We start from the raw sequence: 144,179 nt of genomic DNA on the forward strand, positions 1-144,179 counted from the left end.
GATTTGCGCATATTTTATTGAATGAAATTTGTACATGTTCTCAACAGTTGTGTTGTTCTTTCAGATCTGAACCGAAGCAGACAAAATTTGACTCAAACATGGCGGCAGTGCTAATGGAAACATTTAGAGGTGAGACAGCAGTCTTTTTTTTTTTTTTGACAAATTGGATGATAGGATGGCCAAGAAGTAGCACTTTTGAAACATAATGTGATCTACTTACTATGCAAGCTGTACATGGATTTTGAAGTGGCATTATTCGTCATTCCCTGTTTTGCATTTATCTGGTCTTTAGTCATATTTATTTTCTTCTACTGGCATCGATGTTGTATAATTGCTTTGATATGGTGAAATTTTAAATTTGTCATTTAATATCAATATTGAAATTTAATTACTCTGCCCACGTATGCCTCCATGGCATATTGAAATAAACGAGCCCTTTGTCATGGCAAAGAAATAACATTCTTGTTCAAGAAATAAATTTTTTTCTCAAATACCTGAAATGCTATATTACACGATAACATTGGACATATAGCAGCTGTTCAGTGAGCCTTGTACACCACAACCCCCCCCCCCCAAAAAAAAAAAAAAAAAAAAAACAAAAAAAAAAACATGCTGGATGTTGCAACTGACGCATAGTATTTCTCAAAGTTGGCCATTGATTCCAATTTAGCAAATCAGACTGCTGTCTTCTGTTTTTGCCAGGTATGATGCTGATGCGTTTGAGGTTATTACATATGATAGTGAAATTTTAGCTCTTGGTGTTTCACTCATTGTGATGCTATGTGCTAAGTGTTTTTTTTTTGGTTTTTTTTTTTCGTTGTCAGCTTAAAAAAGACAAGTCCACTTGTCGAAACGTTGGCTCCAGCTTTCATCTTGTTATGATTTTGCTCAGTGTTATTTTAGTTGTTTATAGTATTGCAGTTTATTATAACATCTAATGGTGGCTGAGAGCTGCTGAATAACTACGCTTTTGTTGCATGCACAAATTAAAATCTATATGTAGCGAGCTTCCATGTTAGCTTAGAGATAGTCATTTGACTACCCAGGCAGAGGTCACAGCAGTTGCTGTGAAGGGTCTGGTTGAGTACCAGGAGGTAGTTTCACCAACTCTTACCATGGTAGTCATGTACACCACCATTGTTTGTCAGTCAATTGACTACCCTAGGAAGGGTCATTGTTGACACTGCAAAGGGGTTCCGTTGACTACCAAGAGGTACTTGCACGGACTACTAAGGGAGTCGCATCAACTCTTGCCATGGTAGTTATGTACACCACCATTGTTTGTCAGTTGTCAAATGACTACCCTAGAAAGGGTCATTGTGGCCATTGCAAAGGGGTTCTGCTGACTACCAATAGGTACTTTCATGGACTACTAAGGGAGTCGCATCAACTCCAGCTTTTGGAGTAATATATACTCCTCAGTGCTCCTTGAGGGAGAGAGTCACCGGTACTGCGAGAGAGTCGCCGGTACTGTAATTCCAAGTCAGTCCATGATACCACTCAAAAGGTGATCATATGTGTGACGAGCAGATACACCTCGAAAAGAGTCGGTTGAGACTACCTTATTTTAAGAGTGCAGCTTACCGACTAGCTAGGCTAAATAGCCTGAGATAGACTGTCAAACAAGTTTTCCTGGTTTCTGCTCCCCATCGCCCAGGTAACTAATTTCTTTTCGCGCTGTACGCCATGGCGACTGTTTCACATCACATGCAGAAAGGTGAACTATTGAGTGACGCTAAGATGCGGCGCCACTATTTTTAATGAGTCGGTCAGTCCTGCACACGCAAAAATAAGGAAAGAAAATTCAATCTAGGAAGCGAACAACCGCACTAAGAGTCACCGCCTATTCGCCCTCGCCACGATATTAGACATCTTGTCGCTACTTCCGTATGCCCCCCAAGCGCGCTGTGAAGAGGCGAAGGAATAACGATCCGGCTGGATAACGATGCAAGTATAATCTTGATGCCTAGGAGTGCTCAGCGCCTGCTGCAGTTGTCAGCGCTCACGAGGAAGGCTCCCAACCGCGTGACTTGTCTGTACTGCATCCGTCTTACATCGCACGCGCGGTGTTCCCCAGAGCAACAGTATCGACAAGTGTACAACACGTGTGCACGTCAGGAGCTCGACGCTAAGGAACGACTGCCTCCGGTAATTGGAAATGGGCACTCGCGCATAGTTGCCAGGAGAGCGACGATTTTCTTGGGCCAAAAAACGCGTAATTGTCGGAGCGAGTGATCGGCCACGGCCGCAGCGATGCCCGCCGCACGCAACGCATGCACACACAGCCGACATAACCGATCGAGACAGGGCCCATTCGTTATGCACCGTCTGTATACGGAAGACGGTCGTCGTGTGCCCGATTGCCACCGTCATGCCCAAGCACACACGTATCGCCGTCACGACCGAATCACGCTAAACTGCAGCGCGCGCACTCGCCACTGGAGCAGCGTGCACCACTTGATCATCATTATTCTCTGCGCCGGCGATGGCTCGCCGCCGCGGCTCGGCGCCGGGGCCCCCGGAGCCACGTCGGCGGCAACGACGTTCTCGCGTGCTGCGCCGATTCTCCGCGATGAGCGATCATTTTCCTGCTCTCCGCTGCCTCGCGCAGACCACTCAAGGGTTGTTGTTACAAGAATGCCGTTCGCTGGACGCCGCCAGCGTCCAATGGCGACGCGCACACGCGCCGCCGCTGTGCGTGGCAGCCGTTCACACACCATTGCACATCGCATGGGATCCCCCTGCTGACCGGCGGCATGCCGCGAACACTTCGCGCGCGGCTATCGCCAAGAATTACTCGGGCAAATTTCACGCTCGTGGCCATCCGTCATTGTCACGGAGCCTCTCTCGTCACGAATATGGTAATGCTGCCGGCCGCATATCGGCGGCGCCCAACACATCGTTCCGCGTTGTTGTAGCACTCGCTCCCCTCGCCTCTTCGCGGTGGGTCCGCCGGCCCAGCTTTGTTTACTCGGGGTGTCACGTTAATGTCTTCCCCGGCGTAAAGGCCTGCGAGGAGAACTCCTCGGCGCGCCACGGAGCGCAATCGCGCGCCTTCGTACCGTATGACATTACGCCGTCGCGTGCGAGTCGCGCCGCGAAAATGAGCACCGCAGCTTCGACAGTTCCTTTTTTTTTTGCTCGTCCTGCTTGGGCGCATAAGCCGCAGCATGGTGGATGAATAGGCGCTTTGCTGCTGGCTTCTGGCCCGTTTTTGTCGACGGTGTAGGGTAACTTGCAAATCGATGAGCAACATACACTTCAAGGGCCACGAACGACTAGAGAACTCAAATAGACAATAAATGTTTTTTTTTTTTTTGCTTTGTTTTCCTTTGCTTTCTTTCTTTCTTTCTTTCTTTCTTTCTTTCTTTCTTTCTTTCTTTCTTTCTTTCGCATTTCACATTCATTTTTTTCTTTTTTCATTTTTTATCACATTGAGGCCGCAGAGGTTATATCGGCTCGTACTTCAGGACAGTAAGTAAGACAAACGAAGTATGCTGTTACCATGGGGCGAGTGTTCAGGACAGTGGCTTTCGAGTTCAGGTGGCTATCCGTAAAGATAGTCACCTGAAGCTTTACGAATCCGATGACCATGCTAACGTACGTCGAGACCTCTTCCACAGAGCTTCGAAAGAACTTGCTTGCGGTGTGAATGCGTCTTGTACTCGGCACGCGTTTTCTACAAGTCAAGAAGTTTTCAAGTCGCACAAATGAATTTCGAAGAAATTGAGAGTAATGAGTGAGTACTGTGTATACTGCATAATCATGTAATTGGCAAAAAAAAAAAAAAAAAAAAAAAACGACAGCGAAGATTGTCTGAAACACAAAGGCGCACTCCCAAGTGCCAGGAAGGAATTAAGTGTATTTACTCTCACTAAACTTTCAGTTGGGAGTGCGCATTTTTGAGTCCGATTTTTTTTCGCTGGCCTGCGGACAAACACATGATTTTTAAGCTTTCCGGTATTTTTAAAAGTCGCCTGTTCCAGATAACATAATTGTAGTCTGTGAGGTGGATTACTCAGAGAGGTGGACATTACTTGCACGAGAAATCAAAACACACATTCAATTAATCTAACAAATTCTCTAATTCACTTGCTAATTAATTACTTCACGGCACGTATTGCAACTTACAAAATGTAGCCGTTGAGTTTGCAAGGCGTATCCACTTGGAATGAAGTTCCAGAATGACACTAGTTTGGAGATATGCGATATATCATACTCGTCGTAATACTGCACTGTTGTTCCACTTTTTAAACAAAACGCTCTTTTACGCGCTCATGCACAAAAGTAACTGGAACGCCATGTATTTTGTCCTACACTTTGGGAAATAATATCTCGAACCTGGTGTCATCCTGGAGATTTATTTAAAGTGGATACGTTTTGCAAACCCACCTGCTACAATTTGTAAATTACAATATGTGCCGTGAAGTAATTAATGCAGACGATAATTAATGATCTTTATAAATGAGAGGAACATGTGTTTCGATTTCTCGTCCTAGCAATGTCCGCCTCTTCAAGTAATCCAGCTCAAGGACAAGAATTATGCGATCTGCCACAGGTGGTTTTTAAACATTCTGGAAAACTTAAAATCGATCACCCCATACACTGACGGCGGTATATGGAACTGACAATTCGGAATGCCACCTGTATTTTGGTGGAAATGAGGCGCTGGTTGAGTGAGTCAGTGGCGATTCGAACCACGACAGCAGTCGGGCTGCTTTCTATGCTCTACTCATCTTTTGTGTGTGTATAGATAGGCCTCGCGCCGCCGTCTCGCCTGTCCGCAGAAGGAGTCCGCGGTGGGCTTCTCTTCCTCGGAGACGATAGGAATTGCAGTCTGGCAACACAGGCCGAGGATGCGGCTCTCACGGAGCGCCATTACCATTAACGCCCTCCGGAGGAGTTCTCGGCGAAAGCATCGCAAACAAAAGGGTGCATCCTCGCAAGAGGATGGCTGGAGCGGGGAGGTCTCCATTAAGGTGATTGCTTGCGATCCAGATTGCATCTAGCAGGTGATCAAACCAAGTGGCCTCTCCGGGAGATAAAGGAGCACGCAAAACAATTCGACAGCGAGTGAGAAACTGAGAAAACAAAAAAAGAAAGAAAGAAAGGGGCCGGCGCAGTGCCACGTTTAAAGAACGTGGTGAATGCTCGACGAACGAGTCGGGACTCCAGCAGTGCCGTCAGTTCGTGTTCAGAGTTATCTTGACAAACTCGTCGCGTCTCGGCGTACAGCCTTCGCTTCTGTCAGATGGGAAAAGAAGGAAACGCACAAACGGATGGCAAGAGAATTACTCGCTGCAGGCGAATGGCGTGGGAGGAATGTTCTTAACGCTTTTGTAAGATACGGGGGTTGAGGGCGCTGCTGCTTCGTGGATTGGCTAAGAATATCTTGAGCAATAACTATATAGGGGTAATCTTACTGACCATCTTTACTGAGTAGCAAAATATCTGCAGAATCAAAAGGTCAGACAGCGCGTGACTATCAGACCAGGCGACTACGCAAAAAAAAAAAGCAACAAAACTGTTGAAAAGCGAAAGAAAAGGAGTGGGCTCGCGTCTGAGCGCTCCTGAATTCTGTAATGTTTGAATGTATAGCTCTCGCCAAAGTGCAAATGACTGCCGTGGCATACCGACGTACCTAGTGGCGTAGCCAGGAATATTTTTGCGGGAGGGGAGGCAGGCGGGTCTTACGCCACGTATCTCTGGTACACAGAAATTTCCGGGGGGGGGGGGGGGGGATAAGCCACCAGTGTATATATATATACATACACACTGGTGGCACATCCACACTGGTGGCACAAAGCGCGTAGCTTCTGAATACATTTGAATATTTTGCAACGCTACCTGTGATACTCCTATATAGATTGTGTCTTAAAATATTAAATGCCCTGAGAAGCTGCGTGCTTTGTGACACGATACTAGAATTTCACCAGAATGGTCCGGTTGGTTTCTAGTATGTTGGTTTCTAGTACGTATAAAGGAGTGAGGATCAACGGCGAATATCTCTTGCAGGTGACCATGTCCTATTCAGCAACAATGGGGACGAATTACAGCAAATGATTGAGAACCTTAACCGAGAAAGTCCAAGAGTGGGGTTGAAGATTAATATGCAGAAGACAAACGCACAGCCTGGCAAGGGAACCAGAATTCAGGATCGCCAGTCAGCCTCTAGAGTCTGTTAAGGAGTACGTTTATCTAGGTCACTTACTCACAGGTGACCCTGATCATGAGAAAAAAAATTACAGAAGAATAAAATTGGGTTGGAGTGCATACGGCAGGCATTGCCAAATCCTGACTGGGAGCTTACCACTGTCGTTGAAAAGAAAAGTGTACAATCATTGCCTTTTGCCGGTGCTAATATATGGGGCAGAAACTTGGAGGTTAACAAAGAATCTCGAGAACAAGTTAAGGACCGCATAAAGAACGATGAAAGGAAAAATGTTAGGCCTAACGTTAAGAGATAGGAAGAGAGCGGTGGGGATCAGAGAGCAAACGGGGATAGCCGATATTCTAGTTGACACTAAGAGGAAAACATGGAGCTGGGCAGGCCATGTAATGCGTGGGATGGATAACCGGTGGACCATTAGAGTTACAGAATAGATACCAAGAGAAGGGAAGCGCAGTCGAGGACGGCAGAAAACTATGCGGAGTGATGAAGTTAGGAAATTCGCAGGCGCAAATGGGGATCAGATAGCGCAAGACAGGGGTAAGTGGAAATCGCAGGGAGAGCCCTTCGTCCTGCAGTGGACACAAATATAGGCTGAATATATATATATATATAAAGTGCGCGCCTTCCAGAAACCATCATTGACAGGCGCGCACCACACATCCTGTTTGATAGCACTGCGTGATGATGCTCCCCCTATACTGCGATATTTTCGTTTCTGTTCTGGTTCTCTTTTATTTGAAAGCGACAAAAGAAGAAAATAAAGAAAACAGAAGCTAACATATAACAGTGTACTGCGAGTATTATCGCACAGTGCGGGGAAACCGTATTGATAACGGCGTCAAATAAAACGTGAACTGCGGTTCGCGTGGTACTGCATGTTTGCGTCGTCATCTTTACTGAGCTATCCTCTTTTCTCACTTTCAAATAAAATAGAACAAGAACGGAAACAAAAATATCGCAGAATTATAGGGGGAGCATCATCGTGCAGTGCGGTCGAACCGGATGTGCGCGCCTGTTAATGGGGATGATTGGACAGCGCGCACTATACCTTAACTCAGTTATGCTTCGGCCACGCGCTCCGCTGTTCGCATTACATTTGACGCCAGTATTGTACACATGTGCACACAGCTGTCATCAGTATCTTACTCCCGTTTCCCGCTTCAACTTACCCATTCGCAGGCTCGGAGGAATTGTGCGTTTAAAGTGGTGTGTATAACTGCCGTGGGGAAAGCGTAGAAGTTGCTAAATGTCAAGAATAACATATACAAACAGCGCAAACGAAACGGCGACGCTCTTTCAAGGTATACGTTGTCGCTGGGTTTTGGTGCCACCATGGATTTATCCCTGTCAAGTCCACGAAAACTTTCGTCTTTCCAACGACGGGTCCAAAGAAAACCGCGCTAGGCCACAGCTTCCGCGCTTGCCAATGCTGCAGCGCAGCCAAGCGAACGCAAGGACGGTTCAAGCGCAGCCCTGGGTGAAATTACATGGCCGGCATTCTGATTGCGACCAAGCTAGCGTCGTAGGCCACACACGGTGCTGAGCTCAAGTGAGCAAGCGAACCGCGTCCGAGCGACGCTGGCGCGATCTCTCCCTCGCATCAAGTCCTACAGACCACGGCGCGTCGCTCGCTCTACAGCGGTGTGCCGGGAAAGCACGCGTGCCGAATTGCTGCTCCCCACAGCCTCCGCGGGTGCCGGGAACCCGGCGTTCTTCTCGAGGGGCGAGACTCGCGCGCGCGAGGAAGCGAGCTCAACAATCCGTGAAATGGGAAACCGCCCTGACAATGCGGTCGGTGCTCGGGACCGGCCGAGGACTGTTAATGAACACGTTAACAGAGCCTAATCCTTCTGCGAGATCCAGGCGGCGCCTGCGCAGCAGCCCCTCTGACAAGACGGATGGCGGTGGGTCGACGATTCCCCACGGCTGCCGCTCGCGGTCCGGCCTGCGGGAGGGATCAGCGGGCGAGACGTCAGGTCCCGTAATATAGAAACCTTCGACCTGTCAGCCGTCGTTAGGCCTAACCAGGGAGCCGGGAGTCCCCCCTTGCAACGCCAGTCGCCTTCCGGATGCCTCGCTGCGCACGGCAAGAAACAACTTGACGCCACGGCGCACCAGCTCCGAAAAAGGCGGTACGTAACTCCCGCGCAAATGAGTTAGTGGGTCCGCGCAGGTTCATAGAACACTGTCGTATCTCGTCTGCTAGGGCATGTATACGCGTTTACCTTGCTGTCGCACCTGCCCCCTTTGTCCCTTAACAAAGTCCCACACCACTGGTGTTGTGCTCAGCGCCTCATCGCTTGACGAAAGAGCGGTCCGAAATAGAGTTTGCCAGTGTTCATAGATTTCCAGCTTATCGTAAGACTGTATGAACAAAAAATGCCAGTGAAAGAGTGCGCGTTATACAATTCTACGATTTTGTTAAATATTGTTGCCGTGTTTAATGGTGATAGCTCTTGGCTACGGCGCAGTTGAGGTATACCAACAAAACGTGTGTACGAGCTGAAAAGGGTGCCTACAAGGTGATTGAAAAAGGAATGAACGATTTAAAATTTTTACTCCGGTGTCTTGAACTTGTCTGATGATCTTAAGTGTGTAATGAAGGTAGCATCTAATGAACAAAAGAAACAGTGCCCGTATTCACAAAACTTATTTTTCTTGAGGCCATGTCCTAACTGGTCGGCGTTCGAGCGTTCGTCACTCATGATATCGTTCGGCACGTTAACGAGATGGATGCCGCGGCGATGGCCAATCGCGAAAGGCACATACGAAAAAAAAAAAAAAAAAAGGCTTGTGAATACACAGCCTGTTTTCTAGACTGAAAATTAAGTAAGGACAATAATTTATTCTCTCGCATCAGTTGTTGCATGAAAATAGTTATGGATGCTACTAGCTGGAAATAAACACTCTGAGGAGATCACGTATACTTCGTGACATTTTAATTGCACCATGGTGCTCAGCCGTCGCTTTCGACTCCTGCATCACTCGTATACAGGGACTACTGCCCACCGAAAAACCACGTACGACAGCTTGCTGCTATATACCTGTTGTAGAGCAAATCAATATTATCTGATCTATAGGCTCCCCACCGGAAGTCCCACAGGAGTTGTCCTCTCTCTCTATCTCTCTCTCTCTCTCTCTCTCTCTCTCTCTATATATATATATATATATATATATATATATATATATATATATATATATGTCTTTTTTTTTTAATAAACGATAAAAGCTATGGGATAAAAGAAAAGCACATTAGGCTAGCAGTTATCAATCAATTTAAGTGTAAGATGAAACTGGGTGCGGGAGGCAAAGGCGAGCATGGAAGCAAGGGAGCGTAACGCAACCCAACCTTTCACTTCTCTTCGCGTCAACAGTGACTCAGGATATATGTTTCTCTGGTCTCGAGTGCACCCAAAACGCATAATAGAGGCAGGTTTGTAGTGCTGTTTCGTCGCACGCTGTAAAAGCGCGGTCATTGCTCGCGTTTCATTCTAAAGCAGAGCTGTGCCCCCCTTCACCGGCAGCAGTTCGGTGAAAGAGGGCACCGCGGGCTGAAGGAAACACCAGAGGGCCCAAGCGAGCGCGTGTCCATCACAAATTGCTAGCTCCGGAAATGATGCGCGGCAAGCAAGGCGACGGCCGGGCGCTAAAGCGAGGGGCGTGTCCCGGCCGAGTGCCATGCTGCCGACCCAATCTCGAAGAGCAAACACAAGTGGTCGCCGCTGGTGCTCGGCAGTGGTCGAGAGGGGGGACCTGCAAAATCTACTTCGGCCACAATAAACAGTGGAAAGAGGCGCTCCGGGAGCCGCATTCCTGCGGGGCCACAGTGGCTCGCACAGAGCCTCTATATGCCGCCAAGGAGGTGTTTATACGGCGGGCATCGCGCGCGCGCGCGCGCGCGCGCGCACGCACTCTCCGACCGGCGAGGGTATTTGTTTAACCACCACGCCGGAGGTGCACAGGGCCCATTGCGAAGGCGGAGCGAATCACGATGTTCCGATTGTTGGAGACGGCGGTGTATACCGGGTCGCCTCCAGATGGCCCGTCCTCGGCCGTTCTTTCATCAGCCAGTCGGCCGGGCCTGCGTCAGGACCGCCATTAAGAGGCCCCCAACGCATGTCACCGGTCGTTGGTTCGCCGCGCGAGACGGGCCTGCGCTATTATGCACGCTCCCGCCCCTCCTCGCGTGCACCGACATTTCAAAAACCATAAGGATTCGCCGGCCATTGTGGCTGATGCGCGCGTTAACTGCTGTATCCCTGTTCCGCAGCACACAGCCACGTAGCCGCAGCTACGTCGCCGTTGTGTAGACACTCGGCGAGTCGCCCAGGCGCGGGCTCTCAGATTAGGGCACGCAACTTGGAGGCGCACGGCACCGGGCTATCTTAATCGATGTCAATGGCGGAAGTGCGCTCTCTGCGAGCACCGGCATGCATCAGGACTCGTTTAAGCGCGGCATGAGCGGGCAACGCACGATCCGGGATTGACGTCCATTCTCTGCGCTGTGCACACGCGAGGTGTGCTATTAGTCCGCCTCTCGAGAACGCCGTCACTCGCTCTTCCCTCACCACGTGCTTCACTCTGCACAACCTGTCCGCGAGCCGCTCGGGAGGCCGAGACAAAGAGATGTGGCCACACGTTTAGCCTTTTGCTAGACGTTACCTTATTTCCCTGCGGTACACTGTGACTATCCCAGCGTATTTTATGCTGCATGGGGACCACCACTTGGCGTGTAGTTTGGCCCCGTCATACACGTGTGCGTGCTGTGTTATTTAGTAGGCGACAGCTATAAAACAAAGTCCCCTCGCTTAAAGTGCATTGCTTATATATTTAATTGTGCCAGTCTTATTCTGACAGAAGCCAATGACCTCCTTATTACGTCATGCGCTTGTGTAGAGACATCGCGCGTGTGGAGAAACTCTATAGCATATTTGTCAATATTAGTGTAAACTTGAGGATAACTTGCAGCAAAATGGAGGAAGCGCTATGCCACAAAAGGAAACTTGCACACGACAGTGCCAGGTATAAAGGCAAAGACAACGCCCTCTTATACCAGCTTTAGAATACTTTGCACTTGAGCACATCTCAAGATACTAAGGTCGGCGCCACATTTATACCGACGGCTGAGTAACGCCGGATTCTCCTGCGATAGGCGTATGAGTTTCATTCACTAAAGCAACAACTTCAGCCAGGCTTAACCATTGGACGCCTACCACTGCCATGGAACTTGTTGCAACGCAGCTGCTTTGACTCACGTTTTGGGCCAGCCAGCAAATTGACGGTTGATCTTTGCCGACTCTCGGGCACGCTTTTTCTCCTCGAAGCCTCCACAACCAAAAGATCAGCTTGTTCGAGACAACAACTCTACACACAGAGAGGCATGTAAGCTGCACCACAACATCGTGCTTCACTGGTAGCCCGCCCACAGTGGCATAGCGGGCAGCTGGAAGGGCGCATGGTGACTCATCGCAAAGGGTGCCCGTGACTTTCTCTAAAAGTGATCAATCCTCGTGAGTGTTGTCACCTTGCCCTCTCAACGTGCTCTCCGGTGTTATGCGCAGCGACAGTACGAAGCCATTCGAAATATGGACATAAAATCTGATTCGCACATGCCCAGTGGCCTTATAAGACTCGACCGTATATATAAGTATCGACACAGTATTCCCTTAAACGTTGCCAATACAAATTACAGGAAGTACACTTGACGAGATCACCACTGTGTAGTATATGTGACGTGCGCGATTAGTGACCTTGGGCGCTCAGACTTGTTACTTGCGTGCGCTGTGTACGTGTGTTCTATTCGTATATGTATATGTATGAGTGTGTGATTTCATGTGACATTCCTAGAGAGAGAAAGCAAGGAGTGGAAAGGCAGGAAGGTCAACCAGACGAGCGTCCGGTTTGCTACCCCGCACTGGACGTATAGGAAAGGGGGAATAGAAATAGGAAGAGAGTGAATACCGCGCGCACGCGGGAGGATGTACAGGAGGACAATAAATGGTCACTCAGGCATGTGCACTTAAAGAACTGCACTAGTGCGCAAATAGCCTTTTGCGCCAACGATGGATGTGGCTATGGTTCCTGTATTCTTGGTTCAAAAAACAATCTGAAGTCCAGCCTGTTTAAAGTTGTCTGGGAAGAGAAGCGTTGGACATCGTACCGAAGACAGGTACGCAAGAGGTGTTCAATGGTTTTTGCGCACCAGCAGGAGTCACACGTCGGGCTATCGGTAATTCCAACACGGCAAAAGCAAGCGTTCTTAAACGCCACTGCCAGCCATAATCGGTATACTGCTTATGGCTGGGAGTGTATACATTTATTGGTATACCGCTCACTGTGTACAGTTGGCACGTGTAGCCTTAGTGAATAAATAACTCCAGATAACGTGTGTCTTTCTACGGGGAACCAGACGAAGTTCCCTTGCAGCGTCCGTCTTCGCCAAAGGAATTGGAAGCGTCTTGGTATCTTTGTGGGTAGACCGGGCAGCCTTGTCAGCAAAGTCATGGCCGAGAATGCCACAATGACCCATTGTATATTGTTGTATTGTGTACATATCATTGTATTGCGTTGTATATCGTCGAATCTCAAGCAGTAATGATCAACCATTATTACAACGCGACCTAAACCTAATCGAAACGTGGTGATCGTGCTGGTTGATGGAGCCTAATACCTCAAAGTGCAAATGCATGGTTGTTTCACGCAAAAAAACAAACAAACAAAACAAAAAAACTAATCTGATCTTTCAGTATTCCGTTAATTCTACAGCTTTATCACATGCTAGCTCTAACCGATACCTAGGCGTCCTCATTAACAGTAAACTGACATGGTCGGAGCATATCTCGAATGTTGTAACTGATACCTCAAGGTCGCTAGGTTACTTAAAAAGAACACTACGTCTGTCCCCCCCCCCCCCCTCCCCCCCGGAAATTAGAAAAATAGTCTATGAAACCTTCGTTAGGAGCAAACTCGAATATGCCTCTCCCATTTAGAGCTCCTACCAAGATTATTTAATTACCTCTCTCGAGTCGGTCCACAATCGTGCTGCCCGATTTATTTCATCAAACTATAATACACACGTCAGCGTGACCCACATTAAATCATCTCTTGAACTACCCCCTTTAGCAGTAAGACGCAGAATCTCACGACTCAATCTATTCCATAAGCTATATCACAACTTTTCTCACCTGCACGGTACACTGTCACTGCCACCCGCTCGAACTTCTCGCCATCTGTTCAACTCCAACAGCGTCCAGCGCCTTCATGCTTCGACTCTTGCATTCAACAAATCGTTCCTTCCCGCAGTCATTGAAGACTGGCATTGCCTTCCCGAAGCAGTTGCTCTTGAGAGAAATCCAGAAAAATTCAGGCAATCCTTAACTACACTCCTTGTTAAATAACTTGAACTACGCATTTTTTTTCTCGCACCATTTTATGTTACAGGCGTTGTCCAATAGAAGATATTGATTTACATTATGCTTTGCACACTTGTATTTCAATGTCCGGTTGGGTGTCAATCTCTTATTTATTTATTTATTTATTTATTTATTTATTTATTTATTTATTTATTTATTTATTTATTTATTTATTTATTTATTTGTTATTTATTTATTTATTTATTTATTTATTTATTTATTTATTTATTTAAAAAGTCCTTACTGGCCTCGTGAGCGGCATTGGGCAAGGGGGAATCACAAAGGAAAGGAAGAAAGCATGCATAATTGGTACATAATATACATGCACGATTAACTGGCATAATAATGAATGATTTCCTGCGTACGCTGGATGATTACACAAATATAACAAAAGGTATAGTTCACATAAGAATAGGCAATTCAATGTCGTATACATAAGAGTTCAAAAATAGCAACTACAACAAAAAATAACAATGGACAAATAAACTGAAGGGTTACATCTGTATTGCATAAAAAATATATTGGACTGGTGACGTTCTAATCAGAGAAAAAAAAAGAAACATAGTAATACAAGAAAAAGAGCAAAGTGATCCCATAAACAAGAAAGCTAACAGAAGGCATATCATGGGGAAACATAAGAAGGGGACACGCATTTTTGTCGAGATTACGCAATGAAATGCGAAATGAGGAGCTGGCGAAATTTGTCGGGATTTTTTTCAGAGACTATGGAATCAGGAAGGGCATTCCATAATCGAATGGGCCGACCAATTGAATGCGTGAGTGTTTCCGTATATCCGAGTGAAGCTGAGGTGATTATGTAGCCTGCGTGATGTGCATGGTGCAAATTCAAGCCGCAAGGTATCCGCATGAACGTACTTATGAAGCAGAGATAAGAGAGCGAAGTCACGACGGACACTGAGGGGTGGAAGTGAAATATCCAGTTTTATTTGCGAAATACTAGAATTGTATACCCGCCGTGGTTGCTCAGTGGCTATGGTGTTGGGCTGCTGAGCATGAGGTCGCGGGATCGAATCCAAGCCATGGCGGCCGCATTTCGATGGGGGGCGAAAGGCGAAAACACCCGTGTACTTAGATTTAGGTGCACGTTAAAGAACCCCAAGTGGTCCAAATTTCCGGAGTTCCCCACTACGGCGTGCCTCATAATCAGATCGTGGTTTTGGCACGTAAAACCCCATAATTTTTTTTAGAATTGTATGTTTAGTTATGAGAGATAAACCTTGCGGCCCTATTTTGGACAGATTCTAATAAGCTCGTTAGGTTCTTATGGTAAGGTGACCAGATTGGAGAGGCGAATTCGAGCTGCGGGCGAACAAACGTTTGGAAAGCTAGCTTACGGATGTTGGAGGGTGATTTGCGTAGGGTTCGACGTAAGTACACCAGTGACCTTGAGGCATTAGCACATAGGTAGTAAAATGATGGTTCCAGGAAAGGAAGAGACATAAAGTGTTTCTTCGTTTGTTAGCTTATTCCTAATTACTTGCTCAATCCCATCCTTGTGTTTGATCTTTTTTTTGCCTTGTGTTTTCCACTGCTCATTACCGTACTTCATTATAAGTGAACAAAAATGACAAAAGACCTTTTTTTTGTGTGTGTGCGCTTAGCACTTGTAACGTAGTTGGTTCTTTGTTGAATAGCATTCGCTCCGTTATATGTCATTTCAGTGAATTGATCATACTTGCATTGAACCTTCAAATTATTGCGGACCACTATCTTTTCCAATCGTCCCTCCAGCCTGTTCAGACACTGGCTCAATCACTGGACTGTGACGTCAAGGAAAATAGTCGACACAAGTCCTCACGCTGGCCGCTTGCTTTGGCTGCTCCCGAAGTGGTGACTGGAGAAGATGTCTCAGACCATTTTTGTAGCTGACCACCATTATAGATATAGTCCTGCATACAGTATATCCCATACCGGGACCAATCCCTTCTATGCTGTGCCCTAGAGCAATAAAGGGCTTGGTTGGTAGAGCCGCTCGAGAATGAAGCAGAGGAACTAGCCGTGGCATTAGCCCTCTCACAGAATACGGCAACAGACATTATAACTGATTCTCAAGAAGTGTGCAGAAGGTTTACGTCGATCTGGGTGGCACCAACGAATCAACGCATACTAACAGCCAAGCTGCCAGAAAGAAATGTTGAAATAGTGTGGACACCCACTCACGCCTCCCTGGAGGGCAACGGACTCGCCAAGGCCCGAGAACTTATCGACCAGGCTCCGGAGGACACAGAAGAGCTCACTAGACTGACAACATACCAAGAAATCACTCAACACTACAGACTAAACCGCAGAACACTCCCACCACCGCATCCACTGCTCACGAAGATACCAGAGACAACACTCAGATTGTTGCAAGCCAACACGTTCCCGCACACAAGGAGGCTTCACCTCATGTTCCTACTCAACATGATGAACAATGTAAATACTGCGAACAGCCAGGAACCCTCTGGCACATTGTCATAGATTGCAAACAAAATCCTGGCTTGCGTCCTCTACCACCTACACCCCAACCCCAGGAGCAGTGGGAGACGTTGCTGTCCAGCTCCCACCTCTCGGACCACATCATGTTGGTTGAGAGGGCGGTCGCAGCCAAGACGGCGCATGTATTCCCGTGAAGAGGGAATCACTCCTGCAGGTCAAGCCATCCTTATGCTCATTAAAGATGTTTTATGTCTTTCTCTGCATAAGAGTTGTACTGTTGTTTAAGTGTGTGGTGCATCCTCGTGAGAACAGCGTTTTTTAGTTGACAGAACACATGGTCTCGAAACAGTAGTCCAACATAGCATACGACACCCGACTCTACAAATGGTGCAGAATGGTCTCCGTTTTATTTACTGTCGGATTACCACAGAGGCACTATGTTTAGCAAGAGGCTTCAGTGAAACTCTGAATCCTTTCTGTCCTTTTCTTGCAGAAGCGGTGCGGGCAAAATGCACGTCGTATATGCATGCCACGTGCGGTCTCCATTCAATTTATCGACACGACAGTGGCTGCCCCTCTCTCTCCGTTTATGTCCGTACGTATGCAATCCACCTCTCCACGCTTGTGACCACAACGACTGGCAGTGTAGTGGCGGCATAATTGCCGTCGCTGGCCTGTTTTGTGGTTGTAAAGACCTAGCGGTCACTAACCTCAGCAGAGAAAGCCTGGGCTAAAAACGACAGCACCACCAGCTGCCTTATGGCTCGCGCTGACCAACATAATGGTGGCATGGGAACGCTTTCAGGCAGGCCAGACGTGTATGAATGAGGAACATTGCCATTTCAGCGTTAACAAGAGTCGACTATTTGAACACGATCCCTTTTGGTGCCTATACTTTTTATCGTAGCTTACACGTAGACTAAAACTTATATCAAAAATTGGCGAACAAGGGACATACGGCCAGCCGAAAAAGTATAAAATCTACCGACCTTTTCACCGGATCGTAGGTTGGCTCCTGTACGTTGCCGCTGGGTTCGCTGGCTCTAGCCTACTGCAAAAGAATGGGTGTCAATATTGCTGCGAACATACGACTGAGGACCATGTTTTCAGCGCAGAGTAGCTGACGCGTCCAGTGACGATAACAATGGTCTTTACACTTTTGGGGCTGACTACTACTACCGATCGAGTCAAGTCTGCCATTATTATTATTATTATTATTATTATTATTATTATTATTATTATTATTATTATTATTATTATTATTATTATTATTATTATTATTATTATTATTATTATTATTATTTGGTTTGTACACATATACACACAAGGACACGAAGGAAATAGGGAGGGAGCAAGCTGACAACTGCTACCGAGAGGGGCACAACGCCTGCCCACTCTTTCAGGAGGAGGGAATATAGGAAATGGAAATAAGAGGAAAGAAAAGAGGAAATAAAGAAATGACGGAGACACAGACAGAACAGAACAAAATACAAATAATGTCTATAAACGGGAGGCCAAGTCTGTGTCCTTCAGAAAAGTTAGCAGGGCTCGATGGGCCTAGTCACGTCGAGCAGCGCACCAGGCTTGAGACATAGGACGACATAGCATGATTGGACTCAAAGGACTTCGCCAGCCTGTGATTGCGAGGAGGACAAAGCCAAATCACAGCATTCAAATTTAGAAATAAAATCTGTTTTTTTTTTTTCTTTTTGGAGCCCCTAGTCGGAGCACCGGCTCGGTCACCATCACATAGCAAAAGCTAGCTGTCAGAAATTATTCACAAGAGATTAGGAAGAATCAGGGCTCAAAATTACTCTGGTGTTGAACTTCAAGATTGAAATATTCCCTTTTTTATGCTGCTTCTTTTTTGTTGCTTTTTTTTCTTGCACTTTAAAGCCAGGATGCAAAATTCATATGAGGCAACTTCGCTAACTCCTGCACCAGCTACTTTTTTTTTTTTATCAATGAATTGATGTTACCACACGTTAAATGATGCTCCTTTAAATTGCGTGCTTTAATGTTTGAGATTTTCTTATTCACAACAAAGAAGGTATTGAACGCAGTTGCGAATGAGAAAATGTCAACAATCAAAGCACGCACCTGAGAATTCCCTTCAACTATGTGACTAAACTCGTCTGTAATGCTCATACTCTATGTGTGATGTATGTGGTATGCTACCCTCTTCTTTTTCTGTTTTTCTAGTCTTATTCGCCAGATATTTTGCTGTTTATTATTATTAACCAGTTTGTCTCTCTCTCTCTGTTCTTTATATATGTTTACACAATCAATCAATCATTCAATAATTTATTTATTGTGCCCAGGAACAACCGTGATGTCCGAGTACTGGTGCACAGTGAAACACACACAAAAAAGGTAGAAATGTAAGACAACTACAAAAACGTTATGGTATAAAAATTAGGCTATCAATAAAGCAATCAATCAATCAATCAATCAATCAGGCGGTCGGTTGGTAGATCGGTCGGATTTACCTTGCCCAGGAAGAACCATAAGGTAGGAATGCTGACACACGCATACATTAAAAAAATCGAAAAAAAAACAATAAAACGGCAGGGGAATACAAATAAAAAAAACAATGAAAAAAAAAACAAATTTGAAAAGAAGAGTGTACTTACAACAAGGCGCAGGTTGAATACAAAAGAACGAGGAGGAGCAGAGCAGTTGAACAATGTGTGAAAATAGGACACAACTTAAAGCTCGGGAAAGAACAATGACAGTGAGTTATGAAAAATACCCAGATCATGAAAATAAGCGTTATAAAGACTCAGTATTCTGTGGACGGTTGAGTGCTGGTGATGACAGGCAGAACATGGAAAGGTCTATGTTTTCTGGTGATCTTTAGCCGAATACGAAACGTGATACGAGTGAGGAGTTCGGGGCAGGTGAGGATACCGTGAAGGAGTTTGAAGAGAACCAGAAGGTCAGAGCGATTACGTCGGCAGTGAAGTAAGGGCAATGAAAATAATTCAACAGTGCTAGAACAAGGTCGAGTGTCGGTGTTAGCAAATCGGTAATTATATATATGCTTAGAACCTCTTTCTGGATTCGACCGATCTGTAACTGTTGGATCTAGAAATACCATTCCAGACGACCGACGCGTATTCGAGTTGAGGAAGACAGATCGTTGCGCACAACTTGAGAAAAAGTGTATAGGAGAATTCTCTCGATAGTCTGCAAACAGAGCCCAGAGAGTACATGCCCTGCACTGCAACGCGATTAGTGTGAGCCGAGAAGTGTAAGGTTGTATCAAAAAGTACAATGAGATCATTGATCCCACAGACTTACACAATGATACAGAATATGCAGAATAAAAAAAAATGCTTGCTGCTTTGGGAGTGAAAGTCATGACCTCGCTCTTAGCAGCATTTAAGGTCAGGATATTTATACCATTTAGAAAAAGAAGAAATGTCTGACTACAGAATGCGACAGTCATGAACAGTATGAACTTCTTTTGAAATATTTATGTCATCGGCATATAGAAGGAACGAAGAATTCCGAAGAGCTGAAACAACGTAATCATTGAAAATGTTTTTTTTAAAAGGAGTGGTCCTAATACTGATTCTTGAGGGACGCCGTTACTTGCTATGTAAAAAGAAGACGTTTGGCCATTGACGTTAACATAACATGATCTATCAAGAAGACAACTGCGCAAGAGATTGACAATTGACGAGTCAACACCAAAGTGAGTAAGCTTGATCAGAAGCAGTGAGTTGTTGACTACATCAAAAGTTTTGTTGAGGTCACAGGAAATAGTGTCAACTTGCCCCCTTCGAAGTACCGGCGCAGAGAACTGTGTCATGAAACTTGCGAGATTTGTGATAGTGGATCAGTCGGTGATAAATCTGTGCTGATTAGGAATCAATGAGTTCGTCACAGTAAAATACAATATTGTTATGGATGATCGATGTTTATTTACATTTGAAGACCAGGATGGATGAGAGGTCGCCACGATGTTTCCACCGAAATGTTGCCTTGGCTGCTACTGAGCTCTTCGTTCTCCTCTTCTTCTATCTCCTCCTCTTCGCCACGTTACAATACCCCTTTCACAGACGAAGCCCACTGGGAGAGTCACTGTTCTGTGACGGGGTAGTAGCGCTTAAGGCGTGCTACATGAGCAAGCTGGGTTTTCTTGGAACGCCTATCTGTAGACAAAACCCGTGTAACCACGTAAGTTAGGTCGCTCAGGCGATCTAAAACAACGAACGGGCCCACATAATGTGACAAGAGCTTGCTGCACAAGCCACGCTTGCGTTGTGGGGTCCATAGCAGCACTAGGTCACCTTTTTCAATATAAATGGCTTGATGGGAACTATCGTACCGATCCTTCAAACGGTTTTGCGATGCTAATGTGCGGACGCGTGCTATTCGGCGGGCTTCCTCGGCGAGGTAAAGTGTCTTGGCGCCGGAATCCTCAGCGTCCAGAGAAAACGGCAGAATCGTGTCGAGGAAGCTACGCGGCGATCGAGCATAAAGCAGATAGAAAGGGCTGTAAATCGTTGTCTCATGCTTCGCAGTGTTGTAGGCGTATGTTATGAATGGCAACACATCATCCCAGTTCTTGTGGTTAGAGGACACATACATGGATAACGTCCGTCGATGTTCGATTCGTTCATTCAACAAGACCGTTGGTTTGCGGACGGTACGGCATTGAGTGACGAAATTGTGTTCCACATAGCCTAAGCAGCTCTTCAACAGCGTCGGCCACGAATTGACGACCGCGATCACTTATGATCACGCGAGGTGGGCCATGTAGGACGACATAACGCAACAAAAAAGCTGCGACGCAAACATCGGTAGATGATGGTACTGCTGCGGTCTCTGTGTAGTGTGCATCTTAAGATGGTCTACACAAACGATGATCCATCGAATGTTATTCGATGACCATGGGAATGGGCTCAGGATACCCACGCCAACTTGCTCAAAAGGTGCGTGAGGCGGAATCAGCGGCTGCAGAAGACCTGGTGGGGCGGTTGAAGGTCGTTTCCGACGTTGGCATTGGTCACAACTAGCCACATATTGCTTTGTTGTTTGACGCATGTGAGGTCACTAAAAGCGCTCTTGCACACGCTGTAGCGTGCCGTTGAATCCAAGATGGCCTGATGTTGGATCATCATGCTTGGCATGTAGCCCAGCACTACGGAGACTCTCCGGGACGAGCAGAGTGGTTGGTTTTATACAAGTTGTCATGTATAGAAAAACCACCACTGGCTTTCGGATTCAGGGCCATGACGTTGATCCTCCTGGAAGACGGTCGCGTCCGGAAATTCAGGTGCAATAGCGGCCAAACAGTAATCGAAAGTGTCTTCTTCAGAATTTGCCGTTGGCAGTGGTAAGCGGGAAGGACAATTGGCGTCAGCATGACGGCGGCCGCTTCTGTATTTCACTACAAAGTCATACTCTTGCAGTCGTAAATCTCACCGTGCTAGACGACAAGACGGATCCCGAAGGCTGACCAGCCAGCATAATGAATGATGATCAGTGACTATACTGAACGGGCGACCATAGGTGTAACAGCAAAATTTCTGAACAGAAAAAAACAGCTACAAGGCATTCTTGCTCAGTGACGCATTGCTTAAACAACGACCTGCATAGGCAACAACGTGTTCGGTGTCGTTTCACCGTTGAACAAACACTGCTCCGATGCCTATTGCGCTGGCTACAGTATGAATTTCGATAGGGGAACACGGATCAAAGTGACTCAGGATGGAGTCTGACGTAAGTAAGAACTTAAGTTGACGGAACGATGACTCACATTCTGGTGTCCAGTCGAACAATACATCCTTTTGCAACAGACGCGTCAACGGGTGCACAAAGTCGGCGAATTTCGGGACAAAACAACGGAAATGAAAACAGAGTTCCAGGAAACTGCGCAATTCCCGCGCTGACTGCGGAGGCTTGAAGGCACTGATCGCTTCAATTTTGTGGGGGTCAGGTCTGACTTCATCTTTGTCGACTAGATGACCGAGGACCAATGTCTGCCACTCCCCAAACCTACACTTTCCAGAGTTGAGAATCAAATCTGCTTTCTCCATGCATTTCAGAACCAGGTTTGTTTTTATTGATATGATATGAGGAGATGTTGACGCACAAGTAAGGCGCCGGCTACTCCTTAACTCTTGAATACGTCTAACCTACAACATACAGGGTTTAAAATAGCCTTCTCATATAAGCAACGTTTGCACAGCAACACGGTGAGGAAAAAAGAAGTGGTACATACAATGTAGAAGTTCAATTACTCCACTGCACTGGAGAAGAAAGTCTCAAGAATATAAACAATAATGCACTGGAGAAGAAAGTCTCAAGAATATAAACAATAATGGCACCTTACAATACAGTCTAATCCGCGGGTGGTGCACACATCGTGTATATGCATTTTCACATATAGTCAGCACAGAATATAAACATAAATCACAAATCCACAAATCATAATCACGACACATACAATCAATCATACATACAACACAATCATAATCCACAAACACATACACAGCTACATTGAAATAAAAGAAACATTATAAGCGTCACAAACAGCCAACAATGCCGCTCTCTTCGAGAAATGTTGTTAACGCTTTTAGAGCGCTCTTTTGCAAGGCCGTTGTTGACCAAGGGCCCAAAAGTTTCCGTAAACTGAAAGGTCTGCGGTCTAATGTCAATAAAGTTGATTTAAGTCGGCGTCTTGGTGTGTCGTGATGTGGACAATCTAAAAGGAGGTGATATACATCTTCATCTACAAATCCACAATCACATTCGGGGGTTTCCGCTCGGCCAATTCTATGTAAGAAATGTTTTGTGTAGGCAGTGCCTAGTCGTAATCGATGAATAAGGGTTTCCATATTTCTGTCTAATGACAACGGAAATTTGAATTTAATAAGCGGATCAAATGGTATAAATCAGAGCTCTTCGAATTCTGGCCAAACCACGTATTTCTACACATTTCAAAAGACGTTGCCCTTATGATACAGCGTAATTCATTTTTTGATATTGGGGGCGAAATTGCATCATCTTTGAGGTGTGCTTGTCGTGCTGCTTCATCGGCTGCTGTGTTGCCGGGAATGTTACAATGTCCAGGTATCCACTGGAATCTTATTTCATTGGATACCTGGACATTAAGGCGCTCGTTATGCTCTCCAAAAGTGCGGTCGAAAATAATAACATCATCCAGGTAGCAAAGACATATTTCCCAGTTTAGTCCGTGGAGAATTGTGTCCATGAATCTCTCGAACGTGGCAGGCGCATTACAGAGCCCGAACGGCATAGCGTTAAATTCGAATAAACTGTCCGGTGTAACAAAGGCGGTCTTCTCTTTATCTACATGATCCACAGGTATATCTGTCAAATAGCCTGAACGTAGATCGAGGGACGAAAAGTAGGAGGCAGAATGTAAGCAGTCTATTACGTCGTCAATTCGCGGGAGCGGATACACATCCTTCTTGGTAATCGCATTTAGTCGCCTATAATCAACACAAAATCTCCACGAGCCATCTTTTTTTCTTCACCAGGATGACAGGTGCGGCCCACAGGCTTGATGATTCTTGACTGACATTTTTCCTCAACATCTCTTGTACCTGGTCCGCAATAATCTTGCGCTCTGATGAACACACTCGGTATAGGCTTCTGCCGAAGTGGATGTGCCGATCCTGTGTCAATGCCATGAGGAGCACGCGCGGATGGGATAGTTGTACGGTGCTCATCTTGAGAGAAGTCGAACACAGAAGCATACTGGGACAGCAGTTGCACTTACGTGTCCCGTTCACGTGAAGACAAAGACTTGCTGACTATTCATAGAATTTTCTGCACGTAAGGGCAGGCGGCTCGTCCCTCAGTGGAATCCTCGTCCCTGACGACCATCGATGAACTGCACGTGGCGTCGTAGAAGACAGCAATCTTCATGTGTTCGGGAACACGCACAGGGATAGCAGAACAATTTAACGCCCACAAAAATATGCTACCATTGTTCACAAATACGATACTATTAGGTGCCAGTAGGTTTTTCTTCCCACAAGAATCGCCTAAGGGTTGCACCACGGCGTCAAATGAAGCGTCTGTACAAGATGCGATGACGGATACCGGTGCTAAAGACCACGGAGGCAGCCTCACTCCCTCGGCAACGGCAAATGTCTTTTGTCCAGCGGGTCGTTGATCCACGAGTTTTGATAATAAGGGATCCTGACAGGCATAGTCAGACCCACCATAGTCACAGCTTCGCTGGCTTCCATCTTCACTGTAGTGGAAGGGCTCTGAATTTTTGTTTAGATCCACTGAAGTCCCGGTCACTGCGAAAGACGTTGTAGTGCGGTGGAACAAAATTGGGAAGGAGAAATTTCACTGCAGAGCCAAGTTTCGGAAATAAGAAAAACTGGAAAATATGACGAAATGATATTGCAGAAAAATTCACGTGCTTCGGTACGAAGTCCACGAGCGTTTTGGTAAAAGATGTAGAAATTACACACTACTTTGATGTTTGGGGGTTAACAATAATAATAATAATAATAATAATAATAATAATAATAATAATAATAATAATAATAATAATAATAATAATAATAATAATAATAATAATAATAATAATAATAATAATATCTTTATTGCCACAACAGGTTTACAGAGTTATTATCAGGCCTGTCTAAGCCAACAAGGGCTTGTGGGACATGGCCCTGCAGATTTGGCAAGGCAATACATTACAATACGATAACATTCAGATATAAAAGAAAAGTAATGCTGTTACGGAAAGTGCGCGCGACATTACACTTGGATGCGCAAATTTGTTACAACAGTACATAGAGTTCATGAAAATTAAAAAAAATTCAGACAGTCTACACTAGAGGGTATACGTTTCTGTTCGTAATAACTTTTTTTCTTTTTTTCCCTCTTTCTGTTTGTCCAAAACGTTGCACAACCAAAACATTTTTTATTGTCTATAGAACTAACCGAAAAAAACGGTCGATGCAAGGCCTTTTTCCAGATAAACAAGAAAACTGCAGAGCCTCCGGTATAGTGGACTGGGAATGAGTGCAGTGCGTTTATCGATCTTGAGTTTCGTCACAAAGTTAAAGAACTACAAAAATAATATTTAAATTATGGGGTTTTGTGTGTCAAAACCACGATCTGATTATGAGGCACGCTGTAGTGGGGAGGACTACGGAATAATTTGGACCACCTGTGGTTCTTTAACGTGCATCGAAATCTAAGTACGCGGGTGCTTTCGCATTTCGCCCTCATCGAAATTGAGCCGCCGTGACCGGGATTTGATCCCGCGACCTCGTGCTTAGCAGCCCAACACCATAGCTATACTAAGCAACTACGGCGGATGCAAATTACATCAAATATTTTACTTAGGTCAAAGTAAAGAGCGTCTAATTAGCCCCTACCATATGTACGTATTTATCTAATAGGTCAATTACTCACAGGGGACCCTGATCATGAGAAGCAAATTTACCGAAGAATAAAATTGGGTTGGAGTGCACACGGCAGGCATTACCAAATCCTGACCGGGAGCTTACCACTGTCGTTGAAACAAAAAGTGTACAATCATTGCATTCTACCGGTGCTAACATATGGGGCAGAAACTTGGAGGTTAACTAAGAATCTCGAGAACAAGTTAAGGACTGCACAAAGAGCGATGGAACAAAAATGTTAGGCCTAACGTTAAGAGACAGGAAGAGAGCGGTGTGGGTCAGAGAGCAAACGGGGATAGCCGATATTCTAGTTGACATTAGGCGGGAAAAGTGGAGCTGGGCAGGCCATGTAATGCGTATAGGATGGATAACCGGTGGACCATTAGAGTTACAGAATGGATACCAAGAGATGGGAAGCGCAGTCGAGGACGGCAGAAAACTAGGTGGGGTGATGAAGTTAGGGAATTTGCAGGCGCAAGTTGGAATCAGCTAGCGCAAGACAGGGGTAATCGGAGATCACAGGGAGAGGCCTTCGTCCTGCAGTGGACATAAATATAAGCTGATGATGATATGTACCCCAGCGGAAGCATGGGTCATAAATGTGACCAAGTTCATTGTTGTGGAGTGGCCTGATACAAAGTCATGCTGTTCATCTATGAAAAGGTTCTTGATACTAACACAAAGCAGGGAATGCAATACAGATTCGAACACTTCTGAATGAATAATAATAATAATAATAATAATAATAATAATAATAATAATAATAATAATAATAATAATAATAATAATAATAATAATAATAATGATAATAATAATAATTTTTTCCACAAACTGACTTCAGCGCGCACGTCTCACTGAGACCAGAGTTACTGAGACACCACTTAGCGCGTGAAATAGCCTGCGTTGTCAAATCGCTCGGCTGGCCCATCGGGGAGGGCATGCCTCCGTATAGCTAAAGCGCACGACGGCAGAACAACGGGCTTCCCACACAGCATTTTTTTTTTTTTTTTACCCTGGCTGCCCCCTCTCGAAAGCCAGCAAGATTGGCATTAAGCAGGGAAGGACTCTGGTCGTGTTAACAGACCCATAAAATCGGTCAGTCGATCGCAAAAGCCTGAGTCAGTTTGCTGGAAATAAAAAAAAAAAATAAATAGAACAGGGGACGCCACAGGATTGGAACAGAGAGGAAAATGGGAGAAGTGGGGAGGACGCTGCAGAGGCTAGCACCGAAGGAAGGTGCTAGGCGCGCCCGTGCACGTCGAAGCCGCCTACACGTCAATCACAAACTGTCAAAGTATTTTGCCATCCAGCCCACCCGCGTACGCAAGCGTGGGGAGCGGCCGCGGGTTCACAGTTGACTTCCCGGCGCATGTCTAACCAGAATGGACGTTTTAGTTAGCGTCCCCGTACCCTTTCTTTCTGTTCTTTTTCGTGCTTTCGGCGCGCCTCGCTTGCATGGTCACCCGCGAATAGCTGGCGTCGGTCCCACGGAGCTGTTGCTTCAGTGGCGCGCGGAGGTGTTGCTGACAGGCTGACGTCGAGCACGCGGGCCACGGCTTCCTTCGCGTATATGCGTGCGCATGCTTTCCATTGTGGCCCTGGGGTACGGCTTGCCCGGATGAAAGAACTCCCCCCTTTGTTATGACAAACCCTTTGTGATCATGAGCCTCGCGTGTTGCCTTTCGTGTTCCGCGACAAAGATCGACGATATGTTTTCGTCATTCGCTTTGGTTCCTTTGTGACCCGCGAAAACTGTCGGCTCACAAGGACGTACTGAACCCTCGAAAGAATTCGGTAACCGGTTATTTCAGCGGAACTGTCAACGATACCAAAACAAAAGAAGAAAATGTGCGGGCATAGTAGAGAGTTTCAACTTGCAGTCTCTTCATTTACCCACTTGGTCAATTAAGGATGGATGTTTAAGAGAACTGAAAATTGAGCAAGTGTGTGTAGGGATTCGTGCCACTGAAAGGCAAGCGTGCAAACACGGACACAAGAAGAAACAAACAGGGCAACAACCAGTGTCAACTATCAACTCAAAGGTCACATAGTGGCGGAAAAAAAAAAAGGATGACAGAACTTTATATGCACAGGCTCAAGGGAAGGCTGCGCCAACCCGCCAATCATGGACTCGTGCGTGCACTAGCAAAAGAGAAATGCTTACGCATGACAATTCTTCTTTGTGCAATATAATCTAAGGCTGGCTCGCCACAAATGTAAGTCAAAGAATGAGCCAATTAACACGAAACATTCATATGCTTACTCCAGGGACTTTACGGTAAATAGAGAGGTACAGGTTTTGGGCCTCATCAATAAAAGTGAAATTCAACTTTCTCCCATTCTTGCCTCATGGCAGCTAACGCTTTGATACGTTGTGTTAACCTGTAGTAAGGCGACACACTATAGATGCAGAAAAAACGCAACAGAAAAGCTGTAACGAAAAAGGTGTGTAAACAGGCATAGCTAAGTTGTGAAGGAGGTATAGAACTATAGCAAATTCTGCACAAACGTTAACTTGTGTGCACTTTCATTTATGCCTGATGACACAGCTGTGAGCTTATGAATGCAAAATGACTTACGAACTCCCCTTTCAGGGGGCGAAGTGAAACCCGTTTATAGTATAGTGGCTGTTAGTTTATCAATGGAGCGGCCGTGAATGTTCACGTGCTTGGACATGGAAAGATTCTGAAAGGGCAGCAATTGCTGCTCTTCGTAGCGCACTACGCATAATACGTGAAGAACTACCTCGAAAATGGAGTGTTTTCGGTCACTCCAAGGCAGCTCTACATTGCTTGCTTTCCTCCTTACCCCGTGGACCCTATGAACAACCAGTCCTAGACAGCTCCTTCATCGCCTCGTCGAGCAACGACGCGACATTACATTTCTGTGGCTCCCTAGCCACTGTGGCGTAATGTGCAACGAACATGCCGACTAAATTGCTCGATCTGCTCATGAAGACGACGTGCAGGAACCAATCCCATTGTCAAGAACAGATGTAGCAGCGAAGCTTCGAGTGCTTGCAAACGATGTCAGACAATCCTTGTGGAACACACCTAGTTTCTAGCACACACGTCTGTATCGAGTGGACCGAAATGCGCAAACACCCGTGTACTTAGATTTAGGTGCACGTTAAAGAACCCCAGGTGGTCCAAATTTCCGGAGTCCCCCACTACGGCGTGCCTCATAATCAGAACTGGTTTTGGCATGCAAAACCCCCTATATATATGGACCCCTGTCTTGGACTTCGACCTCCACCTGGACTATATCCCGACCCGAGACAACGGTACTTTGCCGCCTGTGGCTTTTACGTCGCTTTTACAAAATCCTTTGATTTCCACATCAAAAGTGAAGATAGGGCTCAGTGTGACTACTGCGGCAGCGAAGAAACTATCGAACACCTTCTTTGCCGTTGTCCCCGATACAGCGCACACAGGCAGTCGACCACGCTGGCGCGTCTTGACGACTGGCCGCTTTCAGAGCAGACAGTCCTTGGAACGCCGGCCTATACAGTCGTCACACCACAAGTCGGTCAAAGCACTCGTCAAGTTTGTGCGTTCGAGTTGACTATCTGACAGACTATAGTTGTCACGCACGTTTCCAACATCCTCCATTTTTTTTCGGGGCATTGCTATTTCTCTCCGCTATTCTTCCCATCTTTCGTTTGCCCTTATCCTTCTCCCAGTGCAGGGTAGCAAACCAGAATCTTTTCGGGTTAACCTCCCTGCCTTTCCCACCCCATTTCTCTCTCTCTCTTAAAGGGCTCACAGTTTGTCCGATGTATGCAAGTTTGCACACGGAGCATTCCAGTATATATATATATATATATATATATATATATATATATATATATATATATATATATATATATATATACTGGAATGCTCCGTGTGCAAACTTGCATACATCGGACAAACTGTGAGCCCTTTAATAATATATATATATATATATATATATATATATATATATATATATATATATATATATACATAGAAAATCAGAAGCACCACTTCGCGGTTATCTTAGGTTTATTTACCCAACAGTTTCGGTCGGTGGACCGACCTTTTTCAAGGGTCGGTCCACCGACCGAAACTGTTGGGTAAATAAACCTAAGGTAACCGCGAAGTTGTGCTTCTGATTTTTCTAAATACGCTTGGCCCATTGAAAAATCCAGTTTATATATATATATATATATATATATATATATATATATATATATATATATATATACTCTAACTACGCATGTGCCGCATTTCGCTTAACCACTATCACAAGCTCTCTTCCTCTTTAAAATCCCTCTCTATCCCTCCCAACACTTATGAACGCCAGTGATGCCTCCGGAATACCACTACCCATCGCATGCAGCAGCAGCTCCAACCACTCGCGCAGTGGCCTGTGCACTTCAGAAGGCTGCGCCTTGTTTCGATAACGCCTCAATGGCCTATATGCAACATCAGAGGTAAATAACCCTTTCTATATTATATGTTACATGGAACGTGTGTTCGCCAAACGACAGGCTTTCCTCGGTCTCCAGTTAAAATCGAGAGCTGGCCGCGCTAGACGAGAAGCGAGCAGCCAAAGCGTGCGGCTCGGACCCGTTATCACCTGTCCCCGTGAAAAGAGCCGTCGTCCAGTGCAGACAGCTTGTACAAGATGCGGGCGCGCGCGCCACCTGGCCCGATGGCCACCGCGCGAGTCGCGACCGCCACCACCTGAGGCGGGGCTTGCGGTTCGCGCGCGGCGCAAACCGTGTCAGGCGCCATTGCCAACTCGGCGCCGCTAATCTCTCGCAGGTCGGCCGGTGCGCAGGTGAACGCTGCCGTTTTCCTCCGTGGCCGCTGGGGCAACAACGCCTCGCGCACAGCGGTGCAGATGGCGCGAACATTAAAAACAAATCATGCCGCTACCAGTTTTGCTGTCCCCCACATACGCGTACATGCGTGCCCGAGCTGCGCGGCTCCACTACGCAACCACTTTAATTGGGTGCCTTGAAAGGCCTGCTTCTGAGCTGATTTAATGCGCACGCATCCGTTCACACAGCCGGTTTCTGGCGGCCACGGAAACTGAAAGCGAAAGGCTGATTTCTGGGAACACAGGAAAACAGCGTTACCAAAAATTTGAGCTTATTATAGACATGTACGACTATTAAAAAAAGCACTAATTGTTAACCGGAAGAATGCGAATGCCCGAGAGTCTTTCCATGAATGAAATATGTCAGCTTCAAAGGACTTCCTCGCGCCCAAATATGAGGAAGAGCAACTGATTTGACAAGCATGCCAAATATTCTAAGGTAATTCAAATTACTATTTATCGTTATTTTCAACTTACTATTCCATCAGCTTTAACACATGATAAGCTCGAGTGTCTAGGGCTCGACGCCTCCTGTACGAGGCGAGCTTTTTATGCAGAAGTGTCGTTGCTAAACTACTTCGCAGTGTCCCCGAGGTCATGCAGACGCAGACGTCTATAGCAGCTCTATTGTTGTACACAACCCCTTTCCGCCAGGCACGGCTTATTACTCAGACTTAGCTAGACAAAATCGGCATTACAAGGATAAGGGCTTATAGTTCTCACAAAGATATTAAAATTGGCAGCATCGCAGGGCGCACAAAAAGCTACAGTGTACTCACTAAAGTCTCTAGGGCGAGCGTAATTATGTGCACTTTCATCACTCCATGGCTGCAACGTCGTATTGACCGCGACTGTGAGCATGCGCCTTACTGATATCTTCCGTTCAATGCGCCTGTGTTTGGACTTGTGCGTTCCTGACATTGCTCCGCGGCGTGCGTTTCTGCATTTGAACTTCACATTTATCTTATAACGGCCGAAAAAGCAGCAGCATGGCCTCTGCAACTGCACGTATTTTGCTGACATACGTCTTTTGCTGACATACATATTGACTCTTCCATTCAATTATTCATCACCTTTAACGTCTAATGGTAGCACAGGTGCACTGGGAAGCGAAGCACCGCTGTGGAGGAAGTCGGGATTAATTTTTCCCACGTGCAGTTTATTACGGTCGCATTACAGTGTCGTGCGAAAATACGCTCTTGTACCAAACGCACTGATGGATACACGAGTGTATTTGCGCACGAGAACTAAATGTCATAATGCCGTCGCCGCGGCCGCACCCGCGGGAATGGATACTTGGATCTCGTGTTCAGCAGCAGGATGCCATATCGACTGAACCGCAGTGGTGAGTGGTTTTCGTATTACCGAGTTCAACCAACCGTGGCATAGGGGGCAGTCGGTGCCACCTGAAGACACTAATATTTCTTCCGTGTTCATCCAATTTGGAAGTACCATATCCCCTATACATAGGATACTCTTCTGCATCGTTTTTGACGATAAGTGTGGCACATACACACCTCACTTATCTCACTGCGTGAAAAAGAAGAGAACTTCAAGCTTCTGACATCAGGTGCTTCTGTGAAGCGTCTTTTTTTCTTTCTTTTTTCAGGAAACGAGCGTTGTTGTATTCCGCCCCCATCTCGATGCCGCTGCCGCGGCCTGGAATCAAACCCGCCACCACGGAGCAAGCCCGCGACTTCGGGCTCATGCAGCAGAACGACAACCATGCACCGCGGCGGGTAGCTGGATCATACTTAAAGAGGCAGACATGCATGACACAACGCAGTTTGATTTTAGCTAAGTAACAACGCTTCCCTAAATAAGATTTCATTATTCACTTCAGCGCACATTTGCCAACTCCGGAAATAAAGCCTAGTACTACAATACGGAGGTCAAGACACTCGTCTAGAATGCGTCGAGATGCGTTATTCGGACTGTGCTATCGACAAGCGATAACAGCTGGTGCAAAACCGGTTGGGTGTGACCATGCACAGCATACATTTACGAGGTGCAGTGTCGCTTCTTACTCTGCTTGTCGGCTCATGCTCAGGAAGCTGCTTTGGCTGCCCGGAGCGTGTTCTAGAGAAGTGTCTTGACCTTTGTGTTAGTCTAGCTTATAGCTTAGTCCAGTACTAGCCTAAGCCTAGCCTAGTACATGTAGTAGTAATGAAGTGACAGCCATTCAGCAAAAATACTGCGCTTTACACAATTTTCTAGAAATGCGTCTTCAAATTCTGTGAAGAAAGTTATTAAAGTCCTGGTTAAAACTAATCACAGCATTATATTTCGCAGTGTCTATGAGTGACCATTGGAACATACACATAAATACATAAATGCACGTATTCTAATGGTCGGTATAGAGAATCTGCACAAGCAACTGAGGCCGTCCATTGCGCCCCTGTAGCAGGACAGCTTTATACAGAAGTGGGCAAGTGCTTCGTGCACTCTTCTATTCGTTCTATTTGCTTTCAATAAAGACATTATTAAGCACTTGAAGCAAAACTCAGGTGGAATAATTTATTTAATTAATTGCTGGGGTTTTACGTGTCAGAACCACGATATGATTATGACGCATTCCGTAGTAGGGGACTCCGGATTAATTTTGACCACCTGGGGTTCTTTAACGTACACCCAATGCACGGTACACGGAAGTTTTTGCCTTTCACCCCCATCGAAATGTATCCGCCGTGGCCGGGGTTTGACACTGCGGCCTCGCGCTTTTATTAGCAGCGGAACGCCAAAGCCACTACGTAACCCCGGTAGTTAAGATTCATGTGGAACTGACAACAATGTACAGCACGATAGCCAGTGACAGATTGTCGCGCAGAGATGTCAACTTCCCTTTTCGTCCTATTAAAGCGCCTGGTGTCGTCTTCATTTAATGAACGTGACTTCACCAGAGAACAAAGTTATTTCATTAGGTCGATGGTTCTATGATATCAGTTTTTTTTTTCTTTTCCTGTTGAAGCATAAGCGAGCCTACTAACACAGCAGCTTAATTGTTTTCGTTTATATATATATATATATATATATATATATATATATATATATATATATACACGCTATGAATGGTTCAATGAACTAAATACGTGCAGGCATGCTTCATTCTCTATCATTCATCAAACATTCCTCTTTCTCTTTTTCAACTCAATTACACGAGACTAACTGTCTTATTGGGAAAGTGTCTTAGCAGTTTCTTTTTATATATTCGTTCCTTTTCTCCTTTACTGTGCGTTTCTCTCTCACTCACTTTTCTTTTTTCCTTCTTTTTTTTTCACCGTTGTTAAGCGCGACAACGCGAGCATGACTCCTGCCTTCAAATTCGAGGGATACATAAAGGCGACAGAAGTTGCTGAACTCGGATCGAAGCTGCCGCAGCACCCGCCAGAGCCTCACGCAGTCTGTCGTCAGAAGCACTTGAAAGACGACATTTTCAAAATTTGTCCTGTTCTCGAGTGCTGCTGCGATCGATGGCGCAGCAGACAGGCGCGTAGGCGCTTTTCCCCTCTTTTGTTTTGGCTCAGCGCGGTACACAGCAATTCTAATATGTGTGTGTGCGCGACGGCGACTACAAACATTGCCTCGGTACAGGCCCACATAAATACAGCGCCAAGACGGTGCAACTTCGCAGAACAGCCAGCAGTTTCTGTCGCCGCTGCGTCCGTGTTTATGATTTGTGGCAACGGTTTCTTTACATTTCTTTTCCTCTTCGTGTTGTTATGTAGTCGGGTACGCCGAGAAGGAACGAAGATATTAAAGGAGGAGAAAAATATAAGACCGCTCACAGACAGCCCCTGAACACGAGTCATGCTCTGTGAAATGCAAGACAACGTCAACAGCAAAAGCGGACACGTGGAAAGTAGCTGTTGGGTGTGCAAGGTTAATATAAAGAGGGAAGATAAACTTTATAGGTGCTGGGAGTTATGAGGCCGAGACGAAACACAACTTTGGGAGAATGGCTTCAGTAAAAAAGTGCTGCAGCCCCCTTATTCCCTGTTACTTTATTTTCTTTTCCTTTCATTTCTTTCTTTCTTTTCTTTTTTTTTTTTTTTTGTAAGAAAGGTCCCGACACTGTGCAGCGATGTTTCACGTATCTGACGACATTAAAAGAAAAGATTAACGACCTGACATTGCGCGATCTTTAGATAAGCAGAAAACAAAAGGGAGAGAGGGGTTAAGCGTGCACGCAACATTTCTACGAGTACTTCCATCGGAGGAAGTACTCGTAGAAAATTGCGATGCTCGTCAACTGAAGCATGCAGAGTATAAGTACGAGACGTAAGCAAAATTGTAGTAGTTGCCGTAAACTTGAAACTGCTTCGATTTTTATGTACAAGTACAGAGAGTATGGATTTGACATATTACACGGAGTGAGTAAGCCCCACTTGGAAGACACGCTATGTATTACCCAAGCTTGAAGGACTACATGTTTGAAGGGTGAATGGTGTCACACGCATGCCACTGAAAGGTGGTGACTAACAACGATACAAATGCCTTTTAACGTGTATGGCCCGCCAGCACACGCTGCAAGAATTTCTACCCTATGGTCCTAAGAGAGAGAGAGCAAGGAGAGGAAAGACAGGGAGGTCAACCAGACGAGCGTCCGGTTTGCTACCCTACACTAGGGGTAAGGGAAAGGGGGAATAGAAAGAGGAAATAAGATTTTTCAGTGTAGCACGCGGGTGATGACCATTATTTTACTGAGGAATCAGGACACACCGTCATTATAGGTGTGTACACGACCGGCCGCTACCACTAAAGGTCGCTTCTGGACTTCCAGCACCGCGCAGCGCTGTTAAGGTACAGGTCGCGAAGACGGCGCGGGCGAATTGCGCATCATCGCAGCCGTACATGCTCCCGGGGCTTCCACAGGCACAGCTCCTCCGCTCATTAAGCGCTCGCTGCTCCACTCGACAGGAACGCAGTTTTGCGAGTGTGCGCGACTGCCAAGCGCGGCCGCCGCCATGCGAACACCACTGCCTCGCGTTTCCCGCCGAAGGGAGTATTTACCCACCCGGCGATGACCATAAAACTCAAGCGCTGGTGCAGCCAACATCAGCGCGAGATAACAAAGAGAGAGAGCAGGGCTGCCGAGTTTCCCTGGGCAGGGACTTTCGCCACGCAAACGAGCTGCTATGCCCGCCACGCACCGAGAGTCCTACTTCCTCCGGCATTACGCGCCGCAGTCATTCCGGCCAGGCAGATTCCGAGCAGCTGCGTTTTATGTCCACCCCGACCGAGAGAATCGCCTGTCTCTGTGTTCGCGGCAGATTCGCGGCGCAGCGCCGTTAAAACTCGGGGAGACGTGTCAGGTGCTCGGCTGGTTGCCATTCGCCGAGCTAATGACCTGCGCGCTGCGCTTGTGCCAATTAACAATGCCAGCCTTTCGACCAGTTGCCCACAATGACCGTTGGGCGGAGTCGGCGTTGATCCAGTCGCCTGCGGTCGCGCCGCCTGCAAGCCACGGGTGCGCGCTCCCTCGGAACCACCTACCTCCCCGTTTCCCGCAGACCGAACAAGCTGCGAGAAGTTTCGGGAAAGTTCTTTCTCCGCCAGAGAGTTCATCCTGTTTACTTTCTACAGCATAGATGTGCTCGGTAAGCGGACTTTAGTGTACGGGTTACTTCTGGGCTGTTGAAGCGGTAACCTTATGTGACAGTTTGTAGTTTCGCTATAGCGTGGCACGGCATACACTGAAGGAAGGCCGAAGGCACATGCGTAACGTATACCACTGCTGCTTTTCTTTTTCCTTTTTGTGCGTCTGTACTTAGTTCACTGCCCGTCGCCAATCACATCTCCGTGGAGCCTTTTTTGCGCAATTTTACTGCTGAGGCCTTCCGCAACGCCCCGTCGCGGCCGCTGCGGAGAATCCCGGTCACCCGCACAGCACTTACTTCGGACTTATCACACACGCACGCTCGTCACCGCTGCCAACAACGTTAACGACAGACAAGGAAAACGAGAATGAACTCTCCCGAGCCCTGTATACGTTGCATTTGCTTTCTCTTTTCCCTTCGACAAAGCTGACACTGGTTGCGCTGGCCTCTCCGTTGCTCACTCAGTTCTAATGGCGCCTCCTTTTCCCGCTTAAAACGCACAGAGTACAATGTGGCGGCAATAAAGTTAAGTGCGGCTTGAACACTATTACATCAACCGATAGAGAGGCACGCCTACGCGTCCGCTGTGTATACTATGTGCGCGGCCGGCTGCGCGGCCGGACGACACGTGGACGCCGCGCGGCGATAACAGGGGAACAGGAGCGCCGGTGGCTCTCGGTCATTCCGTGAACCTTTCACGAAACCAGTCATCACGCAATTACCGAATTGACAAAACAAACACGCGTGTTGTTTCAACAGATCGCAAACCGAGCCAGAGTCGTTACGAGCTGGAGAGGGGAGGGATAAGCGCGGCCACGCGGCCTCCCTTCCTCCTTCGCGCGCCGCTGCAGCTGCCCGTTCCCGGCGATTACCATTAGTCTCAGGCGCGGAGCGGACTACCCACGCTTGCGCGCCTATTACGCGCCTACTGGCGTTTAGCGCGCGCGCATGATTACAGCCCCCCAATATTCCGAGACAACTTCGACGAGGATCTGCTGTATACGTCTTTCACCGGTCCGGAAGTCTCCGCATGCTGCCGTCCACTTCGCTTTTCTTAGCGGAGCGCTTCGTTACTCGGTGCGCCGTCCCGGGGCGCACATGGCGGTCACCAGACGCTCGCCGGCTACGACAGAATTACCAGTCGCTTGCGTATAGCTAATATTCAAAATGGCAGCAGAACGTTGTATAATGAAGTGTTGTGGAACAAAGCCAATAGTGTCAAGGATACCTCTTACGAAACACGGTGAAACACGCTCCCGCTCGGGCATAGCGTATTGCTAATTTGCCTTTAAGCAGACAGAATTGAACCGAGCCATTAAATAGCGATAACATTAAGTGAAAATCGTACTTATTTATTAGTATACGTTTTGTTTACGAATCAGCAGGTAAAGTTATACACCTCCTCCCCATTTTTATCAGCGGCTAGTAGTATCCTTGACGCATTTTTCTCTATGCATAATGGCGAATGGGCTCAACCAGAGCCTTACATTCTAGCTTCTACGGCCCGTATCTGTTTCTGATTATTATTATTATTATTATTATTATTATTATTATTATTATTATTATTATTATTATTATTATTATTATTATTATTATTATTATTGTCGTCGTTGTTGTTATTGCTACTAATATTACTACGCGTAAGACCTATATGAATGAGTCTAAATTTCAGAAGAAAATACCAGAAAAATAACGGGTGCGAACGAGAGGCTTTATTATATATATATATATTTTTTTTTATTTCTAGGAGCTATCTTGCCCATGCGAGTTCTAAAAGCGCCATCACTGGAGTGTGAGCAGAACAAATATAAAGAAGGTGCGGTTATCTCCTGGAGCAGCACTCAGGAGGCACCACTGCCAAACGTGATACTCTTGAAGCACAGGAGCTATATATAGCAGCGCATGGTGCGTCCTCTGTCCCTCGCTCTTGATATCTCGCGTATTTATGTCGTCGGATGCAACTGAATATGGCGGCAATCAGCGTCAGAAAATAAAGGAAGGGCAGCGCGACTAAGAAAAAAAAAATAAAACGAAAAAGCGAGGGACATAGACATTTAACATTCTGTGCTAATACAAATTATCACGGTTCAGACCCCGACCTCTTGGCGAGGAGTGAGCGGTGGAAAGCACGAGAGACTACGAACTGCTAGGCTCCGCAATCGCCGGAAAGACGGGCGTCAAATCGTCCCGAAAAAAAGAAAAAGAAACGTTCCGGCCGAAGCGCCACGGGGCTAATCCCGCGCGTTAACTGGACCCGGCCGTCGGCGCTAGCCGCGTAGGTGCCGTGACGCCAACTGCGACGACGACGACGTTTAAACAGGCGCGCCACTGGAGGCCGCCGCGCACTCAAGCGCCTTCATCCGCGCCACCCTCTTTTAAACCGGTGCGCTCCGAGTGAGCGCGTCTCATTTATCGCTGCGCCTGCGCTGAACCTCGAGTGGCAGCTCGGCTTCTGTCGGCTCGTCATTTATTCAAACGACCCCGCGTACGCCCCCCTTCTTTTCTGTCTCTCAATAACAACAAACCGAGTTGTTACAGAGGTGAAAGGCAAATTAAACAGAGCGAGGGCAGGCATGCACGGCGAAGTTTTAGTAATGTCGTCAACCCATACATCGAGGCATAAAAAAAATGGGGCGCTTCCCTGCGCGCAAACGCAGCGTTTCACGACGAGGAACGAAGGGCTCGAAAGGGCGGGAGAGGATGAACAAAAAAAATATATATAAATAAGAAAAGTGAATGACTCCATCGGAGGCAGGGCGCAGGGAATACACAGTCAAGAAGATCTCCCTGCATGCGTGGGTAATTTAACGATACTCCCAGAATAGGAGATTAAGAATCTTCAATCTTGCGCAGTTCCCCACCCCCAACCCTCTTCCAGTCGCTGTTCTTTATGGCGTCTTCCACCACTATCCCGCACTCTCAACGCTACCGCTTTGATTCGCATAGGACGGTGCGCAGATTATGAACCATTAGGTGCACTGCTACAATTAAGGCATCTATCGCTGGCGCCCCTCGTCTTTTTAGCTTCTGACTGAGCATGCAACTGTGATTTCGCTCTTCGCCTTACCCCCGTCTTTGGCCTTCTTTTTCTTTCTTTCTTTTTTTTTTTCCCCCTAGTGTGCCCAAGCGCAAGGGCCTGAAATGGCTTTTTTATGCTAAGACAGAGAGGGGGAAGGGAGGGGAAAAAAAGGTGCGAGTATAAGAAAAATCAGATCGAGGCGATAACGAGACACATTTGCAACGTCTCCAGCGCTTCGCGTGTTAGAAAGCGGAGCAACCGGCAAGGACGAGAAAAATTGCGACAAAAACAGGGTAGAAGTGATGCGATTATCGCAGTAATAAAAGCTAATAAGAACATCCGAAACGGTTGAAGGAGAAGACAAGGTAAGAGGAAGAAAATGGCGAGAAGTCGGCCGGCCCGAAACCAAGTTGTCTTTGTTCCTTCGCCCGCGCTGCTGTCAAATTTAGAAAAAGCTCTTTCTCTCGAGTTCTTTCACTTCTGGGTTCCGCTACAGTTACAGCGCCCTGGGGTTAACGACGTTCTCGCAGATACGAAACACCTGTAATTGCGCTCCGTGTCACTTGGAACGTGTACGCAATTCTTGCTTCCTCCAATCTCTTCTTTGTCGCCGGCTGAGCATGTCCCGGCAGCCGAAATAGGTGGAGTTCACCTGGCGCGCCGGGGAAGGAGAACAGCACGCGGCTACATTGCCCGTGACACTCCGGCTCAATTTAGCAATCTCGTCGGAGATGCCGACTTGGTGGCCTTTTTTCTTTTTTTTTTTTCTTTCGTACCTGACATTACGAGAAAAAAAAAAGAAGTGATGAATTTTTAATGGAGCAAACGAAATCAGGAAGCCAGCAGAATCAAAGGAAAGCAGAGTGCATGCACGGAGGGAGGGGCGCACATTTGCTGTGTCATTCTTAATACGAGGCGCTGTTCATCTTTCTTTAATGGTGAGCTCGCCTCGTGTCTCTTAACGTGGGACAACGATACGCCTATTCGGCTGACACGAGAATGCAACAAGACATGTATCAGCGTTGCGCCTTGCGGTGCAAGCATTTGCTACGGACAAAGGCAGACGTATAGGAAATGTTCCGGGAGAGTTTATAAAGGTGAGAATCCAAATAAAGAAATGTGCCTTCTTATCGCTGTGCTGCATTTCTTTACTCGTATTTTACGTAAGCTATCCACACTGCCTTAAATATATTCTGCGTATAGTACGTTCACGTGCTAAAGACGCCCCATCAGTTCTTTGACCCGCTGTGGCGGCTTAGTGGCTATGGTATTGCACTGCTGAGCACGAGGTCGTGGGTTCGATTCCCGGTCGTGTGGGCCGCATTTTAATAGAGCCAAAACACAAAAACGCTCGTGTACTTTAGGTGCACGTTAAGGAACCCCAGGTATTAAAAATTAATCTGTAGCCTTCCAGTAAAGCGTGACTCATCAACTACGGAGTGGTTTCGGGTAAATCCCAGAATTTCATTTAATTTAGTACACCTGTTCTTGAACTGGGCAAACTGGACGGCGCCGGCTCATGGCAGAATTGTCGTTCTGTCGCACCTCAATATAATCTGTAAGCCGAAATACAGACGACAGCTGTGCTAGTTGAAGCAAGAAATTTAGTTCTGAAAAGTGGGCATCAGTTACCATTGCACTCAGGAGCATACAGTTATGGGTCGTGCAATACTGTCCCGTCAACGCTGAGAGAAAAATATCGCCCACGCGTTTGTTGGCGACTTTGCCTGTCACTCGCATTTTAGTATGCCATTTTCTTTTCTTTATCTTTTTTTTTCGGCTTTGAGCTGGCAAGAAGCTACCACATGCGCGGTTGGCGAGAAGCATCAATATACGCGCGCGCATATCAGTCACACTTAACTATGCAGAGCTATCGGCGAAAGTGAAACACCAAGCGCCGCACGCGAAACCTCAATCGAGTTGAACTGGCGTGACCGTCTCCTTACAATCAATACAACCTCAGCGCTATTTTATAGGCAACCCAGTCCGCTTTTATCGTGGCCGACATCACGCCCATAATTTAACTGGATCTCTCTCTTTTTTTTTTGTTTATTTATTTCATGGCGTTTTCTTTTTCGCCTTGCCCGCGCTGTAATGCTCGAACGCGCTAACACGTTGTTCACGACTCCGAAGGCAGTTTTTTATTCCCCACTTTTCCGTATGGGCTTTGTGCGGCTCCGACAGCGGCGGGGTGCCACGAAGCGAGCGCGTGGCGATAGCATCACATTTAATGAGTAAAACTCCCCTTCTCCCCCAGAAAGCGTGAATGTGAGCGAAGTAGAGGAGAAAGCGCGAAACATGCGCACCAGCAAGCGCGCCACCCACCTCTGAGCGAGGCCTCAGGAAGCCGGCGTCACGCCAAGCCGTGCGGCGCTCAGGAAGCAACCCGCGTGGTGGTCAGGCCCGCACAAGACCCGCGGGTAGGTGGAGCGAGTGGTAAAGAGAGGGGGGGCACCTCTTTTCTTCACCGCAAGCGTTTCCACTAATTGGAACTATTCGAAGCACGCGAAGCAAATTCGACAGCCGCGGCCATAACTCATGGCTGACAAATAATCCTCATTGGCGCCTCCCATAGTTGTTACCTGCTGCCTCCTCGCTGCTCAGATGCATGCACGGCCGAGGCCTTCACGGCTTCGTCCTTTGTGGGCTAGCCGCCTGTGCGCTTCCCCCCCCCCCCCACCCTCCACCCCATGGCAGGCAATAGTCAGTAATTAGTAGAGATTAAAGTGTTATTATATCACAAACTGGAAACGGGCGTGGAAGCACCGCGCGGGAGAGAGAGAGAGGCTGCCGCAGGAGTGCGGCATCGCGAGCCTGTTATTAATTCGAAAATTAAAATGGCCCAAGGTGCCGGGAAAACATGTAAAGTTGGTCCCTGCGGCGTGCGGCGAACATGAGAAATGCGTCTCTTTCGAACGAGGTCACGCGTCTTGCGGTGGCTTCGGCGCTTCACACTCGTCTATGCTTGTTGCGAAGCTTGCCGCCTCGGAGTGCTCGAGGGAAGAGACGCCAACGGTCGCGTAAGCCCGAAGAATCAGACATGCGGATAACGTTTATCGACAAGCGATCCATGCAACTCGGAGCTGCGCCGTCAGCTGCGGTTGTCCGACAGGCAAGTACCCCGTAAAATAGGTTTTTCGGTCACGTTGTAGCGCGACAACTGTGTCATCTAAATGTGCAGACACACAAGCGTCAAAAACAAAAGCGATCTTACTCATCGTAAATTACAGTGTTTTCAGGCACCGTTTGTGTTTCTGCACCCTTATCGTGCACCGCTGCGACTCCGTATTCGCAAAAGCGCGGATTGCCGAAGTTCCTCGAAGATGCGCACGGCTCCTACATGGGTGAAAAGAAAAAAAAAAAGCGATGGTACGGGTTCTTTTGAGTCCATTTCACATTTTTCGTACTCGCAGGATCTGCTGCGAAGCGGCTTCAGTTTTTTCGGGCCCCTTTAAGCGGCTCTCGGCGCGCACCTAAAGTTTGGCACCGATAATGGGCTGAAGGCAGCGGTCTACCTCTCTTCATGCATGAAATGCTTTTAGCTCCCGTTGTCGGCGACCTTCAAGTGACCTTGAGCCAAAAGCTAGAGCCGTTATCCGGGCATCGTTGCGAGAATAAAACGAGATTATCCGGGCAACCAGTCAAAAGTTAAGAAAATACGGTCTCTGGCCCCCAACCCTTTGTACAGGACCGCATTGCACACGCTAGTTACTGCCCAAACAAGTTACAAAAAATATTGCTTCCGAGTTCTTCCTAATGTTTGTTCGCAATATCACTCAGGATGTGACTTCTAGTAAGCTGAAATTTTCTTTGTCATTTCCATTGGCGACGTTGAAAAGGCAGATACAGGGCACCATACACTTGATTGTCGTCTTTTGGCGCTGAGACAGGGTTGCCTGTGCTCTTTTCAACGCCAGCGGTTCGTGAGTTCAGCGGCGCGGGTTTTGCGTCGCCTCGAGAGATGGCGCCACTCTGCGTGGCGCCTCCTTCAGGCGCTTTTCCTCTTCTAGCTGGGGAGTGCGCTCTGTCTCCCTGGCGTCTTTCGCTGCCTGTCGTGCCGCCTTCAGCCGGTTTTCTTCTTTTAGCTGGGCAGCGTCCATGTCGACCAGTGCACAGTATGGTGTGCTGCGGTGTGGTGTGGTGGGGTGTGGCGTTGCGAAGTTGCACTGCACCCATTTTAAGATTGTGGCTAGTACGTATCATCTCCAACCAATCTTCTTTGCCGGTAGCTATTTCATGCTTACATCTGCTCTCGATTACGGGGGAGCCAGCAATTTCTTTTTCTTTTCTTTTTTGCTCTCCCCTGGTATTCGCTAGTTTTTTAAGCAATGATCACAAGCGCTGAAAGGCACGAGCAGCCATGCAAAAAGTGCTAAATTGCTCTTAAGCTTTCCTATATTATTATACGGATGAATACTTGAGAGGAAGATTGCTGAGTAAAGGTACAAAGGCAGTTAGATGGTCATGTATAGTTGCAAAGTGGGCAAGTTGGTAAGGATCCATTTTCAGCAATACCACGAAAAACAGGGACAATCAAAAGAACAGAGGGCATGTGCTGAATACCACCAATGACGATCATTGCGTTATTAAGCATAAGATTAAGTTCGGTCCATGTAGGGAAGGTGTGGTGTATGAAGTGCCGTTCTCTATTGGTGGCAGGTACGTACGTGGGAAAGACCGGAGATTCGTAAACATGAGGCTAAGGGAACATAAACGTTTGTTGAAAGGCGCTGCACAGACACACCTCGCTAGACAAATTGTGGGTGTGTTCCAATTTTGGAAGACACAAAGGTCACCTACAGGCACAGGGAAAGGGTAACACGTGAAATAGCCGAAGCGTTTAGAATAATAAAATGTAGTGACGCGTGTGCTAGGCAACCCTCCATTGCTTTATGCGATCACGAAGTGGCCTTCTTCGAAGGTAGATATGGCACTATGCGAACATTGGTTCCAAAGTTGTGCCATGATATTAAAATTATTCGTGTCTGATCTCTGGTTGTGGGAGTGTGTGCGCACGTGAAGGTTCCAGGCGTGACGTGGTGGGACATATAACCTGATGTTTCCATGCAATAAATTCAGTTGGTGGGCAGCATGTGTCTTCTGTGTTACTTTGCTTGTTCCTTTCTTAAGTGCTGCTGTTGACGATGGGTGTAGTTGCTGCCACGTGTGGTGATAGCCTCGCAGTCACCGCCGACAACTGCTCCGCCTTAGCACCGCTGTGCAGACCGCAAATCGGGCTCCCACTGGTCCATTTGTTCACGTTAACCTAAAAACGCGAGAAAAGGCGGCACCATTTTCCCACGATGTACCCGCTTCTTTTGCGGAACGTTAAATCTTGCACACACAGCGTGTCGAAATCCTCTTCTGTCCAGTTGGCCCAATATATATTCCTCTCTCCAATGAACCATCGGCAGTGCTTCATGCATAATGCCTCATGCATGCCGATGCACATAAAACAACAGAACAAAGCACATACTTCAAAAAAATGTTTAATAATCAAAACACAGGTAAAGAAATATATTATAGCGAGCTTATCACAACTTCAACGTCCGGTAAAAAATGAATTGAAGCCCTTTGTGAGAGTGCTTCATACTCTACAATATTACCGAAGGTGACCTTGCGTGTTAGTTGGCCTTGCGTGTTGGCCTTGCGTGTTAGTTGACCTTGCGTGTTAGTTGGTGGTGGTTAAACGTGATCAGTGTGAGATTGAAGCATGCGGTGAAGTGTGAAAAAACAAGGGTAACGACTAGTGCATGGCGCTAAGGGCCTAACCATCTCAAGGTGGGTGCCAAGTAGTAGTTTTACACAAATTGGATAGTAAGTTCAGAATTGACCTTCTTTTACGTTTGCGAACGTTCGAGGTACCTAATACTTTCAACTTGACGAGCGTTATACCAGATGTTTCAGCGAACACTTTCAAAATTTGGTTTAAATTGCCTGTGGCAGATAGCACAATTCTAGTCCATGAGCCGGTCTACTCGAAGAGGCGGACGTTACCTGCAGAGCAAATTGAAACGCATAATCGACTAACTAACAATAATTCGCTAATTACGTTTTAACTAATTACCTTATGCCACATATTGCAATTTACAAACTGTAGCCGTGGAGTTCGCAAGGCGGATCCACTTGGAACGAATTCACAGTATGACGCCAGTTTCGATATATTGATTCCTGAACTTTGCGGAAGAATGCTCATACGCCCGCCGCGTTTACGGGGGTATGAGCCATTTCTTAAGGGGGGGGGGGGGGGGGGGGACAAAGACGTGCAGAGTATCGTACAACGCAACGGAAGGAAACGTTGTACCAAAGGGAAGGAAAAGTAGTCGGAAATTGAAGGAAAATTATTAGGTCAGGTACACACACGACAAGCTTCGCCTACCCGCATTGTGCTCGACAGGGGGGGAAGGACCGGTGATATTTTTTTGGTTACTTAGTCGATTATGCATTTAAATTTTTTGTGCGAGTAATGCCCGCCTCTGCAAGTAGCCCAGCTCATGGACGAGAACTGTGCTATCTGCCATATGCAATTTGTAAAAAAAAAAAAAAAAAAAAAAAAAAAATCGGAAGTGTTCGCTGAAACACCTTGTATATTTGTTGCTTATTAACTGCGACGATATGGGGAATTTGGCCACTGAACAGCTCTCTATCCCAAAATCTGGGCAAACACACGCACATATAAAAAGCACTACTCGAGAGAACAGTATAAATAGAAAAAGAACACAATAGCAATAATTAAAAACTTTCACAGTCGCTTAGACTGAAAGAAACAGGCTATCTAAACTCTAAAGATATAAAATTAACTTGGCATAAAGTCGCAAAGCTATACCAGTTATGCGTAATGCAGGGTCAGCGTATGAGCTGTGATGAGCATGACTATCCTCTGCTCATGTTGAAATAGACCACTTCAAGGAAAAGCGTATAAAATGTCCCTAAGATGGAAAAGGTATCATGATAATAAATTGAAAAGAGAAAGGAGCAACATGCCAAAGCACAGAAAATATCAATGACACGACAATGTCGTCATGATGCTCTCGTGAGACAAAATTTACGCCACTCAAATAGCCCTATTCACAGGGAACTTGTCCCCAATAAAACCAGCGTTATAGACTTTGTTCTAGAATATTCTGACGAATCAATGTGAAAGGTTGACCGACTTATAAGGTAGCCTAATATTAGATTTTACAAAGTGTAAATGAAAAGACGGTAGCGTAAGGGCAGTGCAGTGTTTCCAGGAAGCTCCTTGATATATACAGAGGAGGCATGAGAAGGCCTCTTCACCCCGAGGGCATCCCCACCTCTCCGGCTCATTTTGGATGTCGCATGGGAAATCGCTACGCAGTTGAAGCAGCCCCCAACCCCGTTTACGAGGTTGTTTGTGCCCGCGGGTTTCGAGGGGCTGACCAGTGACGAAAGCAGAGCGCCCACTGTGTTTCGCTCTCCGCAGACAATTTAAAACGGCACACTCAGTGAGCAAATTGAAATCGAGCCGTTAGCTTTTGATGACGCCGTTTTGGGCTTGTAACGCATCAAAAGCATCCAGAGACCGGCAACGATACGAGGCTAACTCTTTACGAGGCATATAATGTGATATTTGTGTTACGGGATGTGATTTTATTTGATTTATAACGCCTTTACTTAAAATGAAAAGACGAAAAAAAAAAAGCCCCGGCAGCTTAGGAAGGATAAATCTCTAGATACTACGCCCAAAGCTTGGCACACGACCTCACGAGGCTCGTCTTCACCTCAAGTTCTAAAGCTCCAATCGAATTTGACGACCTCACCCAATCTCAGTATCACGTACCGCATGAGTCAAACATGCTTTCACGAGAGCTCACCTCAACTTTTAGCGACCGCTAGCAGGCTCACGTCGATCTCGTCATTGAAGTTAAGGTCGGATACTCCATGGTGAACGTACTGTTTCCTACGCTTAAATCAGAGCAAATGTCTCTGATACAGGTGCTCAACGCCGTGACGTAGCGCATTAAATATAATGTATTAAAAAAAAGCTTGTTTATTAGGAGGTTTCAGCTGCAAAAAACAGTATGGCATGGCATAGCAAGGCATCTTATGGCCCAGGCAAGCTATACCTACATGCGGACCATATCTATAAAGATGAAAAAATAATTCCATCAGAAAATTTTTTTTTACTAAATACCGTTGGCTCATTCGTTCAGGAGTGGCAGATATGCACGTGAGCTGCTGCGGAAATCTTTTACCTCAAAGCTCGACCTCACCAGGCATTCGAGCTCATTCAACCTCAAACCCGCACATAGCGCTGAGATCAAAGTTGTTGGCCACACTCGCAATTTGTTTTAGCGTTTACCAAGCTCACCACAACCCCCCCCCCCCCCCCCCCCCCCCCATCACTATAGTGAAGTAAAGGTCAGTTCAGGTTGAAGTCGACTTCATGCGTGGCCGAAACTTCGTGGGATCTTCACTCACCTTTGACGGCCCCTTGTCATAGGCTTGTGCGTCGGCGATCTAAAAGTTTTCTGTTTTAAAAACAAGTTTCATTGATACTTGAAGAATATAATACGAATAGCAGACGAATAGCTCCGCCGTGACAAATTGTCAAAATCATGACACCATTGCTGAACAGTAGCAGAATATGGCTACATTGAAAATGCAATGCATTGATCAATCAATCGCGAATAGAATGATAAGGCAAAGGGCACTTTGTTACTATGTAAAGTCAATACTTTAACTAGATCAAAGAAAAGAAACTCTGAAGAAAGAAAGAATAAAAATAGACTTTATTGAGGAGTAAAGAAGAAATAGATATAATGTTTCTCAACGTACGGCCATACCACATACAACAGCCTCAGTACGCAAGCTCTTAGTCGACAAGAACATATGACGCAAGCATCTTCGGCTCTCTGAGGGTCACCTATATATATATATATATATATATATATATATATATATATATATATATATATATATATATATATATTAAACTAAAGGTCCAAGAGCGGCTGTGTTGGCGATGAAGTAGCCTTTGCTGAGAAAGAGCATGTTTTGTCGTCACGATGTTTCCCGGTGGTGTGTCCATTCACGTAATATTTCCGCGACTTTCTGTGCCGAATAAAAACTATAATTTCTCATCTAACTGTGAACGCCTTTGATTGTGTGGCGTCATTTGCGCGCACGCGCGCATTCACCGCGTTTCCCTTCCTCTCTGATATTTCTGTTCGCCATCATAGGTTAGCATAGGGCAGCTAACCAGACGCTTTTCCGGCTAACGTCCCTGCCTTCTTTACTTTTCTGCTCTCTTTCTCCACTATCATCTAAGGGTTAAAACCATACGGTCCCTAGCATTTTGAGACATGTCCTTTTCATTGGTACCATAATCTTGGCACCCACTCCGGACAGTAGACGGCGGCTTTAATTGTAAGGCAACAGATTACTTTGGACATTGCGCACGGGTACATGATCGCGCATGCTTGCGACACAATTTATTTCTCTCACGAACTTAGTGGTGCAGGTAATCACAATGACGGTACTCTGCTTATGTCGCCTGTTTTAGCTTTTGTTTAGTTCATAAACACCAGCATAATGTTTTAGGCATAATAAATTGAATTGAATCGATTTATTTATTTATTTATTTATTTATTTATTTATTTATTTATTTATTTATTTATTTATTTATTTATTTATTTATTTATTTATTTATTCTATTTGCTTCGTCACAGAACAGTGTAACAGGTGGCGGAGGGAAAAGCCGTTCTATGACGCTTTGAAGGGTCCTTCGCCCCCTTTATGAAGAATTACAGCAGCAGAACGAGCACACCTCACAGTGCTCGACTTTTCTTTTAAACTTCACTTGATTTAAAGTATAATCAAGCGATAAAAAAGAAAAATAAGAAAGAAAAAGCTTAAAAAGAGACCTAGCATTTACAAGAAAGAAATCCGCTAAAGTTTCCTACACTTAAATAAAACGCTATCTATAGTTTATACGACAACAAAGAGCCGCTAAGTATATTGCACTTAAATTAGACACATCTATTCCTGTGATATTGTAATGATTTAGCATTCGTGGAAGAGCGCACTGAAGCATTCGAAAGCCATAATTAGTACGAAAATAAGCAAGTTTCTACATTTCTATTTTTCTTGTTTCATATCTCTTTTTCTTTAAACAAAAATTTGTCATCTCTATGATAAGAAAATTTGGGCGTTTGCAAAAACAGCCCTCTCGTGATAGTCTGTACTGATAGAAGTCTTTCATAATGATTATCCAATTTTTTTTTAAATAACGGGTTGGTAGGTGCTAAAACTGGTGCGTTGTCTGTCAGTCTCAGTATCTTCTGTATTCTCAAAAATGTTGACAAACTTGTTTCTGTGTTTCCGTACTGATTCCCCAAACCAAATAACAGTAGTTCAGATAAAGGCTAGATAATTTTTGTGTTATAATACGTTCACCAACTTGAGGATAGGGTACCAGATGCGGTTTAAAAGTCTAGTTACACGACTGAGTTTCCTTAGAGTATTATTAACGTGGTGACCTCATTCCAAAGAACTGGAGAAATGAACGCGGAGTACTGTCACTGACTTCAGTATATTCATATTTGAGCCTCTAAATACAATGTTATTCTGAAAAGAGACTTGTTTACCCTTGGAGTGAAAAACTACGGCTTTCGTTATAGTAGCATTTCTTTTTCATGTATCGTTAGTTGTTCAGCTGTATAACTTTTGTAAGACGTCATTAGGTTTGTTAGAAAGGATCCGCCAGCAAGGAATGTTAGGGTAATCCTAGAAGCTCAAAACTAAAGCCCGCGAAAATTGTAGAAACGAACGCAACCGGAGGAGCGGCGCCACAGCCTAGCCGGAGCCACCCTGCCGCCAAGGCGCCGGCTTGTCCGCGATCACCTTCGACCTTCCACACCGCCAGCAGTTCGGCGCAGTCGTAAAAGGCCGTACCTTTGTTTGTTTACCGCCGCTCTCACCTCGGGGGAAGCTCCGACGCACGCGTGCGTGCGGGAGGGGGGCAACCATTACTGAAGCTCCTCTTGGCTTCCATTCATGGTGTGGCGGTGTATATACGCATGGCAACGTAACCGTCCTGTCTCCAGCCCATTCATGGCACCGGCAAAGTTTCGTCTCCTCAAGCGAGTGAGTCAACTCAGCGTGCGTCGTGCGAGGCGGCGGTACGGTAATTTCGAGCTTGGCACGTGTGAGGGCCTCGGCGGGTTATTACCAGAACCCGGGGACGCGCGCCGAGCACCGGCGGTGCTCTTGTGGGCGCGCGCGCGCGCGCGCGGGCGCACTGAGCGGGGTTCGAGCATGGAGGGCCGACTTCGGTGGGACGTCCGGAGCACGCTTTGCCAGGGTGTGGACTCAACCGGCTAACAGCCTCCGACCGAGATGCTATCGAAGCAATTACACGGCCGGAGCGCCGCTGCCGCAGCCTTCGACGGCGAAGCGAGGCACCGAACGATGTGTCCGAAGCGGCAGCGTCCCGACGCTCTCTGACGGAAATTGCCCTGCGGCCCCGCTTCCGCGCTCTTTTCTTTGCCTCCCCCGCAGTTCTAGTTTTTCTAGAGAAAGCCGCCTAGAGCCACGAGTGGAGGAGGCGTTTCGAGTGAACTCACCGGCAGGGGAGTTGCTTTCGCTTCCCTGTGCCAACTTGTTCTTTCTGTTTGTTTTTTTTTCCTTCCCTTTTTGAACAAGTAAGCAGTGCGCGTCGTGTGCACGTCTGTACACTCTTTTTCTAAGCAAAAGAAAGCCGCACTCAGAGGATGTGCGCCGCCAGACAGTTGAAAGACCTAGCCACCAATGCTAGAAGTCTTCAAACATCAGGAATTTTGCTCGTGGCCACATCGCATGTCAAACGTTCGCCTGAAGTATCCCGTGAGCATTGGTTTTTTTTTTTTCTTTTTTTTTTTACCCAAGGTTGATTGAGACTTGCTTCCGCACTTAATTGTAGGAGCATTGCACGAGTAATGCGGATGTGGGTTAGGCTTCCACCAGGCGGCAGATTTTTTCTTTCTTTTTTTCTTCTTTTTTTTGCGAATTAATTTTTCTTTTTTCTATTATTGCTACATTTCAATATAGACAAAAACCTGTTAAATGTCCCCTGCCCTTTCCTTGGCTTCATGTGGCTGTCACTGCCAAAAATTGAGCTGGTCAGTACCCCTTAATCTTGAAGCTCATTACACATACATACATAATACATACATACATACATACATACATACATACATACATACATACATACATACATACATACATACATACATACATACATACATACATACATACATACATACATACATACATACATACATACATACATACATACATACATACATACACACACATGTTGTAAATGTCATCTAATCTTCATTGGAGTTGCTGGCAGTTTGAGGGAAAGAAGTTTGAGGAAATTTTGGGAGCTATATTCACTCCACATTCCATATGTCTATGTTCTAAAGTTACATCTTACGCGGAGTCTCCTCAGTCTTCAATCCTGGACAAACGGCTATAACCCGGCCATTCTATAAGAAAATGCGGGAGGATCCCACAAGGTCAGGTGCGACTGGTAACCGCGATTGCATACCGTTTGTTTATGACCTTCCACAGAGCAAAATGAAAAATGAGGTAAAGATAAGTTAGAGTTCAATGGATGTAGTGATTGAGTGCTACGCAAGATCTCTATGGGACGTAGCAACGGCAGGCTTCGAACGGTCGTTAAAATCTCAGTACACAGGCGTTCAAGACTTCTTTCATTTTTCACTTAATTTTCATTGGGCTAGAGACCCATTAAATGTAGACCATCAAGTCTCCACATAATATTGTGTTTGTATTTTCCTTTTCCATTCCCCTTCAATTCCTCTGCCGCCATCGTAATGCGGGGCTGAAAGTGATGCCTTCGACTTTGTTCTTTGCTACTGAGTGCAGCAGCCACTGAACTAGCGCCTCGGGCAAGAAGTGAAATATTAAGGAATAATGAAACGTGTCCATAGTGTTCCTACTTGCGCGAACATGCATTTAAATAAAAAAAAAAAAAACTTTTCGTGTGCTTCTATTTCAGAAAGTGATTCTGGCACTATAGATGTAGAATGGGTCAAATGCTTGGAAAAACTCCAATGTGCGAAACGCGTTGCCAAAGAAAACAACCACAACAAAAGTTGTCGCTTGACTCTTTCGGTGAAGAAAAATTTTAGTCAAGGAATGCGCAAGAGTGTTTGCATTGTTGAAGAGCGGTATACGGTGTCAAGGCGACCCAGTAGCCATCTTTCACCAGAATATGACCCGCAGCCACGAAGGTCCCGGCCCGCATGAGGTTTCACAGCAGACAGCTATTGAATTTCACGACCTGGTTTCCACTATAGCGGAGGGGGGGTCCCATTTTCTTCCGGACATACGACACTCGCGGCTTCTCGCAACAAGAGCACACTAGTCCCTCTATATTTACAAGCAGTGCATGAGAGGTGTTATCACGCTAATGTATGCAAATAGGCGTGCCTCGAGTTCCCTATAAATGATGTGAGGAGAGGATGCATGACTCGTTTCATTCCTCGCCCCCTCTCGCTGGTCGGCCATGTGTGCCCTCGCGTCTGCCGGCCGAGTCTGCATTTCGCTCACGCGAGCCTTTGACGGCGCGTCATATATGCAGACCTTACGTCGCGCCCCATCCGCGGAGTCGTAAAGAATAAAAAATTAGCTCCGGGTACAGTGAACTGGGAGAACTCCGCGATCACCATGCGATGCTTTTCACGTCGAATTCTCGTCTGGAACAGGCTGAGGAGGAAGAGGATAAGGACGAGGAGATTGTTGGCAGCAGGTATAGGCGTAGCTGTCGAGGATTGTTGGCAAATGCTTCGGCAAAGCGAGTCAATTCTTATGCGGCTGCAAAAGTCGACAAACGGCCTGCAGCAGGCGATAGTTGCACTGACTGTTCGGGCGTGAAGCAACTGTCTAGAGCTTTCGCCACTGCGGGCACGACAAAAGATAACTCAGCGCCACTACCGTCAATTTTCTAAAATATACGAGTACATATTTGCACCCACAGAGAATGATACAGGCATCAAAACGTTAAAAGTTTTGTCAGCGACGTTCATATTTGTGTATTTGTCCCTTTCGCACTCGTTCTTTCTACCTCGTGCAGCGAAAGAATGCGCGTTTAGCCGCTGCACATGAGACAGAAGACATTGTCGCTGCTTTCACTCATTCTACATACGCATCGATGCCCCCGTTAGTTTACGAATGTTCCTGTTGGCCAAGCTAAGCGACGTTGAAAGAAGAAAAACATTAGGGAGCGCGGAAGCGCGGTGTACGGGATAGCGGAGCCGTGGACATCGCGGCTGTCCGCGAAAGTGCTGGTCAGTGATGGGTTCGACAGCGTCTAGACAAAGCAGTGAAGGCAGCACGTCGCCGAGAGCAGAACGCAGCAGGAGCGCTTCATCATCACCGCATCCTCTCCCTAACAAGCCGATAAGCGCGCGTGCGCGCACAGATGGCGGTGCCTTCTGGGAAAGTTGCGTGGCGTAGCGTGTAGCACTGCTGCGGTTGCGATGCATCGCTCTCGCAGGGGCGCGCGTCTGCTGGGGGGGGGGGGGGGGGGGGGCTGTGTTACGTGCGTGTTTGGGCGCCAAGTGGGCCAGCAGCGCCGGTCGTGTCGTCTCGGGGCATCTCTTATCTGTGGCCGCACTTGGCGCCACGCTCTCGCTGGGGGCTGCCCGCAGACGTCGTCCGGCCCCGTCTTTTCTTTACGAGTCCCTTTCGGGGGGGGCCTTTATCTCTCCGAATTGTTTCCCTCCCGTTTTTATTTTTATTAATGCGCTTTTCGCTCGGCGAGAGTCGTCGCCTCTTGAATTGTCGAAGCGCATCGGGACGCCCCACCAACTTTCACAGCCGACCGGCGTCTGGGCCGCGACGGACCTGTTTGTGCCCGCCCTCGCGGCGGCCCACCACGCTGGCTGCCTCCACCGCGGCCAGAGTTTCTCTACTTAGATAACGAAGCACGTCCAGCCGTGACGCACACTGGTGCAAGCTGGTCAAGTAAAGAGCGACACGGCCTTATCGACCGCGTCGTGCTTTTTCTTCCGGTGCCTTGCTTTGTCTAGACTCATGTTGGCGATCTTGTTTTGGGTGAAAGAGGAGAAGGCGGGGGGGAATGTAAAAATACTTTGCCAGCTCTTGTCGGGGCAGCGATCCACGGACGACGCCAAGGGACCCGCCACCAGGCGAGTGCCAAGCAAATGTCCGTGCCTCAAGCAAACACCGCGCTCAGATAAGCGTAGCGGTCGGGCATCTTGCAAACGGTGATCAATTGTGCTCAAGTTGAGTCCATAGTGCGTGGTATCTGGGTTTTTAATTGCCTCCTGTACCTTTTGCTTGTGATAAAAAACAAAGGACATTACACTAAATTGACTGATAACAAAGAGTCACATGTATTCAGCCTCCAGTTGGAAGGAAGCATGCCAACTGAAACTCCGAATTGCTGCAACTCGTAAGGGGCACAGCGACTGGCCGCAAGCACGCAAGATGTTGCGGCGTGTACCTTGCGGCTGAATGTTGACAATAGGAATAACTGGTTACTGCAAAGAAAGGAACACAACACACCACATTTCACGGCGAAGCAGCGAGCTGTCATCAAGTGAGCGGAACCAGCCTTGAACGAGGCGTTGTGTCACGAGGCCGTCGCGGTGCGCGAGGAGCAGTTACGGAGGACGCGCAGGTGACGGTTGTTCATTGAACCACGCTGCGCGCCGCAGCAGGCCGACGGGGTACACAAAGGTACTACAATCCCACGGCACAGACAGCATTCGGTTGCGGCGTAACAAGCGACGCCGGCTGCAGTCTTGAGGTCAGCAGAAGTCAAGCCTGATAAACGCGGCCGGGGATGCACGGGGCATATCAGGGGGTTCATTAGCCGACACCGGCGGGCGAATGCGGCGCGCGTATGCGCAGTCGGAAACACAAGCCGGACCACGTAAGCATCCGTGACGCTGGGCACGACTTCCGGTGCCCGCTCGGAGACAAAACGCCAACAGACAGCTTACGAACACACACAGGGCGCGAGCAACAAAGGGCCGAGCTGCAACAATGAGCCGTGGAGAACACTTGTCGACTGGCCCGCGAGTCACGTTCGGTGCTCCCAGATGCCCTGTCGCGACCATCGCGGGGCACCTTTGTCTCGTCATTTGTGTGCGGCAGCCAAGGCGACCCTCTTTTCTGCAGGCGCTCGCCTTAAAACGCGCGCACAATGCTACACGCCTCTGCCGGCTTTTGTTCAACTCGCACTGGGTGATTAAGGCACTCTTCGGACCCGGGCCCGTTTGGCATGAACGGCGCGAAGATTATTTTCTCTTCCTATGAACGCCCTCCTCACCCAGACATGTGTTGTTTTGTTGGGCTATAATTAATCGAGGCCGCCATGATAAACTGGTTTATTGAAGTGTCTGGGGGCAGACCACCCGGTGATGTTTAAGACCGCTTTGTGCAGAGCACTGGCGCTGCGCCGCCCAAACCATCCACAGTGACACTCTCAGGAGTTCCCCTTGCTGAGAGACCACGGCGAAATTATATTTCTCCTCTGACAGGAACCCCTCGCGCCGAGACTTGAGGAACTCGTTTCTCACATTACATCATTGCAACCAGGCCATTCGCGTTTATATTTCCCTAGTGTAGCATATGCATTCATGCAGAAATGCTGTAATGTCGATTACGATCTTCTTAGAACAGGAAATTGATCCATTGATTGGTCGCCATGTTTGAAAATGTTGACAACAGTACGTCGCCGACCGCACTACCACGTTAAATTGTGTGAACGAAAGGAGAACGCGAGGTAAAATGAATCCTTGCCGCAAAATGAGAAGTTCGATACGACACGCGGGGCAGTCAATAACAATGAAGAAATGGCACGAACAGGCGATGATAGATGGATTTAGCTGGGGGATCAGGTGGAGTGGTTCAAGTCACGTGCTTCGTGCTACACTCCATTTCACTACGAGTGGTGAAAATTACTCGAAAAAAATATTGCTCGTGGAGATAAAAAACACTAAGACGTGTATAGTGGATGATGTAATGTCACACTTAACTCGAAGTCAAAATAAAGTTCAAAGGTATATGCGCACTCCCAATATTTTGATGATAGGTTGCATGAAACAAAACAAATTCCGCGCAGCACATAATACCCTCCTTGCAATGTCTCGAGAAAGCCACGGTGAGGCAAGGGCGTGGGTGAGCTACTTTTCATGCAGTCGTCGACAGTGACTGTTGATATTCATCGTAACCACATAAAGTGAACACAAGTTGCCGTCTGGCTGGCTCAGTGGCTTCAGTAATTACTAGTTCTCCGTAGACTCGTCAAACTAAAGCTGACGTGGTTGAACAAACAGCACTATAGCCTCGCAGTAAAATGCATGACTATTTATTATTACTGTACCCTAAATAATGCCACATAAACGCAGAATAATAAAACTAAAAGCATGCTACATACACCGTTTCGCATACTGCAGACTTTGAATGAAACGGTATGTGGAAGACACACGTAAGGCATAGCACGGTTGTAAAGATGGATCACTGCGCATATACTCCGCGGTGAAGTGGTGGGATCATTGGTGGAAATTATCGCCTCTGGTGCAATGCAACGTGAGCTCATTACGATGCCTAGGAACAGCTTCTTCCGGAAGTTCATCTTTCTGCGGTGACCCGCCGCGATGGATCAGCGCCTATGTGGGCATCTGCTGCTGGGATGAGATCGCGGGCTCGATTCTCCGCTGTGGCGGCAGCATTCCGATGCGGGTGGAATGCCAAAACGCTCGTGTGCCATTCTTTGAGTGCACGTTAAGGAACTGCATCTGGTCAAAATTAATCACGGGCCATATGAGACGCATCGTTTCTAACTCGTAAGTTGCGTTGGAACGTTAAACCCAACCAACTTCCGGGGCGTGGGTACGCGAAAACCTCAAACTTTCTGGAGTTTGTGCCTGCAGCCGTACTATAGTATAGTGTAAACTGTAAATCGGAATATCTTCTATAAGTTGCATCATGCCCTTACAAGATCCCACCGACATGACGCCTGCGCGAATGCAGGTTCCACGTCCACCGCTATGGCTGCCAGGGGGAAAACGCACAAACGCTTTTCCGAAATAACCACTTGGCTGATTCTAATTAAAGTTGTTGCATTTGAGAGAGAAAGTTAAATTCTAGTGACTGTTGGAAGCAGAATTTCGATTTAGAGCCCTTATGTTTTTGAAAGGAACTATCGAAAATTGGAAAGATTGAGAAAAAAAGGGAGGCACAAAGTTTACAAATTCGTTGCTCTGCACTAAGAACTGCATCCGTTAGAGCATCCAAAGCGGACAAATTTGATGTATAAATTTACATCTTACGTGAATTTGTTACACTGGTTACAAGGGTTTTGCAAAAGATCTACTCACATATTAGTGATCAATTTAAGAGCCATCTATAATACATCAATTTTGTCAGCTTGAGATGTACTATAAGATGCAAATTACTGAATTGTGATATCGTTTTCAGAAAATGAGAGATCTTCAACAATATTTATTAAAAAATGACTGTCTAAATAAAAAATTCGCAACCATCACTCACTAGATTTTAACTTTTTCTTTTAAATGCAATAAACCTCATCAAATCTGGTGCAGTGGTTGCCGAGAAAAACGCTTTCTCCTTCCCCGTGTATTTAGATAGGAGCCCTGAGTCAGAAGACGCTTCTGCGTTTCTTGCGAGCCACAAGGCCTATCTGAACGACTGTGATTAGAACGCTCTTCCGGCGTGTGCGTTTTTTTTTTTCCTATGTGTGCTTTCTTCTCTTTCTCACTTTCTCTCTCTGTCCTTTTTCTAACCCCTATTTCCCTACCCCGGTGCAGGGTAGCAAACCGGATTCTAACATCTGGTTAACCTCCCTGCCTCCCTCACCATCACTCTCTTTCTCTCTCTTACTCTTAAGAGGAAGCTTTAAGCTCGGGCCCAACTCCAATGCGGCCTATTCAGATACATGTAAAACGCAGAAACGCTTTTATGGGATAACCCCTGGACCAACCTTAATGAAATTTGTTGCATTTGAGAGAGAAAGTTAAATTATATTGACTGGTGGAAGGGGAATTTTGATTTAGGGCCTGATCCTTCAAAGCGTACAAATTCAGTATGTCAATTTATATTTTACGTGAAATCGTTACGTTGTGTACAAGGATCCTGCAAAAGCTGTATTTCCATATTACAAAATTTTTCAGATTATTATGTAATATAACAATTTTGTCCGATTTAGATGTACTATTAGATGCAATGTGCAGAATTGTGATATCATTTTTCGTTGCTGAGTTACAGCGTTGTAGACTTATAGTTTCGTTTTCTGAAAATGTGCGATTTCTTCCAATTTCTAATAAAAAAATTGACGACCTAAATCAAAAATTCGAAACCAACAGTCACCAGATTGTAAGTTTTTTCTTTTAAATGGAACAAACCTTGTCAAATTTGGCGCAGATGTTGTTGAGAAAAACGAATTCTCCTTCTACATGTATTTAGATAGGAGCACCCGAGTGATCTAAAGCTTCCTTTTAAGGCTAGGTTACAATTACATGTACAGGCAACCACAAAAGTTTTGGACCACGGGATCTCAGAAAACGTTCAATTCCCGTGCAGCCTGTAGCAGTAGCCAGTAAAACTCTATACGAAAATGTTGTTAGCATATTCTAGTCGAGGTCCGAAATGTAGATACCAGGCTTCGTTGTGAGGCTGCGGAGATATTCGGCTTTTTCTCAGGTTTCATGGTCCGTAATATTTTGTGACTGACTGTACATACGTATATACCAAAGAACGTGGACCCGAGACAGCCGTTGCCATAACTGAATTTTCTAGAACACCGTACGCGGGATCTGGAAGTTGTGGGTATACGGCTCCCATCGGCGGCAAGTCTTTTTTTTTTTCTTCCGTTTTCATTTACCTTATCAGTTATTAGTATTACCAAAGTGATCGCAAATGAAACCATTCTCATCAATTCTTTCGTCAGTCAGGATAAAGAAAACAAATTTCATTTCCCCCAGTGCATTTCGTTTGCTTCACTGTCTCTTGTTCCTCGACTATAGATCGAGCCTCTTCGTTCACCTTCTCGCATGTTGCATGAAAGTGTTACCAGCAACGCTGTGATAGAATACAGTGGCTGCTTCTGTTTACACGTGCTACACAAAGCCTTCGTTACAACGAGAAAGGAAAGAATGCGCGCATGGGGCGCCGCCGTGATGCTGCAATGCGGCGGTCTATACTTGATACGATGTTTTGTGCAGCGACGTCTGCTTCCTCTCAGCCCCCCCTCCCCTCGCAGTTCAGGAGTGACCCATGAATCAGGCCGGCCTGGAAGCCGCAGGCCGTGCTTACAACCAGCTACAGCGACGGTGCAGTGTCGCGGACAACCTGCGAACGCCCGGCGTCGAGAGGGCACTGATCCCAGGAAAGCTGAGCCAGCGCGCGCGTGCAAAGAGCACCGGGCCGCCGAGTCATCCGAAAGCGATGTCTGGCGCGCTGGGTCTGTTTTGCTCGCCCGGTGTCGTGCGTGCTGGAACAGCAGCCCACTGAGGAAACCGTGGCCGTGCACCGACCCGGAAGAAAGGAAGGACTGCGGCGGGGGAGGCACCGGAGGAGTAATGAAACATGCAGGCATTCCTGGCGTTCAACAGTGGCCGCCCGCGCGTCCCTTTTCCTCCCGCCGTACTTCTCTTGGCCTGTGCTGTGTCAACCGCGCACACCGGACAGCTGCGCCACGTCCGCTCCCGCCTTATCGATGGGACTCGCCGGACCCCTGGCCGGCGCCAGGCGGGGCCAATTATCACAGAATTGAAGTTCATCCTCGCGTTACTGCGCACGGACCCAGTCAGCCGCTGCTCTGTCTGTCACTCTGTCTCCTGGTGTCTGTCCCGGCCCGGCAGCTGGGTCATCTGCAACACAAACCACAGACCATCATTACTTGTTTTCGTTGGCTCGTGATTACCATCGCCGTGTGCACTCTTCTCCAGCAACTCTGTTTTTACTTCGTTTTGCTCCTGTTTCGACAGCGGAGGTGCGCACGATGTGCGGGGTTGTCTGAAATATTGGGGCGCTCAGACGTCACTTGTCGGGTGTCTAAAGGAGCACAGTTGCTCCACGGCACTTATATGGGACAGAACTGTTGGATTTCTCATAGCTTTGTTGTCCTTGTACTCAGGATTATACACAGCGGTAATATTTCTTCGAAGTCTTTACCATGGAGTTAATGTGTGCGTAAGTCTTCCGGAATTCATTTGCAGAATAGTCGTACTAGCTTTATCATTAGGAACGCAGTTCTCGTGAAAAGCGTTATGGCAGCTTATTTATTATTATTATTATTATTATTATTATTATTATTATTATTATTATTATTATTATTATTATTGTTATTATTATTGTTATTATTATTATTATTATTATTGTTATTATTATTATTATTATTATTATTATTATTATTATTATTATTATTATTATTATTATTATTATTATTATTCATTTCATGGATATTGCACTTTAAGTGGCGCATTCAATGAATGGGTTGGCAAACGACGACAGTGGAAGAAATTACACTGTGACGTACAAGGATGAGGGGGTGGGAGGTGCATATATCGTGAATTAATATAAGGGGAGGGCCGATTGTGCATTTCGCGCTATAGCATAACGGGAACCTGTGGTGCAATGCAGAAAAAAAATTTGAGTACAAATTGCACGCCTGTTACACATTTTATGCTTGAAGTGTTTATTTTTTGGTTCGTAATAGTCGCTGTTTTACAATTGTTCTCTCTGATGAGCGAACATTTTGTTAGTGAACATGTTTTTAAATGCAGAAAAACTGGCCACTTTGGCTACTAAAGACCCGCAGTCCCAAAATTGCAGCTACAAGAAAAGTTCTAAACGTGAGAAAAGTATGGTTAATCAGTTATGCGGAATCCTGCAAGGTGGACGAAGCATCATGAAAGGGCGAAATTGTCATCCACCCGAATGTCGCACGAAGCTACAAAGGAAACCCACATGGGTTTCTCAGAACTTTCTCTGAACACACACAAAAAAGTAACTGGAACCCCAATGCATTTCTCCGTAAAGTCCGCGAAATAATGTCTCAAAACTGATGTCATCCTACTTCTTTCTGGGGTTTTACGTGCCAAAATCAGTTCTGATTATGAGGCACGCCGTAGTGGAGGGCTCCGGATTAAGTTTGACCACCTAGAGTTCCTTAACGTGCCCCACAACGCAAGCACACGGGCGTTTTTTGCATTTCGCCTCCATCGAAATGTGGCCGCCGCGGCCGGGATTCGATCCCGCGATCTCGTGCTCAGCAGCGCAACGCCTTAGCTGACTGAGCGACCCCGGCGGGTCTGCTGTCAGCCTGACCATTCGTTCCAAGTGGATCCTTCTTGCGAACTCTCCGGCTAGAATTTGTAAATTGCAATATGTGCCACAAGATGATTAGTTTAAAACCTAATGATTAGATTTTCTTAATTAATCCATTATTCATTAAAAATTTTTTGTACAAGTAACGTCCGCCTCTTCGACTAGACCAGCTCATGGACTAGAATTGTGCTATCTGCCACGGGCAATATTAAAAAAGGTTTGAAAGTGTTCACTGAAACACCCGATATATATATATAACACATTTCTTGATAAAGGCAGCGGCAGCCGCATTTCGATGGAGGCGAAATGCAAAAACGCCCGTGTGCTTGCGTTGTATTGCACGTTAAAGAACCCCATGTGGTCAAAATTAATCCGGAGCCCTCCACTACGGCGTGGCTCATAATCAGAACTGGTTTTGGCATGTAAAACCCCAGAAAGAAGATAAAGGCCAGTCCGTGGCGAAAATGCTCATGCATTCATTTAATCGAATTCTGGGGCATCTTACGGGGCAAAACTACGATATGATATGAGCCACGCCATCGAGGGGAATCCGGATTAATTTCTACCACTTGGTGTCCCTTGACGCACACCGGTACCTAAGCCAACAAGCGTTTTCGCATTCCGCATCCATCAAATGCCGTGGCCGTGGCTGGGATTTGATCCCGCGGCCTCGTGCTTAGCAGTACAACGCCAGAGCCACTAGGCTGCCACGGCGGGTAAACGTCGTAATATTTTTTCACTGTTTTTTGCATTTCAACGTGGACCCACTCAAATACGAATACAATTGCCACGAACGCTGATCTTTTATTGTAACTTTTCATATAATAGACGTAATATACTGATATCCAGAAGTTTGTTGTAGAAACGGATGTACGTATCTGCTGGTGTATGTACTTTGATGCGCAGTATGGGCTACAACGCGAAAGCGCGTGAGAAAGCGGTCGCGCGTTGTAACTCATATCAAGCGCGATAGTACATATTACACGAGCTAGCACCGAACTACCCCACTGCTTGTGTTCAATAAAATTTTTTTCAAAGCTATTAGAAAGCACTTTTGCATAGCATTAGTTTGCCGCGGTCCCAATAATTTCGTTAAATTGAATCGTCTCCGATATAACGCCATTAGTGGCGATTTAAATCGGTGTCTTAGCGTGCCATGATGGGTGCATTCTAAATGTAGATGTCGTTTTTCTTCGTCCTCATGGTCAGAGTTACACAGTGGGCTTTAAGCGCTCATAGTTCTGTGCAAAAAGTGTTTGGTGTAGGTAGTGCCCAGCCGTAATCGATGAATAAGAGTTTCGAAACGGCGCATTCGCTTGGAGCGGATTTTAAAACTAGCATCAGTATTGAGAGAAGTGCCGTCAAACGTTCAGCAAAATGCGCTGTGATACCAGTTACAAAACACCTTGTTAAGCAGTGTAGGAAAATTTTAATTATAATGCCAAGGCGTTTCGTTCCACAATTTAGGAATGCGCATATATCGAAACTGGTGCACACCTCAGAATTCCTTCTAAGTGAACGTGCCTTGAAAACCCATCGGTTACTATTAATAAACTTCCATATGTGCTTTAAGGTGATTATTTAGAAATTCAATTCATGAAACATGGTTAAGTATACATATCGGCCGGTCATCAACTCCGTTAATTGGATACATTACCACCAAAGTTATTTGTTATTGTTTATCTTTGAGGCGGGCGGGAGAGAGGAGTAAGAGTTGATAAAGCGAACCGGTTTAAGCGAGTGAATATCATTCTGGGTGAAAACGAATGGGCGACAATGTCGAGACGGTTGCATTTGGGCCACACATGACGTTGCGACAACAGCGAGAATGCCAAGAGGAACCGTCCGTGTCTCTTTCTTTTGAGTTACGTAGCCCAGGTCCAAGCGACAGAGGGTGAAAGACAACCCAACTGGGGAGACCGATACGAAGCCCGCCTACTGGCTCGGCACCTCGTCGAGGAAAGGCCCATGTTTATACATGTGCGCGCGCCATTTCCAGGCGTCACGGCCCAGAGAAGGGGGAGATAGGAGCAGCAGGGACGCCGACATGTGTACGGCCCAATACCGGGTGGCCCGTCGAGAGATCCGCAGCCATTTCCCCCGACTGCTGGTGATGCAACGTGCACGCTGTTTACCGCACACAGGCAGTTCGATAACGCGTCCAACGAACGACATTTTTTCTCGCTCTGCGCGTGACAGAGGACGCGGCTTGATCGCCTCCTGGAGACGCGTGCTTCGCGCAGCTGCGCCTTCCACCGCCGGAAGGCGGCTGGAGAGCGTTAGGCCTTATCGGCCGTCATTGTATATGGCACGCGCTCCGCGAGGAGAGAGTGATACTCTCGCGGCAGGCGAGTATGCGTGGCCAATAACGCGAGGCGCCCGCGCCCAAATGGAGTCATAAGAGCGGCCGCTTTCTCGGGTCGATCGGAAAACAGGTTGCCGTGAGCTTCGGAGCGCCGCCTTCGCTTCATACGGTGCGAAAGCCAAATTCCGACTCTTTCCATTGTGTAAGCGCGACATTTTGTCACGCTATGGGATAGCGACAATGAAAAAAGAAAGAAAAGGGAAGAACTAAAGTAGAAAGGGGGAGAGGTCTAGCTGTCAGAATTACGAGAATAAGAAAACGGATAGACAATAAGGGCATGACACTACTCACCACATTCCTAATTTTACGACTAGTACATCAGCAACTTCATCGCTCAAAGAGCAGACGACTCTGCGCACTTCTTTTTCAAACTACTGCGTTTTTCTCAATAGATATCATTCTTTTATATACACAAAATGCAAGAGACAAGAAATATCACTTGGTGGATTGAATATATTTTGCTCCTCGACGAAGCCACTGGCCAAAGATCTTCGTGGCGAGCACAGGACAGCACCTTTTCTAATCCACCTCCATAGAGCGAGCGGGTGGCGTGGGAATCCGCTCCCCGAAATTGTGGAATAAAGCCTCGAGCACTCCGCGGAAACGCTCAGCGACCCGCGTCACGAACTACACCAGAGTGGAGTAGCGATCACCTCCTCTTCTCAAAATACATGCGTGGTGCTAAAGCTCACTGGGATGAGCGAATGGGAAAAGGAAAGTGAAAGGGACCTGCCCGAAGGAGAAAAACGAAGGAAGAGTCATGCAGAAAGCTTCTCTATGCGAATAGCCGAGCGAAAAGAGTGACACCCTGCCCAAAGATAATCTGATTTGAGTTTTCAGATTCCAAGAGCAGCAGCACAGGACGAGAACGGTACGCGCGATTTTCATTTTTCCGCAAGAGCCCCCCTCCTTCACGTTGATCTTTTGCGAGCCCTCAAACTCCACCACGAAACCCGGCGCTGTGCTTCTTGGGACAGCTTTTCTTTCTTGTTTTTGTTTTCCCCTCTCGCGCGTCCTAAGGCGCCGTGCGCTCAGGCGTTCTTGCTGCGCACTCAACGCGGAAGCCGAGTATAAAGTGAGCGTCGTCGCATCGTCGCCGTCGCGGGCTCGCAGTGACCAGCGGCCGCACGTTCCTGCAACGCCCGCGGCGCCCCGGGGCACCCTTTTCAGTCGCCGCGATCACGTGTTCATATTAATAGCGGACCGGCCGAGGTTGAAGAAAAGGGGATTTTCTCTCGGTGCTGACCGGACGTGCGCTGCATGCCTAAAGCTGGCCGGGCCGCGGCCGGCGCCCGTTTTTGGTCACCAGGATGGTGTTGCGGACAGCCAATATATCGCCAACAGCAGCGCGGACGGAATTTGCAGCGTCGCCGTCCCGGCGTTGCATCCGCGGGGGTGATACACTTCGGAATGCGGGTGTCGTGTCGGTCGTAAACACGAATTTAATGCGGAAAAGGCGCATACGCGATCCAGCATGCCGACTGCGGTTTCAGTATGGGTCAAACATCCCTCCGTCGTCGTATTGCACCGACGTGGATGTTGCGGTTTCCCCCGCCGTGTGCGTCGCTTTCTCTGTATGTGTGTGTGCGGGCCTTTGCGTGAAGTTGTGTTAAAGAACGTAGCTTCCCATTGGGACGTTGTCGCTTTCTTTCTATGTTTTCCTCCGTCTTCATCAGCCTTGCCACGTGCTATCTGTATGTTTCCGCTCTTTCTTTCTTTTTCGTAGCTCGTGACGTTTCTTTTATCCAAGATGAAGCACGGTTTAAACGAGGCCTCTATTCTGGAAATTTCGCCATCAGTGATTTCTACCGTGCTGCCTGAGAAATAATCACTGGCAAAGAGGGCCACGTTCTCTGGTGGCTTCCAAGGAGACAAGTGAACGGTCTTCACTGACACAGAATTGCCTAGAATAAAGGCCCGCCAGCTGGAATATTTACCGGATCGCTTAGTTTATATTGTGTACTTTTCCCAAGCGAATATCGGGTTAAGTAGCGCAAAAAACGCCAGTTACAGGACGAATTAAGACGTACGAGCAAACTCTGCAACTTGTGACTCACAAAATTGTTCAGTTGTTGATTACTGTGCTGCAAGTTTCACATATTTGTGAACAAATATGAGGGTGGTAGGGGGGAGCGACAGCAATGCAGTCGCTTCAAAATCCATGCGGCTTTCTTCTGTAGATTCCGTGCGTTCTGCAGACGTGGCCATCGCCCTCCTTTGATGATCCAGCTTTCGCCGATCAGTCGTCACCATGCTGGCTTGTCGCATCGCCCATTTTCGACGTCAACAGCCTTTCTACAGTACCGATGACTGTGGCTTCTTTCATATTTAGAGAAGCACCATTGTCAATGACGTCGCAGCCCAACTTGGGTTTGAAAGTGGACCGTCTACCCAGCGTTTTCAGTGGACAGGAGAGAGCGAGAGCAATGCGCGCGGTCACTTCAAACCCCATTCTGCTTACTTGTGCAGGTTCGCAGATACCCATTACTTTATGCCAAACCGTCTTGTAAGCAGAAGTTAGGAAAAAAAACTGGAAGTTAAAGTGTCGGATCTAGCCTCGAGGCTTGCTACCGAGACGCCACTCTTGAGTCGCTTGATACTGCACAGATAACTGCCGATCTGCCTAACATTGTTAACAATGTTATTTGTAATGAGACTACTGCACTGAACTCCCGTGTAGATGAACTCGATGACAGATCTTGTAGTGATAATTTGTTATTCTACGGCATCACTGACACCTCATCGAAAAATTGGTCTCAAGCTGAAAAGTGTGTGCGTGACGTGTTGCGCGAAAAATTAAATCTTAGAATTCCTGATGATGCAGTGTCTCGCGCTCTTCTGCTTGGGTCGTCTGTGAATAATAAGGGCTGTCCAATTATTGCCAATTTCACGCCTCCAAAGACTAAATGAGCTATTTATGCCCAACGCGGCAAGCCCAGGGGGTCTGGCATTTCAGTTGGTGAGAACGTCTGTCGGGCCACAAGGCAAGCGCATAAAAAACTAACAGAATTTGGCAAGGACAGCGGTCAGCAGTTGACGCTACGGTACAATAGGCTGTACATTAACCGAAAGTGCTACATGTACAACGCTATAACGGATACAGTTGCTGTAGTTTCCTTGGGTGTCCCTCGCACAACTAAGTCTTTAAAGGGAAAGTGAGACATCTACCCAAAATGTAGCAATTGCTACAAACAAACCCATACGGGTTCCTCGAAAGAAAACCCTTGCAGTTGAATAAAAATTCGTCCTGGTCCGGGGACTCGAATTCGGGACCACCGCCTCTCCGGGGCAGCCGCTCTACCATCTGAGCTAATCAGGCGGCTAGTAGACGGCAGGGCGAAGTCGAATTTGTCAACAACTCGCAGCAAAGCCAAGTGTTTGACGTAATAGTTCAGCGGAACCCGTAGGGGTTTCCTTTGCAACAATTGCTACATTTTGGGTGGATGTCTCATTTTCCCTTTAATCACTTCTCTCCACCTAGCAGGTTTCCGCTGAACTATTACGTCAAACACTTGCCTTTGCTTCGAGTTGTTGACAAATTCGACTTCGCACTGCCGTCTGCTAGCCGCCTGGTTAGCTCAGATGGAAGAGCGGCTGCCCCGGAAAGGCGGTGGTACGTCCCGGGTTCGAGTCCCGGACCAGGACGAGTTTTTCTTCAACTGCGAGGCTTCTCTTTCGAGGAACCCGTATGGGTTTCCTTTGTAGCAATTGCTACATTTTGGGATGGATGTCTCATTTTCTCTTGAATTACTTCTCTCCACCTAGCGGGTTTCCGCTGAACTATACGTCACAACTAAGTCTTGTTCGCGCTTCTGACCCTAGTAGCTCGTCCGCAGCTGCGTAGCTCTCTAAAACCACGCTGCCAAATCAGCTTTTATCTTATCACAAATATACCTTGTCTTCCGTTATGAATATCTGCTCAGCTGACATTGCCAATTTTGATGAGACATGGCTTTCCGATGCAGTTGCCGACAATGAAATCTTTGAGTGCGCAAACGTTTACAAATTTTATCGCTGTGATCGTAGTCTGCGCTCAGGAGGCGGTGTCCTCACCGCTGTTCGTGATTGTCTAAAATCCAACGTCGTCATCCTCACGAAATCTTTACAAAATAGTGTGCGCACGAGTATCAGTAGATTACAAGTACTTCATTTTTTTTTGTGCCTGTTCCCACTAGCCCACTGCATCTAATAACTGCTATGGCCTTCACGATTCCCCCTGATTCCTTCATTCTCCCTCATCCCGCTCAAATGTATAGGGTAGCAAACCAGTTGTGCTGAACTGGTTAACCTCCCTGCCTTTCCTTCTCCACTTTTTCTTTCCTTCCTTCCTTCACGATGTACTAAGCTCATTAGCTTTACGTTTCCCTTCGCTCCCAGTGTTTCTAGTTGGTGATTTTAATTTTCCCTCCAATAACTGGCGTACTAATCCACCATATTTAAGTCAGAATTCATTACAGTGCTCGGATTTTCTATCTCTGTGCCTAGATTTCAACCTGACTCAACTTCTGCTCAAGCGCGTACCCGATGTACAACAGCCCACTCTGCTAACATACTAGATTTAATACTTACCAATTCACCTCATCTTGCTTTTTATTTCGTCTATCTATACCGGACTTGAGTGATCACTGTGTTATTCAGTATCATTTGCATGCTAACGTATCATCTAGCGTATCTAGAAAAATTATCCGAGATTGAAAAAACGCAGATTTTCGGTGCGTTACTAGTTAGAACTTTTCATTGTCGACTATGTTCCTAACTTCCATGCACGTACAGTCGAACAAAATTGGTCTCTCTTCAAAAAGAAACCAACCTCAATCATTAATCAGTACATTCCAGAAAACCATATCATCTGCAGCTCACGGTCCCCCTGGTTTGACGCACAGCTTAAACGCCTTCTAAATAATAAGAAAGGGTTGTATCGGCGAGCTAAAATTATCAACACTACCGAGTGCTGGAATACCTACGCACAGCTGATAAAGAGTACAATCGAGCAGTATCGGACGCGAGAGAACAGTTTTTTCAATATACTTTGCCTTACATTCTTCAACATAGTTCGCGGAAATTTTAGAACATAGTCGGCGGTAAAAAGGCGAATATAATTAAACTTTATGACCCAGATGACATGCCTGTTAATCATGAGAGCTGTTGTGATGTGCTGAACAATGTTTTTGTCTCATTTTTTTTCTCACGAAACGCCAACCACTCAGTTTTTTGTAAAAAAAAAAAAAAAAAAAGAAAAAAAAAAGAACTTTATTCCCACGCATCCTGTCTCAATGGATTATAACGGTGTTGTTTCCTTTATTAGGAATTTAAAAACAAAAGCTTGTTCAGGGATTGGTGGTATAAATTGTAAATTGCTGAAGCGTACTGGACATACTGTCACCTTTCATTATTTCTGTATTTTTTTCACAGTCATTGCTGTCCTGCACCGTACCACGTGATTGTAAGGTCTGGAAGGTGGTTCCTGTGCTTAAATCAAGTAGTCGTCACTCATCTTCTCACTTGCGTCCAATATCGCTAACTAGTGTCTCACCTAAACTAATTTTTATTTTATTTTCAATACTGCCACTCTCAGTTGAGAGCATAGCAGGTGGGCATTACAAAGAGAAAATTACGTTTAAAAAGAAAAGAAAAAAACAGAAAAAAAGAATCGACATTTTGAAAACATGCGCTCTCTATAAAAACACAGACAAACATATGGAGCATATAACATATCTACTGCTAACACATGCTGACATATATAACATACATATATACATGGAACATATATACTCAAATTTGGTCAAATTTCATGAATAAAATTCGTTTTTCACCTCCTGACAACACGGTTTTAGGAAAATTTTCTCTTGCGAAACACAACTCTTGTCATTTGCTAATGATTTGTTTCGGGTCCTTGATTCTGGCCTCACGATAGACTGCATTTTCTAGATTTTGCTAAGGCCTTTTGATTCCTCTCACATGAATTACTTCTCTAGAAACTAAGCAACCTTAACGTCAATTCCAACATCATTAACAGCATTAAATGTTTCTTTCCGATCACTCGCAATACGTGTTTGCTAATGGCTGTGGTTCCAGACTTACTCCTGTGGCCTCCGGCGTACCACAAGGCCCTGTTCTGGGCCCACTGTTGTTTATAACCTATGTTAACGACCTCCCTGCTGAAATTCAATCTCCTATCAAACTGTTTGCTGACGGCTGTGTTTTTTATCGAACTATCACAAATTCTTCTGACAATGCAATGCTGTAAAAAGATCTGACTAACATTTCTTCTTTGTGCTCCGATTGGTAAATGAAGCTAAACGTAACTATGAGCAAATACATGCGTATCTCGTGTAATTCAAATGATCCTAACCCTGTAGTATATGTCCTCAATACTGTGCCACTGATAAGCATCACTTCATATAAATATCTTGGTGTTCACATAACAGACAGCCTTTCATGGAATTTACATGTGAAATTCATATCTAACAGCGCTAATAGCATGCTAGGGTTCTTACGACGCAATTTCTCATCTGCAACTGTCCCAGCAAAGTTTTCCTTTTACAAAGCACTAATACGACCTAAGACCCGCCGGGGTGGCTCAGTCAGCTAAGGCGTTGCTCGGCTGAGCACGAGGTGGCGGGATCGAATCCCGGCCCCGGCGGCCTCTTTTCGATGGAGGCGAAATGCAAGAACGCCCGTGTGCTTGCGTTGTAGTGCACGTTAAAGAACCCCAGGTGGCCAAATTAACCCGGAGCCCTCCACTACGGCGTGCCTCATAATCAGAACTGGTTTCGGCACGTAAAACCCCAGAAAGAAGAAGACCTGAGCTCTAATATGCATATGGGACCCTTCGCACGCTTTTCTCACTAACAATCTTGAGTCCATTCAGAACCGCGCCGCCCTTTTCATTTTATCTGGTTATTCTCGTCATGCTAGTGTCTCCTTCATGAAACCAACCCTTGGTTTACCTGACCCCGCCTTGCGGCGCCAGAATTCTCGTCTATGTCTCTTTAATAAAATTTATTACACTAATACCGATCTTAAGGACCCACTCCTATTTCGCCCGTCTTGTATTTCATCACGCGCTCACCATCCGTCCAAGGGTGGAGTGGCGATTTGCCGCTCGAGTGCTTACCTCAGCTCCTGCATCCCGCCCACCAGTACATAATGTAACCACCTCCCTGCCTCCGTTGCTGCTATCGCCGACAGTACCAACTTTAAGGAAGTGTGCCACAACCATATCATGTCTTCCCATTCCTCTCTGTAATGCCCTGGGGGCCTTGGGAGTAAATAAATAAATAAATAAATAAATAAATAAATAAATAAATAAATAAATAAATAAATAAATAAATAAATAAATAAATAAATAAATAAATAAATAAATAAATATTGACCGTGAATGGGCCTCTGTAGGTATTTTTAGCAGAGCGATCTGGTTGCGGTTTGTTCAAGCCCGGTTATCGAGTACAAGAACGCCGTTTCGCATGCCAGCAGTGACGCCACGTCCTCTATAGGGTACCACTCAGTATTCTATAGCAAACACTTGGTAGCAAATAATAGGTGCATTATGTAAACCAATCAGAGATCAGAGCAGGTTTTTAATGTGCTGCAAGATACAGAGAGATCAAATCTCCAACGTCAGCGTGCACAAAAAAAAAAGAAAAGAAAAAGAAGAAACGAAAAGAAAAACAAAGAACACTCCAAAGTTCAAACGATGCTTTCTTTTGTTTCCATTGGTAGTTGCTGGCATTTATTTGTTGCAAGTTACTTCTTGGAAGAAGTCTTTTGTCTAAGCTACTCTTCGGAAGCAGGTGACTACTATAAGATTGCAAGGAAACAATTATGCATCATGAGATCTCAAATTCTCATCGCTTCTTCTTTTTTCCCCCTTTTTTTTCTTTTTTGAAGCTCTTTTGAAATTACTGTGGAAGGAATGAGCACAGTAAACACTGCAGTGTTTCGCGAACTTGACCTACTTGCCGTAAGATACGCGTATGTCTGGAGGTCTCGCCGCTAGAAAGTTTTGCGATGTTTATGGGAAAAAGTATATCCTGCCTACACCCAACGGAAAAGAGAGACCTTGCACAATCTTGAAGATAAATGAAAATGACGAATGAGGTGTAGTCTCGAAGGCAGCGAAAAGGAAACGAAATAGTAGCTTGTGCTTGCTTAATAGGCCTGGATAAACTTATGACAATTCTACTCTTTCCGAACGAGACGCCATTCAGAGCAGGAGAAAGGGGGTTAGGTGTAGCCCGCAATATTATGGATCAAACTCCCCTAAGAACTCGTTTCAAGCCAACCTCGCAATCCTCAATAAAGGATTTGGCACTGGCGAAACTGCCTGAACTTACCAAACTGGTCGATTTTTTTTTTCTGAGAAGCTTTGTCAGTAGACACAAACGAAAGAACTGACATGAACGGACGCATTCCAACTTTATTGCGGAACGATCGAGGAGTGTATCTCGTGGGCTAGAACATTACAGAAAAAGGAGAAAGAGAGGATAATTTATTGAGAAAACGCAGTTAAGTCGACCTGAGGTAATATTCTTCTAGCCTGCTACTCTGCTCAGAGGGAAGGAGAAGAGGCGAAATAAGAGGTGTGAGTATACTGATGATGAGGATGCAAATTCCTTTCCAAAGTTCACGGCTTCGAATCTAAGCCAGTGTTTACTGAAAATTTTGAGAGAGCTTTGATGGCTCGGTTATTTGATCTTATGTCCGGCCAAGAGCCCTGTAACCCTTTTTCACTCAACGACCTGTTGTTAATTGGCGCTAACGAAGAGGTAAATGCCTGCCGTCTACACTCATATCGGGGACAAGCAACATGTATGTGCTCCACTGTCTCAGACACTTTGCACGTATCATAGCTTGGTGAGTCCGCGAACTGGATCCGATGCAAATATTGTCGGATAAAGGTAACAAAGCATGGCTAGGTTGGACGCTGTACGGCATCCTAAATATCGTATGGGGATCGAGGAAAAGAATAAACACAAAGGATGACGCACAGGAAAGTGTTGCGCTGTCACTGTCAGACTATTGTGTCATAATTTGGTGCACACCAGGGAGTCAGAATTATTATACAGTTTTCAACTACGTTTTCTCTCATCGCAGCAGTAGTTTGAGCTCGCTGTAGTGTACAATAAATTATCTTTAGAACCTTCAGGGTAAGGTTGTTAGCCATGGGACAAACCACCACGCTTAAAGGTGTCATTTTTTTTTACCGCGCGTAAGGTGTACAATTGTGCATTAAAATTTTATAGAAGCACGAGAGAGGACCGCTCACGAACGATGGCCACCAGGAGCGCGTTCATGCGCATGAGAACGCAGCTGGTGTACGTTGAGTTCACGTGGCACTCCGTGCTGTGGACTCACTGACTACATGATCAGGATGTGACACGGCGCGTTACAACAGAGCTGGAGGAGCATAATAACATCGCGTGGCCATTCTGTCTGCCGCAGAGACACGGCGGTGCTTTGCCGTGGAAACGGCGATCTCGTAACACTCGGCGCCTTTGTGAACAGACAACGAAACGAGCACTTTCTTCTACCCCGAGCGGCACTTGATCACCGGTGTTGATAATGACGCGAGGCGGAGTCGTGACCTCACGTGTGACGGCGCGCCAGGGCCACCGAGGCTTTTTTACGGGCCCGCGCTGACCAGCACCGACAAAGTCGAGCCGTTGAGCTGTTGCCCAAGCGCCGACCGCCGGCGAGCCGCAATCGCGTGGCCTTTGCCCTCTCCGAGGCCTCGGACACGACGCCGAACAAGTCGGGTCTTGGGCGAAATGACAAGGCAGCGGCAATGTTTTACTAACGATGATGTTCCAGGGCTGTTCTAACAAGGAAAGGCGGGTACTTCCCGCGTCAGGTATAACACACCGACCCGCCTGCTGTGGCCGCCTCGTTGGGGCTCACGATGCGGCGAGTGCTGGATGCGCGCTGCAAATCCGTGCACGTATATCGGGTGGGGGAAAAAAAATATAGACGCGCTGCACAAAACGTGGTACGAGCTGAACAAAACGTGGCACGAGCTTTGGAGTGCTCGCCGTGGTGTTCTTTCTCGTGTTTTATAAGCAAACATCATAGGAATCTCAGGCGCTTTAATAATCTGCCGTATTCACAAAAATGTTCTTACGCTACCGTTCCAGAGCAGGTACCAGCCAATGGCGATGTTTGGCAGATTATTAGCGAATGCGGCTGGCGGATGGCAAATAGCTCTTATGAACGGAAATCTGTGTGAATTCGGCCCTTGTTTCCTTCTACGTTGTCCCGTCAAGTTTTGAATCTTTTCAACCGGTGCGGCTGTCTGATGGCTGTGCTAAGGCACCGCACCCCGTTCAAACTGCACGAGAAGTGAGCAGCATATCTGTGAGCAATTGAGAATGTAGCGGCGGAGAGTTCAGTGGCTTCCAAATAGCTTGACAGAGGTGAGTAGAAAGGCTATTACTCGAAGGCCAACCGATATTGCCTAACATGTGAGACTTTTACTTGACGACTCAACAGGTGCGCCCACGACGTAACTGTAGTGTGAATGGCGAGGCAGCAACTGGGCTGTAATGAATGCCGTAGCAGAGGACTCCCAACCGAACGAAGTAAGTTCAAGCGTCCTACGAGAAAAAGGTGAACGAAGGGGCCCGATTTTTGTGAGTACTAACCATATACTGTCCACAGATATTGAAGCGAAGAATAGCATATATATGGGAAATTATTTGATGTTTTTTAATTGAAGTGTAGAAATGATGAGCTAAAGAGAAATGAAAGTGGACGAAAAAATAACTTGCCGCCGGTGGGAGCCGAATGCACACGCTCTGCAGCCTCTTTAGTTTACTTTCTGTGTGAGCGCAGTTTCAATAAGCGCGCTCTGGAGTTACCTTACTGCAACACGGGTCTAAATGAAACGAAAGCGAGAGCGGTGGCTTAACGCTGGGTCTTTCTATGAGATCTGAATCCGAGCTAGTTAGTACGGCACAAATTTTGAAGGAAGCAGCACGAAAGACGAGACAAGTGAGTGGCAAGCCCATACAAACAGTGCTCTGTGTGTGCGTTTGCTACTGAGTTCCTATATAGAGGAGACGTTATTAACACGAACGAAGCCCAAAGGCATTCTGAGGGGGGCGAACAGTGGTTCATTCAAATATATTAAATTGCAGTGACAAGAGGAATACGAAAACTCCCCATGTATACCCTTCTGCATAGCGTGTATATATATAGTTTGCGTTGGTCACACTTCAGAGACTAGATAACACATAATTTGCGTGTGCCCTCTATACGCGGCTGAGAGACGGACATTCAAGTTTACTGTTGACCTTCTGGACTCCCGGCCCTTTGTGCAGTAGAAAGTTTTGGGCGCATGCAAACGGGTTGATCATGCCAAACGTGGCATAAGATCCCTGCTGAACTTTCTGTATGAGACGGGCTCGGACGCTCGTCTCTAGAACATGTGTGGTTTGAGGCTTTGGGTAACAGCGCAAACAGACGACCACAAGAAGGGAGACACGGACACACAGCGCCTGTGTGTCCGTGTCTCTCTTCTTGTGGTCGTCTGTTTGCGCTGTTACCCAAAGTTTCAAGATGTACCAACTCGCCCCCCCCCCCCAAAAAAAAAAAAAAAGAAGTATTGATGTGGTTTGAGGACTGTGCGAAATTTGTTTGCTCGAGAATATTTTGTGTGGACACGTTAGTCCTGGGCATTGTGCGCCTATAGTGCACAATCGCGTATTGGAGAACGTGTATACGTATCTCATTATGCTATAGCATAGTCACTTGCCATCTACCTCTCTCTTTTCCTGTATCTCCCATTTATCCTTACACTGGTGAGGAGTAGGAGGCTAAAGACACGCTCTCCAGGGCTACCTAGATCCCACTGTCTCTTCATTAGAATTTCCTCCTCCTCCTTGTCATAGTGGAACAATAATTGCCTTTCTTCGCATCCGATTACAATTTAGGCCATCTTAATTCATCACTTAATTTTTCCTGCCTTTACGGCCTAAAAAATGGCACGCTTAGCAAGCGTGCCATTAGCACGCTTATCACGCTTATTCTAAGCGGGCAGTTTTGTCACGTTTAAGTGTCACGCTTGTTAAGCGTGAGTAGCGCGATTTCTTCACGCATCTCAAGCATGATGTGGACCAATTCTTGCACGCGTGTGTAACAACGTTTTTTATCACGCCTAATTAGTTGTTAAGGAATGATAAATGCATCACACGGCTGCAAGCAGAGATCGTGCAGGAGCTGGGCTTCCCTGCTTTACTCATTACCTAAGGGGATTGAGTAATACAAGAAAGCTCAGCTCCCACGTTGCGCTTCATTAAAACGGAAGTGTACGACAGTATCGAGATAGAGAAATGCATCACGCCAAATGACATGAGCGCACAAATAGTACTCTTTTGTAAGATATATACCTATATAAAAAGCAGCATGGTTGAAGTTAAGGTGCCATAAGACACTACAAGTTGCTCCAGGATCAGACGTCTGCATACATTTAACACCGGCGCTACGTGTAGCGTAAGGTCTGTATGGACGCACTTAGGCTTCATTAATAAAATGTGGACGTAAAAATGTTAGCCGGAAAGGAAATCAAGACATCTGTTTTATTTTGCAAACAATATTTTTTTTCTCTCGTTATTATCTTTAGTAAAGTGTGTCTGAAAAATTAATAAAGTAACGCAACAGTTAACTTTAAACACATAGAATAAGTAATAATGAGAACCATAAGGCACGACTCGCAGTTTTTTAAAACACCTAAAACAAAAATTAAAGTTGAAATTCTGCGAAGCAGACACACTTTCGCCAGCTGCCACACGAAAAATCTGCGGCGCTGAAAACAGTTCGCGCTGCTCCTTCCGTGACCAGGTCACTTCGCTGTGCCCTGTTGGCTTCACCGTTGCTTGGATGAAGCGAAGAAGTTTGCCGTGCGCTTTCGGATAAGTGACATTGACAACGCAGTACACGCACATCACCGATGTCTTTTCTAGAGACGTTTGGCGGTGGAGTTGAATGATCTGGCGCTGTCGCTTGCCACTGATAATTGCATTCCTTCACCCCGCACTTTACAAGGTCCAACGATATCTTTCGCTGGAACCGGTTGAAAAGAAGGTTTAATTAATGCAATCTATTGAAAATGATTGTCCAAGTCTTCGTATTCTACGGTGAAATGTTGCACAATTTGTCTTTGGTCACTATGAGAACGCGATAGCATTTTAGCGTGTCAGACAGCCTGACTTGCTTGCATGTTTGCTGTTCGCTACGGAAGACGAGGAGGAAACCAAGTGTATTTTCATTGAGGCGCGATATGATTGTGCAGATGTTAAAGAGTTGACAGGAAGGGAGCTTAACTGCTAGCCTCTTCGCAAGCGCCGGCGGCCGCGGCGGCCAGCGATCGATTGCGGTCAGCGCTGTCGACCGCGTGGTGCCTTGTTGGTTTATGTGCAACGAGCGAGAGTTCTAACGAAACAAATATTGTTGATACTTGCTCAGCTACGTTTCGTTGCACACCAGAACAGCAAACTTTTCCAAATGATCGAACGCACTCTCGGCTCCGCCGACAGCCACCGATCACTGGTAGGGCCGGGTGGCCATGGTCCATGACCGCCGTAGCTGCGGCCGACAACATTTGCCAAAAGACCACATAATAGCAATTATGGTCCTAGTTTTCGCCAAACCATTCTCTAATGTTCTTGAGCCGATCAAATGAATCTGACATACGAACGACACTCGAAACTGGGTCTTGAAGAGAGCTCAACTAGATCACAAGAACGCTTTGCTGTGTTTTCTTTCCGTTCTAATAATCCGTGATTTCACAATCCTACTTTCACAACCCATCGCAGATGCATCTGCACATTGCAGTTCTGCATGTGGCGTCCGGCTTGAGGCACAACATCACTGCGCACTCTCGAGGGCAGCATGAATGCCTCGGCTCCGAAGGATTTAAGGCTGTGTGCAAGGGCTTCCCGTGCTTTAATGAAATTAACGTTGTGAGAAGTCGCTTGGTTGCCTATCTCAGGCGTTACAGAATCGGCTTCTGCTTAAGTGACGCCGATTTACCTTTCTTGAATTGCACAATGATAAGGAAGAAGAAAATTCAGGTTAAGTATCGAATACATCCCCAAACACAGCCTGTGAGAATTTGTTAGCAAGATGCAACTACCAGCGTATTTGTCACATACCTAAATTTATTTACAAACTCTTTAAATTGCAATATATCTTTCTATTAAAAAAATAAATACAGCTGTAATTCCGGTGGCACTCATTTTTATGTTTTGATTGGCACAGCTAGTAGGCATGGTCTTGAAACCAAGCTTCTAAAGAATTCTTCGCTTTTTTTTTTTTTAGTTTCGATAGTTTTCTTACGTAATGCACTGATTCATCTAGATTGTGCATATATAGTATATTTATTTATTCGTGTACCCTAAGGGCCCTAGGGCATTACATTAAATAAAGGAGAGGGAGGGGGGGGGGGGATAGTTCACATGCATGAAAATAATGCCAAAAGCCAAGTATATGCAGAAATAGCAAAATATTTTCTAACGGGAACGTATATAAACAATTTAGAAGACAGAATGCACTAAGGAAAAAGGGAAAATCTTAACAGTGAAGCAGCTAGCTATACTTAACATTCATATCTATAAAAGAACACAAAGGTAAACACTAAGTAATACAAGCAATATGCAGACATACACATAGTAATAGAAGCATCGTGTAAATAAAGAGTCATGTATAAGTAAGCGTTAACACCCTAAGAGGACCCTTTAATTTGTGAATGAATCATGGTTGGTAATATAGGCAATGTCTCCTAGTAATTGATTCTATTGATTAATAGCAAGGACGAGAGGTGAATATAGAAAAAGTTAGACCGGGCAAAGAAATGGTTCTATTTTGAATTGGTGACCCAGACGTGAAAACACTCGATAGGCAGATTAGCTTAAGTGCTGAAAATTTCGAACCACAATAATAGAGGAGGAGGAGGAAAAAAGAAGGAAAGGCAGGGAGGTTAACCAGAAGCACGTCCGGTTTGCACGCAAGTTTACACCGATGGATCTGTCTCAGCCACCAGCTCCACAGGCGCTTTTATCATCCCGACCTTACAAGTCACAAGGAAGTTCAAAGTGTCCCACATAACGACTTCTACGGCTACAGAACTTGCCGCTCTACGTGCTGCAGTTAATTACATCGTAGAAACACCACCTCGAAAGTGGGTCATTTTTTGTGACTCCAAGGCAGCCCTTCAGAGTCTGCAGTCAGCATTACGACGCAAGACACATGAACAACTGGTGTTTGAGACCAGAGAGGTTCTCCATCAAGCCCTCATGAACGGACATGACATCATCTTTCAATGGCTGCCGGGGCACTGTGGCATCGTTGGTAATGACCTTGCCGATGATGCCGCCCGGTCAGCCCATAAGGAAACCCTATAATAGACATTGTGGAAAAAGAGATAGCAATGAAAGTAGCCTGCGTAATTGCAGAGAAGGCAACTATATTATTTCACTTATGCTGGATGTTCGTGAGTAATTTTTTGCGATGAAACAGGCACTTTTGTTGTTAACTGATCCAAGTTAATTTATTGCGTACACCTGATGAGGGTTCCAGATTTGTTATGCATGATCAAGTTTTGAGCGGACTAATGTATTGTACGCTAAAATTTTGCAGAAGAATTAGCGAAATTTCCGCTTACTGAATCAGAGCATCTTACATGCGCTGCTAGGTATATAGAATTGTCAATGTGTATTTTCCATGATAAATTGGACGCTAAATGAACATCTAAATACTTGACGTTGTATGCAAAATCAGCTGGCTTGGAATTTAATGTGTATTTATATGAGACATTGAATATCACAGCTGCTGAAATATCACCACAGGCGGCGCAATAGGAGAAAAGGTGCAGACGCAGCAGCACCCGAACGCGTAGACAATTAAGCGTGGCGCAAACAGTTAGGAAAACTTAAAAAAAAAGGGGGGTCAACTAAAGGTGCCCATGTTGCCGAGGGCTATAGCTGTGGGAACACCTGCAGCGACGCGTGTTGAGAGAGGGGCGAAGAGCGTCCCACAGCATTAATGAATGGCTTACAGCCTACACAAAAATAACATTGTCACGGCTCAAAGTCTAACTGCCGAGACATGCACCTAAGAGAGAGAAAGAATGGGAAAGAAAGACAAGGAGGTTAGCCAGTGTAAGTACCGGCTGGCTACCCTGTGCTGGGGAAAGGTATAAAGAGAATAAAAGGCGATAGAAGAAAAATTAAAAAATTCAAGTAAGAGAAATTCGCACAAGAACGCGACCCTACGCGCTGCAACGTTCAAAGTCGGTCTTACAATTCACGAGCCCTTAAGAACTTCAGCAGAGCGCCTAAGGCCGTCAGTGCCGAAACCCGTCTGGACCAGTGTCCTACAACTTTTTCCTCTGTGAAGGGGCAATCGTCCAATTTTTCAAGCGCAGTCGAGAGCACTTTTCTTGCCACATTGTAGCGGGGACAGTCACAGAGGAGAGAAGCTGGCCATGATAACACATGCACTTAAATTTTCTTCATTGACCAATATAAGTTAAGCATTACACCAACATCAAAGAGACAATGCTAACGGAATGAAGCAATTCTTTGCCCCTAAACCCAAAAAATTTGAAAAAGAGCTATATAAAAAAAAAGGCTACAGAAAACAATGTATTGCTTACCTGTATACGTACTCCAGACAGCCGTGTATCGCTAGGGAATGACCGAAGAACACAACAACCAAACGGAGACCTTAGTCCAGGGTTATCATTAATTGGCTCTGTATAGCACAAAAAAAAAAACTATTCAAGGTTACAATCGTTATGTTTGCAACTTCCGCACTACACCACGCACACCAGCAAACGAATACATAACGGGCGAGCCTGTAGATTGCTTAAACAAAGCGCGTCACCAACAACAGGAAAACTTGACCATCCGCGGCAAAGCGAACTCTAACAGAGGCGATAGGAAACAGCGCAACTCGACAGGCGATTTCCCGCCAAAAATCTTGCTAGCGGTTCCTGTTGAACTGAGAAACTACGACAGCCGCACGTGCACCTGGGCGGCGAACAGCAGATCAACTTGCATTTCTATAAGTGCGATGGAAAATAACCGGCGCGCGTGATAGCGAGGACCTAGGCGTGTGTTTTGCGTTCCTCACGTTTGAAGAATAGTGTCATGCCTCTGAAGGGGCACGGTAAGTACAGAGTGATTGCCCTCACGCTTGGAGGAAATAATGCCACGCGGATTTTTACTAAAACTATATCGACGCCTCATTCGCATGTACAACACGCCTAAAATTGGCGTTTAGCGTGAGGTTCAGCGTGCACCTTTATAAAGTGTGCATATAATCATGGCCATGCCCTTTCTTATAGACGCCTATGCAGACATTTCTTATTGAATAAAACCTTTCAATGCCTTACGAGTCATACTCAAAGTTACCAACAGCCATTACATAATTTTCTATTTTTCATCGCTTTACGATCATTTGTGATTCCAAGCATTAAATCCTTCCTCTTCGGTAGGTGCATTGGTTTTCGCATGTCTAATACTCATACCTGAAGACATATCTTCGCAAATGTTGTAATGCAAAAAATGCGACAAAATTAGGCTTCACAGGTACAAGCCACATATCGCTACAAAGAAAAGAAATCGTTCATACTTATTACCCACGTAGTTGTAGCTTGGTTATGGATGACGAATGCAAACGCTGACTCAATACAGAGAAAACAACCCTAATTCGGAACTGTCACCATTACTATTTATTCACGTATGCGCCTCGACTCCAACCTCTGCCTCGCAAACAGCGGAAAGGGGGGTTGGGGGAGGCTGTGCCGCTATCTCTACTGAACTTATCATTGCGCTTCCCCGTAAGGGCCTCTCGTTCGTTCTGCGGTGGGGAGTAGCTGCAGAAGCATCTTTCCGTTTGAATACAAATTGAAAAGGCCGGGTTGCCAAATTATAGCTCGGGAAACGCTGAGGAGCGTTGCTGACGAGCTTTCGCTATACCTTAGTCAAGGGCCAGTGGAGCCCTCTGGTCAGCAGAGTCGAGGACGACGTTGGAGACGTGGAGCGTTTGTGAACACGGGTAATAGTTTTTCGCGCAGGCATACAGACATACATGCACACAAACCACTGAAGCCCCTTGGAGTCACATCAGCTGATCAAATCCGCAAGTACTTAATGTTACGGATACAGTAACGCTCCACAAATTTTCATTTCGCAAAAGCATCACGTGCGGGAACAAAGACCACTAATAACGAAGAAAGGCCCACGGATGCTTAGGAATTACCTGCAGCAGAAAAAGAGAGAGAAACGCTCTTCAGTGGATGCTGGAGACGTTTGCCTGGCCGCGCGCCTAGTATGCTACTCCCGATCACGAGAGTGGCATATTAAATGGTGCATTCATACATAGTATGCATACTGGTAGTGGTGTCTACGTCTTCGTTTCGTATCCCCTTTATGATTGCGCTGGTAACATGTATCCAGAACGCTGTACACACGTATCGCTCAGTAACAAGTAACTAAAGTGTCTGGCGACCTTACCTTTATATGTCATACCAATTCCATCTGATTCGGTAAATGAGTCTGTCATTTTGTCTTCAATGTGAGAGAGGTGGTTCGTGTGGGAAGTGGAAAGGTTGGCACTATCTTGTGGCGACTTTATGCGTGACGGTATATGTATAGATATTGTGAGACGACGCCCGGGACGAAGGCAGAGCTCTTCCATTGTCACACAGCGCGAGACAGCCCACGAACACCAACCCGACGAAATTATGATGATTATGAGGATGGGTATATACACATGAAGACGATGATGAACTGCACAGTTAGCGCTCACAATATATATATATATATATATATATATATATATATATATATATATATATATATGCCTGTGTGTGAAGAAGGGCAGGGAGGTTAAACAGAGGATCAGTGGCGCAGAGAATCAGTTGTAACCCCCCCTGAGGCCAAGTTAACCCCCCTTTTGTTTAACCCCTTTTCTTTCCTTCCGCCTTTGAGTACTGCAACTAAGATGTAAGACGCGCAGTCGTCTGCACGCTCGAAAACTTGCGCAAAAAGCGCATTTTTTTTTTTTTACAATTTCCCGTGAAGAAATTGAAGTTAGTGCTGTTTAGATGGTATTGGCAAACTAAGGCCAACTGTCAATCCCCCCTGGCAGAGATCCTGGGTGCGCTACTGCAGCGGATATATCCGGTTGACTACCCTGTACTGTGATGGAGAAAAGGGGTACGAAAGATGACAGCAAAAGTAACTCTACCTACAGCAGAACGATTGCATGCAATTGTATTCCGGCTTTTTGTTCAAACAAAAGAGAGCGAGGTTGAGGGGTCGCATATATACTACATTTTTCTTTCAACAACCTAAAATATAACATAAGACCCACTACTACATTCATTGTTTCATGCCACAAGTTGCTCAAGGGAGTGGTTGGAAGAAGAAAAAAAGAAAGAAAGAAAGAAAGAGAAAAAATTGCAAGTTCGGACAACATATATATTGCGCTATTCATTCTCGTAAGCTTTTTGTTTCTCTTTCGTAAAACATATTTTCTCGTTTCAGTCGCTCCTTATTATACTATTATACTCCTTATATATACTATTATACGTCACCAATCCTCGGTGACGCTGATGCTTTGCTGGCTGCTTCACTTCTCTCAATACAGGTCCAGACAAACAGAGCCAGGAAGTCGCTAGAACGCGTGAACTCCAGCGGCCTGCGGCACACACATTCAAACAGGGAGGAAGCACTGATCAAAAGAAAAGGCGAAAAAAAAAAGGAACATACGCATGACGACCTCTGTATAGAGATAACCCCTACCGCAACAACAGAGACAAGCCTAAACATTCACGCGCCGCTGTTCTTCGCCGCGGTGAACACGAAGAACAACACAGCGTGCGACGCGGTGCTCGGCACATGCAAAATCGGGCTGCCGCGGGCCTGACTTTGCATACAGCGTGGCGCGCGCGGTATATATTGAGAGTCACGAGAAACATCATCCGGGCGACGTCCTGGCGGCTCTCTTGCATTCGTATGCGCATCTAAATGGAACTGAAAAACGCTCCGCTGTACATATGGCGGCGCGCGTTATTGGGGTCGGCCCGCTTTCGAAGCGCGACTCCTAATAAAGGCGGCGCCTTGTTGTATCTGCACCCACGCCAACGGGGTGCCGGCAGTGGCGGTGCAAGCGCGCGCGACGCGAGGCAAAGCTGCAGCGCTATAGGTGGGCGCCTCTGTATACGGTGCACAGCGAGCAAGCGGCGAAAGCGGCGTTGAACGCGCATTCTATACGTCTCCGGCCACGCCGCGCAGGCCGCCCTTCTCCCACCTTTTCATATTTTGCTTGCCGCGCTTAAAAACAAAGGAGGCGCGGTTTATGAACAGAGGTGGTCCTGTTTCCGCGCGAACGTTCCCGACTGCCTCGCCCTCCCTCACCTCCCCTCTCCCTATACACCTGCGCCACTCCTGCTTTGTCTGATCGCAGGCCAAATAAACCGGAGATTGTAAGGCGAGAACAAATTTTTTGAAGAGAGCAACGCCAAGTACCGCTTTGTTGTCGGTACCCGCAACGGCGAGTACTGAGCATTCGCCGAGTACTTTGCTGCGCTTTGTCAACACAGCCCTTGCTTCTTCAATAAGATTGTTGGTCTAGAAAAAAAAAAAATTGAAGAAGAAAGAGCCAAAGAAAGAAAGAAAGGAAGAAAGAAGACTGTCACTGCTGCTTGTAGATTTTTATAACCTATGTATAGGGTGCAAATTAAAAAGCGCATTTTATGTCATACAGCTGCTCTGTTGGCTATGAGGGACACTGTAGTGGAGGCTCCGAATCAATTTTGACCTCTAGGAGTTCTTTAATTGCATCTGAGCCTATAGGTGCGCGAACGTTTTTGCATTCCGTACACATCTGAAAAAAAAAACTGTCAAGAAATGTTTCTTTCCCATTAGTGCACTCTATATTAATCATCAGTCATTGTAATGCACTTTGAAGGTGTCTCAGCACCGTTATAAGACATTATATATACCGTACACACTAAATTAGGGCCCGCACTAGTGTGAGAGCCTCACCCCCAACTTGAAAGTCGAAAATTTGAAATAAATCAATAAATAAGTAAACAAATAAATAAACAAACACGAACGTTTGCCTGCTCTTTGATTCTGAGAGCGTGGCGTGCGATACCTTCTGGCATTGTTGTGAAAAGCTTTAAATTTATAAGCATATCTAACGTCATGTATGATACAAAGGACGACTGTATACCCACGAGTGTGCTGACGAACCGAACCTGAACAGTGGTGACAGCGACAGCGGTGAGGACTATAGACACATTCCACGTGCGTGGCTTGCATGAGTGAAGAAATAGATGTATCACGAAAACGACAGCATTTGTTCTTTTTTCGCAAAGGAATCACGGGGATTACGCATGGATGGGAAAATAGGACCCAAACGGCCCGTCCCATGTGAGAGCCACACCTCTTCAAGATCATGAAAAAAAAAAAAAGACGTCTGAACCCGACACGAATGTACACGGTAGCCCCCTTGGCCATTTTCCTTGTTTTCATTATTTCCAACGTACTTGAAGCAAATGTCTGATGTAACCTCTTGCAGACCCTTAACGTGAACATCTCTTATGTTCATCTTTAGGGTGTGCTTTGCGAATGCACTAAACACCAGAGTTTACACAATAATGATGGTTTTCCAGAAAATGGGGCATAAGAACTACGCGAGAAGTAATAAACTTCATCATCATCAGCCTATATTTATGTCCACTGCAGGACGAAGGCCTCTCCTTGTGATCTACAATTACCCCTGTCTTGCGCTAGCTGATTCCAACTTGCGCCTGCAAATTTACTAACGTCATCACTCCACCTAGTTTTCTGCCGTCCTCAACTGCGCTTCCCTTCTCTTGGTATCCATCAGTAACCCTAATGGTCCACCGGTTATCCATCCTACGCATTACATGGCCTGCTCAGCTCCACTTTTTCCACTTAATGTCAACTAGAATATCGGCTATCCCTGTTTGTTCTCTAATCCACACCGCTCTCTTCCTGTCTCTTAACGTTAGGCCTATCATTTTTCGTTCCATCGCTCTTTGTGCGGTCCTTAACTTGTTCTCGAGCTTCTTTGTTAACCTCCAAGTTTCTGCCCTATATGTTAGCACCGGTAGAATGCAATGATTGTACAATTTTCTTTTCAACGACAGTGGTAATCTCCCAGTCAAGATTTGGTAATGCCTGCCGTATGCACCCCAGCGCAATTTTATTCTTCTATAACTTTCTTTCTCATGATCAGGGTTCCCTGTGAGTAATTGCCCTAAATAAACGTACTCCTTTAGAGACTCTATAGGCTGACTGGCGATCCTGAATTCATTTTCCTTTGCCAGGCTATTGAACATTAACTTTGTTTTCAGCATAATAATCTTCAACCCCACTCTTACACTTTCTCGATTAAGGTCCTCAATCATTTGCTGTAATTCGTCCCCATTGTTGCTGAATAGGACAGTGTCATCTGCAAACCGAATGTTCCTGAGATATTCGCCGTTGATTCTCACTCCTAAGCCTTCACAGTCTGAGAGCCTGAATACTTCTTCTAAGCATGCAGTGAATAGCATTGGAGAGATTGTGTCTCCTTGCCTGACCCCCTAATAATATTAATATAATAAATAAGTAATACACTTATTTCCCGCTTAAATATTTTTTAGATTTATGGTTTCTAATTATTTCTCGCGTAGTTTTATTGTTGTTTAAGAATCTTGTGATTTGGTAATGCAGCGTTTGGGGGCCAAAATTTGACCTGGCCTTGCTACTCCTGTAGGTAAAATGTCGAAGTGTGTACGTCAGTAATTGCTGGCAGTTTTGCGATGTGAGTAGAAAGGCAGGGTCATTATTAAGTAAATTATCTGCCTCAACAGCTAACCTTTGGATCTTTAAACTATGTATGTTTAAATTATGTATGTTATGTATACCCAATTTGTTACAATATTCATCTGTGCTGACCTGATACGTAATATACTAATGGCTTTAATAGCATTTTTAAACAACTTGCAAGTGTAAGTTTGTTTGAATTGTGCTGGCGAAAGACTGATAAAAGATAATGTAGGTGTGAATGCACAAGAGCATAAAAAATTTGCTTCTTTAACCATGACGGCAAAATTTTCTCGTTTTGTAGATTATACCCACTGAACTAGAGATCTTCAAGCGTAAATGATTAACATGACCTGTCCATGTTAACGTGTCGTTAAAAACAACACCTAGAAGTCGTATTGAATCCAATCGAGTGTGAGCACTATTGCGAAAAATGATAATGGGTTCCCTTTCTAGGATCTGGTTTTTTGGTCTGAATAGTAGAAACATTGTCTTGTGTACATTAATTTGAATTTTATTCTCTGTCAGCCATTACGACAGCTCAGTCAGCCACACGTTTGCATCTCTCGCTACAGAACGTAAATGAGACCCGGAAAAGAAAATATTAGTGTGATCTGCATGCATCACCATTGAGGGAGCGTGTGGAATGTTGACTATGTGGTTGATATGCAGGAGAAACAACAGTGGTCCCGAAATAAAACCCTGAGGAATGCCAGTGTGTGGGTTCATGTAGCTAGATGAAACACTAACACTTGTATTCTCGATGTTAAGTAGCCCTTGATCAGGTCAAGCGTGCCTCTTATCGTGATCATTCAAGGAGTGCCTCTTATTCTGTAGCACGGTAATTTAAGTAAATTAATTTTAGGATTGACAGAAACAAAAGCCTTTTTGAGGTCCAATAACAATCATAGTGTCGGAAGATTAATTTTTATGTTAATAATTATTTCATCCTTCAATAGAATTAATGCCATTTCAGTTGTTTTCTCTTTTGAAAACGCGTGTTTTTAACATTTTCAGCAACCTTGGAGGAAATAGTCAAAACGGAGATGGGACGATAATAGGCGTCGGCAGGATTTTGTCTTGGGAGGGGGGGGGGGGGGGAAGTGCTAGTGTGGCTGGGGGGGGGGGGGGGCAAGTCCCCATTTTACACCCCCCTGCCGACGCCCATGGCGACGATAGTTCCCGAATAAATTGTTGTCGCCTCCTGTGTGCACAACAGATACTCGTGCCATCTCCAGCGTGCCAGGAAAGATATCCACTGTTAGCATTTGGTTGCAAATTTGTGAAAGAGCCGGCGCCACAATATCGCAGACGTATTTGCCTGTCTGCGATTAAATGCTATCACCTCCTGCTGAGTAGTTATTATGAAATTCATGATATACTGAGCGATTTCAGTCGGTGATGTAGGTGAAAAAAAAATGTTACTTCCTGATTTTTCTTGAAGATGCAATAACGTGCCTTCCTCATCAACGATTGAGACACAGCTGCCAATAGTGAGAAAGTGTTCGTTAAGTTTATTCGATAAGAAAAGTCCAAGTGTTTGGTGCAATGATTTTTGTTTGTTTTTGACACAAAGTTATAGAACGCTTTCCATATTTTGTCTGGAGTCAATTTGTTTGAAAATATCTTCGCACTGTAATCATCTTTCGCTTTCATTGTATCAGATAATAGCTTATTACGGATTTGTTTAACAAGATTGAGGATATTTGCATCCTTAAACTTTATGAAGTCAGCGAAAAGTTTATGTTTATCAACATAAACAATAATAGCCCGATAGCCTCTTCATATCCGTTAAAGCGTTGCAATCATACCTTCTTTCTTTTTCCTGTCTCAGCCGATGAGGTCTGTTCTTCCATATTAAATCTCAAAGAAACTAGCCCAGGACTAGATAATGTCTCTGCCTACCACTTAAAACTTGTTGCTCCTCGTATTGCTGAAACTCTGAGCGACATAATTAATCTAATTTTCAAATGTGGCATCTTTCCCAGTTCGCTTAAGAAGGCCAAATTAATTCCTGTTTATAAAAAAGGTGATAAATCTCAGGTGTCCAATTATCGCCCAATCTCTATTTTGTCCTCCATTAGTAAACTTATCGAGAAATTATTTCTGAAGCGTTTAAAAAGCTACCTAACAAAATTTAAACTATTAAAACCTTGCCAATTTGGTTTCCGTCCTGGCAATTCGACCAGCCTAGCTTTTATAGCATTAACCGATTCCATCAGATGTTCTATTGATAGAGGTGAATTCGTTGGCTCAGTGTTTCTAGACCTTACTAAAGCTTTTGACACTGTTAATCATCCCATTTTGTTTAATTAACAAACTAGAATCGTTAGGTATAACAGGTCCAGCTTTAACTTTTCTAAAAAATTACTTACTTGACCGCGAGCAAACAGTCTGTGTAAGGGGTGCTTATTCCGAATCAAAAGTAATTAATCAAGGGATACCACAGGGCTCAATACTGGGACCCTTGTTGTTTTGCATTTACATTAACGACTTATCTGATTTTCTTAATATTTCTAATACAATCCTATATGCTGATGATACCACCATTTCCCTGTCAGACACGTCTTTACCAACCTTACTCCATAAACTGAACAATGAACTAGCGAAAGTTGAAGAATGGTGTCAGTTGAATTACTTAATTTTAAACCCGGTTAAAACTCAGTTCATGATATTTAAAACAAAACAGAGGATGTTACCTTGTATGATGTTACCTTGAGGATGTTACCTTGTTAGGTATAACAGGTCCAGCTTTAACTTTTCTAAAAAGTTACTTACTTGACCGCGAGCAAACAGTCTGTGTAAGGGGTGCTTATTCCGAATCAAAAGTAATTAATCAAGGGATACCACAGGGCTCAATACTGGGACCCTTGTTGTTTTGCATTTACATTAACGACTTATCTGATTTTCTTAATATTTCTAATACAATCCTATATGCTGATGATACCACCATTTCCCTGTCAGACACGTCTTTACCAACCTTACTCCATAAACTGAACAATGAACTAGCGAAAGTTGGAGAATGGTGTCAGTTGAATCACTTAATTTTAAACCCAGTTAAAACTCAGTTCATGATATTTAAAACAAAACAGAGGATGTTACCTTGTATACCCCAAGTTACCCTCGACAGTCATCCTATTGCTGCCGCGGACTGTGTGTCATTCCTTGGCATAAAATTAGATCCTAACTTGAAATTTACTAATCATATTGCATTTGTTAAACAAAAAAAGCAGCTTACGGCATAAGAGCATTGATTAAATCACGAGCATTTTTTTTAGAACACGCATTACTATCTCTATACCTTGCATTCATTCATAGTCATATCACCTACGGTACTGCTTCCTGGGGAAACACATGCATATAGCTGTCACCTCTCGTCTATTCAACACATACAGAACCAGGCCATTCGCATAATCACCAACAGTTCCTTTTATTCAGATGCTCTCCCGCTTCTTAAGGCTAACTCTATTCTACCTGTATCTGGCTTGTTTAAGTATCATTTAAGTATTCTCTTCTTTAAATTGCTTAACAAACAGCTTGCTTACGAATTTGTAGACTTCAACTGACTTACTAATACCAATTTCACTAGGTTTGCGCATAATAACAATTTTCTCCTACCGAAATGTAGCACCAACTATGGAAAAATGACGTCCTCGTTTTCAGCGATAAAAATATGGAATGACCTGCCACATTCTCTTAAACAAACATCATCATTGAATACATTCAAACATGAATTGAAGTGTTTTATTCTTTGTAAATAGTTTCATGTCCGATAACATTCTGTTCTGTATAATTACGCGTGTTGATATAGGCATTTCCTTGTTTTTTGTATCTTACCATTGTATTGTATTTTGCGCGTTCTTTTGTCTTCTTTCAACGTTGTTGATTTTGCTGCTTTAACCCATGCCTTGTATACATTTTTTCTTTAATTTGAACTGAGGGTCCCGTTGCAGTCTTTGACTTTGGGACCCTCGTCTGTATAGTATCGTTTACATAATCATTGTATTGAATGGATAATAAACTGAAACTGAAAATGAAAATGAAATTGGTTTGTGTAACTCCTTACCTATCCAAGGTTGCATAAGGTATCCAAGGTTACATAAGAAGTCTAAAAGACTTCTTATATTTAACATAGCATACTAACGGAAACGCAGTAATATAGTACTTTAAAATTTTCTATAAAAATTGTGCAACTCAGGTTTGGGTTACTTTGTTTGAATACTTTGTCGCAATCTTCTTCTAGTAACAAACGTCGGAAACATTGAAATGTATCGTCGTTGATTTTTTTATACATAGTTGGCAGTGGTTTATGCGGCGCTGTTTTAGTTTGCTTAAGAAAAACAAGGAATGATAAATGGTCACTTCTATCAGATATCATGACTCTATAGTGCACATCAGTAGACGAAAAGTCTCTGAAGAACATTTATATTGCAGTACAAGTGTCAGTAGTAATGCGAGTAGGTACATCAATAGTCTTCTGTAAGTCTTCTATACATAATGTCAAGAAGTCATATGTAACTATACCTTATGTCAAGAAGTCTTCTCTTTGAAAAAGAATCAAACCGAACGTCAATGTTAAAGTCACCCAATAATACTACAGGTTTTTCATGTTTTGTTGCATCAGCAAGTATGATATCTCTGTGCGAAACAAAATAACATTACCAGAGGGTGGCCGATAGAGCAATAACATTGTAAAACTATTCACTTCTACAGTCAATAGTTCATAGTCGGCACGGACACGTAGACATCTTTCAAAAAATTGAAGTGCATGCCATTCCTAAAGTACAATGAAGCGCCACCGCCGGTTGTATTCTTTCTATACTCGGACACATCAACATAGCCATCAATTTCAATGGTATCATTGCAGGCGTTGAACCAGGTTTCAGTAAAAGCAAGTATATCGCATTTATCTCGACAGGAATCGATATACATACTAACATCATCTATTTTTTTTTTCTTCAGGCTTCTTGTGTTTAAACAAAAGACAGAACAAAACCCTGTTTAAATGGCAGATTCAATGCGTCAATTGTGTTTTAAATTGTGTTGCGCTATATTAGCCACTGTTAAAGGTATAGTTAAACGTATTCCTTTAAAGGGAACGCGGAAACTGGGTGAGCGCCCCTACCACACTTACTCTCTCTCTCTTTTAGAAGCAGAGCGCACCTAAGACCGAGTCTGCGCTGTTCAATAGCACAATTATTTAGTCAGTTTTCTTAAATTATTATTATTATTATTATTATTATTATTATTATTATTATTATTATTATTATTATTATTATTATTATTATTATTATTATTATTATTATTATTATTATTATTATTATTATTATAGCTGCCAGCGCTATTGCCGTTATGTACTCCGTGTTTGAGCAGCACATAGGCTGATGTCCAGCACCCATCCTGTCTATTTCATGTTGTTTGTCTGTTTTTTTTTTTTTCTTTTCTTGTTTTTTTTTTTTCACAGTGATTATGTCGCATAAGTCGGTAAGGTTGGTTCACGTAGAGGGCAAGTTTGCCCTTACACCATTCGAGTAACACAAGGATGATAGAAACAAGGAACACAACTTCATTCAAGAACAATTCTAGACCAAATCGTGTCCGTTTATGCATGCGGCGCTCCTTGATGGTGGAGTAGCGACCGGGCGCCAACGTCAATAGTTGTCGCGGACGTGGCGCGCTAGGAGCAGCCAAGGTTCGGCAGAGGTCCTGGTATGAAGGGGTGCAGCGGTCCCAAGTGTAAAGCATGTGGCCAGATGTGGGTACGGGCGTGATTAGACGGAGTGAGGCGAAGGCTCGAGCATAATCCCCGTGCTTGGCTACTGCCCGCAGATCTGACACAAGTTGTCCTTAACTATGCTTAATGTGATTGGTGATTGCAACTTTAGGGAGAGGGGTGGTTTTAGACGTGATGAAAAAATACTGTGTGTTTCGAGTGTGCTTTCCTCATTTTCCTTCATGGCTCACAAAATAAAGAAGAACCATTGGAGCGAACGCAACAATAATGCCGGCACATACTTTGTTCAAAGTTGCGGTAATTCTGTAGACACCTAAACCATGGCGGACGTATCAGTCGTCAGTGAACTAACTGCTCGAAGAGCACAGCATTCACATGTGTGCACAATCGTTTGGCAAGCGTCTAACACCGGAACCACGACAAAATTCGCTTCACTATGGGCAAAAAGCTAGCGGTGGTCAGGGCGTAAAGAGTGAGGGTGACGCCGTTTCGTCGCGTTGATCACTCATCATCCTGCACGGGCACGGTCGCATGCCATGCGTATATACGCGAAACCACGCACAAGACTAGGACTGGAACACGGCTCTCATAGCCGTGTGTGCTCCGGCTCGCTTGATCGAGCTCCCATCCCGTTGTTCTATATCTCGTGTCATCGTGTCTGGCACGGCGCTGCGACAGCACCAGATGGACGGGTGCGTGCCCAGATTGCAACCGAAGCGCTCAAAGCGCTCCCGAGGCTGCGCAAACACCCACCCCGAGTTTATGGAAGGGAAGCTTTAGCGCGTGCCTAGACGTGGCAAGTTGTGCCGGGTTTTTTCTTTTGCTCCTTATGTTGGTTAAATAAAAAAATGTGGTCGACTCACTCAATGGATTGCAAAAACGCGGGGGAATGGAAAAGGGTGGTGAAAGCAGTCGTCGTTGCAGCTGCCACATGCGAAACGAAAGCCTGACGCGTGTTATGGGCTCTCGTGTATATCGTGACGGCCGTGAAAATTTGTCGGCACCCTGGACCCAATGCAAGAGAATGAGACGTTAATCTTCGCTCTTCAATCCGAGCCACAATGCCTGAAAACTGTCCACATTTGTAGTCGAAAAGCCAGGAACGGGATGACCGCTATGCATGCACTTGGACTGAAGAGCACAAAGAGTGCTACTATAGCACTGACCGTCGACAGCGGTCAGGCTTAGCTCACTCCTCTTTTCGTGACCGTGTTCGTGTTGTGCAGGGGTGGGGGCTGGACGGCGTTTGCGGATTTACAAAAAGACACCAAGTTGTTTGAGGTAGGAGACGTCCAAAGCGCTTCACGCACCGCAAATTGTACGATGGCAGATGCATATCACTCCACACAGGACACACGCTCGCCGCCTTTTGTTCCCCGTGGGGCCGCTTGCACGAAGCCTTTTTGCTAGGTTTGTGTGAATATTCGAACCTTCGAATTCAATTACAATAGTGGTTGCTATTCGATCCGTACTCGATTCGAGAATAGAATATTCGAAATTGTAGAACTTCTGTTCGAATATAAGGGACATCAACACTTATCGAAGTCTCGAAGGGGAGAGATCAATGCAAATGAAGACTGTTTCGAATGATTCTGATGCAGGGGAGCTGTGGTTGTTGCACCGAGGCGCCAGTTCCTAAGCGAACCGCACGGCATAGATAACTTCTATTCAATAAGTTACAGTTATTCAACAAGAATGTATTGCCTTTAGGCTGCCTATATACAATTTTGCGCGTTTTTCCCTCTCTTCTATTTCTCTCTCTCTCTCTTTCCATTTAGGCAAATTAATTATTTTTAACCAGTCTCACAATGGGCGATACTGTGGTATCAAACTTGTGTCCTGAACGAACTCAACACTCTATATGTATACATGTATCTGGTGATATTGTGCTGTTCCCAACTTTTATTACTGTCGTGGTGCGGCAGTTAAGTGAAAGCGGTCGTTTCTCATTTACAAACCCCTTAGTTAGCCAGTGTTCCAGTTGCGAACGGCATTGCACGCATGTATGATATAATGTAACCAAACTTAATTTTGTTTAGTCAAATGGACTCCACACAACCTTTATACTTTACTATGCTTAGAAATAAGAAAATATTCAATATTCATGTTCGATTCGGTTTGTAAATTTAACTATTCAACAACTCAACCTTCTGAGTAAATTTACCAAGTGGGGAAGTCGCGCGAGTGGCGGTAGCTTGCCGTACATGTAAGTGGTCGAATAAGAAGGGAGTGGCACGGGCACAAAACGTTTTACCTTCATCACTAGACAATTTTCTTTACAAGTTATAGTCACTTGCGGTAAGCTTTTTGGGTGTGGGTAAATATACCCAGCCAAAAATGTTTTGTGTAAGCAGCCCCTGGATCGGATCGTTAAGCATTGATGTGATGTTAACCATGCTTGTCCGGTTCTCGAAACAAAATGGAGAGCAAATGACGGAGTTTTGGAAGTATACAAGGGTCTGCAGTTTTGTCGCCATTACAAGTCTCTTCCCATAACCGCTAATGTTTCCTTTTTAGAGCATGTGCGTGGCAAACATGTTAGAACCATGTCTCGCGTGTTCTATAGATATATTTAACGCCCATACCGACATTCAGTTACTGCTAAGGAACATCAGAAGGGGCTAATTCCTAAGTATTTTGTGCGATCGCCTATGTTTATCGCCTAGAGTTTGTTGGCAATTACGATGGCTGTATACATCAATGGCTTATTTAGGATTTTGTCCTTTTTCATGAGGGGACAGCATAAGTTAAAATGCCTGATATGGGAGGACATAAAGACGACCTGCTTGTAGTCAGCTGCATTCGGAAACAGGGAATGCGTAAAAACGAAGCCTGTAAAATGATACGCCTAGGCTTGTCGCAACGTAAACTTGGCGACACCTTGGTCGGTCATTTATCACCGGACTTCAAGACTCCGCAATTCGCGAAAGAAACCAACGCTTTCCCATTTCATCTACCCTTGCACACGAATAATAATGATAAGACGAGAAGGGGAAGGAGGGGGGTGGAAGGGGGGGGGGGGGGGCATTCAGTATCGCACGTTTTTTTTTTTTTTTTTTTCATTTCATTTCTTCCCAGATGCCATTTTCTATTGGCTAAACACACAGGGGTGCAACGAAGCTAGCCAGCTTCGAAAAAACTCTATAATGTCGTTTTCATGCTAATAGGCAGAATGTTTGTTTGCTTTAAACGCATGCTTATGGTCTCTGCCAACATGGGATGCGATAAATGCGGTTCAAAATTGTAGGGTCAAGCAAAGCAAAGGAAAGTGCTCGTTTGGCAAAGGCACTTACTTCCCTCCATTACCGCACAGCAGGCGTCATGCATATATTTATGCACTCGACTGGTGCTGAATGCTGTGGGGGAAAAAAAAGAAAGAAAGAAGGAGATTGATAAAAATCTTACGGAGGACTGAAAACACTTAGCGTGACAGCGCTCGCGTGAAATGCTCTCTGATTCTGTTTTTCTTTGTGATGGTGTGTGATCCCCGATAAAAATTTCGTAGACTGGTTCCGTGAATAGTAATGCGAATACTCGCATCTCCGCAACTCCCCCATTCCCCTCGCCATTTGCCCGTCCCCGTAAAAAAAATTAAAAATAAATAATTAATAAATAAAAAATAAAGGAAGAGAATAAAGCGCAACTTGCTTTATTGCCCTCAAGGGCCGCATGTCAGCCTTGGCTCTTTATACAGATAGCGCCCCTTCCAACGGAGCCCGCACGTTGGCGATCCTATCACCTCGGATTCGCGTATCTGAACCAAGAGAAGAGAACTCGAAACGCTGAGTTTTACTACCTGTGACCCATTAGAGGCTAGTAAAGTTAGAACGCAGATGTTCCGGAGCACCGGAAGATTTGTTTTCGTGCCCTCGCGTTGGCGTGTCTTATGGATTTCTTTTTCTGCGCTTCTTTATGTTGTCGCCCGGAACCAGCCTCTCGAGCTAGCATTCCGTGTATAGCTGTCGACAGACGCGTTGTATGCGTCGTTGATCACTGGAAAGAGATAGGAATGAGGTAGCGAGTGGGTCAGGCCAAAGTGCGACTCCAATCGACTCCCGTTAATTCGACCTCGATTAATTCGACTTCCCGCTTAATTCGAACGCACTGGAAAGTCCCCGCCATGATTCAGAGATTGCTATGGAAGAAGAAACGCGTTTAGTTCGAACGCCAAAGCATGCTTAAAGCATGCATGGTTAAATCGACCTCCATTGGCGCCCCCTGATGCGTGCAGCGGTCACCAAAAATCATGCTGGCACACGTAATACAGCAAACGGCGCTACTGCTTCTGGTGTGACACTGTTTACTTTTACTTTCTAGTGGCCGACGCTCTTCCCACCAGTCAAGCTATCCGTTCTCGCTTGTTTCGGGTCGTGTCTCGCTGAGGCAGCGTTTAAACAATTCGGCCCTCTTTTCTGCATGCTGGTTGAGTCTCGCTACAAGAGCAAGAAGCAAAAAAACATGACAGACTACTTCAAGCAATGAAAAATATTTCATTTAGTTCATTTTGCCGCCGTTCGCTAATTCAACCTTTCGGATAATTGGACCAAACCTTGCAATCCCGCAAGGGTCGAATTGACAGGAGTCGACTTTATGCTCTTATTAGCACCACAACTAATTTCCCGGATGCTTTCCTTGGCTTCATTGTCTGTTAATTGGCTTTATATATATATATATATATATATATATATATATATATATATATATATATATCAGGCCCGTAGCCAGAAATTTGCTGAAGGCCGTGACTATTTGAGGAAGCACCTATTGTTCAGTAATTATTTTCGGTAAAAATCGCAGTATGTAACTTACGTGACTTTTAAAGTACTATTTTATTCATAGCTTTTATATTTTTAGTTATGAGGTGGATCTTCCTAATAGTCTTATAGTTTTATACGAACGATTCGTCTCAATCGATTTCATTAATAAAAATAAAACAGCGTTACTCAGAGCCAAAAATAAAAAGACGAAGAGTGGAAATATTTGTTGTATTGAAGCACACTCGAGAAGAGCTTCAACCGGCGTCTGGCGTGGAACGGTCGGCAGTGATCTCGTCAGGTCCCACAAGTCCGCGGCGCGGCGCGTCCGTTTGCTTCTAAGTCCTTCTCCGAAGTGGCTCCTTAAGTTCGGAAGACTAAAACACAAGTCTCCGTGCTTTCTTCGTAAATGTTGCGTTACGTTGCTCACGTTAACTGACTCTCTGTAAAGCGACATCAGAGCCAACCAATTCAATCGTTCCTCAACAGAGCTGTTGCGAAGGTAGGTTTTGAGGCGCTTCAGCGTCGAAAAGTTTCTTTGCGCAGCGCGGTGGCGGGAGCACTGCTGGAGAACACCCCCCCCCCCCCCCCCCCCATCAGAATTTCGGGGGAGGGGGGCTGGCTACGGGCCTGATATATATATCACGTGTTTTTATGTGGAATACTTTTCTTTAAAAGAAACTCTCATATTTAGGCCCTTGCCGTTTTTACATTTAGGCTACGTGGCTATAGGCGGCCATTCGTAGCAAGTAATGTTTCGACAATGATTTTACGAATTAACTAAGATATGCTAATTATCTTTCCAACTACTAAATTTAGGGCAGATGTTGTAATTGCTAAATTGAAGCCGAGAAGTAGTGCAGTCATGTCTATTTAGTAGAAATCTAAGCAGCACCACTTTCGAGACATCCGTCCCCAAAATCTGCTAAAATATGCCTCGGCGTTCCAGTTAAGATCATTCCGAATTATTAGAGGCACGCTTTTCGGAAACTGTTAACTGGAACGTCCATGTATTTCATAACACATTTTCTGCCGCTTATTTCGATAGTGGGGCTAGTCTTAGGACTTCTGCTATAAGCAGACATGACTTCACTACTTCTCGGTTCTACTTCGCAGTTACCATGTGTGTCCTAAAGTTGGTAATTAAAAAGTTAATTACCCTAATTATCGCTGAAAATTATCTTTCTGCTAATGTCCACCTCGGGAAGTAGCATATATACTGTCGCTTTTCAAGTCAGTTCTTATTACTGTCTGGTATGTTACAAACGCGAAAAACACAGTTGCTTAAGAATATCCCGGTTAGTTGCTGAAGGCCATATACGGGGAGAAAGTAACCATCCCCTCCTTTTTTTTTCTTTTTTTTTTTTGTCGTAAAAACCACCTTTCCTCGCCTAAAGATAGATGTGAATGTGTACCATCGCGTAACGAGCTGATGCTGCATCCTGGATTTTAATTTCAACTCGCGGCACAATCTCAACGCACTTCCTGGCTGCTTTTCCTCGTCTGTGACGACAACGCCGGCTAGATGAAATCGGTGGCAATTTTCGCGAAAGCTGATGACAAGAGTATGCCTATACCAGTTCAGTACAGTTCCACATTCATGCAACTCTACATCCGGGATGAATATTTTACGTGATTGCTTCAGAGTTAATTTTTTAAAGATTGAAGGTTGTGCACTTAAAATACGCAAACACACGAGAACACGGTGCGAATAAAAACATGATGTTTTTACGGAGAACATCTGAAAAATTTCAGACTAATATTGGATAAAACTCTCAAATACAGGTTTGACTGCGCTGAGGAATGGTGCTGGGCCACGCATCACTGAAGACACTGCCAGCCCTCGTTCATTAAAAGAGCGTTGCCGTCAGATATTAGGAATGTCGATTTTACGAATTCGACCCTCGTTGTAGTTTTATTACCTCGCACTTTTCAGCGTTAAGCAAGCGCGGTTCGCGCAGTCACTCACGGGCCACGGCAACGAAGGTGGCTTTTTAACCGATGCGAATCGCAATGAAAACTCCCTAACTGCATATTTGTTACTTCAGGTTTATAAGCTGTTCCTCCAGTAGAGAGCGCTCACGCCGGACTAACGTATGGTCGATTGACATGTTGCGGTCAGCCACTTCTCTACTTCACATCGTGCAGAGTTTCGACAAGCAAGAAATCAATGTTTGATATCCGCGCTGCTGTGAGAACGCCGCGTGCAGTACGACCGGTATGAAGACCCACAAAGCGCATTAGAATTATGAAATAGTGATTAGAATAAAATTTAACGTTTGCCTAGAGGAAATAAACGAAGGTAAAAAATTAATTTAAATTATGGGTTTTTACGTACGTGCCAAAACCACGATCTGATTATGAGGCACGCCGTAGTGGGAGACTCCGTAAAATTTGGACCACCTGGGGTTCTTTAACGTGCACCTAAATCTAAGTACACGGGTGTTGTCGCATTTCGCCCCCATCGAAATGCGGCCGCCATGACCGGAATTCGATCCCGCGACCTCGTGCTCAGCAGGCCGACACCATAGCAACTGAGCAGAAATAAACGAAGGTGTGAAATAATAAAACGCAAAACAATATATAACAAGACGGGGACTTCATGCAAGAAAAAGAAAGATAAACTATATATAATGCAAGCTATTAGAGGGAAGTATTTTTTTGGCATACTCAAAAAGCAATAGAGATAATTACCAAGTCGTCAACATGCTCGCACGCAAATCTTTATGTCGTCAAAGTTCCTACGGCTGCTAATATGGCGCAGAAAAGACTGCAAATAAAAAAAAAAGATGACCGGGATGAACGACGCTACAGACTCTTGAATTTGACTATCAGCTGTGGGATCCGGCTTCGAAAACCATGTCCTTCATTCTCTCGTTAATTTTTTTTGCCCGTCATGTGGTCTACAGTGTTGACCCAATTTGACCAAATCTTAATATGACCCCACCCAACTGCGTAGGGGCAGTTTGGTCCAGTTTGATTGTGCCCAAAGTATATCAGGCTTGCGAAATTATTGGGTCACCTGAAGGTCACTTTCATGAAGTCGGTCGCTGTATTTCATCTTCATTATCATTTACTTTGAATATACATTTTATTAGTGCAATGTCACTCGTACTCAGAGTCCACAAATGAGATTATGCAGCGACAGCATTTTACTCTCAACGGTTGTCTCTCAACATTACACAAATCAAAATAACAGAACCGGGAAAACTATTTTACCTGTAATACATTTTCCTGCATATGTGCGGTAAACAATGATGGGCATAAACCTGTTCTTTATTATGCAGTTTCTGAATCCGCGATGCGAAAACAGGACAAATCAATAGTACCTACAAATTTATTACCAACTGAAATTGCTGGAACCGGGTCCAGACGGATCAATAAGTGCTTCATGCCACTTAACTACTTCGGTGGCGCGATGTTCGAGCGTCGTTGAACAAAATATGGTAACTTAATGGCAGTGCGACAACAATAGAAGGAACGGCGACTCTGCAAATATTTCGGCTTTGGTTATTTCGCAGACGATGCGTCGAAAGGGCGAGCAGACCTTTCCGACAATTCGAAACCGTTAGAGCTCGTGGCTCACGTTACATTCGTTCTGCTGGTTAACGTAAGCTTGCAGTGGCGGGGACACCTTGCTTCAGCTTCCATGAGGTATACACCTCCAAGAGCGAAACACGTAATTTATTCATAATTGCGTCTGCCACCACTCATTCAGTCTTCCAAGCTTTACAAGTGTCTTTCTTGTTATTTTATACTGCAATATCTCGTTTTCCCGTTGTTGTTGTCTATTTTTTTTATCTTGTAGGGAAAGGGCGTGAATATGGTTGGCCTGAAAAGAAAAGGAATACTGCCAGCCGCTTCATTAAAGGCATTACTGTTCTTCTGCATTTCGCCAGTGTTTCCCTTTCTCTGAATCGAAGCGTCCCGCACCGCAGACACCGCGAACAAGAATTGCGCCCGGTCGATCGGCAAAGCCAACAGCAGGGGCCCAGATCGACGCCCACCATTTAAGGCGACAGCTCAGGGCGGCACGCAAGCGTTGCGCGTCGCGCGGAGCAGGACACGCACGCGCGGCCGACGCCGTGCATTCGGGCCTCGCGTGACGGGCCTGGGGCGGATGGATCTCGGCCGTGTACGGACGTCCGCCTCCATTGTCAATACGTGTCCTTTATTGCCCGGCTTCGCCCGAGAGACGAGCATGCGAGCAACCACGTGCTGCGCGGCAGCGCAACAAAAGGCGCATGAAAAATCATGACGCCGGCTGTCATGTCGCGACATATCTGGACCCCCGGCACACACGTTTCCAAACAACTTTTGTGTGCGTGGTGGTCTCCTCTGAAAGAGCCCGAAAACATATACGCATATAACATGGCCCATGCACGAGGCGCAGGAGTAAACACGCGACAAGCCGTTGCAGGCATGCATGCACGCCGAGGGCGCTCACGCAGCTCTTTATGCTGTCCTTAAATATAGGCTCGGGAACCACGGCTCTATTACGGTTCACTTCCGTGTGTCGTGTGCGCGTGGCCGAAAGGACATCATTCGAACCGACTGCATGGCCCCGTTGCCACTGTACGCGTGGCGACAGCGCGGAGACCTCCTTGGGTGCCTCCCCCGCACACTTGTATCAACTTTTCCGAATAAGACAGAGCGAAATGCGGTCCGCGTCTGATTTAGGACATGTAGGAGCGATACACCGTTGCTCGCTAAGGACGATCACGCAACCGACAGATGCTCTGATTTTTCGAGTGCGGCTATGGTTAAGGATAACCCTGGTTTACACTGACGATTCCAGATACAACAATCGGAGCATTTCGAAAGTATTGTACTTTTGTGGACGTTGTGCATGTCCCTCACTTGCTATCTCCAATTTTTGCAATTCAATGCATTGTGCAATAAAGCTATATCTGCTTTGTTGTGCGAATTGGTCATCCCTGTCTGCGCTGTGCAAGGGATTACGCAACTGTCACCAGCCCTCAACGGACAAGTAAAACGGTTGAAACTCGCCCCAAATACGGTAAAATTACCTACCTTGCTCAAATTATTCTAGAAAGTACTAGAATGAAGTTTGCTGCGAAAGGGCAAGGATGAAGTGGCCTTTATGTCCTTCACTTAAGCCGACGACTGCACTAGAAACACGAATTAGCGGTTAAAATTGTTTAGCTTTTTTTTTTTACAGTAAGATCACTGTTATATAAAACCATGGTGGTTCTGGCACATAAAACCCCATAATATATTTATTATTATTACATAAAACGGAGCAGAGAACCAAAGCAGAGAACGAAAAGCTCAACAAAGATAATTCAAACGCGCAAGTTGAACAGAGCAGATAGAGAGATAACTGAGATGGGAAAGGCAGAAGGGTTAACCGTAAGAGATGCTTCAGGTTTGCTACCCTACACTGTGGGAGAGATAAGGAGGGAAAGAAAGCCTGAAAGAATAGTCGAGAAAGAAAGCAAACGCACGCGAAAAGCTCCCGCGTTGAACAGAGCAGAAGCTCATACGTATAGTATTTCACTGAGAAACGCAAGGAGCTCACATACCGGTATGCATTTATGAGGTTCTTCAGCGTTCTATTTGCCCGATGCAAAAAACACGATATAGGTGAACGCAGTAAGGGAACAAAGACGCAATAAGGGGGGGGGGGGGGGGGGGGGGGGGGGGGGGTCAGTTAGTCGTGAAGGACCACCCCCATTTTCTTTCCACCCATCACACGTGTTCTACACGGGAGCGAAAGTGGCTCGCCGAAATCAGCTGGACGCACTGGCGCCAAGGTAGGTGCTGCCATTTGGGCAATCGCCTGAGCGCGCGCACCGTGTCACGATCAATGGCAGGGGAAGGACCGCCAGAGGGGGGCGTGCCTGACCGCTAGCAGCAGCCGATTCACGGCCACCACTCTAGAGGTCAGCAGGAGCTGTCTGGAGGCCACCTATTGTATGCTTCACACGGTCACTGATGACGCCATTATAGGTCGCAGGCTGCGCCCACCCGTAAGATCAGGGGCCGTGTTCACAAAACTTCCATTTCGTAAGTGCCGTCGGCGATTGACTGTCGACGCAGTGATCGTCTCGCTATCACGCTTGTCACTATACCCCGTCAGTGCCGGCAAATTTTTGTGAATGTGAGCCCACAGCCCATGATTACAAAAAGTTCTTACGCAGTTCGTAAGAAAAAGATCCAGCTAATCCTGATGCTGGATCCTGATCCTGATGCAGTGGCGGCTGTCGGCAAATGGCAAAAGCCATTTCGAACGAAAACCTTCGTTGAATTCGACCCCAGAAGTTCTGCGGCCGAATTCACAAAACTTTTCGTTCGTATGTGTTCTTTGTCATTGGCCGGTCGCCTTCACTAATGTTAAGTCCAGCATCAAGATTGTCTGGAATTTTCTCTTACGAACGATTCTAGATTAGTAGCTTTTTGTTAATATTGGATCTCAATATTTATGAAGGAAATGAACATAATTTAAACATCAAAGCCCAAACGGCTCTTACGAAATATAGGCCCCTATGCACAAAGCAGTTCGTACTCCAGAGCAGTTTGTAAAAATAGGCGCCGGCAAATCAAGGTGGCGCACATATTACGAACCGAAAGCTTCAGTGAATTGGACCCCCCCCCCCCCTTTTTTTTATATCGCTATTATCTGTCGGCTTTGGCTAATCTGTAGATTATAACAGTGTTAACAAAAGCATCACGATCAGCACCATAAGCAACACCATATTTAAATATTGATAGCTTTAGACCCTCTTATTCCCGTTAAACCCTTAAAGGTACTGACAACTGGCCAGAATGTGTTGTGAGACGTTGATGGAAATGAAATGACCATGATTTCTAATGATCATAACAGAATCGAGCTCGCTGTTCGCGATTCATGTATGAATTATAATTTTAAATTGGCAAAGAAAGTCCCAAAAAACCAGTAAGTTGGGCGAACTTGCGCCTGGGTACTTCGGATGTAGTATATGAGATAGTTGTACGTAACTCGGCTGTTATTAAGTACCGCATACGCATTGCTTAAAATTGCAATTTATTCTATTACGAAGTAAAATAAAGTATGCGTATTACGAAGTAAAATACAGTCCACGCTAACGAGCGGCGTTCGCGTTTCCTCAATGCATGGCGGCACACATACCTGCTGTTGTACGCGCGCGAAATTCTGAGCACGCATGCGAGCTAAAATTCTTTGTTCCAGCTCGATCAGGAAGTTCGAGAGACGACATGCTTCGGAAATCACAAGCGCCCGCATGGCTATGGCAACACGCTGAACTGCGTGTCACATATAAAAGCGTCGTTTCGCTTTAAAGAACTTAACTTGGCTAAAAAACACCCTTGACTTGTTAATGACCAAAGCTGTTGGACAGGAAGTCGCGAAAGCACATGGCTATTATTATAGAAATAATTTAACACTTCGGAAAACATGAATCACAGGAACATCGGCTTGATAAACAAAATAATACTGTCTGACAGCTACGACCGCACTTGTCGTCTGCCACACACCAATGCCGGCGTATAATCGGTATCGCGCTCACCTATCACTTTTTCCGGCATGCATGCTTCCAGCGAACGACTACATCCTCACTGTAGATCGAAAAATTCGGACGAAAAATGTTCGGACCACTGCATGATTCGACACACTGACCGGTAAGCTTTCCATTGCGCTAAAAAAGATGCACCGCATAAAAACTGGTTGTCAGTCCCTTGAATTCAGCAGGGAATTCTCACGCTTTCGTATACTTTTTTTTTTTTTTAATTTTTGCCCACTCGTAACTTGAATCGAGATCAGGACAACTGTGGTGCATTCCCCGTGCATGCACAGCACTCTTCGCTCCACAACATCGCTGATGCTACTGATCTTGGTTGCTTAGTGTTGCCCACAGCCCCGTATTCTTCTTTCTGGCGTTTTACGTGCCATAACCAGTTTTGATTATGAGGCACGCCGTAGTGGAGGGCTCCGGACTAATTGTGACCGCCTGGGGTTCTTTAACGTGCACTACAACGCAAGCACACGGGCGTTTTTGCATTTCGCCTCCATCGAAAATGTGGCCGCCGCGGCTGGAATTCAATCCCGCGACATCGTGCTCAGCAGCGTAATGCCTTAGCCATTGAGCCACCGCGGCGGCCCCCCGATGCGCCATCCTGTGGCCGGCCGTGCATTCCATGCCATTTCATTCCATCGCAGTTACTCCCCAAAAGGACTAACCTCGATATATATATATATATATATATATATATATATATATATATATATAGATCCCTTGTATGAATGCTTGAGCATTCAAGGCTCGGTGCTGTGGATGGCATTTTTGTGTACATCGCTTTAGGAGGCGGAAAGCATCGAGATGATACGTAAGGTGGCTCCACCATCGGCCGGCAGCGAATGGCAGCCCAATTTGGACTCTAAAAGCAAGTTCGAGCATGTCGCGTAGATTGCGCAACCACTCCCCCTTTTATAAAAAGATGATTCGAGAGGATGGTGTGCGGAAGTGGTATGTGGAGTCATGTGTGCATCGATCTTAACTAGGTATAGACACCAGGAACGTAAAGGCTTATTTATTTATTTATTTATTTATTTATTTATTTATTTATTTATTTATTTATTTATTTATTTATTTATTTATTTATTTATTTATTTATTTATTTATTTATTTATTTATTTATATTCACCTTTTTTAGTTTCTGTAAGGCAGTACCGCAGCTGGGAGAATTTAGCGAGCCAGGTCAAATCAGGAGAAGAGCACCTTCGGTTCGATATCCGCGCGCGTGACTGAAGCCAACTATTGTTTTTCGTTCCTGGGGAAAAAAAACGCATGCCCCCCACCCCCTCATCCCCTCCCCCTTCTCTGCTCCTCCGTATCTTCAAAGAAATAAAGAGTGCATCGACATTACAACCCTGTCGACAGGCCTTGAAGAACCGCGATGAGCGGAGGCGAGAGCGCTCAAAGAGACGCTCGAGGGGTTCGCGAGCTAGATACGTGTCTTCCAATGGTTCCTCCTTTTCCTAGTTTGCAAAAGACCCATTTCACCTCCATGGCATGGCGATGCTGTTTACGTATGTGCGTGCGTGCGAGCAAGGAAGAGTTGGTGTGCGTTTGTCGTCGTTCTGCCGCGTTTTTTTTTTTTTTTCTTCTGTTTTTTTAAAGCACTTTTTAAGCATCTCCCGAGCAAAAAAGAAAGCCTGAGCGCCTGAGGATAAGAAACGGGCGGGGCATCTCAACAGTCACCAAACAAGCTAAGCACCTAAGTCCGTAAGCGAGCATGCGTGTCGCTAAAGTCCCGTGTAATTACCGGTCGCGTGTTCTTCTCATATCTGCCTGGCCATTGAAAGAAGCAAACAAAGATGCCAGGCGATAGAGGCAACTACAGCCGCGGGACATTATGCAAAACGCACATTACGCAAATGGCAGGGAAGAGCACGGTTAAGGACGGTCGGTCCAGCAGCGGTGCTGAGTTCACGGAGGAGAACGCTTTCGAAAGTTTCTTGAGCGGAAGCCGCAACGCAAATATTATACGAGATCCCGTTTAAGAGAGACAACACGACACTGCCTATTAGTGGAAGCGATTTGGCTCGAGGAAATTGTGTAAGCAAAAGTATCGAAGCGCACCCCACACAGGACCATTCGGAGTTAGATATGCGATTATAAAGTTTGGTGTGTTGTGAAATCGACGAGCAGCGCAACTCTGGCATTAGCAATTAGAAGCAGGAAGAAAGTATGAAAGAAAATAAAAAAGGCCAACAGTACGACGACCAAACACAAAGATGGCTTCCTAGCAGCTGCTTTAGTCGGAACATTATACCTTCCACTCGTGTTAGACCTTGTAAGCTCCCCATAACGCCATGTGAAAGCTTATCAGTTATGCAGCGATCGAGCCGTGGAAAGCAACTGCAAAATTAAATTTTGTTCTTAGGGCGGGTTCAGAAAAATGAACATCATAAAGTTTTGCCTTCCATAACTTGATCTTCTTCTGCGTGTCCCCCTCCAACGCAATAACAGCGACGCTGCATGCATGTAGGCAGGCAGGTGTTCAGAATTTTCAAAAACAGAAAACAAAAAGTGACTTTGCCGGTCATTTAATGACACTTAGTCTTCGTATTAGCATTAAAACATCTCGTTTGCAGCTTGGTATCTGTGACATGCATGCCACATCCTCTTTTCCTATTTCCCCTTGCCTCTTCTCTCTCTCTCTACATATTTTTTTTCTCGTAATACCCATTCCTGTCTTTGTTGTTAGACGGTCTCGGGAACTGACGTTCTTTTGAGCCGTCATTTAGGTTTTGCAGTATTTGTTTGTTTCCTTTTCTGGTGGCACATGTGGTCGCGCTTAGAAAATCAGAAAACGGGCTCCATGCCCAGGGAATCGTCTCGGAACAACGACTTTTTATTTCCAGAAGCAGATGAGACGCTTTTCAAGTTTTCAAGTGCGCTCTGTTTCAGCGTGTTCAGTATTCAGTGTACCATTAATGCTTCCGTGCCGGTTCGTCTTGACGCTCGCCCTGCCTGCCTTCCGGTTGCGCGCACAGCGCGTATGAACACCGCCCGCGTGATCCCCCGCCGCGCCGCGGCCGCTGCAGCGACAGCGGGAGCAAGCAGCTCGTTTGTGCGGGAGCTTGTCGTTTCGATGGCCACTCTTTATTTTGGACGCCGCGAAGGCAATTCTTGCTCGCTTTCTGCGACCGTATATCGCTGCTACATAGTGTACTACACGAATGGGAGCCATTAATCCAGTTCGCTCCGCACAAAGCTCGGACAAACGAGGCCAATTGAAGCTGCCCTGTCCTGAAAGACCCTTCTCGCAACGTGTATAAAGGTGCCTCTCGAGCCTGTGGAGGAGGCGGGTAGGTTGTTGAGAAAGAAGTTGCTCGGTCTTCCAGGAGAGACGACGCCGCACGGAAGAATTGCACGGAAAGAAGAAAAAAAATGAATCGGTAGGCATAGGTTGAAGGTCAAGAGGATGAAAGCTAAGTGGAGGAAAGACTGAAACGCAAGCGTCCATTGAACGAAAATTATGTGCTCTAAATCAGACAGTGTTGTCCAAAAAGGAGTCAGCAAAGTGCAGTACTCCCTTTGAGCAAGCAAACAAAAATGAAAGACTCCACAATTACAAGCATTTAAAACATTAAAGACAAGCTATAGACGGTAGACCGTGAGTTGCAATGCACTACATATACCGACGACAGTCAGCTGCTGTGTTGAAACAACAGTTCCTAGGGTGGGATGACAGAAGCTGCAATAAATGTTTCTTTTACGAGATAGTAAAAACTGGTAGCCTGGTTTGTTTTTGTGAGAAGGTTGCATGCAGGCATAGAGCGCATTCTGTATGAAAAACAAAATATGATGCTGAGCATAAGAAGCTGTCGGCGAGAGAGAGATAGAGAAACGGAAGAAAGCGGAAAGGCAGGGAGGTTAAGTAGATGGGAAAAACCCGGTTTGCTAGTCTACACTGAGGGTCGGGAGAGGGCGAGGTAGGAAGGCAAGAAGAAAATAGAGAGAGATCACAGGCACATGATCACAACCAGTCACTATTACCGAAGACTATCAAAGTACAGGATAAGCAAAACGAACACCACTTCAGGCTACAGCCGTTTGTGCAGGTTTGTTGTCGTTAAAAAACTGTAGCAGTGCTTTTGTCGCCCTCAGGTGTGATAGCTTATGAGGTCGGCATTCAGAGAACGGTTAACTCTGATAATGGTCTTTGAACAAAGCGAGCTAACGCAATTAAGAGCGATCGTCTCTGAACATTGTGGCGAGGACAGTCACACAGAACTCCTCGCCACCACAGTCATTACGCGAGGCGTTGTTGGCCATTCCGGTGCGGAAAGCAAAAGACTTCGTAAACACCACTCATAGCCATGCATGGATAGCCGACAAATCAGGGTGACCTCGCGTCGGCAGAGTCCAGTTGGGGTGCGAAAACGAAGCGAAGAGCTCAGGTGGTGCAGCCAGTTGTTTTGAAAACTTGGGGTGTTACAGATGGAGAACATGATGTCTCGCGTAAGCACTCGAAGTTTTCTAGCCGCATCTGACCTTGATAACGGTATCGACTTCTCTTCGCTACCTTGAAGACCTGACGGAGAAGCGTTATCGGCGTACTCGTTACCTATGACGCCGCAGTGACTTGGAAGCCACTGAAATGTCATGTGGTGTCCGTTCTCGGGGCCAAGGTACGTATATGTTCTTTAATCTCTAATATCAGTTGCTCATGTGGTCCGCACCGCAGAGCTGATAGCAAATACTGCATTGCTGCCTTCGAGTCACATAATATCGACCATCTTAGAGGTTGTTCTTGGCTCTCGACACGAAATGGAACGTGAAGAGCTGCAAGTTCCGCACCCATCGATGTCGTCGGGTGTCGTGTCAGGAAACTAACGCTGGCGGTTCTGGATGGGCAAACCACGGCTTCAGACTAACGGACAATTATTGAGCCATCAGTATAATTATGTACATGGTCGGCGTATCTCTCGTGCAAAAGGAGCAGAGGTAGTTGTTTAAGAGCAGGAGATGACACGCGGCCTTTTTTTTTATATTGCGATAGCATTATATGATTATATGGACACTTCAACCGGATTTCTGCCGTCGGCGTCGCCGTCGCCGTCGCCGTCGCCGTAGCCGTCGCCGTCGCCGTCGCCGTCGCCGTCGTCGTCGCCGTCGCCGTCGCCGTCGCCGTGAGGTTCCGTATAGATAAAATCTTCACCGCGCGCCGTATGCCCGAGCGCAAGCGTGCTGGGACGCACGCTATCACGGAGAGCGAACGCACTCAATCCCCCACGCGCAAGCAACGAAGCGGGAAGCCAGCGCCGGAGGGAGCGGGGGGGGGGGGGCACTTCTACTGTGCCAACAACCGCGCTCGTCGCTCGGCCGCACGGTCTCTTATCTCTCCCGCGCGCAAGCAAGGAAGCGGGAAGCCAGCGCCGGAGGAAGCCGGGGGGGGGGGGGGGGGGCGCACTTTTCTTCTGCCAACAACCGCGCTCGTCGCTCGCCGCACCGTCTCTTATCTCCACACGGCTCTGACCTTTATGAGCCGTGCATTCGCGGCTCAGTTCCTGTTGAAGCGATAGACCGCACGTACCTTCGCCCGCAGCGGCGTATGCTTGCTGCCAGCGTTTTGACAGTCGTTGTCTGCAGTCATTCAGTGTGATCTCTTCATGTTTGTTTGTGCGCGCTCACACCACGCTTGTTCATTCAGTTAGTAATAGTCGGGTCACATTTTCCAACGCACGCTACACATGTAATGCTGCCCGGATCGGCAGTGCAGCGCTACAGGTGTGTCCCTTCGCACGCGCGCTGCCCACGGGAAGCGCTTCTCATCAACACCACCGTTTCACACGCGCCTTCTCGTGGTCATCGAGTCTCTCTTCATGTCGGTCTACTTACGCCGCAGCACACCTGCTTACTTAATCAGCTCATGTTTACTACAATTCATATTGCTACCAAAGCCGCTCACCTTACTTCGTATGACATTGCTGTGTTGCTATCGCATTCATTGCTTCGCCCTTAGGGCGAAACTGTGACATTTTTTTCCACGCGCTCCCGTGTTCGAGCTCATATTGCTCACGATAGTACATGGTCGGCGTATCTCTCGTGCAAAAGGAGCAGAGGTAGTTGTTTAAGAGCAGGAGATGACAGCGCGGCTTTTTTTTATATTGCGATAGCAATTATATGGACACTTCAACCGGATTTCTGCCGTCGGCGTCGCCGTCGCCGTGAGGTTCCGTCTAGATTCCAAGGGCGACCATCGCGCGAAAGGCCCTGGGGGTATGGGAGGGAGGGAAGCGGGGCAACGCTGTGCTACGGCACCAAATGCGTATCTTGCAACCGGGCGCAAGGGGAACTGGCCACTCAATCTCCCACGTGAAAGCAAGAAAGCGGGAAGGCAGCGCGGGAGAAAGGGGGGGGGGGGGGCGCAGCTTCTACTCTGCCAACAACTAGCTTGCACTAGCTGTGGTAGCGGTCGCCCGCACCGTCTCTTATCTCCACACGGCTCTGACCTTTGCATGCGCCGTGCATTCGCCGCTCAGTTTCCGTTGAAGCGATAGACCGCACGAACCTCCGTCCGCTGCGGCGGCTGCGCTTAAGATTAATTAAATTATGGGGTTTTACGTGACAAAACCAGTTCTGATTATGAGGCACGCCGTAGTGGGGGACTCGGGAAATTTAGACCACCTGGGGTTCTTTAACGTGCACCTAAAAATAAGTACACGGGTGTTTTCGCATTTCGCCCCCATCGAAATGCGGCCGCCGTGGCCGCGGCGGCTGCGCTTGCTGCCAGCGTTTTGACAGTCGCTGTCTGCGGTCATTCAGTGTCATCTATTCATGTTTGCTTGTGCGCGATGACACCACGCATGTCAATTTAGTTAGGACGCGAATGTGTCCAAGTTTATGCAGCCGATAAAACTACTATCCCTACTCCGAATAGCTCTCTGCTAATTTGCTATCGCAATTGATGCTTCGCCTTTCGGGCGAAACTGCGACATTTTTTTTTTTTCAGATTCCTGGTACGTTGAGGCGCACTACAAGTCGAACCAAGCACCAAGGAGGAATCGATGGCTTAGTTGCGGGGGTGAAGCCTGATGGAAGGCTGGTGTAATAATTAGAGATCGTATCGCAAAATGACGCCTGCGAATTTCTGTGTGCAGTATTGCAAGATGGTCAGAACAGGTTCGGGTAAGGTGCCTTATGTGCTTTCTTAGCACCTCCACCGCAATGTTCGTTTGTATTGGTTGGTCCGGAGTAAATGAAATAGTTGCCGCTGTTGACGTGCACTTTGGCAAACCCCGACAAACTCCGAGAGCCCGAGGTGAAATAGCCTGTAGAACACGAAGATTTGTCCTGCAAGTGTTAGTCAGTACGGGCAAGCTGTATCTCAAAAAGCTCAGAAAAAGTGCCCTGCAGTACAGTTCTAAGATTGCATGTACTGACATCCACCAAGTTTTTCCGCCCAGAAAATTTAACAGCTGGGAAACTGATGTCAGGCGTTGTTTCAAGTAGGCCATGTGTGGGCTTCATGAGAGATCTCTAATAATGATTACGTCGAGAAATCTCCGCGCCTTGGTATATAAGAAATAATGTGAACGTTGATAGAGACGGCGTATAGGGCGACATTGGTTTGCGAGTGAATGCCACTATTACACATTTGTCTGATGAGAATCTACATGTTTTGGGTAGGAGGCTAACACTGCAAGAAAAAAAATATATATTGGTTGCACGGTCACCAGAAAAACAAGAACAACAAAATGCACAGAACGACACAAATGTCTGTCTCTGCATGTTCTCTTCTGGGTCCTCATTTTGCTTGCGCTACACTAGTAATCCAAAATGACCCACCAACAAGCCCACATTGCGACACTATATATATATAGTTCCCACTGACATATGCATGTTGTGTTGCAGGGTGCATTAGTGTAGTTTCTTAAATGTGCAGGAATCTGTAAATGTTAACTCAGAGTTGTTGCACTTGCAAGCACGTATGCGAGCGATGTGTTTGCGGTGCACGTGACGCTCAAGGGGATCTTTTTTTCTCGTTCACATGTGGTGCGTGTGGTGTGGTGTCCGCATGAAAGACCTTCTCAGAATACGAGTGTATAGTGCAAGCGAGACGAAGACACACACAATAAAAAACAAAAAGAAAAAAAAAACACCGCTAGCGCCGTGTCTGTCTGTGCGTGTTCTCTTCTGTGTCCTTGCCTTGCTTGGGCTACGCTATAGTAATCCAAAATGACCCACCAACAAGCCCACACCGCAACACTAGTTCCTAGTGACATTTGCAATTTTGTCTGCATCAGACGAATTTTTCTCTCTCATATATATATATATATATATATATATATATATCAATATGAAATTGTGGCGTTTTTATGTATAGATTACACTACCGAGAATAAGAGTAGCCGCGGCTCAAATTGACGCCAGCTTAAACACAGATGAGGATGATGATGATAATAATGTCATGAGTGTCAATGTAATCGACGGCAACCGGCACATCATTCATGATATAAGTTTGACGGAACAGCAAACTGCTTACTGTTGTATGCTGTGATATATAAACGGTTCAGGTATTGTTCTAGCACGCAGGAACAAAGGCATAGGCAACTGTAGACAAGGGTTATTTTGGTGTCTCATATGCGCCACACCCAAGATGTTACCAGAGAAATCGTTAATAACACAATATAGCATTCGACAAAAAAGATTAATTTTTTTCCCACCAAATAACTGGCAGTAAATTGATATTGGTGGTGACAAATCTCGCGGAAATTACGCATTTGAACGTCAAAACCAGTTGATCTTGCCAGAATGCAACTGATATCTGCTCAATTTCAATGCAAGGTGTTTGAAGGCACGTGTCTGTGACACGGTCTAAATTTTATTTTAGCGTTTCCTTTCATTGCCTCAGATTCCGAGGATCCAACGCGATATCTACAACTGTAGACGTGGTGGTAGATAGGGATAAATATTTCTTCTATTTGAAATAAATGATATAGAACGAGGAAATAGCTGCATGACTACCACGTTGTGAGCACAGTGGTAATTTAAGAACGAAACACGAATAGCGCAGACAAGCACACCGGTTTATAGGACAACACCGAATATAATTTATTGCTCTGCTGAGCGTAATAGGTTGCAGCCGAGCCTCCCGGTATAGTGACTGATACGCGCTTCACGTTGTCGCCGTGCAATCACGCGTACCAGTTAAAAATGAGAGCTTTTGTCTCAAACGAACTAGACGAGAAATTTAGCGAGGCTTCCTTCAGCCCGTTGGAAAGCAATCCGCTCGGCTTAACATGGATCCCAGAAGGCGCGACGTGAAGTGGAACTCATTGTGCGGCCATCCCGAGGCGACGCCGCTCAGCATGCGAAAAGGCCAAAGGGGACACCTCGGAATGCGCGCGCGTTCGTCGTGAAAGGTGGCGCAGCAGCAAGGGGCGCGCCTCCGGGTCATTGAGGCAGCGCCGACACATGGACGCGTCTTTGTGCGCGCCTCGGGGCGACAGCAGCCCCTCGGCGCGTGCGTGGGCACTTGGCGCGAGGTCCCGGATGACCGAAGAGCGGCGAAAAAGCCGCTCCCTTTGGCGCGCTCGCCTACTGAAAGAGCAGGAGGATCGCGCAGCGACACCCATCCCATTATGTAAAGGCGAAGCGGGTGAAAGTAACGGATGGCGCGACATCATTTGTCAGCAAGTGCAGCGCCATTGTCGCGCTGAAGGACCGGGCCATGTGGCCCTGAGGGGTCATCTTTCAGCGCCTTGCTCGAGGACACGTCGGCCCTCGTAACAATGACACTGTATAATTCCGCGACGTAGATCATCTTCTGGTGCAGACGATGGCGGATCTTTTAAAGATTCCCCGATCTTGGCGGTTTCGCGCACTTTTCTTGGGTTGCTTTCTAATCCGCCAAGCCGTGGGCAAGCCTCTCTAGGTGTTAGGGGCGCCTGAATGACCACCACTTTTTGGAGGACGCGCCTCTAAATGGCGGCGCCGCTGCGCGCAAACAACAGCTTCGCAGTGAGGCCATCTATGTCTCGCGCTCCGGACGCCTCGTGTGTTTGACAGTGCGGATCTTAGAAGAGAAATACACAAGAAAAAAATACGCAAGCAGCGTACAAAGAAAGACAGAACGGTGCATCGTTCAAGCTACGCCGGAAATTTCGGGCCTGGCTTTAGAGCAGCCAATTGCCTGCACCAACGCCATACTTTAAGCAGCCGTGGAGATGTCGTACAGCCTCTCAGAGGGGAAGAAAAAATGGTTTAAGTCTGTAGCCAACTTCGCTGCCACAAAGGCTTCCACTTAAAAAATAAGGAAATAAATAAAGTGCAGAAACGTACGTCGTTGTGGCGCCAGCGGAGAAAGAGTAATACTGGGTGCGCACGACTGTAAATGACTTCCAAAGAACTGACACCAAACAGCAAGCTTCTTTAGGCAGGATCTCTAGATAATGAGTCGGGTCTCTATGATATCGCGATGGTCTCACTTCACGTGCTTGTCTGCTTTGAGGCTGACGTTCTGAGTGCAATAACAATGCTACTTGAAATTAAACTTTTTTTTTTTTTTTGCTCATTGCGCGCAATCTGGCTCAGTGTCGCAACAGCCATCTTACTAGCTACGCTCGCTTAAAAATGTTGGACTTCTTACTTCGTTCTGAAACTCCACCGCTTATTAAACTGTGTCCTTAGATCCTTATAGCAGTGCCTAGAGGAAGAGGTGCTGTTACAGACAAACATACAAATATAGCAGACGCCCTTCCTACGCTTCCCTGAGCAAATGTGCGGAAAGAAATGCAAGCATGAAGGCTCGGCAGCCGGATTCAAGGATCCTTTCGCTGAAAATATGTAATCCGTGCGGCGCGCGCCATACAAATACAAGTTTACAACACAAGACTGAACGCTCGTCTATACGTCTTTAATGTTTTGCGTTATAGTGTGTTGTATTGTACTGAATCTGTCATCATACCAACTAGCCCAGTGGGCCCCATCATTCGTAAGAATAATCAGTAGTGGCGCCATCCCTTTTACCTCTCATTTGTTGCTACGAGTTGATGCCCAGTTCTTACAGTAAAAAAAAAATCACCCGTTAAAGTTATTTCGTTCCCAAACAATATTCGTAAACTGTCTTGCGTTGTTCCTTTAAGGCTGCGCTCCTGGCACTTTTCCGTCACGAACGGCAGGTGAATATCAGCAAACGAAGTACGGTGAGAATCGAGGGGCCCCGATTTTTTAAGTTACAATATGAAACCAAAGGATAATGAAGCCAAGGAAAGCATAAGAGAAATTATTTATTGTTTCAATTGAAATGTAGTTAAAGGGAAAGGAAGATGGACGAAAAACACAACTTGCCACAGGTGGGAGCCGAACCCACAACCTCCGCATTACGCGTGCGATGTTCTACCATTGAGCTATATACGGTGACGGCTGTTCCCAACGTCCATATTGGGTATTTATTAGAGGGGGGCGAATATCAACTTCTTCGAATACGAACCTAATATGAATAGTAAACATCGGATATCGAATCGAATATCGAATAGTGACATGCGGTTACATATATTTATAGCTGGAATATTTATTTTGGTATAGTTAGGTACCACGCTTGTACTAACTAGTGAAAAAAAAAACAGCCAGTCACCTAAGGAAAATTATGATAACTTTTAAACACAACATCAATAATTGTCAATAAAGAGCTGCATAAATAGCCCCTCAACATCTTTAGAGCCTGATTGCGAACAAGCTTTCCAAGAATGAATGGCTGCTGTATGACTAGCTTTCCAATAAGTCTAAATAAATGGTTGCTGAAAATAAAGATCCGAATTAGCGGGGAAAAAAACTGCAGAAGGACTTGTGTGCCGTTTACGCATGTAAAAGGACCCGTTCCGAGGAAAGCATTACTAATTGCAGCGTAAGAAATAAAACTTCTACATAACCAGACTGCAAGGAACACCAAATTACAGACTACAAGCAAGAATCACTGGTTGTCATGTTGGCTTCCGCCGCGAAACCGAAAACAAAGCTCGCATTGCCTATTTTGTTTCTGCATTGCTTCAAAACATTTTGTTGCTTAATTTCTGATAATTATTGATACTTTGTTTAGCCGACGGAGAACAGCTAATAACCCAATTTTGACGGTCCGTCTGGAGAAAAGTTTGTATAGTTTCGATATTCGAAACTACCGAATAGTTCATTTCTGAATAGGAGTACGAATGGCTACTTTGTAATATTCGAAACTTCCTATGTTCGCCTACCCCTAGTATTTAAGTATATGTAGAATATCTGACCCTGGGAGTGTTAGCCAGCACCACTCATGGGCGTACGGATGTGGCACATCGTTTTGACCGCTGGCGTCACGTAGTACATGTACCTTTTAGAAGCAGGTGAATAATGTGAAGATTGGGGCTTCGGCTTCCACCTGTGGCGCGTTGTTTTTTCGTCCACTTTCATGTCCCTTTACCTTACCATTTCCCCATTTCAATTAAAACAAATAATTTCTCCTATGCTTTCCTTGGCTTCATTATCTGTTGGCTTCATATTGTTGTGACTTAGAGAAATCGGGCCCCTAAGTCTCTCCCCTTCTGCTCATTCATTGCATAGCAAGGGTCTCGACTCCAGTAGTTGACTGCCTTCAAGTAGCATACGAGTATTTATTGGCCAGCTGCCTGCTTCTAAAACGTTTACGTACTACGTGACGCCAGCGGTAAAAAGGATGTGCCACATCCGCCGCCATAACCATGATTGGCACTGGCTAACTCTCCCAATGTCAGATCCTGCGCATATACATAAATACTATACCCAACAATGTGGACTTGGGAAGAACCATCGCCGTAGCTCAGTGGTGAGAGAATCGCACGGGTAATGCGGAGGTTGTTGGGTTAGCCTCCCATCGGCGGCAAGTTGCTTTTTCGTCCACTTTCGTTTCCCTTTGCCCTATATTTTCTACATTTCAATTAAAACAACAAATAATTTTCCTTTACTTTGTGGTGGTGGTGGTGGTTGTGGTGCTGTGTTATAGCTGCAGGCTGGTTTAGCCTGGTGACTGAGGCCGCCAATTGCTCCGCTTGAACCTCTCTTGCAGTGTCACTGGGTACTTGCCATCTGTCGAGCAGATCAGCATATGTCTCTCTGAAATGTAAGAAGAACACGTCGTGAAGCTTCCTTGCGAGCTATAGCGGATCCTTCCAGAAACACAAGGCGTTACACGTACGCGTGGGGAAGGCCTTTCTTCTGTAGGTTCTCAAGAAATGCGTACCTTCCACCCCGTTTGCTTGGGCACGACCACAGAAAGTGTTCGATGTCTCCTGTCTCATTGAACGAAGTACAGAACGGATCATCGGCACGTCTCGTCTTGAATAACCATGTATGCAGGTAGTACTTACGAGCTATAGCGGATCCTTCCAGAAAACACAAGGCGTTACGTAGCGGTGGGGAAGGGCCTTTCTTCTGTAGGTTCTCAAGAATGCGTACCTTCCACCCCGTTTGCCTTTCGGGCACGACCACCGAAAGTGTTCGATGTCTCCCTGTTCTTCATTGCACGATAAGTACAGAACGGATCATCGGCACGTCTCGTCTTGAATAACCATGTATGCAGGGGTATAGGCAGATCCGGTATTTATTGGATGCAGTAGCCAGGCTTTCTCTCGACGAAGTCACCTGGTTACGCAGGGCGCATATGTGGCGGGATCCAAAGCGGCAGAAAGTGAGCAGGGATGTCCGATTTCGTGACATGATTTCTTTTTCGGACTTTGACCCTTATGCCTTCCTGGAATTCATTATCTGTTGGCTTCATATTGAAGCGCGCATCAACGTCACATAGTGTTCCTGACAAGAATGTAGAGAGCGTCGAGTGTTAAGATAGATGACGATTATTCTTTGTAGGCAACATAATCCCCCAATGCTGTAAGAATATTTTATAGTGCGCTAACATTTTTATTTACAAGCAACCTTATGACCTTGAGCAACCAGCAATTCGTGGTCGCCTCTGTGTCTCTGTTTTCTTCACACTTACTGCAATTTGCTTTTCCTTAACTTTTTTTTATTTAGTTCGCCCTGCCAACATCGTCAAGCAGGACCTTCCCCTTGCTGACAAGTTGACATGGTCAGCACAGTGAGTGCGCGACCAGAGAGAACGCATGACTCCTTTTTCTGAAATAATCCTGACACAACCCCGGTACATATAACGTTGAAGCTGGGCATTCGTTAAATGTTTCTTCTTGGTCTTAAACGCTTTTTATGTTCGTGGTACTTTCTCATGGCGTCAGACTGTTCCCAGCATGAGATGCAGGCCCCGAAAGCTTGCGCGGTTTTCTTTTCTCCTTTTTTTTTAAGTTTTCCCTTAACCGGATGCAGTTGACACAGACGCCAAGCAGTCGTCCATATAAAAGCTGCCGACTCACCAGCGCGTCGAAGCGCAGAAGCATCAGCGCACGTGGGTGCGCATGCACTTGGGTGTCCCTCAGTAGCGATGGATTTGCTCTTCCGGTCGTTGCATTTGTGGTGTACACACACGCGCTGCTGGGCTGCCACGAAGAGAAGCGCCTTCCGCCCCCCCCCCCCCCCCCCCCGGCCCCCCTTCAACCGCAAAGGCCGTCAGCGACGCTCTGGGCAGCCGATGATTATTTTTTAAAGCACCGCGATATGGACGCTGCCCGCGCACGCGGCCGACCCCCCTCCCCCGATTTTGGAGGGGCCACGCAAGAATCCCCGGAAGTGGGCTTCCTTCCTGGAGGGCTGATGCCACTCCCGGACCTAGGCGGACGATCATCGCCAAGGCATGCGCGACATTGCGCCGGGCTGCGCCCAATCCCCGGCACTCGGGGGGGCCACAAAAACGCACAGCAAAACGGGAACAATGCTATTACGTCAACTCGCCTCCCTCCCCCCGCTAACCACCGCGGGAGGGCGCGTCGACCGCGGGAATGGAAGAGGAGCGAGCCGGCTGCCGGGCGTTCGCACGTCCGAGTATTAAAGCCGTCCTCGACGGCACCGGCGCCCTCATCACCTAATGGGTGACACGTCAACCTTATAACTTGTGCAATATAGTCTATAATAATGTACTGCGCCGAGAGCGAAGACGACGAGCCACGCTATGTGTTGGGATTAGAGGGATAGCGGCGCCCTCTTACCCCTGCTCGTCCGGATTTCTCCCTTCTCTTTCTTTTTCTTTTGCCTTTATTCGCGCCGCGGCAGCGCGCACACTTCTGGGCGTTTTCTGCGCGCTAGCAGACGCGCTTTCCCGAGAGATAAGCGTCATCGCTGGGCAGACAGCAGTTTTGGCAGATATTTGGCCGAGAGGACGAGCGTGCCGAAAGACGTAAGGGCGGCGCGGTGGGGGGAGGGGGCGATATTGTCCGGATATTTGTGGGACATCGGTGCAGTCGTGTAATGATCAAAGGGACAGTGGTCGTGGTGCCCTCGAAGCTGATGCTGCTTCTGCTCCCGAAGAGGCTTTACACGCCACGCAAAGCTGCCGGCCGCTAGATTGTCCGATGTCTGGCCGTTGTTTATTTCCCTGGCTGCCGGCGAAGGCATAGGAGAAGGAACCGAAAAACGCGGCCCTTTATCGCCTCCCTTGTCTACGTACACGCGAATTTCTTTCGTGGGGCAAGCAAAGGGAAAGCTGTATAATATACTGTTGAGGATAAACTTGCTTCCGAGTGTCCAATTGTTTTCTGTTGAACTTGATACGGGAGTTTGTTAAAAAATTGCTCAGTAATATTTGTCATTCAGAGGAGCCGACAGGCGCAGCGCAAGTTGCTGTGCCTGCAGCGACTGTTCTTTCTGCGCCCCATAAGCCTATATAAACGGTATCAGATTCCGAATTAAGAGCGTACGCATACTAATCGAGCTCCAGCTGTTTTATACTATTTGTACGAGCGTTATAAAATTGGACAACTCCTGATTTTTCTTTGCTCCTTTCTTCTCTTGTTTTCAGACAACCTTGTTGCATGAGAAATGAGTCAAGGTTGCCTAGCATAGTTTGTCGGACTGTTCAGTCTTTGTTCGATATTCGTTCGCTGTTCTAGATACATGTTCCTTCTTTTTTTCCATTGTGGCGCTTACAAAAAGTATAAAACGCAATCTTGATACGTATAGCGCAGGTTAAGATTGTTTAACAAAGTTTCTCTCTCTCTCTGCCGAAGAGAATATCAATGGCGCCAGTCGGAATACCGAAAGGGGAAAAACGAGAAATCATAATTTGTCCTTCTATAGGCATGTGGATGCAACGTCTAGGAATGGCCGAGGCGGATACACTAGGCTACATTAAGCACTTCAAGTTCTGTGGCCCATCCAGAAAGAAAGCCTGTGTAGCACAGAAATCATCATCAGTCATCAACATCTTCCATGTGCCGATCACTGATCACATGATGTATGATCATTATTACTGATTTTATAGTAACAAATCGTCCCGTACTTGACTATACGACAACCGAATGTTATCGAAGACAATCCTTTATGCTGGCAGGCACATGCTAGTGTGCAAGGGTCCAGAAAATGAAGGCGTTGAAATTTACTGACAGCACCCACTGCCCACTTTGTGTTGTCTTTGCTTCGATATTATGGACCAAAGCTGATCGGTATGAACATATATACCCCCCCCCCCCTCCTCTTCCACCTCCGGAAAAATGGGAACGCTACGCCTCTTTTCTTGGTACGTATATAGTTAGAAAGTTTCTCTCATTTGACGCTACGTATAGTTTTGTAGAGCTATCCCGCGTTGCTGTATTCGATATTCCTATATATTTAAAGTAGACGAAGCCGTGCTAATTCCAAGGGGAACATGCGAACATTGCAGTGACGTAAACGAAACTCGCAGCGTTTCTTTCCTGCTGCATCGTTTTCTTTCTCTACACATCGATTTTCAGGTCACGTTTCCGACGCTTACTGAAGACAATGCGCGCACCGTTACTTCTTCATCTGCGATTAAAGAAAGAAAGAAAGAAAGAAAGAAAGAAAGAAAGAAAGAAAGAAAGAGCGAATGTTCTCTACATACTACCTATAGTGTGACCCGCGCCCGCGCATTAGGACAAGCTGTTCCTTTTCTCTTTCCGCTCGGTGTACGGCGGCCCTTATGACACCCGCGCCCCTGAGACGGTCTTTCAGTCCCCGGCAGCCCCTCGCGTAACTTTAGAAGCAATGTAACGCCGCGCCTTCATCGCTGTACCCGCGCCGAGCTCAGCGGGGGGAGGGCGTCCCCCGAGGAGAGCTGGAGCGAATGTCGGGCTCCGCCGCCGCGAGATGTGCGAGGCCTCGGCTGTCGGAACCCGAAACGGGACAGTGAAAATCGAATTTCCTTTAATGACGGCGCTGTCAGAAGCGGCTGCTCCTATAACGACCCGGCGCCCGCTTTACAAGTCCGAGGAGCAGCGCTAAAGGAGCGGGTTAATTTGAGCCTGATCATCGTTAGTGACAACGTCACACATCTCGCACTATTTTTTTCCCCTTCTTTTTATACCGCAACTTTACGCGCTGCTGTACAACGACCAAAAGTGGACAAATTTGAATTCTTATGTTTTAGGTGTGATATTTTTTAACCACGTCATCACCTCCAATTCAAAGAAAAAGCATATTATATGGGTATCCCGAGCCACCCCACTTGACTATTATTTGCATCCGCTTCTTAAAGATTTTCGATGGGTTAAGAGAAGCCCACTGCTGCAATATTTCCGAGAGGATGTCACTAATAAAGCAACCCCTCAGCGATACCTACTTTCAGAATATGTAAACTGTAAGGAAAATTGATTCGTACAGAAACAAGCAGGATAAAAAAATAACACGAAAAAGAAGACGAACCGGCATGCTTTTGCGACCTTTCGGAATTACAGTTCATAATCTAGCGCAGCATAGTTCGAGACGAACAGGCCGCGGCGTTTGAGGCACTCCAATTTAAAGCCTCCCAGCGTCTTGCTATCGATGAGGCGTCTATATTTCCTGTGGAACATACACGGAACGTTCCATCATTCCCTATTACCACCTCCAGGTGCCACCCTGTGTAAAAGCTACTTCGTTAGCGGTAGCAGTGTTGAACGTGCTACCGCATACAAAACGCTCTCAAATTGATACTTTTGAACTTAGATAGGTGCTCTCAATAGCCGATTATAAGCGCAGAGCGTTTCCCGGATGAGTATGAGAAGTTCCATGCAGAAATGTTTGTCCACTTGCTTACAGCAACAATTACAAAATTTATTTCATGCTATAAGGACCTTGGAACTTTCAAGGGAACCTCAATCCATAAACAACCTTGAAATTTTTTTCACAGATTGTTTCTTCCGATGTGCATTTTATTTTTACGAACTTTCGTCTTGGTCCGCCACGTAGTTCTCTAATGGCCAAAGTTTTAGTCCGTGGCAAGCACCAACAAGAATCCTAATTATTACAAAGTTGATACCAGGACGACCAGCCACATCACTTCCATAATCATCATCAACATCATGGTCATAGCAGTCATCGTGGTCCCACTCGATTTATTTCCGCGCTGTATACAATAGAGCGTGCGTGCCATTGCGTGCGTCTCACGAGGGCAACACGTGCTCAAATCCTGTCTCAGCCCGAACGCTGCCTGGAGAACAGAGGTACAAGTGCAGGCTCTACATTCGCCGGGCATGGTACGTCAGCGCCAACAGTTTGCATGGCTCACCGCTATTGGCCAAGGCATATCAAGCTGTTGATGAAATCACCACCACCCTCATCGTTGTTTCTTTGTCGCGGACGAACTCTTTCTCCTAAGCGGTCTGCGCGAGGTGCAGAAGCGGGCGCAGAAAAAAAAAAAGAACAAAAACAATAAAAGACAAGAAACAAGCACAGGGTCCGATCCAGAAAATAGACGACCCTGTACTGATCACCGAATACCAGCGCCGAATTCAGACGCCCGGGGAGACCTGGGGAGCGCCGTACTGCGCTCGGTTCTGCACGGAAGGTCTTTGTGGTCGTGTCATTGGCAGCGACCTCGGAGTGAAAAACGACGACCTGGCACTGCTCTTTTACTCCCTAGTGTCTCGCGCTTTTCTCTGTCTCTTTATTTCCTTCATTATTCCCTCCGATCCACAAAATAAGCCTCTTTTCCCGTCTACAAAAGCACTAAGAGAAAAGACGATGTGGACATAAAAAAAGACGAAAGAAAAGAACATTATGTATACGTACATTTACTTACGAACCTACACGCAGAGCGCATGTATATATATATATATATATATATATATATATATATATATATATGGAACACGAATTTCCGCTCCCCCAGCTCCAAAAGAAAGGGGGAGAACTGTCCAAAGAAAGAATGAGAGTGGAGTGGGGGATGCGGTCTCCCGGTGGCTCGAAGCTGTAAATCAAAAGCGCAGCCGGATCCGCATTGCTAAATGGAGCGGGCATACCACCCTGCAGCATGCGCGCATGCGTAGGACACTGCACGCCGGACCGACGGCGAAGCTTGCGGGAAAACAGGGACGAACACCTGCCTGATGTGCTTCTGCCGTCGCGCCGTGCTACGTGGTGTCTTCGCGGCAACGGCTGTTCGTTGAGTCGTACATATGACGCGGTGAGCTACGCCTCTCAATATTTTCCCGGCAGGAAGAGCTTCACTGTAAGGTCGTGAAGGTGCCCCGTCAGGTTTTCTGGCATCCACATTTCTTCTGCCTTTCTCCTGCTTCGTCTTCTGCATATATTTTTTTCCTTTAGTTTTATGCCTTTCTTGTAAAAAAAAAAAAAATGGGTTAAGAATATAATCTTTCTGTTCCTCAGAAGCTCAGATTCAGTGTCCCACTCGTTACAGGTTACTTATCACTCTGTAATAGCGGTGAGAGAGAGAGAGAGAAAAAAAAGTTATAAAGGAAATGCAGGCAGGTTAACCAGGCTGAGCCCGGCAGGCTACCCTGCACTGGGGAAGGCGGAAAAGGGATGGAAAGAGGAGAAGGAAGAGAGACGATCAGACTCTGCACATTTACACAGTCAGGCGTTCATCCCTGAAACGCAGCAGCGCCTTTGTAGCCCTGCACATTGCAGAATCACGAGGCCACGGGCCCCAAAATCTTCTCCTCGGTAAAAGGCCAACAGCCCAAAGCAGCCAGACAGCCCGCAGGTTAATCGATATTTATTCGTGCTGCATCACTTGAACAGCCAAAGCGCAAGATTTCTTTCCAAACGCATTTTTTTTTTTTTTGTCTTGATTGCACGAGCCCCTTTTGAGGTTCTGCATCATTTCTCAGCGACGTTAGCCTAACCCATGATACTGACTCCCCATTTCTAGTTATTCTCGTACGTTTTGTAACCACTCGATATCTTTCATGTTCTTTTTTTTTTCGGAAAAAAGGCGGGAAAGGGTTTCTCAAAGGATCGGTTCTCTCAGTGGCTTTGTCCGTTCTAACATAGTCAGAGTTAGTCACTAGCGCAGCATAAATAAAGCTGCCTTCATAAAAAAAGGCAGTGACAGAGAGGTACACTGTTTGTCCGTCCTAATCACACGTGATTGCATGCATAAACGTTCACCGCGTAACAAAACTGTGTGCGGTCGACTGCCGCGCAGTTTTGCTGTGCCCTTCTACGCATCTGGGCTCGGTTCATGAACAATCCGGAAAGCAAAGACTCGGCAGCGTGAAATTTTTGGCCCAAGTGAGTGGAGTTATGCAGAATAGATGGCACACTTGTGCAGTCGGGCGATCGATCCAGCGACCGGTGGAAGCTTATCGCAGGCGATTACACATCCATGCTGATCTCCGCTCCCGTACAAAAATGACTGTTGATTTTCTATTGACGTATTGTTGGGGTATTGTTGAATCAACGGACTTTCAACAAAGTCTCTAAAGTCTTTGAGTTCGCTCAACAGTTGCACAATGATATTACCATTGAGAGCTTCTCAATAAATAATTTATTGAGTAATTTGTGTTGATTTTCGTAGTTGTTTTTTTGTTGTGTAGCAGTTGAGTTTAGCATATACTAATTAGGACTCGCATATGAAGGCGACATTTCAAAACTTTATTAAGAAGCATTCTTTGCCTCATTCTTGTCACTTTGCGGTAGGTAGGTAGGTTCTAGTTTGGTTTCGCTTTTGTAAAAAGAAAACAGTGTGTGACCGACTTTGGCACCGAACGTTGACCTTCGAGCGCAGCAGCCCGGTGCTCTAACCTTTAGGCCACGAGAGCACGCGTACGTCTCTCGTTCCGAAACCAGTCAGCGCTTTGAATTCTCGGCGCGCGCGCCCCATGTAACTTCCTCGTCTTCTTGCGACAGCTCGCGCTTTGAGGCGCCATGTTAGACTGTACTATGTCCGGGACCAGGCCGCTTTCGTAGCCGTTTACGCTACGTAGAAACTGCGACGTTGAACCATCTTCATGATCGCCCACGAGTGACTTGCTCGCCGGTGTACAAATGCCATCGTCGTTTTAACATACAACATATGGCATAGCCATAGGTGCGATCCAAAATGCGCACGTTTTAGGCAGCAAAAGAATGGGAAATTCACTTGCAAACACGGTGACTGCGTGCATGGGGAGTTCCCCAAAAGTAGACACGGCGGCAGCGCGGATGGTGGCGATAAGGCAGGCGCCGACAAGCGACGACGCTACCTTTGAGCATCGGACGCACTGTGCGAGCCGTAGGATGCAAGCGCGCACAGGCTGTAAACATACACATCAGAGGTCTTAGAATTTCCTGTGCCACACCCTGTGTCTCGAAAGCATAATACATTTTTTATCCAACGGCCGTGGTACTAGATATCAAACAACGAACGCGCTTTGAGAGCACAGTGCGTTGAAAGAGTTTCGGATTCAGCAACAGCCGCAACATTACGCAGCTAATCGCTGTCTCAGCGGCTGCTCCCGACACTCGTCTTGCAGAAGCATGCGATAAAATTCTTGCCATGGAAGCCTCCCAAGCCTGCAGCTCTCCTATGTTCAGTGAAACAAATGAAGGCCAAAGAGAAATGAAAGAAATCAAACAACAGTTACGCGCCCACGTTATAACCTACTTTTTACCGCGTCATCTGCAAAGATGCTGCAAACTACTTAAACAAATTATTGTTCATAAAAATAAAGATATTAGTAATAACTTTTACTCATAGGTGACGCAATGAACGCCAAACCAGTGTTTGAGCATGAGTCTTTAAGTGTGTGCGTGCGTGCGTGACTTTATTGTGAGCAGTCTTTTGCAACGGTATCCAGTGTGCCGTTAGTTTCGTAGTCGCAATTTTCTTAATCGTATTATTTATTTTTTTACGCTACAAATTAAGTTTTCCTTCAAAATTTATTATTTTTTCTATGAACAAAAATTATCAATCATTATTTATGGATTTTACTGGTTATCTTTAGTAGGAACGATTTTATTAACTTAATACGATACTGAGGCTGCGACCGGTTTTCGACTCTGTCACTCGTCTGAACTTGTGCGGTGGTTCGTGCCGCGCGCGCTTTGTTGGAAGCATTTTTCTTTTGTTTTTGGACATCATGACGCAAGTTTTGGTGAAATTGCTCTATGATGATAAGTGGGATGTTTATCCCTTGAAGACGTGTACTGACGCAGCTACTGGTCTTCGGGTGATGTTCGAGCCTGGCAGTTTTGATGAGTTGCGCGGCAGAATTCATGATGGAAGGAAGGCGAACAAAGCCGCAGCCAAACTTCTGCACACAGGTAAGTGATTTCGTTTTCTTGAGCACATAGCCGCGTTTCTTTTTTTTTTTTTTTTACTTGGACGATCGTGAGATGTTAAGCACACCGTTCACTTTCCGCAGGCAAACCGCATGCCCTGGAGCGAAAGCGCGCGAAGCTAGCGCTTGCTGCCGCCGCTGCTTCGATTGAAATGTTCGTAATATTATCTACTAATTTGCTATCGCAATCGGTGCTTCGCCTTTGGAGCGACACTGCGATATTAAAAAAAATATTCTTAATCTGTAGTGGCTCATCGTATACCTTAAGGCTAGTGTGCACATTTTCTCGCGTAGTCGTTAACTGCACCTCTATTTGCGAGGTGGCTAATGTCGCGGTGTGCTGCAAAATATATTTCGCCTTTTCGGTATGTGCGGAGAACAGCCTACCGATAAGTCCTGCATCGGCGCGATGATTACACGGATACACATCGTAAATGAACAGAGGCGTGGTGGCGACGTCGGCAAAGCCGCCGACGGGCTTGCCTTATCACACATCGCCACCCCAACCGCGGTAAGCATATTTATCAAACGTGACGTGTTGCCGTTTAAGGCGTACTGCACGCTTTTAATAGGCGATAACTCAAGCGCGCCGCCGTTCTCTGATACCTCTTTGAGCTGGGCCGACTCGAATGTGCGTTGCTTGCAGAAACGAAAGGAACGCCAGACGGCTCATCGGCGCCTCAAGCTAAGCGCCGCACTCGAGCACTGTTAGCGCGGCGAGGAATGGCACGTTCATGAAGATAGCTCACTGCACAGACGCAAGCATGCAATGCTCACAGGACGCGTACGCAACGCGCAGCACACAAATCGCGCGGAATGTTCTTAGCCACGCAGCAGCGGATACTAAGCTTCAAAGAAGCGGTGCCGGTTTTCACTAGCACGCTCGCGCGCGCATCGCTCTCGGCGAATTTTTAGGTCTGCCCTGCTGCTCCCGAAGATTCGGACTGCTGCTTGGTATCGGCTGTGTACTATAGCATGGTCTTTCGTGTTGTGAGAGAGCCGGGAATATATTTCACCGGTGTGAAACAAACATCGCTGTGCGTATCTTTGGTAACATTTACTGTAACAATCCATTTCATCATTTTCGCGACGGCCCTCTTGAAAGAGACGCAAATTTTTAATTGCCAGTGTAGTGTGTACTAATATTTAGTGCGTGGTTATTTATTTATTTATTTATTTATTTATTTATGTATATTGTGTGACAGATTTTTAATTTGCATTATCTAATTCTGTCTACATTCCCTTCTCTACAGGTTACACATGCACCAAAAGCCCAGGTGCTTTCGTCAAGAACAGCTTGGCGTCGTTTCTCGCAAGAGACATCCATTGATCTGCGGCTGATTCACCAGGAAGCTCGCATCTCTGTTGCCACTCTGCGTCAAGTGGGATTTTTAACTATTTTTTATTCTGCCCTGTGGTGTACGCTGTGACGCTGTGAAGACTTACTTTCATGGACGCTGTGAAGGCTTACTTTCGATGTGTTCTGCCTTTTAGTTGTAACGAATTGGCTACCTTGTGAGTGGAGGTAGTTCCTTTTTCTTGTGAGAATGTTTATCAGCCTAACCAAGTGATACATGCGTACTTGAAACAGCAGCACAGACGAGGATAATGAAATAAGTAGGAACACATACAAGCGCTGACTCAACTAGAAGTTTATTCTTGAAGACAGGTTGTAAACACATTGGAACTTGACAAAGATAAGAAACCATGTATGCGTGGCCTTTGTGATTAAACAAAGTTTCTGCTGTAAGGGGTAGAACGAACAATTGTTTCATCACAAAGACCAGAACACAAGAGAAATTATGGAAGCCTTATTTATTGATTGCAAAGACAAATGCATAAGCTATCTGTTGCTCTTAATGGGAAAGAGTTGGGATTTTTAAAAGAGCTCTCCTTGTTTGGTGGTATCACTTATAGAACATCTTTCACTGTTTTTTTTTACCTGCATATTTATACTACAAAACACGTCTTTCGTTCCTTTTTTTTTGTTGCACCGGGCTGTCTGCCACGCATGCATGGCTATTTCTTTGTCAAGTTGGCCAGTGTGCTTAATATCTTTGTCGTCACGAACAAACTTCTAGTTGAGTCAGCATTATTGTGTGTTCCTACCTTATTTCACCGTTCTCATCTTTGTTTGAGCTGTTTGTAATGTACACACACCAAATTACCAAAGTATCCGTAAAATTGAGATACATGAAGTTATTTGCACTATTCATTTCTGCAAGAATGGTATAGCTTCTCATCTCGTTTGTTCTTAACGTTGTTGTACAGTTTTTGTAACATATAGCCTGGAAAGACGTTTTCTGTCAGATTAAATATGCATGTATGTCACTTTCGATATTTTTTTTCAACATGGGTAGTGCAGCCCCTTCCGTCTTTCAGTTACTGCTTTGTCGCAACTTTTGTATATTTTATGCAGCGAAATGCTGGTGGAATTATATATATTTATGTGCGCAAGTGTGGTAAATGGTGTTTTGTATGTGCATTTATTTGCGTTTTTACTAGCTCTCCAATCTGGCTGTACAGTTATTGAAACCTTTTCTCATGCTTTATAATGAGTCGTTCTGGGCTCTTTGATGATGCAGGTGACCATTTATTGCACTGTTGGGAATTGCGTTAGCTGTGTGTCACTCCAGTTGTCTGTGTATTTTATGTCATTTTATTATATCATTGAAAGTATTAGCCTTGCATTAGCTTTTTATTGACCGAGGTACCAGTTAGTTGCTGTGTAGGGTGAAAAAGGCCCGAAGAAATGATTTCATTAGCTTTGTTCAAGTACAGAAAAAAATTCACTGATGAGCTCACTAAATTAGAAAATGGCACCAGTAAACTCTTCCGTACCCAAAAGTAACACAAGAAATTAAATACTGTTCACACTCGAGAGGGAAACAGCACGAAAAAACACGACAAGAAGGGAGACACACACCAGCGCTTGTCCCTTCTTGTCTTGTGTTTTTTTGCGCTGTTTCCCTCTCGAGTATGCACCGACTAGCCCAAGCCTCTACTGTCTTGAAATACTGTGCAGTTCTTGACTTATGCCAGGGAGGTAAGCTGCTTTTACAGCACAAATGTTTTAGAAGTTTACCTCTGAAAAACACGATTCAGGTGTTTTGTATATATATACATGAAGTCATTTGTTTCCAGTTTACTTGTTATTTTGCCTACTCGCAGGCAGCCGTAAACCCTTCTGTGAGTGTTTACTGGGTGTGTGAAGCATTTTACTGTCAGGTATCCAGTGGTCTTCATTTTTGTATTTATGCATGCAAGCCAAGACTTCATGTGTTCAAAGTTAGTTACAAGGGTATGCTTAAGGTCTGCCTTTGAGTCACTTGACTGTTGTTTTTACAAAATGTATTTTTTTTGTGCTGTAATTGTGAAATATAATTCTTTCTGCTGTAATAAACTTCAAGTTGAGTGAGCATTCTTGTGTATTCTTATCTTAATTCAGCGTTCGCATCTCTGTTTGAGCTGCTGTTTGTCAAGTCTGTACATACACCAAATTGCCAAAGTGCTCGTAAAATTGTGACACATAAGGCTATTTGCATTGTTTATTCCTGCAAGAAGGCTATAGGTTTCCATCTTCCATTTGTTTTTAACATTGCTGTACATCTTTGTAGGTCAAGTTCAAGGAGTCCCTTAGGTAGCCAATAAGAGTGATAACTTTGTAAAATTTATCAATTTCATCCATCATCATCGTAGTTTTAAACCCACTAAGTTCCACTTTTCAGTTCTCATGACCCTGCTTTGTGCTGTGCTGTACAGGTACAGGAAGCTTTTTTTATGCTGTAAGTGCAGGTGGCGTTGTATATCTTCCAGAAAAAATTGTTGCGCGTTTAACTAGGCATGTGTACGCTTTTGCTACACTTTTTCAGCATGTGTGCTATAGTTCTGCTCCCTTACACTTAATAGCACTGTAGGCACTAGCGTATGTCTTCAGGTTTCATACAGTTGTGCCTTATATACTGTAATAATGTGTCGTGTGCACGCTATATTACATATTAGGGTACATGAAATATGTCAGTCGCTCCTTTGCTTCCGTTCGAATTAGGGAAAGTTATGTGAAGAGGCACCGGGGCATGCAAGTGCAAATAGCAAAGCAATTTCAAAATTAAGTGCACTAAAATGCCACAAGCCCAACAAAATATCAATGATATTTCAGTGGCAATTTTCGAAATATCAATGCCATCTCAACAGGCGCACAATGTACTTTACAATGCTGTGTCAATAATCACTCAACAAATGGTCAACAGAACAATCACAACAGCATTTCAAGACTGCATCAATGGAAACCCAACAGAAATTCAACAGAAATTACACAATGATATGTCTAAGCACAATGTGTTTTCAATACTAAGTCAACAACTATTCAACATTGACTTGCCCAATTGTGTTTCAATAAAATTTCAGTGGCCAATATTCAAGAGCCCTCAACACTTTGCTCAACGATATCCCAACAAACTCCCAAAGAATGCTCAATAAGATACTCAACATTGAGCAATGATATTTCAATGCATTCTCAACAAAAATTTTTGTAAGGGCTATGACCCTAAGTTTTACGATTATGCTTCAGCCATGCAATAAACAACACCACGACCAACACTTTTGCCTGTGTCCGAAAGCGAGCAAATATCACCCCACCTTTAAGTTACTATCACAATTTCCGACTGACGGAAGCAGTGACTTTTGGTTCGCAGGGCAAACCATATGTCCGGCAAGTTTTCTCGTACAAGTTTTCTTCTGGTGTCTGCTTAAGAATGGGTCTTCACTGCCAGGTTTCAGGAAACACGGCAAGATTACCTTTCCAACAAAACGTCAAGAAGGCCATGAAGTCCTTTTTGTAGAAGTTGCAGTTTCTCACTGGCACCTTTCCTCTCATTTTGCCATTGCTAACATGCTCGATGCAGCTAATGTCCCATGAAAAGCGCTTCGAAAGAGATATGCAGCGACAGTCATTGAAGCACGGCTGCCCGCTGCGTTCTTCCTAAAGCATCTGCCAAATGGCCTCAATAAGACATAAGGGCGTAAGGATTTTGAAATCACTGCTCTATGTCTTGGCTAGTCTTCGTTTTTGTGCGTTATGTTTTACAACTGTCAACGTGAAACGCGATTTCGCAGCTGAAGTAAGGTGAAACGCAGCTGCCGCTGTCTAACAAGCTTTTGAAAAAATGATGGCACTTGGGCAAAAGCAGTGCACCTAGAGATTTTACATACAACATCTATCTCAACACAGCATATGCGTACCTGTGATGCCTGGCCACCTTGTAATGCGTTATTACCTTGAATTTTTGAACCTTATCTTTGTGATGCGACAGCGTCAAATGGCCCATTGAGCGAAAAAGCCGGCGTCTGTAGTCTGTAGCAACAAAACGGCACCCAAAGTCCCATTGGCTGCAACGCCATGTCACGAGCGTGCCTCGAGGAAGCAGAGCGGGCGAAAGGGGACACCTTCTGCACCGATAGCGTGCCAGGTGTAGCGTGAGGGGAGAGGGCATCGCCGCGACGCCACGTCACCCTCGCTCTCGGAGGCCGGCGCGCGGTCCGTATCTGCTCTCACCCCCACCATGGGCTCAGCTGCTGCGCGCTCTTGCCGGCCTTGGTGGCCGCTTCTGCTTCCTCGGTCTCTCGTAGCGCAGGACGTCGGTAGCATGCGGTGTTGGCACCGCAGGCTATTACTGCTTACTGGCTCGGGCACCAGGTACCGCTGTGGTACATTACTCGCAACGCCAAACTCGAAGGACCTCTCAGTGGCGTTCAATTGGACATTAATGCTGTCGCATTCATAACACATAGGAAGTGCGCAGGTGTCCTCGAATTTTTTTTTTCCGCTCCAGAACTCATCAACTGGCATCACTGTTTAGTACGTACGACGAAATCAGCGGACTGTGGTTTTATCTTCAGCGATGCAACAGAAGTCGTCTTGACGCAGCTGAAGAGACGGAACAGTGCGAGTGACTGAAACACAGAAAAAAAGATTAAAGAGATTTTTTTTTGAGGATTTTCCGCAAGGCATAAAGAATTTAAAAAAATTTAATAAACGCTTTTCAACTCTGCATCGTGCAAGAACTGCAGCAGTGTAATTGCAAACTTGTCCATCACCCAACGGCCATGATAAACAGTACTTCAGAGTCATCTTAAAAGACTCCTCAACAGCTTCGGACATTTTGAGCAAAGAATAGCGACGCTCATAGATGCCATCGAGTCTAGCGTCGAGTGATAATAGCTATTCATGATTGCGCTCTTAGAGATAAGCTTTATTAATACGATTAATGCCCGATGCCTAATTATTTTTACAGTTCTATCAGCTTCTATAATGCGCTGATTTACTCATTTGGCCTGTATTGAGGTCAAAAACTAGTCAAAAGCGTTTTATTCTGTGGTTAGCACTAGGTCGGCTGCACCCCACCTCCCTCCCTATTTTTCGTATAAAACTTGTCATTTTATTATTTGTGCTGAACATTCGGAATGGTTAAGGGTCGAACTAGGCGCTTAGCTTCCCTTGCCCTGGAAGTGCGACTGCCTGCATGTTAAAGGGCCCCGATTGCCGTCTTTAATCCCATCCACAAGAAGAGACTATAGATTCGAGACGCCTTCAAAAAATAAAAATAAAAAAGCAAACAGAAAAAGAAACAACGGACCTAGATAACCTTATTGCTTGTCACACTGAGCAAAGAGTTTAGCGCAACAATAATAAACACTAATTGCTGGAGTGAAGTATCTCTTCATTCATCTTTTTTAATTAAAAAAATAATCTAGAAACATATGTACCCCCCCCCCCCCTCTCTACCCCCTCTTTGTTTTTGTTGTTCTTGTTGTTGCTCTTTCTCCTGCTTGTAAAAGTTAATGAGTTTGTTTCCTGCATGCCGATGCTATACATATGCTGATAGGTACCATGCCAAGATCCTGTTTGTGACAGATAACATGTCTCATACGCACATCCTTGTTATCTGAATGGCGTATTCGTTCTTCATGTATTTATACGCGCTAGACGATGTGTAGGTCGAGACTGCATGCTTTTATGTCGGTTTGTAAACGTAAAGCTCTGGAAGTCATTAATATGACACCGCGCCCTGCGAATCTCGATTTTGAGACAGAGCTTGACATATAGCCTATATAGAGCCTTCAAAATGTAAAGGATCAAAAATACTGCACCCAATGATAAATAAAGATTGCATCTCTTTCTAAAAAAACATGTATGGAGTATGAATATCTATGCAAGAAAAAATAAGCAAAGTGAAAGCAAAATGATATAAGCGATTTTTTTAGTCGTCATCGCACTACGTCGTTTTGTTTCTCTTCGATAACGTTTTAGATGTTCCTAGAAATCAATGTATGTTCCAACAAGATTAATTGTCATTCGGAGTTCAAAACTTTTGGCTTGAACATTGTACAAAACCCTCAACAAAAGCAGACTTGTACGTGAACATTTACATGTAAAAATTGCTTGTAATCAGTTATATATTATTTTTAGTTTTGTAATTGATCGATTACTTTTTGACGCGGTAACGCTTACTGTAACACAGTTACTTTTTATCAGTAACCAGTTACGTAGAAATAGTTTATTGGCGAGTTCAGCGCCTGCAGCGGCACTCAGAGCCTCGAGTTGAGTTGCCTTGATTGAGGGGTATAGGTCAGGGCACAAATTCTGCGCAAAGTGTTTATGAGCCAAGCTGTAAGAGGCAACGCAACCTTGAGCAGTTAAATTTAGCGGGAACAACATTAGAACACCCGCGGTCGTGCCACGCAGAAGCCTCGCGGACGCGCATGTTGAGTAAAGCAAACCCGATCGCTCAGTATTTGTTTCCTCACGCTAACGCTCCCCCAGATGTTCGCTGACGAATTCAGCCACCCCTGGTATGGCTTCATAGCGATTGCCACTTCGGACGCTCATGCCAGGACATCGCTACGGACCATTTCTTTCCGCTCTTTATTGGCCCTACCGAGAGCGACCATATATATATATATTGAATCCAGATCCACAATAGCGAGAATAGTCTCCATTTATCTGGTAAGGCCACATACATTCTACAGTCCGTAGCATGAATTTCGCAGGTTTAGCACGCTTTGAATGGGCACGAAATAAAGTGAAGCAGGAGTTTCAAGAAAGGCCGCATAGCTAGCGCGCCACGGACGTGGTGCGATTCGTAGCATGTTAATGTGCACACTTTGGTGTCGAAGCGTTCAAGAAGCGTTGGCTTGAAGCGTCGAAGCGTTTCCTTTCAAGGAGAGGAAAGGCAGGGAGGTCAACCAGACGAGCGTCCGAGTGTTCGTTGCGTTTTATACCACTTGAACCCAGATCACGTGAGGACCTTCAGAACACATGTCAGCCCCACTTCAGATGGAAATTTTCGCCCAGTGACCTCACTTCTGCATAACAGCGTTATCCTCTAAAGGAATTGCAGCACAAGCTCAACGTTCTTTCTTTTTGTTTTTCCTTTCTTTTTCTCTCACGTTTCGTTTCCTTGATCTCTGCGTTTTTATTTGTTTCCTCCCTGAAAAACTGCAGCAATTTCGCGCCCGTCACTCTGCATAGAGTTCCACACTATACTTCATTCAGTGTACTCGAGTTCCACGCAAAGATAGAAGCAATAGTGCCCTGCTGCTGGTTCCTTTACGCTTAGTCGCACCGTGTTGCATTGTCTGTGTCGATTCAAGGGAACAATGATGAGCGGGCTTTCAGGCAGTGTTGTGTATTGTATATATATATATATATATATATATATATATATATATATATATGAACGGAAAGGGGGATTCGAGAGAGGAGTAGAACGACTAGAAAGTCAGGCACTGGAAGGACGCCAGCGATGGAGGGCGAGAGACGCTGCGTCGCAAGGCGTATAAAAGAGCGCTTGCTCCTTTGTAGGTGGCGGTTTCAGAGTCGGCGCGCAGGCAAATAGAGAGGGCACACGCTATTGGGAGAGTTCTCCTCTAATCCCCGGCCTAGGAGCATCTATAAAGCCTGGAGCCCGAAACAAGACATCTCCTTATTTATACAGGTCCTCCAGGGCGAGGGGTTCATCCACGCCATTCCTGTCACGTCAGGGAGAAGGGGGCTGCAGCCGGTCGACCACTTGAATATATTACTCCCTAAAACAGCGCTCGCGAAGGGAAACGGGCGTCTTCTCCTCCCGGAGCGCAACTTTATTTATACGGAATGCCCGACACACCTCGTACGATGTCTCCGTGTCCGAGTCTAAGACGCAAAATCCGGCGACGCTTGCATAAAGCGGGTTCGCTTGCCAACTGGGCCGGAATCGGCGATCTCGGGTAACATATGGCCGGTCTTCATGGCTCCCCGGCTCGAAACAAAAGGCGGCCGCCAGCGGCGACTTTTACGCGCGGGCCCCGTGTTTCCCGTCCGGCCAGGAGTCTGCTTTGCATTTTACGCTTTCCGGCCGCCGCGCGTGTTTGTCCAATGGCGTGTAAGCGCGCTCCGGCGGGATTCGGTGCTCCGAGGCGCCGCCTGGCGCCGGAAACTGCAGCGCTATCGGCCCAAAGAGTTGGTCCGCGGCGCACCTTAATCCAGCGGGCTCCCTATTTCCCGGGGCCCCGGGACTTTAATGTTTTTACAGGGGCGGCCCTTTCTACCCCTTTTGATAAATGAGTTGGCGCGCGGAATCTGGCGCAACCGGAGCCGACGGCGCGCGCGGTAATGGCGGCGCCGGCAGCTCCGCTTATTCATGAGTCGCCGAGCTGTTTTACATGAGCGCGCCAAGGCGCGAGAGGGAGAGACATAAGAGGGATTTCCGGGAGTCGATTGCGAACGCGGCCCAATGTCAAGATGTATGTTTGCGCGTATCGGAGGAAAGCTGCCGTGAAATGAGCCGGGGAGAGTTTAATTTTATTCCTCTAAAGCGCCCTCGAAAAGCGATCGGCCCGGGGGCGCGCGTAGTTTAACGCCGCTGGCCCCCGCTTCAACTGGGCGCCGAAACAAAGAGGGATCCGCGGCCAGAATCGATGGCTGCTGCTGCTGCAGGTCGATGCCGGCAGCCGTCGTTCCGCCAACGCCTCCGCAGCTAGGCGCGATCATCGCGCACGTCGCGCTGGCTCGGGGGCGCGAAATTATCGCGCGTTCCGGCGCGAAAACGCACTGCGGCCGCCGAAATAAAGTCGCCAACAGCTCGCGAGCCGGCTGATATATAGCTCGAATGTCCTGCCATTCAGCCTCTTATATACTTAGCGCGGCTCATTTTTCGAGTATACTTCAAAGGAGACAATGCGAAGTGCTTCAAAAAAGGAAAGCTACGTTTGTTTGCAGGCAAAAGTGTTCCGCACTTACAATAAAACATATACATAGGCTACAGGTATTACGTTCGAAGGCTGCATGGCTTATGGCAATATTGAAGTTCCTGTTTTATTTGTTTATTTATTTAATAATTTATTACTTATTTATTTATTTAATGCTATCCGTGACCACTGAACTCCACGTTGCATAAAATTTTCTCTGTACAGCTTAATCACGACTTATCAGCCAGCGTCTACAATGTATACACTCCTTCCTGGGAGCAGCTATAAATGCAGCCATGGAAGAAAGTGTTGGACAGAAAGGCGTAAAACACGCACATGTCATGCTGCTCAACATCCATGATGATGTGACTGGCCAAATGGCATTAGGTGAGCATTATAGGAGGACTCGCTGCATGAGCACGGTGGCATTTACAGAATCATGCACGAGGCACGAAAATAAGGCACCGTTATTGATGCTTTCGGTAGAGACAACGCTATCTTCAGGAAGTGGTCAGGGGAAATGAGCCGTGAGCTGCTTTTCCCTGTCTAAACAAAAAAAAAAAAAAAGAAGAAAAAAGAAAAGAAAAACGATAGCGGTGCAGAAAGGAAGAAGCAACACTGACTGACCGAATTGTATGCATACCAGCATGCAATACATGACACCTCCATTGATGCATCAGGCCCACTCAACTCGATCGCGCCACCCCAGTCATTCTCAATTTCGTCAAATTCACGCATATGCGCACGTTCGTTCTCCCGCGTTACACATTGCGCCGGGAATCCGCGCACCGGGCTTCAATGCAACGCTGCCATGTGCACGCGAGAGATCGAGAGCAAGAACGGGTCCGCACAAGAATCTCATTGCGCAAAGGCAGCCAACGTCGCCTACACCGGCGTGCTTGCCCGTCAGGAGTATAAAGTGCACGCGAAGTAAAACCCGCGCGATTCGCGCAGGCCGGGGCAGAAGACGAGCGGTCCAGAAAGCAAAACGAGCGCGCTATACGTCTCCAGCAGCAGTGGAAGAAGCAGCAGCAGTGGCGAGCTCTCAGAATGAACAAGGGCGGGGGAGGGGGTCCGTATCGAAAAGATTCGCGGGCTTTTTCACACCTGCCTTTCGCAAGAGGCGCGGCGTCCCCCCCAACCCCCTGCTGCTCCGCGGTGGTGTATTAACTCAATTCTTTAATTAAAGCCTCGTGTGCCACGCCGCGCCGCCCCATGCATGGACGGCGACGGTGGCCCGGTCTCCGTATAGCAGCCGCTCTCGCCTTTTATCGGGGCTTTCTCTTTCTTGCCCGACTGGCCGCGCGAATATACGTGCTCGCTTTCCCTTTGTAATGCGTTCGGTACGACCGCTTCCCCGCCACCTTCCTGCACGCACGCACACACCCGTGCGCAGTTATATACGCTCTCGCACTCCTCGGGCTCGATTCGGCCGCAGCGTTTCGCAGTCAGCACGGGGCTCGCGGTCCGGCCGCGGCTGTCTGCGCCCGAATAAATCCTTGGCGGTGTTCATTAGCGGAATTTATTCCAACAGATTGTCTCGCCATTGTCAGCCCACGGCCGAGCATGGTCGGCGAGAGAGCGCCGCAGACACTGCCGCTCGCATCAGGGATATAGCACCCCTGGCCGTGGAAGTGAAAGAACGAAAGAAAGAAAGAAAGAAAGAAAGAAAGGAAGGAAGAAAGAAAGAAAGAAAGAAGAAAGAAAGAAGAAAGAAAGAAAGAAAGAAAGAAAGAAAGAAAGAAAGAAAGAAAGAAAGAAAGAAAGAAACAGGTGGATTGCGGCGCGACTGCCGCGGCCCCCGAATCGTAGAAGAGGATCTCCACTGGGCGAATTATCGCCTCCGAAGGCGCGAAGCCCGGAGGAAGAACATAGTCCGCCGGGAGTTACATAATAGGATTTGCAGCGCGATTGTTTATTGAACGAAAATTGAAAGCCTTAACGCGGCGGCAGCAAATTAGAACAAATCTTAATGCGCCAAATGTAATTCCTCGCAGCATTCTTTTGTGCTCTATATATGCGCCACTCACCGCTCTCGCCTTTTCTCTGTTGCTCGGTTCACTCGCCTCCTTTTAAAAAAGCCCTTTCACTTTTCGAGCTGTTTAATTTTGTTAAACTGTTAGCTGAATATGAGTGACTCTCACTTAAGAATTAATGCCTTCTAGGAGCGGCGATTTAATGATAAGGCCGCGTTATAGCGTGGACGAAAAAGACAAGAGCCGGCGTAGAAGCCCGATGCCTTGAAGCTGCTTGCCACGTGAGAGCACGCGTACATCACTGATTTATATCGCGCTAGAATTTACAACATATTATTTGATAAAGCTGATAACTTAATGCCGTTACTATGAGAAATCGTCTGTGCACTTTCCTATAATTCGGATTTTTAGCGCAATGTACGAATACGTGTCTCAGTTACGTAACGTAAAGGGGGGGGGGGGGGGGTTGCGTATATATACTTTGTCGACACTGGGTTACAAAACAGCGGAGACGACGACAATAACTGCTAATTGTATACCTGCCATCCGTTGACATTTTGGTTATTTGAGTTGGTCCCACACGTCAGAATAATTCTAATGGGGTTATGCGTGGCAGACAGTTAACGAATAAGTTGCGCATAATGCAAGTGTTTCCACCCATTGTCTATGAGCACCTCATTTGGTCCCATGCAAGCCGCTATATCCTTGAGCACGTCGTCGACTTGATTTCTCCATGCGCTAAATCACTTCATACGCAGCGCACGCTCGAGTCGCGGTTTATGGTTGTCAAAACAAAATCCAATGAAACTGATGTTCTAATTCAACAGAATTAAGTGATCCAAATGAAAAGTGAGTCGGCTTTGGATGCCGAGCGTTACAACTTACATTATTATATTATTATTATTATTATTATTATTATTATTATTATTATTATTATTATTATTATTATTATTATTATTATTATTAATGTTGTCTTTGCTCATTTTCAGCAATGCGCTAATGGGGTGCATCATTGGCGATTCGTGAAGAGCACTTGGCTCGCAGCTACGTGGCACAACGTAACTGCAACAAGAGCCGCTGTGGGCCATGATCGCCGCTTGTAGGTGTTTGGACATTGCACATGATCGTCGATTCGTGATGGAACGCATTGCAGAACGCCTAAGGCATCGTCTGTCACTAGCGGTGACTGTAGTGTACCAGTGCCTCGCGGTTCTTTCCCTTTCTGCTGCACATTCAGCATGGCGCCGACCAATGAAGCTAAAAGACAGCCACTCAAGCAAAGAGAAATCCTTGTCACGCATGTGAGTTTAAGAAGCCTTGTTCTCGATGCGCTCCTCCCATGACATATGTGTCTACACCAGTGATAATCTACTCTCGAGGCATCACAACGTCGCCGGGATCGTCACGATCCCATCGGTGCACGCGCACATCTATGTCATGCCCCTCCTGGCGCTGGAACCCGCGCCCGAACCATTAGCCTGTGGACCGGGAGCGTGCCTGGTCAACGACCTTCCGCCCCTTCTCCGAGTTGGTCCCGGCTGAGCGTCGAGCAAACACCAAACATCTGTCGCCCTGCAGATCGCAATGAGGGTGCCCTGCGTTGTCGGGCATCATCATAATTCGTTTCAACGGTCGTCGTCGCCTCTTCGCGCTTGCGTCTCCGGTTTTTTTGCGAGGCGCCATGTTTCCTTCTTTTCCTCCCCGTCTTGGTCGCATCCCTCCCGCGTCCTCTTCTTCCTCATCCTTCTCCCCGACTTGGAAACCAACCGATCCCCAAAACGAAGTGTTCCACAACGTGGCCAACCAGCGTTCGGCGAAAACTTGGGCTTCCCTCCTCGCCCGGCGGCGAGGATGCAGCCAGATTGGAAAAGAAAGAAAGCACAACCCGGAGACGTTGCATGAAAAGGGAATTTTTGTCAATCACCGGCAAGAAGCAGATGGCGAGGGCGCCGCCACGGAGGTGGCGGGAGCAGTGGCGGCGGTGGTGGGGGGGGTGACGCAAACGAGATCAGAGGAGAGAAGCTGCGGCCCCGCCCCGCAACCGTCTTGGCCCAATGGCGGTGCGGCGCGGTTCCGCCCCCGACTTCTCCTCGCCGTCTCTTTCCCTCCAAGAATTCGACGCGCCGATGGGCGAGGAGGGCAAGACGGCAAACAAAGAAAGGCGCAACCGGGAGCGCGGGCCGGTCGAGGCGGACTCCGGCTGCGGTGGAGCCGGCGCACTCGGAACTCTCGGGGAGCGCGCGCTCCGGCGTGCACCGCCACACGCCCACGCTGCCGTCGGCCGGTATGAGAACGTGGTAAGGCCACCTCCGGCGCTCCCCTCTGTTTTACTTTTTATTTGTACCCTCATGACCGTGTAATAAACGCAAAGCCGGACAAGAATGCTGTGTTGCACACCAGCCTTGGTTGTCTGCCTTTGCCACATTCGCCCGTTTCTCTCATGTCTCTCTCTCTTTCTTCTTCCTCTCGAGTGCCATGTTGCGCCGCTACGGCCAGAGCTTTCCTGGGAGAAAGGCAACGTTGGAGGCTCGACAGCCACACCTTGATTATCCTTAGCGTTGATTAGCGTCGCCGGAAGACAACGAAGCAGCAGCCCTGACGTTGTGATTCAATTCGGGGTAAACAAAAAAGTGCCTGTAGTGAATTAACAAATTAACGCTGGCGCAATATTGATTAGCAGTAATAAGTCGGTCGCACTTGTTATTTCCCAAGTGAAAGCTCGTGTATGACTCCTACAAACGGATGTAACGTTACAGCTTTCCGCTCACTCCTAATTTTTATCGAGCATAGCCTTCTTTTTTTTAATGTACATTTCGGTAAAAAACTGGGGCGAGATTAATGTAAATCAGCAAATATAAGCGTTTCCGCACATACAAGGCAAAGTAAATGCCCCCGAAAGAAAGCAAAATATACGATATACATATTTCGCATTCGGCCCGATTCACGACCACATGTCCTCCATGTCGATCGCTATATAGAGCGAAGCGTTGGCCTTCATTTCGGAATTCAAGCAGTGGACCTTTTCACTCTTTTTTTTTTTTTTTCGCATAACGAAGAACGTTTTGTACGTCGACGGCGAACAACTCCGGGAGCTGAAAGTTTCCTGCTGTGGCTGCCACCGGCCCCTTTCTGCTCTATACTGACGAGAGGCGATGGCGCGGCTGATCTGTGATGCTGGCCTCTCGTGCTTCAATGCAAAATGGACAGCGAATCTCGCAGGTCTGGTCTTGTGCTCGCAGCCGCGGCGTCGCCCGGGCTCACGGATTGCGCGGACCGCGAGTGCGCTTTTTTTGGGGCGTCTCCACCGCGGGGCACGAATGGGACAAGCGTCGTCAAATTTCGCGGCGCGCGCGCGCGGGGAAACGAAGCAGCTCGCACATCTGCAGCGCAGCGCTCATTTGCAAGCAGTATTAACGACGCCGTGATCCGCTGCACACAGAACGGGGCCCGTCGCGCACGCTGACATCTGCGGCGGCCGGCTTGACTCAGCGCGCGCTGACAGTCGGCAAGCAATTTCTGCCGGGACATGTCCAGGGAGGAGATGCCGGCGCGCGCCGGGCTTGTCAGCGCGCCGCGCGCTGCCGCCGGCTCGTGTTCCTTGAAAGGGTGAATATGCAAATCCAAGCGGCGCCCGCATGTTGGATTCGGTTCGGAAGATTTGATTTCCAGGAAAGGGAAGCGGGCCCCCTTGACTTCCCCCGTCGTTTACACGGGGCGGTATATACACTGGGTGCGCACGGGGCTGTAATATGCGCGCGCGCCGGCCGCCGCTTTTCTCGTCTTCGCTCTTCTTCGGGCGACTCGATCGCATATGCATGGTCGTCTCACAGAACTACTGCTGCTTACGCCGCCAGCGCTTCGCGACGGCGTGACAGCGGTGCACAGCGTGACACCGCAAACCATGACTAACTCGGGGCTTCATCTCCATAGCCTCTCGTCAGCTTATCTACACTGGCCCTTGCCACGCAGAAGAAACAGAGCCCATGCATCTGCGTGTGGACGGGAATGTATATCCTACATAACGCAAGTTTGCAGTTTCCAATCTGAAAATAAAAGCTTGTTAATTCTTGGATCAGCCTATTGTTCTGCGTCGTGCTGGTCAAATAAAAGCAAAACTATACAAAACTGCGATACTCGTTGCTTTTCACTGATAAATACCTTTGCAAAAGCACTTCACAACGTTTTACGTGATTTACAAAGATTGCCCCATATTCAATCTTGGTAAAAAAGGTCGTTGTAGCTACTAACTTCATGGTAGTAACCATTCGTCCCAATTTTCGCTTTACAACATTAAATATTAGTAATTACAGCTAATAACCTTTGCGTTAGTAATATTTACTAACTATAAAAGGTAGCAACCGCCACGAACACCATTGCCCTTCATCGTTATCAGCAGTATATTACAGTGGCGCCTGTTTGGTTTACAGGCGGCACTTGAGAGATAAAAAATAACTAGACTAATTATGCCACACACACGTCAAGCTGCATAACGCACTCCTATTATTCCGTCACTTCAATCGAACTGCCGTATATAGTGCAGTGGTCAGAACTCCCGGGTCCTTATCGACAGAAGTTCTTACGCCAGAACTATTCATACGAACATGTGAGAGTAAATCATCGCATTATAGTTGTAATATTACCGAAGGTGGCCGGCCAAGAACAAACAGCTGTTAGTAGCAAAATCTTTCTGAATTTGGTTCCTGGTTCGCAGCTGAAGCGTACAGGTGAATTCTGACTCCGCCGCGCAGAATTTGTTCTGTGTTTGTTTGTTTTAATCACAGGCACACACACACACACACGCACACACACATACGCACACATGCACGCACACGTACAATAGAGGGGGCAGCGGTTCTCTAAAATCCCTTACTTCAGTTGCGTGGCGCATCTTTCGCATCACCATGCACTTGGCCA

This window comes from Dermacentor silvarum, chromosome 1 (assembly GCF_013339745.2).
Source record: "Dermacentor silvarum isolate Dsil-2018 chromosome 1, BIME_Dsil_1.4, whole genome shotgun sequence".
Lineage (NCBI taxonomy): Eukaryota > Metazoa > Arthropoda > Arachnida > Ixodida > Ixodidae > Dermacentor > Dermacentor silvarum.